Source organism: Dama dama, chromosome 1 (genome assembly GCF_033118175.1).
Source record: "Dama dama isolate Ldn47 chromosome 1, ASM3311817v1, whole genome shotgun sequence".
NCBI lineage: Eukaryota > Metazoa > Chordata > Mammalia > Artiodactyla > Cervidae > Dama > Dama dama.
In genome coordinates this window covers 5552298-5671031 of record NC_083681.1, presented here as the reverse complement: position 1 = coordinate 5671031, position 118734 = coordinate 5552298, and the positions used below count along the sequence as shown (strand labels likewise).

The 118734-nt window shown below is 37.0% G+C and overlaps 1 protein-coding gene across 1 annotated transcript; it reads left to right on the top strand.

Annotated features, from left to right (window-relative positions):
* Positions 1–5727: 5727 nt before the first annotated feature.
* Positions 5728–90132, top strand: LOC133064615 (inactive caspase-12-like). The gene is given in 8 exon segments (XM_061154951.1): positions 5728–5817; positions 25648–25654; positions 81277–81382; positions 82301–82438; positions 82723–82827; positions 83482–83645; positions 89530–89654; positions 90034–90132. Coding segments are annotated over 8 exon segments (834 nt in total).
* Positions 90133–118734: the final 28602 nt, after the last annotated feature.

The window sequence follows — 118734 nt, the reverse complement described above, 5'->3', positions numbered from 1 at the left end:
TTGGATGGTCGACAGAGGTTGTTGCTGGGTGATTTTTAAGGAGGTAGGCCCTGTGAGAGAGACCTGATAGGGGTCAGTTAAGGAGGGCAGTGCAGGATCAGAGGTGAGGTGAGAAAGGTATACCCAGGAGGTGACTCCAGTGGGTAATGGGATAGAAACTTTTTTTTTTTTTTTTTTTTTTTGGCTTGAAGTTATATTACACTGTCTAAGGCTGACATCTCAGGCAAAGTGGGTTGTCTATTTCAATAACGTGACAAGAGTTAACTACAGGCTTTTGCCTAGGCATGTTTTTATTATATCACGGTTGGAACTGTTGGGTCAGGAACAGCTGTAAGTTGGAGTGTCCAGGTCATGCAGTGTCTTCTTGGATGGTCGGCAGAGGTTGTCGCTGGGTGATTTTTTAAGGAGGTAGGCCTTGTGAGAGAGACCTGATAAGTTAAGGAGGGCAGTGCAGGATCAGAAGTGACCCGTTTTAGGCGAGAGAGGTGTACCCAGGAGGTGACCTTCTCGAGTTTAGCTACAGTTGGGGTAAGCAGGATGATTTTGAATGGTCCCTGCCACTTTGAGTTTAGGTCACCCTGGGGATTATCTGATGGATAGACCATATCCCCAATTTGTAAAGGGGGCAAGGGGGCTTGGGGGTCAGGGGCAGGCAGGTTGTGGTTGGCGAAATTTCCAGAAGGCATTGCGTTCTGCCAGCAGAGGGGAGTGTAAGGAGCTTGGTATGGGAGGAGGTTCAGGGGGAGTCCAGGAGGGAGCATGGGCCTTCAGTACATCACATCAAAGGGGCTCAGCTTCAGGGGCTTTCTGGGCAAAGCCCGCACTTTGAGGAGAACAATTGGCAAAAGTTTAGTCCAATTCCGATGTATCTCGAGAGTTAATTTGGTAAGAGTTTCTTTGATTATTCTATTCATCTTTTCTACCTTTCCTGAGGACTGGGGATGATATGGAATGTGAAATTTCCAGGATATCTCTAAGGATTGGACAAGTTGTTGGGTGACCTTGGATGTAAATTCCAGGCCCTTATCAGACTGTAGTGATGAAGGCAGGCCAAACCTGGGGATGATTTCTGTGAGGAGGATTTGGGCCACACTGTGGGCTCTTTTGTTCATAGTGGGAAATGCTTCTACCCATCCTGAAAAAATGTCCACGAGGACCAGGAGATATCTGAATCTCCAAACCGGGGGCATATGAGTAAAGTCTATCTGCCAATCCTGTGCTGGGAGGCTGCCTCGCATTTGATGGGATGGAAAGTGGGTAGGTTTAAGGTTGGAATTGGGATGAATACATTGACATGTTTGACAGGAGCGGGTAAGGTTATCTAAATATTGTTGGTCAGCAGTAGATATGGGGAAGTGGTTACGGAGGAATTGTTGGAGTGTCTTGGACGAGAGTTGAAAGAGTTGGTGTAGATAAGAGAGGCTTTTTCTGGTGGTGGGAGCGTCAGATGGAGTCAGAGCTAAGATGACAGGGGACTGGAGGGAGGGATGGGACAGGGCTATCTCTTTTGCCTTCTGGTCTGCAGCATTGTTGTAGGCTGATATGAGACCTCTTTTGATGTCCTCTACAGTGGAGGATGGTGGCTTTGTTTTGTAAGAGTGCTGCTTCTAAGTTTGTGGATCAGACCTGAATTAATAATGGGGGATCCCTTTTGGGTTAGGAAACCTCTCTCTCTCTCCATATTAGGATGTTTGAGTGAAGTATGTTATAGGCATATTTGGAGTCTGTGTGGATGTTAACCCTTAGATTTTTAGCCAGAGTCAAAGCTCTGGTGAGAGCTATCAGTTCTGCCTGTTGGGAGGTGGTGTGAGGTGGCAGAGGTGAAGCTTCAACTGTCTGGGTCACGTAATTATGGCAAAGGTCCCCATGGATGATGGCATATCCTGCTGCAAAGGGTGGGGATTTTTGAGAGCTGCCATCAACGAACCAGTGTGGAGTGTCTGGGTCTCGGATGGACTGATCTGTTAAATGTTGAAAAGGGTTTTGTGTAAGATCTACTGTTAGGTTGCAGCTATGTAGGAGAGGGTCTGTTTGTAGAGGATATGGGTAATAAGCTGGTGGGGTTAAGGGGAGAGCAGGAGGAGAATGAGAGCTGAGGGTTGAGGAGAAAGGCATGAAGGACTTGCACCCTGAAAGGGGGAAGGGAGAGGAAAGCCCGATGTGATAGTAAGTCTTAGAAGGTGTGTGGAGAACAGACTGCTGAAGGGGCATGTCTAGAGAGTTTATTTGCTTCAGATACGAATGCTGCGATAGCAGCCATGGCCTGTATGCAGGGAGGCTACCCCTTGGTCACCATGTCAAGCTGTTTTGACAGATAGGTTATGGGAGCCCAGGTGTCTCCGGCCTGCTTACACAGAAGTCCCAGAGCCTGTCCTTGGTTGGAATGGGCAAAGACAAAGAATGGTCTGGTGTGATCTGGCAGGTGGAGAGTTGGCATTCAGAGGAAGCTCTGGGTGAGCTGGTGAATAGGATTGGCCAGAGAGGAAGGGTTAAAGAGGGCTCATTTAGACATCCTTTAGTAGCCTCATAGAGTGGCTTTGCAATGAGGGAGAAGTTAGGGATCCAGATAGAGAAAAAGCTTAGGAGGCCGAGAATAGACAGGTGTTCTCTTTTTGTTTTTGGAAGTAGACAGTTAATTAAGGCCTGGATTCTATCTGGGGAAATAGTTTTTTGTTGGTGGGATATGGAAAGCCCCAAGTAGGTGACGTTTGTCTGTACTTCTTGGGCCCTGGATCGGAACATCCGGAAACCCCAGTATCCCAGGGCCCCAAGGAGTTTGGCAGTATGTTGGAGACAGAGTTTTTGGGTTGGGCTACAAAGGAGGAGGTCATATACATATTGAAAGAGATGACTTGGGGTTAGGTCAAGTGTCTGTAGGTCCTTTTGTAAAGCCTGTCCAAAAAAGTGGGGGCTGTCTCTGAACCCCTGGGGGAGAACTGTCCTTGTTAGTTATTGGGAAATGTGTGTCTTGGGGCCTTGCCGGGTTAAGGCGAAAAGGGGTTGGGGGGGAGGGGGATGGTGAAAAAGGTATCTTTGAGATCTAATACTGTGAAGTGGGTTGCAGTTGGGGGTATGGCAGACAGAAGGGTGTAAGGATCAGGGACTACTGGGAATGTTGGCATAATAGCCTCACTGATTTTTCTCAGGTCCTGGACCAGTCTCCAAGAGTTTGAACACTTTCTTACTGCCACAATAGAGGTGTTATGTGGTGAATGGGTAGGAATTAAGATGGAGGCTTGAAGAAGGCAATCTATAATAGGCTTAAGTTCCTTGTGGGCCTTTGGGGAGAGGGAGTACTGTTGTTGTGTGACTATAGTTGAGGGGTCTTTTAAGGTAATGTGGACTGGGGGATGATGTTTGGCTATGGATGGGTGATCAGTGTCCCAGATTTGGGGGTCTAAGGCAGGTAGATCCAAGGGAAGGTCAAGGGTGAGGGATAGGGATGGTCCAGGTACCATCTGCATGCAGAAAATAGAGACTATATCGAGGGGGGGGGGGTATGGTAATAAAGACTCCTAGTTTGGATAATAGATATCTCCCTAGGAGTGCCATTAGGCACTTAGGCATTATGAGGAATGAGTGTATGAGGGTTGATTTTCCAAATTGACAGAGTAATGGACGGCTGATTTTTGGCCTTAAGGGAACTCCAGAGACCTCCTTTATTGTGAGTTCTGAGTCTTGAGTTAGGCCAGAGTAGGAAGTTAAGAGAGAGAAAGTGGCTCCAGTGTCCACTATGAAGGAGGTCTTTTTTCCGGCCACTACCCCGTCTACCCTAAGTTCCAAGCTTGTGTCCGTGTCCGGTACATGGGCTGAGGGACTGGAACCTGGGCCCCATCATTGGAACAACTCTTGTAGTGTTGGGCTGGGGTTTTGGGGAGAAGTGGGGATCTCCCCAGGGGCGCCAGGGTGTCTCTGTGGACATTCCATTCTCCACTTCTGGGAGGTGGCAACCTCTCCAGGGGTGTCAGAGCGTCCCTGGGGACAGTCCATCTTCTAGTGTGTCCATTGGCCACAGGTTGGGCATGCTTTTGTGGGGAGCTGCGGGTTTGGGCATGCCTTTGCCCAGTGTCCTGACTGGTTTCATCGGAAGCAGGGTCCAGGGGGGTGGGGTGAGGCAGGAGGGAGTGCATCTTAAGTCCCTGTCTGGGATGACTTGGGCCGGGCTGATCTCTTCCCTTAATTGCTGCCACCAAAAGGGCATATTTCGCTTTTCCCTCATGGTCTTTTTTTCTTTTAGCTTCCTCCTCTCTCTGTTATTGAACACCTTGAAGGCTACTTCTAGAAGTTCCCTTTGGGGGGTCTCAGGGCCCTTCTCTAGTTGTCAAAACTTGCATCTAATATCAGAGGCGGACTGGCTGAACATGAAGGTATAGTAACCCAGCAGGGGTGGTGATATCTAGGTTGGTATACTTTTGGACTGCCTCTATGAGGCGTGCCAAGAATAAGATTGGATTTTCATCTGCCCCTTGGGTGATTTCTCTGACTTTATTATAATTGACATGGATATGAGTATTTTTCTGCATTCTTTCTAGAAGGCAAGTAATCATATGATTGAGTCCCTTGATACCTGGGTCATTGAGCTGGTAAGTCCAGTGGGGATGTAATTGAGGCACTGCCTCATCAGCAACTGGCCTATCCCAGTCTTGGTTATGTAAGTGATCAGCATAGGCTTTTGCTGTTTGTCTTTTTCATCTGGAGTGAGAGTGGCATTTAAGATATAATATATGTCACTCCATGTGAGGTTATAGGCCTGGGAGAGTCTCAGGAATTCTTTTCTGTATCTGGTAGGATTTTCAGAAAATGATCCTAACTTTTCTTCTATCTGGCTCATATCTGACAATGAAAATGGCACGTAGACTCAGGTGGGGCTTTCTGGCCCTGCCACCTCTCTCAGGGGAAACATATGTTGGGTATGTGACCGTGTGGCAAGAGGGGAGGGAAGGGGGGAGGGGGGTCAGGGAGATGGGGTAGCGGGGTTGAGGGGGAGTCAGCAGAGGTTTTGGGGTCAGTAGGTGAATTGGATGAGGGGGAAGGAGAGGGTTGGCAGGGTGGCAGGTAGGGAGAGGGCTCATCCGCTGGGTCAAACTCTGGGGGTACAGAAGATTGTGACCGGCGGTTAGTTGAAGAAGAAGAGCCCTTTTGCTTGGGAGGCAAGGTGCGTGGAAGGACCTCGTGGGTGGAGCAGTTCTTGCATAGGGAGGGCCTGCTCTGAAGAGCCGAGAAGTCTTGTGCATGTGGGACCTCCAACCCTTTGCCATTCTGTTTGAGGAAGTTAGTGAGATCTGATTAAATATTTAAATTGAAAGTCCCAAACTCAGGCCAGCGGTTTTGGTTGTCTAATTGGTATTGAGGCCAGATCTGTATACAGAGTTGTTTTAAGTGGTTAGCTTTGAGTTCAGTGAGAGAGAGTGGCTAGAGATTTTTGAGAACACAGGCCAGAGGGGAATCCTTTGGGACAGATTGGCCAGATCCCATAATTGAAAGGCAAGCAGAGGCTCCTACTGGGAGCTCGAGTCGTCACCCGTAGTCGCAATAGGAGTTATGAGAAGAGAGCTCTGTGGCGAGGTGGAGCGTCCCCCACCATCGCCTACAGAGTGGCCCTAGGCCGGGGTTCCCCAGGACCTGGAGAGGACTAAGTTTTAGGGCGCCTCTAGAAAGCCATTTGGATTGGATCTTACCTTAATTTAGGGGCCGGCTTGAATGGAGTGTTGCATGTAAAGCGGTCGAATGGCAAAAGGCCTCTGTCCTGGAGTTGGTCGGTCTCGTGAAAAAAAGAGTGTAGAGAAAACAGGAAGAGAGAGGCCAATATTCCTCAGGGTACGTGGAGAAAATAAAGCCATTACACCGAACGTGTACTGCTCATGAAAGCACAGGGCATCCTCTCGAGGAGGTCTTGAAAGCCCGGGCAGGAAAGTGAGCTCGTCAGGCTTCCATGTTCTGAAGAGCTGGCCATGGAAAAGGAGAAGGAACCTCAACCTCCTGGGTTTCGGCACCAAAAATGTAAGGTACAGAGTTTGAGTAGGCAAGGTTCAGAAAAAGAACGAGACTGGCACTCTACAGGAATAGATCACCTTTAATGAGGCAAGAAGGGGCAGCAGTCAGATTAGCGAGCTGCTGCACTTTTGTAAGTATATAAAAGCATGTATGTAGAAAGATACTGTCTTAAGGGGGCCTGTTCTCCAAGGTTGCTGGGAGTAGTTATCTCTTAAATGGCTGGGGCAGGGAGTTCTGGAGATTGGCCAGAGGCTGGCAGGCATGCAGATGGGCGTAGTCAACCTAATGTCTATTTTTTCTTCGGGTGAGAGAGTTCTTTGTTTTGCCTAGAAGGGTGGGGAGGACCTGGAGGGGAGTTTTAACTCCAGGCTGGCTACCTTGAGCCATGCAACTTTCTTCAATATGTTAAATATACTTTTATTTAAGCTGAACATTTATCATTTTCTCATAAACCTCTCTTACTAATAAACTGCACATACACTCTGCCTAGTGGATATTCCAGCAACTATTATAGTAAAAGTATCACCATTGCCCAGCAGACACTCTCACATTTCTTTTTTTATCAACATAATGCAAACTCTCCTACACAAAGCATATACTCCTTATAATTTTACTCAACTGTCTTCTAAGGATAGCAATACTTTCTCATAACATTCAAATATTTGTTTCATAGAATTATAAATTGCTATTGGTGAATCATAATATCTAAAGGAGAGAATGACATAGGAGTTTTATTTGCTCTCTCCTGGTCCTCGCTAGCAATATCCATTCAACCTTGTGCAGTGTTGTTCTGAGTCTTCCTGAATTCTCACATATGGTGAGCCCATTGAAGTTATGTGATCATGTTCCAAAACCATAAGTCAGGACTGACTAAATAATGAGCTGAGAGTTGTGTAAAAAAAAAAAAAAAAAAAACTATTTATATTAATAGTGCTCTAGCAAACTCAACAACCTAATCTCTTTTGTGTGTATCCTCTCTAACTCACTTTACTTTTCTGTATTAACCACACACTCATGTTGAAAATGATAGCACATACTTTTCTATAGAGTTGCACCATTTTAAATTCCCCTCAACAGTGTTCCAATTTCTCCACATTCTCACTACACTAATTGACTTTTGTTTATTTATTGTTTTATAATAACCATTCATGACAGGTATGAGGTGACATCTCATTATGGTTTTGATTTGTATTTCCCTGATGATTAGTGATGTTGAGCATTTTCTTCACATAGAGTATTAAAGTTCATAAAAAAATTTAAAGTTGAACTTCCATATGAGATAGCAATCCCTTTTATGGGTATTTATCCAAAAGAATTGAAATCATAATCGTAGAGATGTCTGTACTCCCATGTTTATCACAGAACTATTCACAATACCCAAGATGTGGAAACAATCTGTGTTCACTGACAATGAATGAAGAAAATATGTATATAAGAATGTATATATACATACAGCATAATACTATTTCTTCTTAAAAGAGAAAATTTTGCAATATGTAATAACATATATGTAATGAGAACATTATGCTAAGTGAAATAAGGTAATCAGAGAAAGACACTCCAGTATTCTTGCCTGGATAACCCCATGGACAGAGGAACCTGGAGGACTACAGCCCATAGGGTCACGAAGAGTCAGACACTGAAGTCACTGAGAATGCACATAAGCAAAATGAATATCCTATAAAGATCTGCTATACAACATCATACCTGTAGTCAGCAATAATATATTGCACACGTAAGTTTGTTAAGAGGGTAAATGTCATGCTAAGTGTTATTACCATATTAAAATAAAATAAATGATAACACATAAAGAAAGGGGACATTATGGCAACCCATAGTTTCTTTCTTTCAATCCTGTTCTGCTTCTCAGTAAACCGAATAAAGAGTGTTTAGAACGTGTGTTTCAGAAATTCAATAAAAACAATCTTGTGCAGTGTTTCCTCTTGTAAGGTAGAATTAAATTAAATCATGTTCAAACTAAAAAAAAAAAAAAAAAAAAAAAAAAAAACGATGATTCTTCATGCAGGTAAAATGGGTTTATAATTGTATAAAACTGGAATTTTATAATATGATGATAAACACTAAAATACATGATAATAATTTAAAATTTTAACTTTCCTTACTTGTAATATAATTGCAATTAAATTTTTCATTTTGCAAGATTTTAATTCACAAGCATTTGTAAGAAATAAAGCATTCTCACATTCCCTTTATTTGGTTTCCCACAGGATAATATTTTGCAAAATCATAGTGCAATATCATAAGATGGATATTGATATTTGTACCATCAAGATACTGAACATTTCTGAGCTCAGTTCAGTCGCTCAGTCATGTCTGACTCTTTGCGACCACATGGAATTCAGCATGCCAGGCCTCCCTGTCCATCACCAACTCCCAGAGTCTACTCAAATTTCTGTCCATTGAGTTAGCGATGTCATCGAACCATCTCATCCTCTGTCATCCCCTTCTCCTCCTGCCTTCAATCTTTCCTAACATGGGGGTCTTTTCAAATTTCTAGGGATTCTTCTTTTTTTTTTTTTTTTTCATTTCTTTTTCTAGGGATTCTTAAATTATGAATTCATTTTTTCACAGTTATAAGACATTCTAATACTTAACTTTGTATTAAGCAAGTTTTGATAGTTTTGTGTTTTTCAGGAAAGTAGTCCAGTGTAAGCTGTCAAATATATATGTATAAATTTTTTGCAGTATTCACTTACTACACTTTTGACTTCTGGAGGGTCTGTAATTGTGTCTTGTTTCATTTCTAATATTGAGAATTAGCATTATGTTATGATACTCTGATTCTACTTAATCGTTCTGTTTTATCTGGCCTCTGGGGTCTGTTGGAGAAGGAAATGGCAACCCACTCCAGTATTCTTGCCTGGAAAATCCCATGGATGGAAGAGCCTGGTAGACTACAGTTCATGGGGTCTCAAAGAGTCGGACACGACTGAGTGACTTCACTTCACTTTCACTTCTGGCGTCTGTTGACATCTGAGTGTGAGGGATTATTTCTCATTACCATTGAGCAGGGTTGGGGGTTCTGATTTCCCATAAATATCTCCATTAACATCATGGGAGCTGTTACTTATAAACTGAAAGTGTTGAAATTCCAGCTCCCCACTTGACTTTCTCTAACGTCACCTTGTTGGGGGCTGGAGGGGTACCTTTTTTTCTCCCTGTGAGTGTAGAGATCCAGGTTACCCAGTGGATTTTCACTGGAATGGGTGAGATTGAGGCCAGTTATTTCTATGCCTTTGGCTGATGCTGAGAAGTTATTGTCTAAAAAAATTTGTCTTACTAGGTTGCCTTTTTTCTTATCCTCCTGTGAGCAGAGACAAGAGTTTTGTTTGCTTGTTTGTTTGTTTTTGTTTTTAACCTGAGACCATTGGGATACCTGAGTGGCTGGTTCCTTCAGATCAAGTCTTAGGCATATGAGAACAAAAGAAAACCTAGATAATCAGCACAATGTCTTTCCCAGGTCTCTAAGTATCTAGCCAGTCTGTCTTCTCTCTACATTTCATAATGTGTTTGTGTTTGTTTTATATAGTAATGTTCAGGGTTTTCAGTTGTGCTTAGCAAGCATAGTGAAATGTATATCTACTCCATCTTTCTGGGAGCAGAATTTTATTATATTTTTTAATGTTTTTTTTATGGAAAAAAATATATGATGCCTTTAACAGAACTTTATTCTTTTTGAAATAGGGTCTGCATTTTAATTTTATATCAATACCTACAAACTATGTAGCTGGCTCTGCCTGGGTGTTTGACATGAAAGGAGGGGATTTCAGTGAGTGTTCAATATGTCGTTTTGAATTTGAAGTCCTGCAGTATTAAAAAAAAAAAAAATTGATTACATCATTCTCTCTTTTTAAGTTTATCCAGTATTTTTGATCACTCTAAAGACAATACTAAATTCTTTAAGGTCTATAAGGTTTTACATGATCAGGAGTCTGACCCCCTCTAGCTTCATTTAGCATCTTTTGCTCATTACTCTTTCCTCTCCAATCATCACTCTCTATCTACCAGGTTAAGTTTATTCCTAGATAGAGCACAATTGGGGAAAACTGACTGGTCAGGGAATTAGGAGAGAAAATAGCCAGAGCAAACAGCAAACTCAAAAGTTCTGGTTTTATTTTGCTGTTAATATGATTTTTTTTTTTTTTTTTTTTAATCTAAGAACATAGATAATGGTATTATTAACATTCTGGGAAAGACAGGTTGATCAGGTTGCTTTGGAGGGACTTGGAGAAAGGAAAAGACTGAAAAATTAGGAAAGAAAATATTTTTTTTTTAATACTTCTTCTCTACAAGAAGAGAGATGAAGTAGCAAATGTTACATATGAGAGAGGATCTTTGTTTTTATAAAGTTTATATATTCTCGTGGTTCTTTTGAGGGATCAAAGATACTGAGCATAATGTCTGATAATTTGTCTTCAGTATTACAGTGATCTGCAGAGCCAAAAAAAATCTCCATTTCCAGCAGTTGACGAGAAATAGTACTGAGGGAAGATAGTTCTTCAAACAACTAATGATTTCTTGGTTTTCCTTTTACATGGAAAAAGAACTTTTGACCATTGAAAATATTAGAGTATCTGTGACATAAATTCTATTTATTATAACTTTCAAAGAAGTCTATAACCTAAATGAAAGTGCACGTTTTCCTAAGAAATCTTATTAATGGACAAATTACATATATAAAGTATATGTTGTATGTCTCCCAGACACTTAACCATTACTGAGGTTTATTTTGCACATTTATTGTTTAAAATTTTTAATATGTATTGCACGTACTTTACTGAATTAAAGAGTATGTGTCACCATCAGATAAATATGAACACATTTAACTTTTCCATACTTTTTCCGTAGTGCACAAAATTTAACTGAAAAGTTTGCCATTTTCACTAAAGACATTTTGAACCAATTCAGAAAAAGAGACCAAATGATACAAAAAATATATTTCCCTTCTTGACTCATATTAATTTTGCATTATTTTCTCCTTAATTACAGACAGTATTCATAAAATATTTTTGTGGATATTAGTCTTAACATAAAGCTTAATAATTATGTCATGTCCCACATTTCCCTTAGGTTCTTATTCTTCGCAAGAGGTATATGGACTTAAAGTACAAAAATACAAATATGTTTAGGGTACATGATATTCACAAGAAGTCAAATTACATGCGAGGCTATTCAGAACATTTCACAGAAAAAAAATAGTGTCATGTCTTAGACTGCAGAACCACCAGCTGTTCAGCCTTCTTTAGTGTCAAAGGAAAACTCATTGTGCTTTACTAGTGGCCCTTAAACACTTCATCACTCAGTTTAGTGAGATTCTTCTACAGACTAAGAAATCTCAGAAATTATATTAGGTAGTTATTGCAGTAATAATGCCATGCAACAAGTGATCTCAAAATCTCAGTGGTAAATTTTATTGCTTACTTTTTACCCATGGGTATTCAGGATAGCTGGGGAGGCCCCTACTTCCTATTGTAGGACAGCTCAATATGTCTTTTCCATGTTTCTCATCCTTCCCCAGAACAGGTGGGCTTTTGTCATGATCATGGCAAAATTCAAAAAGACAAGTATAATCACTTAAGCGCATTTCAAGACCCTGCTTGCAACAATCCTTTGATTATATCAAACACACAAAGAAGTTTCTGTGAAAGCTTGGCATTTTCCCCAAGACACATTTCTTATCCTCTACTTCTTGAAAATTTCTCTGATGTATCCAACCCAGAGATTCTCCTCTATTGGTCTCCTGTATCACTTATTTTTTAAGTCACTTAACAAAAATATTTCATAACATTTCCTTTAAGGTAAATTATTTTCAATGAATAATTATTTTTTATATTTGATAAAACTTCAGAATTGTATCCCAGTGACTGTTTCTCAATTTTTATCACATGTTTACAGCACAAATAATTAATAAAATAAATTATTATTGACAGAAACTATGAGAAAGATCTTTAGATTAGACAGTTTTGGTTTAAGTTCTGTTTGTCAATAGTGTATACATCAAGATAACTACAAAATATACATCATGTGTGTACTTTTAAAAAATAAAAATTATTATTGGGTCCATGTCCAACACAGTCAACAGGATCTCTAGCCATTGTGGTTATTCAGGTGCCTGGAATGATGAAAGTGCCACTTTGCCACATGATTTTACCAAGGCAAATGAAAGGAGCATAGCAAATGATGCACCATCTCCTAATTTATTCACTCAAATGTAATCTCAGGTATATTACTTCTACTTATATTTCATTAGTGAAAGCAAGTTATATTAGTGAATATGAGTTCAAGCTTTAACTAAATAGAAAAGACAAAAATAAAAAAAATTATACCTTATCACTATTGACAAACTATGAGTAACTTTTATTAGTTATATGGAAGAAAATAAAACCTAAGGATGTAGAATAACTTCTGAAGTCACGTAACTAGGAAGTAGAAAATTATTCAAGTGAACAATACTTGAAACTATAGTGTTCAGTTCAGTTCAGTTCAGTCACTCAGTCATGTCCGACTTTTTGTGACCTCGTGAACCGCAGCACACCAGGCCTCCCTGTCCATCACCAACTCCCAGGGTCCACCCAAACCCATGTCCATTGAGTCAGTGATGCCATCCAACGATTTCATCCTCTGTCGTCCCCTTCTCCCCCTGCCATCAATCTTTGCCAGCATCAAGGTCTTTTCAAATGAGTCAGCTCTTCACATCAGGTGGCCAAAGTATTGGAGTTTCAGCTTCAGCATCAGTCTTTCAGTGAACACCCAGGACTGATCTCCTTTAGGATGGACTGGTTGGGTCTCCTTGCAGTCCAAGGGACTCTCAAGAGTCTTCTCCAACACCACAGTTCAAAAGCATCAATTCTTTGGTGCTCAGCTTTCTTTATAGTTCAAGTCTCACATCCATACATGACTACTGGAAAAACCATAACCTTGACTAGACAAAATTTTGTTAGCAAACTAATGTCTCTGCTTTTTAATATACTGTCTAGATTGATCATAACTTTCCTGCCAAGGAGTAAGCGTCTTTTAATTTCATGGCTGCAATCACCATCTGCAGTGATTTTGGAGCCAGAAAAACAAAGTCAGCCACAGTTTCCACTGTTTCCCCATCTACTTGCCATGAAGTGATGGGACCAGATGCCATGATCTTAGTTTTCTGGATGTTGAGCTTTAAGCCAGCTTTTTCACTCTCATCTTTCACTTTCATCAAGAGACTCTTTAGTTCTTCTTCACTTTCTGCCCTAAGTGTGGCATATCTGCATATCTGATGTTATTGTTATTTCTCCCAGCAATCTTGATTCCAGCTTGTGCTTCATCCAGCCCAGCATTTCTCATGATGTACTCTGCATGTAAGTTAAATAAGTAGGGTGACTATATATAGCCTTGATATACTCCTTTTCCTATTTTGAACCAGTCTGTTGTTCCATGTCCAGTTCTAACTGTTGCTTTCTGACCTGCATATGGATTTCTCAAGAGGCAGGTCATGTGGTCTGGTATTCCCATCTCTTTCAGAATTTTCCACAGTTTATTGCAATCCACACAGTCGAAGGCTTTGACCTGGTCAATAACGCAGAAATAGATGTTTTTCTGGAACTCTCTTGTGTTTTTGATGATCCAGTGGATGTTGGCAATTGGATCTCTGGTTCCTCTGCCTTTTCTAAAACCAGCTTGAACATGTGGAAGTTCTCGGTTCACATATTGCTGAAGCCTGGCTTGGAGAATTTTGAGCATTACTTTACTAGTGTGTGAGATGAGTGCAATTGTTTGATCATTCTTTCAGATTGCTTTTCTTTGGGATTGGAGTGAAAACTGAGCTTTTCCAGCCCTCTGGCCACTGCTTAGTTTTCCAAATTTGCTGACATATTGACTGCAGCACTATCACAGCATCATCTTTCAGGATTTGAAATAGCTCAACTGGAATTCCATCACATCAACTAGCTTTGTTCTTAGTGATGCTTTCTAAGGCCCACTTGACTTCACATTCCAGGATGTCTGACTCTAGGTGAGTGATCACACCATCGTGATTATGTGGGTGGTGAAGGTATTTTATGTATAGTTCTTCTGTGTATTCTTGCCACCTCTTCTTAATATCTTCTGCTTCTGTTAGGTCCTTACCATTTCTGTTCTTTATTGAGCCCATCTTTGCATACAATATTCCTTTGGTATTCCTAATTTTCTTGAAGAAATCCCTAGTCTTTCCCATTCTATTGTTTTCCTCTATTTCTTGGCACTAATCACTGAGGAAGGCTTTCTTATCTCTCCTTGCTATTCTTTGGAACTCTGCGTTCAAATAGGTATACCTTTCCGTTAGACCCCAAATAATCATCTGACCATATTTTTTTCCTTATTGCAATAAAGCCTAGAATTTCTGTAATAAGATGGGACAATCCTAGAGTTCACCAAGTTTGTTTCCCATCTCTCAGGGACAGTTTCCCTTCATTGTCTGGTAAGAACTATCATGAAAATCATAGTTTTGTATTTTTCCGTAGTTTTTATTTGTTTTGAGCAGAAGGGTGAATCCAGTTAATGTTACTTCATATTGGTCATAAGTGACTGATATTAATATAATTTTTATAACATGCTGAAAGTCTCTTTCTATACCATGTGAATAGAATTTATTTTATAATGAATCAAGAGCCAATCAAAAACCTTTTAAGATATATTTAAATGGAACATTTTAAGAAATATAAGTCATTTTGCAGGCTTTAATTTGAATTTGGAAAAGAGAGATGCCAATTGTGTGTAAAATTAGGAATCAATTTATCATAAATTCACAATTTAGATAACTATATAATATTATAAATTTCAATTTTATATATATTGGGTCAATTCAATCAAACAAATGGAAATGATTAAACTTGAAGCATTTGTTAAAATTGTCCAAATTTCCCTGGCATGGTAACTCTCTCAATATGTTTTTCTGAATAGACAATTAAAGACTTTTGTGGAAAAATTTTTTTTGGAATTTGATTTATTCATCTCTTTACCCTTTTTTTGTTTGTTTGTTTGTTTGTTTTTTCAGTCACCAAGTCATGTCTGACTCTTTGAGATCCCATGGGTTGCAGCATGCCAGTCTTCCCTGTCCTTCACTGTCTCCTGGAGTTTGCTCAAATTCATGTTCATTGAGTTGGTGATATCATTCAACCATCTTATTCTCTGACACCCCCTTCTCCTCTTTCCCTCAATCATTCCCAGCATCAGGGTCTTCCAAAGATTTGGCTCTTTGCATCAGGTGGCCAAAGTATTGGAGCTTCAGCTTCAGAATCATTCCTTCCAGTGAATATTCAGGGTTGTTTTCCTTTAGGATTGACTGGGAGGTTTGATCACCTTGCTGTCCAAGGAACCCTCAAGGCATGTAGCAGGGCTCTCAGATGTGGTGCTCTGGGACAGGCAACCCAGAAGGAATGGGGAAGGGGGGCAGTGGGAAGAGTGTTCAGGATGGGGGAGCACATGCACGCCTGTGGCTGATCTGTGCCAATGTGTGTCAGGGGCCACCATAGTGTTGTGAAGTGATTGTCTTCCAATTAAAATAAATAGAAAAAAACTAAAGTCTTCTACAGCAGAACAATTTGAAAGCATCAGTTCTTCAATGTGCTCTTTATGGCCTAACACTTACATCTGTATACAACTATTGAAAAAAACATAGCTTTGATTTTATGGACGTTTTGTAAAAGTGGTGTCTGTTTTTTTAATACACTGTCTAGATTTGTCATAGTTTTTCTTCCAAGGGGCAACCGTCTTTTAATTTCATGGCTGTAATCACTGTCGACAGTGATTTCAGAGTAAAAAAATAAAATAAAATGTGTCACTGTTTCAATTTTTTCCCATTATTTGCCATGAAGTGATGAAACCAGATGCCATACTCTTAGTTTTGTAAGCGTTGAGTTTTAAACAATGTTTTTCAGCCTCCTATTTCACCTTCATCAATAGGCTCTAGATGACCATTATATCTACTACTGTGGGCAGGAATCCCTTAGAAGAAACGAAGTAGCCATCATGATCAAGAAAAGAGTCCAAGATGCAATACTTGGATGCAATCTCAAAAACGACAGAATGACCTCAGTTCATTTCCAAGGCAAGCCATTCAATATCACAGTAACCCAAGCCTATGCCCCAACCAGTAGTGCTGAAGAAGCTGAAGCTGAATGGTTCTATGAAGACCTGCAAGACCTTTTAGAACTAACACTTTAAAAAGATGTCCTTTTCATTATAGGGGACTGGAATGCAAAAGTAGGAAGACAAGAAACACCTGGAGTAACAGGCAAATTTGACCTTGGGGTACGGAATGATGCAGGGCAAAGGCTAATAGAGTTTTGCCAAGAGAACACACTGGTCATAGCAAATACCCTCTTCCAAGAACACAAGAGAAGACTCTACCCATGGACATCACCAGATGGTCAACACCGAAATCAGATTGATTATATTCTTTGCAGCCAAAGATGGAGAAGCTCTATACAGTCAGCAAAAATAAGACTGGGAGCTTACTATGGCTCAGATCATGAATTCCTTTTTGCCAAATTCAGACTTAAACTGAACAAAGTAGGGAAAACCACTAGACAACTCAGGCATGACCTAAATCAAATCCCTTATGATTATACAGTGGAAGTGAGAAATAGATTTAAGGGACTAGATATGATAGACAGAGAGCCTGATGAACTATGGACGGAGGTTCGAGACACTATACAGGAGACAGGGATCAAGACCATCCCCATGGAAAAGAAATTAAAAAAAGGCAAAATGGTTGACTGAGGAGGCCTTACAAATAGCTGTGAAAAGAAGAGAAGCGAAAAGCAAAAGAGAAAAGGAAAGATATTCCCATTTGAATGCAGAGTTTCAAAGAATAGCCAGGAGAGATAAGACAGCCTTCCTCAGCAATCAATGCAAAGAAATAGAGGAAAACAACAGAATGGGAAAGACTAGAGATCTCTTCAAGAAAATTAGAGATACCAAGGGAACATTTAATGCAAAAATGGGCTCAATAAAGGACAAAAATGGTATGGACCTAACAGAAGCAGAAGATATTAAGAAGAGGTGGCAAGAATACACAGAAGAACTGTACAAAAAAGATCTTCACGACCCAGATAATCACAGTGGTGTGATCACTCACCTGGAGCCAGACATCCTGGAATGTGAAGTCAAGTGGGCCTTAGAAAACATCTCTATGAACAAAGCTAGTGGAAGTGATGGAATTCCAGTTGAGCTATTTCAAATCCTGAAAGATGATGCTGTGAAAGTGCTGAACTCAATATGCCAGCAAATTTGGAAAACAAAGCAGTGGCCAAAGGGCTGGAAAATGTCAGTTTTCATTCCCAATCCCAAAGAAAAGCAATTCCAAAGAATGATCAAACTACTGCACAATTGCACTCATCTCACACACTAGTAAAGTAATGCTCAAAATTCTCCAAGCCAGGCTTCAGCAATATGTGAACCATTAACTTCCAGATGTTCAAGCTGGTTTTAGAAAAGGCAGAGGAACCAGAGATCCAATTGCCAACATCCACTGGATCATCGAAAAAGCAAGAGAGTTCCAGAAAAAAACATATATTTCGGCTTTATTGACTACGCCAAAGCCTTCGACTGTGTGGATTGCAATAAACTGTGGAAAATTCTGAAAGAGATGGGAATACCAGACCACATGACCTGCCTCTTGAGAAACCTGTATGCAGGTCAGGAAGCAACAGTTAGAACTGGACATGGAACTACAGACTGGTTCAAAATAGGAAAAGGAGTTTGTCAAGGCTGTATATTGTCACCCTGCTTATTTAACTTACATGCAGAGTACATCATGAGAAATGCTGGGCTGGAAGAAGCACAAGCTGGAATCAAGATTGCCGGAAGAAATATCAATAACCTCAGATATGCAGATGACACTACCCTTATGGCAGAAAGTGAAGAGGAACTAAAAATCTCTTTTAGAGGAACTAAAGCTTTCTTGATGAAAGTGAAAGAGGAGAGTGAAAAAGTTGGCTTAACGCTTAACATTCAGAAAACTAAGATCATGGCATCTGGTCCCTTCACCTCATGGGAGATAGATGGGGAGACAGTGGAAACAGTGTCAGACTTTATTTTTCTGGGCTCCAAAATCACTGCAGGTGGTGACTGCAGCCACACAATTAAAAGACGCTTACTCCTTGGAAGGAAATTTATGATCAACCTGGATAGCATATTAAAAAGCAGAGACATTACTTTGCCAACAAAGGTCCGTCTGGCCCGGGCTATGGTTTTTCCAGTGGTCATGAATGGATGTGAGAGTTGGACTGTGAAGAAAGCTGAACGCCGAAAAATTGATGCTTTTGAACTGTGGTGTTGGAGAAGACTCTTGAGAGTCCCTTGGACTGCAAGGAGACCCAACCAGTCCATCCTAAAGGAGATCAGTCCTGGGTGTTAATTGGAAGGACTGATGCTGAAGCTTAAACTCCAGTGTTTTGGCCACCTCATACGAAGAGTTGATTCATTGGAAACGACCCTGATGCTGGGAGGGATTGGGGCAGGAGGAGAACTGGACATCAGAGGATGAAATGGCTGGATGGCATCACCAACTCCAAGTGCATGAGTTTGAGTGAACTCCTGCAGCTGGTGATGGACCGGGAGGCCTGGCATGCTGCAATTCATGGGGTCGCAATCAGTAGCACATGACTGAGCGATTGAACTGAACTGAACTGTTCCTTTTGTAATTAGGGTAGTATCCTCTTGAATTCCCCCCTCCCACCCCCCACCCCCTGGAATTCCCTTGCTTTTTCTATGATTTGGTTAATGTTGGTAATTTGATCCATAGTTCCTCTGCCTTTTCTAAATCCAGTTTGTACTTCTGAAATTTCTTGGTTCATGTAATGTTGAAATTTAGCTTGAAGGATTTTGAGCATTACCTTGCTAGCATGTGAAATGAACAGAGTTGAATGGTAGTTTGAACTTTCTTTGGCATTGCCCTTCTTTGGAATTTTAATGAAAACTGATATTTTCCAGTCCAGTGAGATTGCTGAGTTTTCCAAATTTCCTGACATATTGATTGCAGCATTGTCACAGCATCATGTTTTAGTATTTTAAATAGTTCAAGAGGAATTCCATCACATCCATAGTTCTTCAGGCACTCTGATCTAATCCCTTGAATATATTTGTCACTTCCAACCTATAATAATAACGGATTTGATTTAGGTCATATCTGAATCAGAGAATGCAATGGCACCCCACTCCAGTACTCTTGCCTGGAGAATCCTATGGACAGAGGAGCCTGGTGGGCTGCAGTTCATGGGGTCGCAAAGAGTCAGACAGACTGAGCGACTTCACTTTCACTTTTCACTTTCATACATTGGAGAAGGAAATGGCAACCCACTCCGTGTTCTTGCTTGGAGAATCCCGGAGACAGGGGAGCCTGGTGAGCTGCCATCTATGGGGTCGCACAGAATCGGATACGACTGAAGTGACTTAGCTGCAGCAGCAGCATATCTGAATTACCTAGTTGGTTTTCCCTACTTTCTTCAATTTAATTATGAATTTTGCAATAAGGAGCTCTGGTATGAGCCACAGCTCCAGGTCTTGTCTCTGTTGACTCAAGAGGTTCTCATCTTTGACTTCAATGAATATAATCAGTCCGATTTTGGTATTGATCATGTGGTTGTGTTCATGTGTAGAATTGTCTCTTGTGTTGTTGGAAGAGGGTGTTTGCTATGACCAGAGTGTTCTCTTGGCAAAACTGTTAAACTTTATCCCGTCTCATTTTGTACTCCAAGGCCAAACTTGGCTATTACTCCAGGTATCTCTTGACTTCCTTCTTTTTCATTTCAATCCCCTCTGATGAAGAGGACTTCTTTTGGGGTGTTAGTTCTAGAAGGTCTTTTAGCTCTTCATAGACATGTTCAACTTCAGTTTCTTCTGACATAGTGGTTGGGGCATAGACTTGGATTACTGTGATGTTGAATAGTTTGCCTTGGAAATGACCTGCGATCATTTTATTATTTTTGTGGTTGAACCCAAGTACTGCATTTCTAACTCTTTTCTTGACTATGAAGGCTAGTCCATGTCTACTAAGGGATTCTTGCCCAAAGTGGTTGATGTAATGGTCAATTTAATTAAATTTTCTCATTCCCTTACTTATTATATTTTTCAACAGTTGCCTTAATCCTCTCCTTATTTTGAAATGCAAAACATCTTACAAGTCCTAGAAGAGTCTTCTAGCATGCATATTTGAGTCTTCCGTTCAAAGTTAGTGGCTACCCTGGTGGTTCAGTTGGTGAAGAGTCTGCCTGCAGTGCGGGAGACCTGGGTTCGATCCATGGGTTGGGAAGATTCCCCTGGAGAAGGAAATGGCAACCCACTTCAATATTCTTGCCTGGAGACTTCCATGGACAGAGGATTCTTGTGGGCTACCATCCATGGGGTCACAGTGTTCAAAGTTAAATTTGTCTTGCAGTCTAACATAGGTGATGTTGATCCACTATTTGTAGATGTTATCTGTCACCTTAACATGAGGATCTGCTTTAAATGAAGTATATGAAAGTGTTTCTTCTAAATTTTTTTTTAAGAGTCAGAATTGTAAGAGGCCAGAAGCATAAAATTTGAAGTCGCTCTGCTAAATTCAAATCTAAGCTCTTTCATACTAGCTATGTGCATTCAGAGCAGCTATTTATCCCCTGTGTAGTTAACTTTCTTACCTATAAACTGGAGATAACATACTGCCCTCTCTCTTGGATTTGGTGTAAAGATTAAATGATTCAGTACAGGTAAAGCACTTAGAAAAGTACTTACATAATAAGCATACAAAAATATCTGGCTATAAGTATTTTGTTAGCTGCAAAGCAGTTTTTTCCAGGCAATTCTGCGAGTGCTTTAATGCTAACAGTGATTATTTCAACTGTCTAACTATTTAATTACCTTACATTTATATAGAGAAAAGTTCTTATATTATTAACCATTCAGCAGTAATCCCAATAAAACTTTGTAATTAATAGAGATGGAGCTAAGTCTTTCCAGTAATATACACTCTTATCACCATATGCAGGAAATATCTATGGAATAATAGTCACATAAAGTGTCACCTAATAATTATAAAATCACTTTATTAGGGGCATTATAAAAGAAGTTGCTGTATTTTCTTCTTAAATTTTTGCTGTATATGTATCAAAAATAAGAAGAAAAAGATTACTTTTGAGTCCTCCTGCTTAGGTCTATATGAAAAATGTTTTCTACGTGATGTTTCAAGGCTAAACTAAAAGACAACTATTTGAAGGTCTAGATAGTGACTAGACACTGTGACTCAGAAGTGATGAAGATCAACAATCCAGTAATCTCTTGAGGCCTGTTAGAGTATTTTCTGAAATGTCTCTCTATAGTGGTTGACTCTATTATCAGTAACTTGAAAGAAGTGTATTTTCATATGTCCAGTACACACGAAGTTTAAAAATTTTAAATGTACCATATATATATTTTTATTCTAGAACTTCTGTTTGTTAAAGTAAAATTTAATCAAAAAGAAAGAAATCACAAATTAACTCTTTTGAATACATGCTCTTAAAGAAAGGAACTATCAGACTAACCTATAAGACATCCATTCAAAGTTTTATGAGTCATTTTATTACTATAGAACTTATTTTTAAATTCTAGAGATTAAAGGCAATCACATCATTTTGGGTAGTTAGTCTTTCAGTCTTGTCTGACTCTGCAACCCCATGGATTGTAGCCCATCAGGCTCCTCTGTCCATGGGCAGTCTCCAAGGCAAAAATACTGCAGTGGATTGCCATACCCTCTTCCAGGGGATCTTCCCAAGCCAGGGATTGAACCCAGGTCTCCCACCTTGCAGGTGGATTCTTTATCATCTGAGCCACCAGAGAAAATCAGACTAATACAGAAATATGAAATTTACGTATAGCTTTTTTTTAATGTGAACTTTTTTTTAATATTTATAAATTTTGCATTGTATCCTTTGACCTTTTGCTTAATCTCTATGGGGCTTTTATATTCCAATGTTCTTGAACTTTTTCATTCAGTAGGTATTTGTGTCTATTTTGATTAATGCTTTTATCATTTTCATGTACAACTGTATTATATAATTGAATATGTTTGGGGACTTCTTTTAGAAATTCTGATAAATATGTAGATTCTAAACCTGTACATCTTGCTGGATCCTAGATTTCTTAGCACATAAAAATATTTAATCAGGTGTCTTGGGTTGATATTGTAATAGAGCAGGACCCCATGGAGCTTTCTTGGGACAAATCCTCCACCATGTCCCCTGTCTGCCTCTTATCTGAAGAAATGCTTGGTTCCACAGGCCTCCTCTGAATCACAAAAGCCTCCTAAAGAGTTAATTATTGAAAGAATGTGAACATGGAATAAGAAAAAAAAATAACAGTTGGGCCAGGAGAACAGATAACAATTCAAATAGGAAGTCAGTCTTATATAGTCACAGAATCTTTAGTTATTCCCTGAAGGACACAGGTAACAATGTCGGATGAACATCCTTGAGTTATTTTATGGATACTAAAATCCCCACCAGCTGAGGGAAACTAACTATGTGATGAGGATTAGCACATAGTCCCCAAACCAGCCAGAGCCTGAGGAATGATGTTGTTAACCCCTGTGATATCACTCTGTTACAATCAACAATCAGATAATTGTGCATGAGTTGATCAGGGACCCAGTGACACTGTCCCTCATGTTGCCTCTAAAACTCCTTCCCTGAAACCCATCAGAGAGTTGGAGCTTTTGAGCATATTTCTTATTTGGCATGTGCAATAAATGATGCACTTTCCTTCACCATAACCTGGTATCTGTAGATTGGCTTTACGGCACACAGGTAAGAGAACCCAAATTTAGTTTGGTAACAATGTAAATAGCTGTTACTCATGTGGCAAAAATCTTTTCAAGTGTATAGCAAAGGAATAATCAGTTTTAGAAATTCATTTTGTTAAACAAAATCAGAAAACTTTGAATTTCAGAAATTATCATGTCATATTAAAAGAATAAAGACAAATGGGAATAAGATGGTTGTACCAGATGTGATGTTGAAAAGGTTTAATACATCACAAAAGTGGGAAAAAAAATCAGTAACAAGAGACTTCTCATTTTTAAAATGTCTTATAGATTAGGTATAGTGAAAAGGATTTCTGGTATCTGTATATTAACTTAGTTTTTAAGCTTTATTAAAAAAAAATGCACTTTTTGACTCAGGTCATGAAATTGCATTTACTGTGTGTGTATGTGTGTGTGTATTTTATAGATTTTTATATTTTGCATTTAACAGATTTTAAAGAGATTTATAGATAGCAATAAGTACACTGTTTTTCAGGCAACAGCATCCTTCAATAAAGGGCTGAAACAGTAGATCCAAAATAAATAAATAAATAAAATGTCTTAAAATTAGACATGAAATTTGTAAATAAATAAATCTTCAATAAACATAAACTGAAATTCAAATCAATTTTCGAGTAACAGTGACATCAAAGTAAGTTCTATCATTTTTAAGTACTTAATATATGCCAGCTAATACAGTAAGTTATACCATTACATATCATAGCAGAAACAGGAGGCAAGTATTATTGCAAAGTTTGCTTTGAGAACAATTAAATTTCCCAAAGTGATTGAGTGGTAGAGCTTGGTCACCAATCTAGGTCTGACTGATTCCAAAACACAATATTCTAAACCATTCAGCTAGAGAAATATAATTTAGCAAAATAATGACATGCCTTTAAATATTTTGAATCAAGTAAATTAAGAAAGAATAGAGATGTGAGAGTCTTCAAAGTTGGCAAATGTATGTAGAAATATACCTGCAGGTAAAACTATAAAGTTGTGAAAACTTTCTGGATTTCAATCAAAATAAAATATAACAGAAGTTTTAAAGGGTGATTTTATTGATCAAATAAGAGTATCATTCTTACAGATTGTCAAAGATTAAGCAAGACTTGTATCTATTATAGCATTATTAAGTAAACAACTTTAAAAAACTACATAAATATAATTCTAAAGAATTCACTAAGTGTAATATTATAAGATATTCACAGAATTAATACAGTTAATATATAAACTGAGGTTTTAGAAATATATTTAATATCAGAGAAAGCACCAATGTTTTTAAGGGAAAAGTAAATACAAAATTGTAAACCTAACTATATGCTCATATACACACAAACCATATATGATTAAAAAAAAAAAAGGAAGACCATCTTAAGAGTTAATTGTGGTTATCCATGAATGATGCTATTATGAATAAATTTTCACTTTTTCTCTGTCCTCTGTATCTGCAAAGTTTTCAAACATGATTTTAAAGATGCTATTTTTCAAATGTATCAAGTAAGATTTTAAATAGTTATACTCTCAGGTCAGTTTATTTCTCTTCCTCAGTTCTTGTCTCATTGCAATAAATATTAGATATGATGAACTAAAGGGTTTAAAACAACAGACAAGTTACAGTTTAGTTACAGCTCAAGCAGACAGAAGTTTATTAAACAGACCCTCCCAAGACATGGGAGTAGGCCAACCCCAAAGGAACTGTAATGATCTCTCTTGGCTTCCCCCTTTTTATACTTCTCTTTTGATTTTGCCCTGTGCAAAATAGTGTTTCACCTAACATAAATCAGGACAGGGGATGCAAATGGGCATACACTCAAGGCCAATTAGTAGTTACAGGTTATATAAAAACAGGCTCTACTGTCCATCTCTTCCGATAATTCAGTCTGTTATAATCAGATGTATATATGTTTAGAATATTTATGAACTCTTAATGGACTCTTAGCTGCCTAAGTTTACTTGAGGAAGCCCCTGTGGTTAATTTGCATCCACTGTGTGCCTAAGCTTAGTCACTTGGTTGAGTCCGACTCTGTGACCCCATGAACTATAGCCCACCAGTCTCCTCTTGTCCATGGAATTCTCCAGGCAAGAATACTGGAGCAGGTTGCCATTTCCTTTTCCATGTGCCTAGGGCACATGTGCAAAAGTTGAAAAAGTCTCCGAGGTTATTTTGTAGTGTATCTGTGAGCTTTCCTGGGTGTGTGTGGAATGGGATGTAGATATTGGCTTGCATCGTTTCTGGCTAGGCCACCCCTCAGTCCTCATGCCTAACTTCTTCACAATGCTATTATAGAAATTAAAAGTTTACATATACTTGTATCAATCTTTTTTTTTTTAAATACAGTACTATAAATTTATAATATAATATATATTGCTACATGGAAAATCTATTACAACATACAAATAAAATAAAGTAACAGGCCATACACCTTAAACTTACCTGGTATTACAAGTCAAATTTATTTAAGGGGGAAAAAAAAGAGAGAGAGAGAGAGAGAAGAATGGAAATTGAATTTCACCAATATCCTCATTCAAATTATTTGCTTTTTAATTTCTGTGTTGAAGAATGTTCACTCTGTGCCTGTATTCCAGATAACTTTTATTATAAACAGATGTTGAATTTTGTCTAAAGTTCCTCCTGCCTCTATTGAGATAATCATTTGCTTTTATTTTTCAATTTGTTGATATCACATGGTTTGATTTGAGGATTTTGAAGAATCCTTGCATCCCTAGGATAAATCTCAGTGTGTGATCCTTTTAATGTATTGTTGGATTTGGGTTGCTGGTATATTTGCATCTATATTCATGAATGATATTGGGCTATAATTTTCTTGTTTTATGGTTTCTTTTTCTGGTTTCAGTATCGAGGTGAGGGTAGCCTCATAGAATAAGATGAGTGTGTCTTCCTCTGCAACATTTTTGAAACCAGTTCAGAAGGATAGGTGTCAACTCTTTTCTAAATGTTTGATAGAATTTGCCTGTGAAACCATCTGGTCCTGGACTTTTGTTTTTTGGGAGTTTCTACATCACAGATTCAATTTCACTGTTTGTGGTTATTCTGTTCATATTTTTGGTTTTTTTCCTAGTGTAGTCTTTGGAGGCTGCACATAATAATTAGTCCTTTACTTTTAGGTTGTCCATTATATTGGCATATATTTGCTTATAATAATCTATTACAGTCTTTCTGTGAAGTCTGATGTAACTTCCCTTTTATTTCTAATTTTATCGATTTGAGCCATATTCCTTTTTTTCTTGATGAGTCGGGCCAAATATTTAAGCAGCTTTTCATTTGATTGATATTTGATATCATGATCTTTGTTTCTATTTGTTTCTGCTCTCTGACCTGTATGGTTTCTTTCATTCTACTAACTCTGGGTTTTATTTGTTCTTCTTTTTCTAATTGCTTCAGGTACAAATTTAGGTTATTTGTGAATCTTCTTATTTTCTGAAGTAAGATTGTAATGTTATAGACTGCTCTCTTAGATTTTCTTTTTTCTTTTTCTTTTTTATTTATTTATTTATTTTTTGCTGTGTTCAACTCATTTCCTAATGGCATGCTGTCATTTTTCTCTAGGTATTTTTTGATTTTCTGTTTGATTCTTCAGTGATCCATTGGTTGTTTAGTAACCTATTGTTTAGCTTCCTTGTTTTTCATTCTTTTTTTTTTTTTTAAGACTTTTTTTCTCTTATAGTTGACTTTTAATCTCAAAGTGTTATAGTTGGAAAAGATGCTTGATATGCTTTTAGTTTTCTTAAATTTACTGAGGCTTATTTTGTGGTACAGTATGTGATCAATCCTGGAGAATATTTCTTGTGCATTTGAGAAGAGTGCGTAGTCTGCTGCCTTTGGATGAAATTATCTTAAGTAAATATAAATTATATCCATCTATTTTTTGTATCACAGACCTTCATTACTTTTACTTAAATACAGTGATTTTTGAGAGAGCAAACAAACAAAAAAAACTTTACAGCAGGTATTGTACATAAACATAAACATGCATGTCTATTTGATAATTAAGCAAAATAAACTTTCAGGCACAAGATTTTAATAAACATTGAAGAATGAGACTGTGAACCTGAGACAGAAGTACTAGGAGCAACAAAAATACACTTCATAATGCTTCAAGTGGTCCTGTCATACAATCTGCAGGTTAAGGCCTGAGTTTCATGAATCCTACCTTTGTCAGCAAATGAAAACATTCAATTTGCCTGTATCTAGTGAATATCTACATAGATGTGACATAGACAATTACTTTTTCAAAATGATGTTATAAATACATCGCATGCACACAACCACACACACACCCTACTCATTCAGTCTCTCAAATAGGTAAGTAAAAAGGATTTTGGAATTTTCAACTTTTTCCGCCACTGAAGTACATGCGTATTAACACCACACATAGAGACAAATGATTCTGCTACAAAAATAAAATAGTTAATTAGTGCCATCATGACAAATGTCTAGTGTTAATTTCCCCCAAATCAGTCTTTACTGTGGCTCACTTGCCATGGCTCCTCAGATTCTTCAGACTTGTTTTCACACCTCACCAAACAATCCACAGTGTGGCAGCTATTATACAGGACAAAGAATATGCAATTGTAACAATTCAGCTGAGACTTCAAAGCCATGATAATCAGCATGAATAGTTTCCAACTGTCTCCAAATGCCTGGAATATTTCCTCTATATCTGCTCTGTTCTCCACCAGCTGGTTATTTCTGTTCCCTTCCCCCTAGGCTGTGAGTGATAGTTTATGGAAAATTATGTCAGATTTCTGATCTCCGAAGAAGAAGATTTAGCTTGGGGACCAGGGACCAGGCTTGATCACTCAAGAGCTTTTGTGTAGCAGAGTTTTATTAAAGTAAGAAAAGGGGCAAAGAAAGCTTCTGATATAGACATCAGAAGGGGGACAGAGAATGACCCCCTCACTAGTCTTAGCAAGGGAGTTATATACTTTAATGTTATTACAAGAAATCAAAAGAATGTCTCAAGGTTGTAAAGATCTTACTAGACCCACTACCATAATTTGCGTTTTAAGATAACAGGATTAGCCAGCAGGTTTTCAGGAAGGTTTTCAAAGTTAGTGGAGGTGATGGAATTCTAGTTGAGCTATTTCAAATCCTAAAAGATGATGCAGTGATGATGCTGCACTCAGTATGCCAGCAAATTTGGGAAACTCACCAGTGGCCACAGGACTGGAAAAGATCAGTTTTCATTCCAATCCCTAAGAAAGGCAATGCCGAAGAATGCTTAAACTACCACACAATTGCACTCATCTCACACACTAGTAAAGTAATGCTCAAAATTCTCCAAGCCAGGCTTCAACAGACAGGAACCGTGAATTTGCAGATGTTCAAGCTAGATTTAGAAATGGACCAGAGATCAAATTGCCAACATCTTTTTTGGATCATCAATAAAGCAAGAGAATACCACAGAAACATCTATTTCTGCTTTATTGATTATGCCAAAGCCTTAGATTGTGTAGATCACAACAAACTGTGGAAAATTCTTTCATAGACGGGAATACCAGACCACCTGGCCTGCCTCCTGAGAAATTTGTATGCAGGTCAAGAAACAACAATTAGAACCAGACACAGAACAAAGACCAGTGCCAAATCGGGAAAGGCATATGTCAATGCTGTATACTGTCACCCTGCTTATTTAACTTATATGCAGAGTACATCATGTGAAATGCCAGGCTGGATGAAACACAAACTGGAATCAAGATTTCCAGGAGAAATATCAATAACCTCAGATATGCAGATGACACCACCCTTATGGCAGAAAGTGAAGAAGAACTAAAGAGCCTCATGAGGAAACTGAAAGAGGAGAGTAGAAAAGCTGGCTTAAAGCTCAACATTCAAAAAACAAAGATCATGGCATCCCTTCCCTCATTTCATGGCAAAGAGATGGAAAGAAAATGGAAATAGTGGCAGACTTTATTTTGGGCGGTCCAAAATCACTGCAGATGGTGCCTGCAGCCATGAAACTAAAAAAAAAAAAAAAAAGATGCTTACTCCTTGGAAGAAAAGTTTGACCAACTTAGACAGCATATTAAAAAACAGAGACATTACTTTGCCAACAAAGGTCCATCTGGTCAAGGCTATGGTTTTTCCAGTGGTCATGTATGGATGTGAGAGTTGGGCTGTGAAGAAAGCTGAGAGCTGAAAAATTGATGCTTTTGTACTGTGGTGTTGGACAAGACTCCTGAGAGTCCCTTGAACTGCAAGGAGATCCAACCAGTCCATCCTAGAGGAGATCAGTCCTGAATGTTGATTGGAAGAATTGATGCTGAAGCTGAAACTCCATTACTTTGGCCACTTGAAGTGAAGAGCTGACTCTATTGAAAAGACCCTGATGATAGGAAAGATTGAAGGTGGAAGGAGAAGGAGACAACAGAGAATGAGATGGTTGGATGCCATCACCAACTCAATGGACATAAGTTTGAATAAACTCTGGGAGTTGGTGATAGACAGGGAGGCCTGGCCTGCTGCAGTCCATGGGGTCACAGGGTCGGACACAACTGAGCAACTGAACTGAACTGAACTTTCGGGAAGCAGAAAATGTCCTCAAGCAGGAAACATTGTTGTTATATAATCCTTAGTACAGAGTTTAAACTGAGTTGTTTGTTGTGTAATCATCAGTTCTGGACTTAAAGAAAAAAAAAAAAAAAAGTTTTTTTGTGACTAAGACTAAGAAATGTAGGGGGAAAAAAAAAAGTTTATCCTTTTCTCCTCCTTGAGAATCCCATACCCCTATCTCCACTTCAAGAGCCCCAGACCCCTTTCTCCTCCCCAGGGACCCTGGACTTCTAATCAACCTGCCTAGGAATCGACTCTCTCATGAGCATCTCCAGGTCCTTTCTTGCGGATATGCCAGGGAATAAAGATAGCAATGATGGTTCCTGCTTTGAAGTTCTCACAAATCAGAAATCAAGCAAGAGGAAGGTCCATGTGTGTGCACAGCACTGCAGTTGGTGAAACCAACAGAGGAGGTATCCATGAAAGTGGCACCAATGGGTTCCACCAGGGTGCAGGCTGGGGAAGGGAGACTGAAAAGGAACAGGGTCAGGAGGAACAATTCCAACTTGGCTGGCAGGAGGGCACTCATGACAGGTAGTTTATGAGGCCAGACTCTTCATTTCCAGAAAGAAAATATTCTTTAGTTCTGTGGGTAAATCTGGAGGGCTTGGGGAGGGAACCATTAAAGGCTTTGTGCAGAGAACAAAACTGGAGTTTTCCTAGCAGATGTTGCAATGCTGCAGAACCAAGCAAGATGGATAATGGGGGTGGGGGTGGGGTGTGAGCTCAGAGAATCTGACTCACCAAGTCCCCTGCCACCTGCAAGCACTTCCTTTTTGTCAGTATTTTCTCTTCTTTTTCTTTTCTGTTCTCTTCTCTTGTCATGATTAACTTGTGTTGCATTTATATTCCTGTTAATGGTGTATATATATATTGTAGATTTAAATTTTACAGTTACCATGAGATTTTGATATAGCAGTCAAATAAGACTGTTTTAGTGCTGTTCTTTTAGTTTCAAATGCATTTCCAATATCTTGCATTTGTATTCTCATCTTCTCACAACTGCTGGTTTTGATATCATATTTGTATGCACGTGATTTCCTAGATTTACTTTATGTTTGCCTTTACTAATGAGCTTTTCCATTTGCAATTTTCTTGTTTCTAGTGGTGGCCTAGTCAAAAACTTCCTGAACATGGGAAAGGAAATAGTCAAACAAGTCCAGGAAGCACAGAGAGTCTCAGGCAGGAGAAACCCAAGGAGGAATACACTAGAGACATAGTAATCACACTGACAACAATTAAAGACAGAGGTAAAATATTTAAAGCAACAAGGGAAAAATGACAAATAACATACAAGGAAACTCCCGTCAGGTATCAGCTGGTTTCTCAACAGAAACTCTGTGGACCAGAAGGTAATAGTATGATACCTTTAAAGTGAAGAAAGAGAAGAGCTTACAATCAAGAATACTCTGCGCAGCAAGATGCTCCTTCAATTTAATGGGGAAACCAAAAGCTTTCCGGACAAGCAAAAGGTAAGAGAATGCAGCACCACTGAATAACGTTAGCAGCAAATGCTGAAGAAACATCTCTAGGCAGGAAATACAAAAGAAGGGAATGACCTACAGGAAATAAACCCCAAAGAATTAAGAAAAATGGTGATAGGATCATACATATTGATAATTGCCTTAAATGTAAATGGATATGGATTAAATGTACCAACCAAAAAACATAGACTGGCCTGGGGGGTGGGGGGGGGGTATGAAAACATGTGCAAGAATGCAATTCCACTTGCCTCATCACTCTGTTAGACCCTCCAAATTGTATGTAATTATTTTATATTGTTAGGTTAATCATGTTCCCATTATGGCTTACAATTGTAATGATCTTTTACTTTTGTCTGGTTGTTGATTGTGAAATACTCTTTTTTGTGTGTGTGAAAACTAATAAACATCCTTTACTATTGTGATTATGTAGCTATTACTTAATAACATCGTGTCATGACTGGTCAACAGAAAAACAATAGAACTCTCTATCATGAAAACAATCATTTAATAGAAAAGCCTGTAATTACTTTTTAAAATCCAGATGCATATCAGAATTGTCTTGACATTTTTTGAAAAATAAAAATGCCAGATATTGTTTTTTTTTCCCTCTGGAGTTCCAGATATGTTTCTAATGAGCAGCCATGTTTCAAAAACATCTGGACTATATTATCTTTTACTTCCATCTAGTCTGTTTCACTTTTCCTGTTTCATATTCAATGCTCCCATTTCACTTAGTTTATGTTTTCCAGTTTCTTCCTCTCTTCTTTTTTTATCTTCTTTCTCAAAGCATTATCAAGCATAGTAGAAAAGTTTTTGCATGCATATATAAATAATATGTATAATACATATATTTTAGAAAACTTATGTTATTTTTGCCTAACTAAAAATCTTATGACATTTTTATTCCACTTGTTTGAATTAGCATGAATAGAATGCTAGATTTCTAATAAAAGAGAGAATGCTAGATTTCTAATAAAAAAGAGATAGGCAACAAGCAACAAAAGTTTACTGCACAGCATAGGGAACTATAGCTAACATCTCGTAATAACCTATAATGGAAAATAATTTCAAAAATAATACATGTGTATATGTATAACTAAGTCATAAGTCACCTTGTTGTGCTTCTGAAACATTGTAAATCAGCTATACATCATATATATATATATATATATATATATATATATATATATAAACTTTGCTTCAAAGCCAGATACTATGAGGGTTCCCCCTCCATTGCCAGACCACTAGACTGGGAATCCTAACGGAGGGCTCTGAACTTCTATTCCTGTGGAAGAACATCTGTGGTATAAATATTTTCCAGTTTGTGGATCACTCACCTGGTGGGTATGAAATTAGACTTTATCACAATTTTGCCCATCCTGCTATCTCATTGTGGCTTCTCTTTTTCTTTGGATGTAAGATACCTTTTTTGATAGGTTCCAGCACTTTTTTTTCTTATTTTTGAAGCGGGGGTGGTCAATGGTTGTTCAGCAGTTGGTTGTGATTTTTTTTTTTTTTTAAGAAGTGGACTCATATCTTTCTACTCCGACATCTTGCTGGCCAATTTCTCTATCAATTGTTTTATTATGTGGGATAAATAAACAAGCATATTACTCTTCTTCACAATTTAATGCTGCTGCCGCTGCTGCTGCTAAGTCACTTCAGTCGTGTCTGACTGTTTGCAACCTTATGGATTGTAGCCCACCAGGCTCCTCTGTCCAAGGGGTTCTCCAGGCAAGAATATTGGAATGGGTTGCCATGCCCTCCTCCTGGGGATCTTCCCCACTTAGGGATCAAGCCCACATTCCTTATATCTCCTGCATTGTCAAGCTGGTTCTTTACCACTAGCGTCACCTGAAAAACCCAACTTAGTTAATACTTCTATTAAATATCAACTTTCTCAAAATATTGCAAAGTTATAATGACATCAGTATTAATGAATCATGCTTTAAAGATATAATATAGGATAGGTCACTCAAAGTGAAATCTCCTTATGCATGTGTGTTGGTCTTCCACTTAGTACATGGGAGTAAATTCCCAGATGATGAAGACATAAACATTTCTAAGTTTTGTTTGCCACATTATCAGCAAATGAGAATCATTTGCGTTCAGTAAGTCAATGTTCTTAAACTCCAGATCTTGTTTGATCCTTACCCCCAGATCTTCATGAATTCACTCTTTCCTTGAAGTATTCCTGGAGTGTATACAATGATTCATAAAAACAAGTTATCAAGTTATTTTAAATAATACAATGATTTTTTAAAAAACATAATTTGCTTTGAGGACTTCTAGTAAATATTTTAAACCATATGGGTATGTCTGAATGTATTAGTAAGTTTGAAAATACTTGAAAATGCTTGAAAACAACACCTTTTGAGTTATTACCATAATACTGATGAAGAGATAGTGTCAATGGGGAAAATTCAATTATTGAATCATGTATTCTGTTTTTCTTAACTTTAGCTTAAATTTCAGTGAGTCAGGGAAGCAATCTAGTAATACTATGTGCAAAGAATGAATACTTTTATGGCTCCAAAGTAATTACAGATTTGGTGCTAGTTCCTTAAGTTAGTTGAATTAGAATGGAAAAAAAATGTTATGGTTATGGTTATTTCTATAGTTCATAATATTGTGAAGTTTTTTCATAGATATTTTGTGTATTTGAACCTATATTTTGAAATTGGTTTTGTTTAGCTCTGTTTCATCCTCAGAAACATATTCTCTGTATATATTCTCTTTGATTTACTCCTGGGAGTTTTATATGAGATGCTGTATTTTCTGTGTTTGCAAAGGTTTTAAATTTATTAGTCTTGGATAAAGCATGGAAAAAGCATTATTTACTATGATAATACATTTGCATAACACTACTCAATGCATTTCCACATTTGTTAAATAATTCTAACAATAATGTGAAATAAATAATGTAGTGTTTGTTCAGTTAAAGAAAGTTTTTAAAAATCTATGAGAACTGATATAGTTGGACATAGTACACAGTAAAAAGTTTCTTCTGTGTGTGTCAGATAGATAGCTGTTTGGTGGTGTTATTTGAACAGATTTATCTTGAAAGTTTGCACCAAGATTGTTCGTCCACCAAAATGGTTTTCCAACATTCTTTATAAAATTTTGTTGTACACTTTTTTATATATGTAAATTATATTTCAATAAAGCTATTAACAAACACTAGTCATTATGTCTTTTGTGTATTTTTTTTAATTAAATATGTGTTTTGGAAGGAGTAGAACATTTATTTAGAGGACATAAATTGACAACTCACTTGTTTCAAGTTCTGATGCATAAAAGGAAGAGAAATGCTTATGGGTAGATATGTGTTACAAATCTATTTGTGTTGCTTCCCACTTTTTACCAGGGGCGAATCTTTCTCTGCAAAGACTTACTGCCTTCCAGAGTAAATTAGGTTCTCACAGAGCTACTGAGAGGGAAAACTCTTGATTTATACCGATTTTGAGCAGCTGTGACAGCTATTTTATTCAATATAAAACCCCACAGTCAATCATATATAATAAAAGTGAAGCCTACATAACTCATTGAGATACAGTGAGAGCCAATTCCTTGTAAGCTAACAGAGCTTACAAACAACTAAATGGCTGTCATTTTTGAATAACCCTATATCATGCAATTTATATTTTACTTTACTACAAAGGCAACTCAGGTATTCTGCAATTTTGCAAAATTATAAGAATGGAGAGTGAACATTTTAAGTATCCAATGTAAAGGTGGAAGCATACAAATTTTATGAAACAAAAGAACATTCAATAAAATGTTGGCATGGTTTCTATATTAGAAGAAGAAAAAAGAAGAGTAGGAGAATGGATGGCCAATTAAATTGAAATCTTTCTAATTTTGATAGCTAGAGCCTATGTTTTTTTGTTAAGTTTTTGTCAACATTGTATAAAAGCATCAAAAGGACTTTATGCAAATTATAAATAAACTATAGCCTGTTACAAACTCTATTAACTAATCTTTTTGGAGTTCTTATTCTAAATCTATATTAAATACTATGGTAAATGATATAAAATATCAGAAATTAATTTAGGTCCCTGAAATTTTGTTAAATTTTGGTTATAATACAAGGCTTATAAAATGTTTAAGGCTACAAGCCCCAAAGGGATATAGGATTCAGGATAGATAAATCACCACAGGTTGGAACAGTCTTCCCAAATGTGGACTTTCACCTAGTTCTTAAAATGTGATGTGTTTTAGGGGACAACAGGAACTGGAAAGATTGATTAGCTAGAAAATTAATGCGAGAAAGCTCAAGTTATGATTGAAGCACTGTAACCATTCATTTAAATTTTGCTTAGAATCTTATTTCATGTAGTATATGTTGACATTTTTAATTTGCTTTTTAAATACATAGCATCACAGGTAGGTTGTTTTTTTTTTTTTTGGTAATCATTAATAAAAGTATCTCAATAAAAGGATACCTTTACTATTGAATGATGGAATACAAAATTAAAATTAAATAATAACAAAGTTCATTATCTTAGTATATGATACTTGTCCATCTATCTATTTACCTATCTTCTGACCTTTTTGATTTTCCTTTAACTGTGACAGAATCCACTCCTGCTAGGTTTCCCTTTCACATTCACCTTAAGAGATAAATTATGCATTGTGTGTTTTAACAAAGTAGTTTGAAGAAAGGCAACTAAAGATGTTTATTGTTAAAAAGGAAAATATATTTTTCTTTGTGGTAACTTGCTTCAGTCATGTCCAACTCTTTGCGAGCCTATGAATTGTAACTCACCATGCTCTTCCATCCATGGGATTCTCCAGGCAAGCATACTGGAGTGGGTTTCCATGCCCTCCTCTAAGGGATCTCCTTGACCTAAGGATTGACCCCATATTTTTTACATCTCCTACACTGACTGGCAGGTTTTTACCACTAGCCTCACCTGGGAATCCTGTCCTTTGCTTTAGCTTAAGCCAGTATGTATAATTGGTATATTAAAATAGAGAATATATATTCATATTAACTTATGCTGTTTCCTTGTAGATTTCCTTCCTAGTATTTTTTTAGGATATATATATGTGTGTATATATATATATATATATATATATATATATATATATATATTTTTTTTTTTTTTTTCTGAATCTTGGAAGGAAACTTTAGTTGAGAAATCAGGAAAGCGTTTATTTTGTAAGAATAGAAGGTTAAAGGTTAACATAGAGGTATTATTGATTTGAAAGAAGAAAAGCTAATTTGTAGAGTCCAAGATTAGCATTACCATTTCACAAGAAGGAGAGGGTCAGTCATGACCTCAGCACTAAGCCTTATCTTCACCTGTGGCCATAGACACGGAACCACAGACTGGTTAGAAATTGGGAAAGGAGTATGTCAAAGCTGTGTATTGTCACCCTGCTTATTTAACTCATATGCAGAGTACATCATGAGAAACGCTGGGCTGGAGGAAGCACAAGATGGAATCAAGATTACTGAGAGAAATATCAAAGACCTCAGATATACATATGCTATCACCCTAATGCTAGAAAGTGAAGAGAAACTAAAGAGCCTCTTGATGAAGGTGAAAGATGAGAGTGAAAAAGCTGGCTTGAAACTCAACATTCAAAAAATTAAGATCATGGCATATGATCCTATCACATTGTGGCAAATAGATGGGGGAAAAAAAAGGAAACTGACAAATTTAATTTTCTTAGGATTTAAAATCACTATGGATGGTGACTATAGTCTAGAAATTAAAAGACAATTGCTCCTTGGAAGGAATCTATGACAAATATAGACAACATATTAAAAAGAAGAGACATCACTTTGCTCACAAAGGTCTGTATAGTCAAAGATGTGGTTTTCCCAATAGTCATATACAGATGTGAAAGTTGGACCATAAAGTAGACTGAGTGCCAAATAATTGATTTTCAAACTGTGGTGCTGGAGAAGACTCTTGAGAGTCCCTTGGACTTCAAGGAGATCAAACCAGTCAATCCTAAAGGAAATCAACCCTGAATATTCATTGGAAGGATTGTTGCTGAAGCGCTGATACTTTGGCCACATGATGCAAAGAGCTGACTCATTAGAAAAGACCCTGATGCTGGGAAAGACTGAGGGCAAGAAAAGTGGATGACAGGATGAGATCGTTGGATGGCATCACCGACTCAATGGACATGAGTTTGAGCAAACTCCGGAAGACAGTGAAGGACAGGCAAGCCTGCCATGATGTGGTCCATGGGATCAAAAAGAGTCAAACACAATTTAGGACTGAACAACAACAAAATAGTCTTATCTTTGGCTAATGGTGAGTTATTCTTGTAAATCGAGTGTTCAAAAAACACCAATTTTAGAAAACAAAATCCTGAAAATGTCAACTTCAGCATGTGATTCCCTGTAGTACTGTCAACCTTGCTACTGATCCTTATGTTGTTATTCAAATACAATCCAGTAAGGATTTTCCTAGTAATTTCCAAAATTTGATTATTCACTGCAAACTATAGTTGCTCCTAAAGAAAATTAACCATAAAATTTCATTTTTATCAAACAATTATTTTAGATCTATTTGTTGTTCAGTCTCTAAGTTGTGTCGCAATGTTTGTGATCCAATGAACTGCAGCACCCCAGCCTTCTCTGTCCTCCACTATCTCCACAGTTTGCCCAAGTTATTGACTGAATGATACTTGCTGGGCCTGCCGGCTAGATGAACAGGTCGAGGACGCAATCACCAGAGCACCTGAGAAATAAAAGACTAGGAAAGATGGAGTTGAGAGGGACGGAGTCAGCTTGTGACTGATTCCGACGACTTTATTGAGGGGTAACATACATATATATACTAACAGGATTCACCAAATTTTAGATCAAAGACTTGCATACGTGCAGAACTGCAGACACTAGTTTTAGCTCAGGAGTTTTATCTTAACTCCAGCAGAGCATGGCACCAGCGTCTTACAATCAGGTAAAGACTACCTAGACATAAGCCATTCACAGGAGCCCGATAATCTTATCAGAGTCAGGAAAATGGGCAAATGGTGGCTGCAGCGATTTCCTTGAGGGAGGTGAGAAAGGCCAACTTGCACTTTAACAAATCAGGGGTGGCGGGACAGAGAGGGACCTCTTGATCTCTCTCAGGGCCGAGAAGGGGCCTGAGCAGTCAGGCCGGCTCCCCGCAGATACTCTAACCATTTTATCCTCTGTTTCCCTCTTCTCCTTTTGCACTCAATCTTTCCCACATCAGTGTCTTTTCCAATGAGTCAGCTCCTTGCATTAGGTGGCCAAAGTACTGGCGCTTTAGCTTCAGCATCATTCCTTCCAAGGAATATTCAGGGTTGATTTGTTTTAGGGTTGACTGGTTTGAGCTATCTATAATAATTGGTAAAGGACATGAGGACTGTTAGAATTATTTTGAGTAATATTATTTCAGAAATTTCAAAAAAATCCTAAGATTTTTATTTCTTTCTCCCAAATTCTGAAGATTGCTATCTGAAGGGAAGGTTGTAAGATTTACAAACACTATCACTTTGAATCTGAGTTCACAGGAACCACTATAAATAAGAAAACTTAAAAACTATTCTTTACAGAATTTCTAAAGGTATTTTTCTGTACATCATGGTATCATTATTAGATGATATTTGTTTTTGACTCAATTTGAGTTAATACCTGTGATTTGGTGAAATAAAGTGTATTTGTACAAACATTCAAATATGGATTGGGTTGATTGTTTTATCTCACTGCTTTTTGTGTATTGTTCCATTGGCTGAGTATCAACATACTCAAATTATATGCCATCTTCATTTAATTAAAATAATTTGAAGATGTAAGGAATAGCTTAATTTAGCATGGGATACAAATATCTTAAAGTTTATTTCAAATGTAAGTTTCTCAGTTGTCTCTCTTGAACTTTCAATATTCTCATTAATATCCTATAAAAAATAGGTTTAAGAAATGGCTGTATGGCAAAAACCACTATAATATTGTAAAGTAATTAGCTTCCAATTAAAATAAATAGATTAAGAAAGATAATGCAGTAGTTTATGCTAAAAGAAAAAATTCTAAGAATTATAATAAGCAAAATACATTTTCATGATAGTAGGAAAATGATTTATCACTCAAATAAAGCTACATTTAATATTTTTGCTTGTCTTATGGAAACTGACACATGATTTTTTCTTTCACATTTTTGTTTTCCATTTTGGTTTGCTTCCCCTGAAGCAATCTGCTTTCAGAAGGAGGTCAGGAAGGAAAAATTCTGTCTGCAGCATCATTCTGATTTCAAATCTAAAATTACATCTGCCCTGGATTCTAGAAAACACTTTTAACTAATGAAATGCTTCCTCTATTAAATTTGCTCTGATTCTATGGTTGCATTTCCATAGAAATTTGAGAAATGGAGTCACAGATGACACTAAATGATAGTTAAGTTTGTTTTTTTTTTTTTTTTAACTACTTATTAGATTTCAGGTTTTTAACAGTCTTGCAGTTAAAGAATAGGAACCATTTTACAAAAAGTCAATAAAATATCCTGAAATATGATTCAGTAAGTCAACATGGCTGTTTGACTTGCTATTAAATCAAATGACTATTTTCATATGATTGACATGTTACTTTCTTAATTTCATCTACTCAAAACTAATTACTTGCTTGAAGAGTGAAGAAACAATCATTTACATGTATGTTGTACAAAAAAAGAGCTCATGAAGCTTCAGTAAATTGAAGCTTTATTGTTCTGTAGAGAATCACAGAGCAAGGAACAGTCTACAGTGCCATTTATCTCAAATATGTAAAAACACCATTTCCCTGTATAAAAAAATTAACATATCCAAAATAAAAGTACTGCTTAGAAGCACTGATTTTTTTTTTTTTTTTTAAGATATTTGTAGTGTATAAGAACAGATGGGTCACACAATTATGTACACAACCATCAAAACTACCCAGATGGGTAGTCATGAAGAAAGCAAGGTCAGAGGAAAATGGGAAGTCAAAAAGTGGATATCATAGGGCAGTTTACTAAAAAAAGTAATTTATTTTACTTCCTAAAGTTGAAAAGTAATGCCAAGAAGTCTTTTCATGCAAAATAGTCATGGCATAAGGTATCAAAAGCAAGCTAATTTTTTCTTACTGTTGTTCAGTCCCTAAATCATATCCAACTCTTTGTGACTCCATGGACTACAGCACGCCAGGCCTCCCTGTCCTTCATCATCTCTCAGAGTTTGCCGAAGTCCATTCAATCAGTGATACCATCCAACCATTCCATCCTCTGCCACTCTCTTCTCTGTCTGCCTTCAAGCTTTCCCAGCATCAGAGTCTTTTCCAATGAGTCAGCTGTTCTCATCAGGTGGCCAAGGTATTGAAGTTTCAGCTTCAGCTTTAGTCCTTTAAATGAGTATTTAGAGTTGATTTGCTTTAGGATTGACTGGTTTGATCTTACTCTCCATGGGACTCTCAAGAGTCTTCTCCAGAACCACAGTTTGAAAGCCTCAGTTCTTCAGCACTCTGCCTTTACAGTCCAACTCTCATATCAGTACCTGACTACTAGATTGACCATAGTCTAGACTATACAGACTTTTGCTGGCAAAGTGATGGTTTTGCTTTTGATATGCTATCTAGTTTTTTCAGAGCTTTCCTTCCAAGAAGCAATTGTCTTCTAATTCCATGGCTGCAGTCACCATTCACAGTTACTCTAAAGCTCAAGAGGAAATCTGTCACTACTTTCACCTTTCCCCCTTCTATTTGCCATGAAGTGACAAGACTGGATATCACAGTCTTAGATTTGTTGTTGTTGTTGTTTTAGTTTTAAGCTGACTTTTTAACTATTCTTTTCCAACTTCATCGAGAGGCTCTTTAGTTCCTCTTCACTTTCTGCCATTCAAGTGGTATCATCTGCATTACTAAGGTTTTTGATCATTCTCCTGGCAATCTTGATTCCAGTTTGTAACTCATCAGGTCAGGCATTTTGCATGATGTGTTCTGCATGAGTTAAATAAGCAGGGTGACAATATACAGCCTTGTCATACTCCATTCTCAATTCTGAACCAGTCAGGTTCTAACTTTTGCTTTTTGACCTGCATACGGGTTTCTCAGGAGACAAGATGGTCTGATATTCCCATCTCTTTAAGAGGTTTTCACAGTTTCGTTATTATCCACAAAGTCAAAGACTTTAGTTTAATCAAGGAAACAGAAGTACATGCTTTTCTGGAATTATCTTGCTTTCTCTATGATCCATCAAACATTAGCAATTTGATCTCTGATTCCTCTGCCTTTTCTAAACCCAGTTATACATTTTGAAGTTCTCAATTCAGGTACTACTACTAAAGGCTAGCTTGAAGGATTTTGAGCATAACCTTACTAGCATGAGAAGTGAGCAGAACTGCTTGATACTTTGATCATTCTTTAGTACTGCTTTACTTGGAAATTGGGATGAAAATTGACATTTTCCTGTCCTGTGACCACTGCTAATTTTCCAAATTTGCTGACATGTTTAGTGAAGTATTTTAATAACATCATCTTTTAGGATGTTAAATGGCTCTGCTGGAATTTCACCACCTCCACTAGCTTTATTGACAGCAGCACTTCCTAAGGCCCACTTGACCTCATATTCCAGGATCTTCACCTCTAGGTGAATGACCACACTATCGTGGTTATCCAGGTCATTAAGATCTTCTTTTGTACAGTTTTTCTGTATATTCTTGCCATCTTTTCTTGATCTCTTCTGCTTCTTTTAGGTCTTTACCATTTCTGCCCTTTATTGTGACCATCTTTGCTTGAAATGTTTCTTTGATACCTCCAATTTTCTTGAAGAGATCTCTCATCTTTCCTCTTTTGCTGTTTTTCTCTATTTCATTGCATTGTTCATTGAGGAAGGTCTTCTTGTCTCTCCTCGCTATTCTTTCAAACTCTGATTTTAGTTGGGTGTACCTTTCCCTTTCTCCCTGGCTTTTCACCTCTCTTCTTTCCTCAGCTATTTGTAAAGCTTCCTCAGACAACCACTCTTCTTTATTGCATTTCTTTTTATTGGGGATGGTTTTGGTTAGTGTCACCTGTACAATATTGCAAACCTCTGTCCATAGTTCTTTATGCACTGTGTTTACCAGATCTAATCCCTTGAATCTATTTGTCACCTCCACTGTATAATCATAGGTGATTTGATTTAGCTTGTACCTGATTAGCCTAGTGGAGTCCCTGGTTTCTTTAGCTTAAGTCTAAATTTTGCTATAAGGAGCTGATGATCTGAGCCACAGCCACAGTCAGTTCCAGGTCTTGATTTTGCTGACTATATACAGCTTCTCCATCTTCAGATGCAAATAATGAGATCAATCTGACTTCAGTATTGGTCATCTGGTGATATCCATTTGTAAATTTATCTCTTGTGTTATTGGAAAAATATGTTTTCCATGACCAGTGTGTTTTCTTGGCAAAATTCTGTTAGTCTCTGCCCTGCTTCATTTTGTACACCAAGGCCAAACTTGCCTGTTATTTCAGGTATCTCTTGGCTACCTACTTTTGTATTCCTATTCCCTATGATGATTAGGATATCTTTTTTTTTTTTTTTTGTGGTGTTAGTTCTAGGAGGATTTGTAGGTCTTAATAGAAGTGATCAGCCTCAGCTTCTTTGGCACTGGTGGTTGGGGCATAGACTTAGATTACTGTGATGTTGAATGGTTTGCCTTGGAAATGAACTGAGATAATTTTACTGTTTTTGAGGTTGTACCTAAGTACTGCATTTCAGACTCTTTTGTTGATTATGAGGGCTATTCCATTTCTTTTATGGGACTCTTGCCCACAGCAGTAGATATAATAATCATCTGAATTGAATTTGCGCATTGCACCCATTTTAGTTCACTGATTTCTAAGATGTTGATATTTACTCTAGCTATCTCCTGCCTGACTCCATCCAATTTACCTTGATTCACAGAACTAACATTCGAAGTTCCTATGCAATACTGCTCCTTATAGCACTGGATTTACTTTCATCACCAGACATATCCACAACTGAGCTTTGACCCAGCTGCTTCATTCTTTCTGGGGTATTAGAAATTGTCCTTTGCTCTTCCCAGTAGCATACTGGACACCTTCCAACCTGGGGAACTCATGTTTTTGCATCATATCTTTTTGCCTTTTTATACAGTTCATGGGATTCTCATGGGAAAAATATTGGGGTGGTTTGCCATTTCCTCCTTCCTTGGGTCATTTTGTCAGAACTCTCCATTATGACCTGTCAACCTTGGGTGGCCCTGCACAGCATGGCTAATAGCATCATTGAATTACACAAATCCCTTCACCATGACAAGGCTTTGGTCCATGAAGGGGAACATTTTAGGTGTATGCAAGAAAAAAAAAAAAAAAATCCCTGTTAGTTGCCCATAAGATACCTCACATTGTTAGGAAAATATATAAGGATGTTCTTTGCCCTTGTTTTTGCAGACCACTTTTCAATGTTCTCTGGAGTGTATTCCTGTCATGATTCTCAAGGCTCAAGAAATCCTTTACTTAGCTAATAAAACATAGCTATGCTGTATCTTTATCTCTACACACCAGTCCCTTGTAATTGCTAGAGTAAGAATTAGCTTATTTAAGAACTTAATTTTGGCTACTAAGCGATTATAAGGTTAAAGAAAGCTCCCCCCCTCACATGTACTTGTCATTGTTTTCCTTAGTGACTAGAAGCTTGGACTGGGTAATCTTAGCCAAATTATCCAATCTTCGTCATTCCAAGTTTCTTCATTTATAAAATAAGTGCAATACAATTTCTTTATGAGACCATTATGAAGATTCAGTAAGATAAACTTTACAAAATGTTTATAATAACATCTAGTCTATAGTAAACACTCAGTGAATATTTAAGAGTTACTGTTGTGTTGTTCAAATTGCTGTTGTTATTGTCCCCAATGAGCTCATGTTAACAGTGGAGGACTGAAGATAAAATCCTGCATCATAAATTTGCTTGTATTTAGTTATTCATTTATGTATCCCTAGTATATGGATGGTGTTTCACACATTCAGTGAATTCTCAGTAAGTATTCTTTCAGAACTTTACTGCTGAAGCTAAAATATATTGCAGATTGTAGATATTTTAAATCAGTTAGGAAGAGAAGAAGAATGATTGTTTCAAGACTGGAACAAATGAATCTGTCCCCAAGATGTGTGTCTGGGAGTGAGCTAACAGTTATGGCTCTCTGGGAAGTCGATGGGAAGTCCAGGGTCTGCTATTTCATCTGTGTTGATTTTTTTTTTTTTTTTTTCTCTTGGAGTATAGGCAGTTGAGCTCCCATGGAGGGTGAGGTAAGTAAAATTGGAAGGGTGAAGACAACAAACCTACAGAGTTCTAAACTAAAGGCAATAAAATATCCTTTACTGAAGATGTTCAATGCTATTTTATCTCATCTTTGGCAAAGGATAAAATGCACATTTTCTCATCTCAATGACCATGAGTAAAAAAGTGTCTATTCTTTGTGAATGGAAAATTATTACTGTTTCTATGAGGAAGTATCTAGGCAAGTTTGTCTTCTGCTTAATGCTACAGACAATAACTAGTGAATGCTACATTCACTGAAATGACCTACACTTTCCACCAGATGCTGAGCCATAGAAAGGGCATCAGATTATCTGTCAAAAGCTAGCAATGAATAGTTAATACCCAAGCAGTGAAACTATAAGTAATAACTGACTCCCCCACTTCTACCTGTGTATCTTAGGAAAGTTTTCTTTGAGGGGAAAAGTTTTCTCATATGTAAAATGGAAAAAATAAAATATATATCTCACTAGAATTTTTGAAGATGAGTTAATCCTTGTAGAACCTTTAGAACAGTGACAAGGTCTGTGTTAGCACCCAAGTAATAGCAAAGAACAAGTTTTTACTCTCCCAAGGAAAAAACACCTCATAGACATTGGTTATTAAATATCAACAAATCAGATAGTTAGTTTTGTCTCTTACTTATTCACACTTCAGAAATACTAGCTAACTGATGTTGCACTGAAGGTCTTATTTAGCTCCAATTAAAATCTGCTCTTGCATTTCAATTTGTAGGTTAAGTTTGAGAAACTATGCCTGGAGAGGGAGACTGATGAATTTTCAGTTTCTTCCACATCTACATGGTCTAAAACAATGCCTTCATGCAACTCACCCAGCCCTGTTGAAGAGGAGGATTTAGTTTTGCAGATGGAAACTATAAGCATAATAATAGATTAATTTTAAGTTACCACAGTTTACTTTTAATAATCCTTGAAAGTGGAAGTGAAAGTCGCTCAGTCATGTCCAACTCTTTGCAACCGCAGAATTCTCCAGGCCAGAATACTGGAGTGGGTAGCCTTTCCTTTTTCCAGGGGATCTTCCCAACCCACGGATTGAACCCAGGTCTCCTGCATTGCAGGCAGATGCTTTACCAACTGAGCCACAAGGGAAGCCCTAATAATCCTTGAGACAAGCATAAAAACACAGACTCACAAAGGTGAACAGGACTTTATTGTCATTGAGTTCAAAATTCACATTTAACACTTGGAAGAAATGTGTCTTCCTCTGATTTCCTTAAATAAAACCTTCCTTACCATTTTGAAAGCCTGGAATGGGAATCTTGGTCCTCAGACTCAGCTCTCTGCTACAAAGGCTCCTGTTAACTTGTTCTGAGCAGGAGATGACTGAAGGCAATTCAGGACAATGTCATGATGTCCAATCCTTTGCGAATATGTAGTGCTTCATCCAACTCACTCCAGCAATAGGTAGAATTTAATCAACACAGATGTGAAGCTTCTTGGGTTCTAAAGAACAATACAATTAATGTAATGCAGATGTAAATCTCTTACTGACTTTTAATTCTCTTGAATTTATTAATTTGTGACCTGAAATTAAAGTTTCTTCAACTTTAAAGTATCCATGTCAATATCTTTATCTACTTGCAGTGAGTTCTGAATAATTGTACATCACACATGACAATGCTGAGGTTTTGCAGTTCAGATTTAGAATGACATGATGACAAATATAAAAGTAACTGGACATAATGCATTTAATTTGCTAATAGATGACAAAAATCAAATTTAGACTGCACATACCATCATTCACAGAAGCCCCTAGTACACATAAGGCAGACAACTAGCCAGGGGGGATGCAGTGGCCCAGATAGTGCAAATGGCAATTATGACCTGAGGTAAACAGGCAGCACACTGTCACATTTTAGATGACAGAACAAGAGGCTATCTAGGGCTCTGGAGAATTTAAATTTTTCTAAACTATTCTCATGAATTTTTAGGCTTCCACGACTACTCAGAAGGAAGATATTGCCATCTGACTTCACCATCTTAAAAAAGAGAGAGAGAGATTGTCTAATTACATAATAGAAAATGGAAAAGGGGAATGTTATTATTGTTTTAAATATTAGTGTATTTGTACATTGATTAAAAACAACAAAATATGCATGTATATGTGCATAAAAGATACATATTGTAAGTCAAGTGTACTTTAATTATAAATAAATAAATACCAACTGAAAGAAAAAAAAGAATAAGCTATAGTCTTTGCAAATAATAAAAAAAGTCACATTTTCCCCTTATATATTTAGTATTTTGTTTTTACTTTTTAATTTCCATGAAGTTGAGTTTACAATGCATAGATGTTTTCTTTAGAGATGAACTAAAGAATTCTAAAAAAAATAAAGATTGTTAGTGTTTTTTTTTTTAATGATATAGATTATTTTATATTCTCAGTGAAGCCTTGAGCCTTAAGTGACATTATAAAAAAAAAAAATCCTTAAGATAATGAAATTCTAATCTTCAACAAAAGACTATCAATGTATTGTACCATCTATATGATAATTCATATATAATATTGTCAATTAACTAGGACACAGTCTAGTATATCTAGCTTAGACAGAAATCCTGAAATAATTTCTATGGTACTTGGAAAGAATTATCTTCATATTATTTTTTGAGAGTGGAAAAAGAAAACAAACAAACAAAAACCTCTTTTACCTAAGTAGGGCAGTGGGATTTATTTGAAATCAGTTCAAAATTTAATTCTAAAGTAGGGTACTTGTTATTCTCAGTTCAAAGCAGACCCTTCTACTTCTCTGGAGTTCTCTTCCATGTCCATGACGTTCATAAGAGAAGTCCTTCTATGTTTTGCATGGTTTGGTTACCTGCCTTTGACTATGCACTTTCTGAGCAGAGACAGCTGACTTCAGTACTCTTCTTATATATTAATTTTTCCAATCTTTGAGCCAGATCAGGTATTGAGGTATCCTGCTTTCTCTACCATTTTTAGGATACACCTGAAATTGTTTGAACGTACTGAATATTTCAGCTCCAAAGATTTTTTTTTCTTTAACAATAGCCATTTTTTTTTTTTTATGGATAAGGACAGAAAACATGAATCATTGAAATTGGAACATGACGTGCATACTCTAATAGTATTTTGGTAAGAATCTCTTAACTCATCTTCACTGTGTCTATGTGACATACTTACTTTGAAAAGAAGTTCACAGACACATACTTTGATTTTGCTCAGTTTATTCACTAAAATTCAGTTAAGACATGGAATCAATTTTATTTTTTCTTTATGTACATACTCATATTTCAAGAAGAGCTTCCTAACAAAGGTGTTACTCCATTTCTCAAAGCAGAACTCCATTGAACTCAGTTGTCCTTTTTGTTGCTCCAGCTCATGAGACACTTCTGTATTGTGATCTGCACCCCAAATTCTATCATCAAACAAGAGGTGACTATTATATCCTACTTTTTTTAGACCTTTCCTACAGCATTTCTCAGAAAGAGAGTTTTCTTTCTAGTTATTTATGCACATTTCTCACTAAACATTTCCTACTCATTTTTACATTCATGGTCTTTGCCATATTGTTGCTGAATGAATTACTTTAATAACACATTTATTAGTATATGCAAATATAAAATTTGCCACTTAGTTTTGTGACTTGTGTATGCATTTAATCACATTAAACCTCAGTTTTCTTATTATACCTAAAGACAATAATGCCTTCTCAGTTTATCTGAAAGAAATTTGAGGTTTAAGTAATTTAAATATGCCAAGACCATTTTAAAATTGAATAAGATATAGATATGAATGACATAAGAATTAAATAATCATTCATATAGACTTGACTTCTCTCTTGCATTTAATGTTTCCTTTGTCAGAATAACTTTTTTTTTTCCCCTTTTTTTCCAAGTAAGGCATTGAAGTTCACGTTTCATGTATTGTTAAAACTTGGCTTGGAGAATTTTGAGCATTATTTTACTAGCGTATGAGATAAGTGTTTTGGCATTGCCTTTCATTAAGACTGGAATGAAAACTGATCTTTTCTAGTCCTGTGGCCACTGACGAGTTTTCCAAGTTTGTTGGCATATTGAGTGCAGCACTTTCACAGCATCATCTTTTAGGATTTGAAGCAGGTCAACTGGAATTCCATCACCACCACTAGCTTTGTTCATAGTGATGCTTCCTAAGGCCCACTTGACTTCACATTCCAGGATGTCTGGCTCTAGGTGTGTGACCACACCATTGTGATTATGTGGGTCATGAAGATATTTTCTGTACAGTTCTTCTGTGTATTCTTGCCACCTCTTCTTAATATCTTCTTCTTCTCTTAGGTCCATACCATTTTTGTCATTTATTTTGACCGTGAGCCCATGTTTGTGTGAAATGTTCCTGTGGTATCTCTAATTTTCATGAAGAGACCTCTAGTCTTTCCCATTCTGTTGTTTTCCTCTATTTCTTTGTACTGATCATTGAAGAAGGCTTTCTTATCTCTACTTGCTATTCTTTGGAACTCTGCATTCAGATGGGTATACCTTTCCTTTTCTCCTTTGCTTTTAGCTCCTATTCTTTTCACAGCTCTTTGTAAGGCCTCCCCAGACAGCCATTTTGCTTTTATGCATTTCTTTTTCTTGGGGATGATCTTGATCCCTGTCTCCTGTATGATGTCATGAACCTCCGTCCATAGTTCATTAGGCACTCTGTCTATTAGATCTAGTCCCTTGAATCTATTTCTCACTTCCACTGTATAATCATTAGGGATTTGATTTAGGTTATACCTGAATGGTCTCCTGGTTTTCCGTACTTTCTTCAATTCAAGTCTGAATTTGGCTAAGGAGTTCATGATCTGAGCCACAGTCAGCTCCCGGTCTTGTTTTTGCTGACTGTATAGAGCTTCTCCATCTTTGGCTGCAAAGAATATAATCAATCTGATTTCGGTGTTGACCGTCTGGTGATGTCCATGTGTAGAATCTTCTCTTGTGTTGTTGGAAGAGGGTGTTTGCTATGACAAGTGTGTTCTTTTGGTAAAACTCTATTAGCCATTTCCCTGCTTTATTCCATACTCCAAGGCCAAATTTGCCTGTTACTCCAAGTGTTTCTTGACTTCCTACTTTTGCATTCCAGTCCCCTATAATGAAAAGGACATCTTTTTTTGGTGTTAATTCTAGAAGGTATTGTAGGTCTTCATAGAACCATTCAAATTCAGCTTCTTCAGTATTAGATGTTCAAGCTGGTATTAGAAAAAGCAGAGAATGGGAGATCAAAATGCCAACATTTGCTGGATCATCAAAAAAGCAAGAGAGTTAAAATAAAAAAAAAAAAAGAAGAAGAAGAAAAAACATCTATTTCTGCTTTATTGACTATACCAAAGGCTTTGATTGTGTGGACCACTATAAACTGTGGAAAATTCTGAAAGAGATGGGAATGCCAGACCACCTGACCTGCCTCTTGAGAAACCTGTATGCAGGTCAGGAAGCAACAGTTAGAACTGGACATGGAACAACAGACTGGTTCCAAACAGGAAAAGGAGTGTGTCAAGGCTGTATATTGTCCCCCTTCTTCTTTAACTTATATGCAGAGTACATCATTAGAAACGCTAGGCTGGATGAAGCACAAGCTGGAATCAAGATTGCCAGGAGAAGTAACAATAATCTCAGATATGCAGCTGACACCACCCTTATGGAAGAAAGTGAAGAAGAACTAAAGATCCTCTTGACAAAAGTAAAAGAGGAGAGTAAAAAGGTGGTTTAAAGCTCAATATTCAGAAAACTAAGATCATGGCATCTGGTCCAATCTCTTCATGGCAAATAGATGGAGAAACTGTGGAAACAGTGGTAGACTTCATTTTGGGGGGCTCCAAAATCACTGCAGATGGTGATAGCAGCCATGAAATTAAAAGACTCTTACTCCTTGGAAGGAAAGTTCTGATCAACCTAAACAGCATACTAAAAAGCAGAGACATTACTTTGCCAACAAAGGTCCATCTAGTCAAAGCTATGCTTTTTCAAGTAGTCATGTATGGATGTGAGAGTTGGAGTATAAAGAAACCTGAACACTGAAAAATTGGTGCTTTTGAACTGTGGTGTTGGAGAAGACTCTTGAGAGTCCCTTGGACTGCAGGGAGATCCGACTAGTCCATCCTGAAGGAGATCAGTTTTGAGTGTTCATTGGAAAGACTGATGTTGAAGCTTAAACTCCAAAACTTTGGCCACCTTATACGAAGAGCTGACTCATTTGAAAGGGGCCTGCTGCTGGGAAAGATTGAAGGCGGAAGGAGAAGGGCACAACAGAGGATGAGATGGTTGGATGGCATCACCGACTCAATGGACATGAGTTTGAGTAAACTCTGGTTGTTGGTGATGGTCAGGGAGGCTGGTGTGCTGCAGTTCATGGTGTCACAGAGAGTCAGACACAACTGAGTGACTGAACTGAACTGAAGCTATTGAAATTAAAAATAAAGCTTTGAGAAGATCTACTAAAATATGATTTTGAAAATAAGTTAGAGACTTAAAAACATGTGGCATATTATGATTCTATTTAAACTGTGAACATATGAAGGCTTCCCAGGTGACGCTAGTGTTAAAGAACATGCCTGCCAATGCAGGAAACCTAGGAGACACAGATTCAATCCTTCGGTTGGGAAGATCCTCTAGAGAAAGGCACAGAACCCACTCCAATATCCTTGCCTGGAGTATCCCATGAATGGAGGAGTCTGGTGGGCTATGGTCCATAGGGTTTCAAAGAGTCAAATACAACTGAAACAATTTAGTATGCACAGAGAAATATATGGAAATATGCTCAAAAATTGTCTATGATTTCAAGCGGCGTTCACATTAATTTTAGAAAGCTTCTGTTATTTATATTCTGACAGAGAATTTATCATTTTTAAAGCTACAGAAGAATAAAATTAACACACACACACACACACACACATATGTAGAACAAAGTCTTTTGCTTTACTGTTTTCCTTTCTCACATGTAATTCACTCTTCAAAATTCTACATTGTGCTTGATAACCCCACCAGTCTGTGAAAACATTCTTGCAGAAATATCAGTGGTTTCTTGGTCACCAAGTGTAATAGACTTTGAAACTCTTAATTTATAAGACATACCTAAGCTATATGACTCCCTCTTTCTCCTGAAACTTTTCCTCATTTGTTTTGAACAACATATATTATACCTTGTGTCCTTTTGCTTCTCTGAACAATCATTCAGTGCACTCTTTTAGCTGTTTTTCTTCTTTGGTTTTTTTAAATGATAACTTTCAGTAAAGGATAAAATAATGACTCTCATACAGATATAAAAATGAATATACAGGAAAGATCTACATATTTATGATGGAACTAGACATATGTTATAACTGGTTCAAAAGAGAATTTAAAAACAAACACCAAAATAAAAACTAAAACTAAAAACAGACACAAAAATAGACCAAAAATGTGGAAATGAACCTGTAAACGGTGACAAGATTGTTTTTTTCACAAGGTAGAAAGAGAGATATTGGAATCTCCACCAGAAAAGACAGCATTTGTATGTCTATCAGTGATGTACAATTTACAAACTGTTGCAAAATATCTCAAAGTCAAAGAAAGTTTAGAATTAAGTGGTTCCTGGAAGATTGTGCTATATGTGGAGAATGCATAGTTTGTTTTTGAAATTTACTTTTCCCCCCTACAGTCTCCTATTAATATTGTTTATCTATATTCTGGTGTTTTCTCGTTTTACACAATATCAGTTCCATGTGTTTGTGTGCTTAGTCGCTCAGTCATGTCCGACTCTTGTGACCCTATGAACTGTAGCCTGCCAGGCTCCTCTGTCCGTGGGATTCTCCAGGCAAGAGTACCGGAGTGGGGTGCCATTTCCTTCTCCATCAATTCCATACTGAATTTATATACAAACGGTCTTATTTGTTTTTTAGAACCATTCAAAGATTGATTTGGTTATCCTTCCACTTCTTATATTAATTTTAATTACAATAAATTGCTCTCGATCACTGTGTATAATCCTTTAAATGTATTATTGTGTTTGATTTGCTAATACTTTGTTAAAGATGTTTGCATCGATGTCCACCAGGGATATTGGTCTGCAGTTTTCTCTTCATGTAGTGTTCTTGCTTGGCTTTGGTATTAGGGTGATGTGGTCTGCATAAAATTATTTCAAAAGCGTTCTCTCCTCTGTTCTTTGTTAGAATTTAAGAAGGGTTGATATTATTTAAATGTTTGGCAGAAAGCATCAGTGAAGTTATCTCTTAATTAATTTTTCTTTATTAGGATACTTTTAATTACTAACTCAATCCCCTTACTAGTAACTGATCTGTTCAGCTTTTTTATTTCTGATTCATTCTTATTAGGTTGTATGTCTTTAAGAGTTTATTCATTTCTTCTAGATAGTTTAATATGTTGCTGTAAAGTTGTGCATAAGTAGCCTCTTATGATTCTTTGCATTTTTGTGGTGAAGTTGCTCAGTCATGTCTGACTCTTTGCAATCCCATGGACTGTAGCCTACCAGGCTCCTCCATCCATGGAATCTTCCAGGAAAGAGTACTGGAGTGGGTTGCCATTTCTTTCTCCAGGGGATCTTCCCAACCCAGGGATCGAACCCGGGTCTGTTGCATTGCAGTCAGACACTTTGCCATCTGAGCCACCAAGGTATCAGTTATAAAAATCTCCTCTTTCATATATAACTTTATATATTGGAGACATTTCTGTCTTTTTCTTGATGAATCTAGCTGAAGATTTGTCTATTTTGTTTAACTTTTTCAAAACCTGTTTTATTACATTGATAATTTATATTGTCTTTTAACTATTTCATTTATTTTCATTCAGATAGTTGATGCTTCTTTTCCTTCTACTAACTTTAGCTTAGTTTTTCTTCTCTGTGTAATTCCTTGCAGTGTAAAGTTAGATTGTTTATTTGAGATCTTTCTTGTTTCTTAATGTGGATGTTTATGACTATGAAATTACCTAGGGCTGCTTTTGCATTCTATAAATTTCACTATATTGCATTTCCATTTTCATCTGTATCAAATTTTTTATAGATCTTTTTATTTGTTCTTTGACCACTGGCAGCACGTTATTTAATATCTATGCTTGTGAATAACATTCTTAATAATAATAATTGATAATATAGTAGTTTATTTTATTTCTAGTTTACACCACAGGGGTCGGGGGAAAAAAAAACCTTGATATGATTTTAATGTTCTTATTTATTAAGACACATTGTATGGCCTAACAAATGATCTATCTTGGAGAATGTTCAGTGTGCACTTAAGAAGACTTTATATCCCTTTGCTGTTGATTAGAATACTCTGTATATATTTGTTAGGTCCTTTAGGCCTAATGCAGTGTTTAAGTCCATTGTTTATTGATTTTTCTGTCTGGATAATCTACCCATTGTTGAAAGTCCCTACTATTGAATTCCCTACTATTATTGTATTGCTATTTTTCCTTTTATATGAAGTATGATTTATTTATGTATTTAAGTGCTTCTATGTTGAGAGCATAAATATTTACAGATGTTATATTTTCTTCATTCAAGAGTATATGCCCTTTTTGTTGCTGTTCAGTCACCAAATCATGTCTGACTCTTAGTAACCCCATGAACTGCAGCATGTCAGGCTTCTCTGTCCCTCACTATCTCCGGAAATTTGCCCAAGTTCATGTCCATTGATTTGGTGATGCCATCCAACCATCTCAACCTCTTTCACTCTTTTCTCCTTCTACCCTTACCATTACAAAAAAAAAAAAAAAAAAAAACCCACTATTTTGCATTTTCAACATAGCAATGTGATTCAGTTTTACTTGTTCTTTTAAGAGATGTATGTCTGCTTCTCTGTATTCTACAAGGGAGTGAAAAAGTATGGACATATCAAAATGATACAGCTTAATTCTTTTGGATTATCTGCATCCTTAGTGAATGTTACTCAGTCATGTCTGACTCTTTGTCACCCCATAGACTACACAGTTCATAGATTTCTCCAGGCCAGAATACTGAATGAGCAACCTTTCCCTTCTCCAGGGGATCTTCCCAATCCAGGGATTGAACCTCAGTTTCCCACAGTGCAGGCTGATTCTTTACCAGCTAAACCACCAGGGAAGCCCAAGAATACTGGAGTGGGTAGTAGTCTATCCCTTCTCCAGTGGATCTTCCCTACCCAGGAATTGAACCAGAGTTTCCTGCACTGCAGGTGGATTCTTTACAACCAGGGAAGTCCCTTATTTCCCAACCCAGGGACTGAACTCAGGCCTCCTGCATTGCAGACAGATGTTTTACCTTCTGAGCCACCAGGGAAATAACTTCTGCTAATATTGTTGTGTAGATATGGCAGGCATTAGCCCTTACAAAATTGAATTATAGAAGCATCATTTATTTATTTTATTAAAGTGTAGTTAATTTGCTGTATTATAATAGTTTCAGGAGTATAGCATAGTGATTTATTTTTTTTGCAGATTATACTCATTTAAAATTATATAAGACAAAAGCTGTAATTCCCTGTGCTATACACTATGTCCTTGTTGCTTATCCATTTTACACATCTAATGGCAGTTTGTATCACTTAATACCATATCTCTATCTTGCTTCTTCATTTTCACTCATCCCTGTGATATCCACTGGTTTGTTTTCTATATCTATGAGTCAGTTTCTCTTTTGTAATACACAATTAAACATTTTATTCTTTACATAGTTATTTCCTTCAGATAAATACCCAGAAGTGGAACTGCTGTTTCACATGGTAGTTCAATTTTTGATTTTTTGAGTAATTTCCATACTGTTTACATAGTGGCTGCACCCGTTTACATTAGCACCAACCATACACACTGGTTGAACAGCCTTTTTGGTGTGAAGACCAATTCAAAAAAATTAAAAGCACACATATATACAATAAGACTTTCAACGTTTTCATATATATATAATTTTTTTCTCTGTTGAAATTATGCTTTTTAAACCCAGATAATAAAACACTATCTGTAATTGCAAATAAACATTGTCTTTTTTTTTTTTTTTTTAACTGAAGAATTTCCCTTTTTGATGAAAATTTAGAAACTATGTGTTTGACGTGAATTGTAAAATACCTGTAGTGGTTTATCTTTTAACAGATTTTAAGTGAAATGGAACTTTATGGCTTTGGGATGTGGTTTGAACAGAGTGAAGAAAGTAAATTGGCCTCATAATTCAGTTCAGAATTTAAAGGTTCTGAGGAGACAGGAGATGCCATTGGGAATGGAAAGCAAGGTTGAATAGGAATGGCTCACAGATAATGTGGTTCATCGTGTTTCAGGGTGGCTCAGATGGTAAAGAATCTGCTTGCAATGAGGGAGACCCAGGTTTGATCCCAAGGTCAGGAAGATTCCCTGGAGAAGGAAATGACAACCCACTCCAGTATTCTTGCCTGGAAAATTCCATGGATGGAGGAGCCTGGTGGGCTACTGTCCATAGGGTTGCAAAGAGTTGGACACGACTGAGAGACTTCACTCACACACTTAATATAAGTTATAATGTGCAGAATTCATCTTTCTCTGGCTGACAGGTTTCACTAAGCAAAATACTCTCTAGGTTAATCCACATTTTTGCAACTGGCAAAATTTAATTTTTTAATAATGAGTAATATTCCATTATATATGTAGATAGAGGTATGGATATAGATATATGGATATTGCAATCCTTATCCACTCATCCACATCACCTGGATATTAAAATAACGCTGCTATGAATGGTGGGGTGCATGCATCTTTTTGAATTAATGTTTCTTTTTTTTTTTTCCAGATATACACCGAGGAATGAAATTTCTGAGCCATAACCTTGTTCTATATTTAGTTTTTTGAGGATCCTCAGTACTATTTTCCATAGTGGCTGCACCACTTAACATTCCAATCAATAGTACACAGGGGTCTCTTTTCTCTATATCCTTATCAACATTTGTTATTTGTAGACCTTTTGATAATAGCCATTCAGGCAAGGGTGAGGCAAGATCACATGGTGATTTTGATTTGAATTTCTCCAGTAATTAGCAATATTTAGTATAGTTTCATGTGCCTGATAGCCATCTATATATCTTTTTTAGAGAAATGTCTATTCAGGACTTTTGCCCATTTTTAAGAAGTTTTTTTTTTTGTTTGTTTTTGTTTTATATTGAATTGTAGGAGCTATTTATATGCTTTGAATATTAATCCCTTATTTGACATCTCATTTGCATTTTCTTTTTTTTGCTATTTCATAAGTTGTATTTTTATTTTCTCAATGGTATATTTGGTTGTACAAATGCTTTTAAGTTTAGTTAGGTTTCATTTGTTTATTTTTGCTTTAATTTCTTACACTGATCAAAAAAGAAAACAACAATAACAAAAAATACTCTTGCTACTACTTATGTCAAAGAGTATTCTGCCTGTTTTATTTTAGGAGTTTCCTGGCGTCTGCTCTTACACTTATTAGGCCTTTAATGCATTCATTCTTCTCATAATTTAAGCAGAAACTCACAGTTGTATTGTTAATTCAAGATCATGAATGACAGTTTCATTCAGGAAAATAATAGAATAGAGAGAGTAAGAGAATAGTAAGAGAATAGATTTCATGAATGTAGATTGGGTCTTCACAAATTATTAATATAGAGCTTAATTGAAGAAAATAATTGCTGTATAGACTACAAAAATGTGTCACAAAATACATTTGTAACTGATATAATTAGAGGAATGTCTTTCACTTTGAGAAGGATTTCTATTGTGTGGATCATTAAAATGCCATAAAATTTAGTTTGAAATATCAAACATGAAATTTATAAATGAGCAGTTTTTAATCTCTTTGAATTAGAAATGGAAATACATCAATAATTGTTCAGTTACTTTTTTGTACCTATTGAAAACAGATTTTTTTTTTTAAATCTAGAATGTCTCTAATTCTGCTGCTCACTCCTCTCCAGACCTATTCTTTTCTACCACTTTAGAGAATAATGTTTTGATGTTATAAATCCCTTTCTCTTCCTATATTTTCTCCAACTTTTGGAAATAAAAGCACCCCCCCCCCAAAAAAAAAAAAAAGTCACAAACTTCTTAAAGGTGCATAAGACAAGATGTCTGCCAGAATGGTGGAATGGGAGAAAAAAGTGAGAAAAAAATTAGCTCAAAATTTATCTTACCATGCTCTCAAAGAAGAATTTTATTTTGGGACTATTTCACATCCACAAAGTTACTAATTTTAATTAATCTGCATTAGAAATCACCTCCCCCACCTCACCACACACACAAAATCAGGTTAGTCAACTCATTTGATTTTTTCAGACCTGAAAGTAGTTCAGCCAGACAAAGTTAAAATGGATGTAAATATGGACTTTTTATTACAGTAGGTTAAGATTTTGTAGTTCAGTAGCTCAGCAGTGTCCAACTCTTTGTGACCCCATGGACTGCAGCACGCCAGACTTCCCCATCCTTCACCATCTCCTGGAGTTTACTCAAACTCATGTCCATCAAGTCAGTGATGCCATCTAACCATCTCATCCTCTGTCATCCCCTTCTCCTCCTGCCTTTAATCTTTCCCAGCACCAAGGCCTTTTCTAATGAGGCAACTCTTCACATCAGGTGGCCAAAGTATCGGAGCTTCAACTTCAGCATCAGTCCTTCTAATGAATATTCAGTGTTGATTTCCTTTAGGATTGACTGATTTGATCTCCTTACTGTCCAAGGGATTCTCTCAAGAGTCTTCTCCAACACCACACTTCAAAAGCATCCGTCCTTTAATTTCATGGATGCAGTCACCATCTGCAGTGATTTTGGAGCCCAAGAAAATACAATCTGTCACATTTTCTATTGTTTCCCCGTCTATTTGCCATGAAGTGATGGGACAGGAAGCCATGATCATAGTGTTTTGAATGTTGAGTTTTAAGCCAGCTTTTCACTCCCTTCTTACACTTTCAGCAAGAGGTTCTTTAGTTCCTCTTCATTTTCTGCAATAAGGGTGGTATAATCTGCATACCAGTGGTTATTTATATTTCTACCTGCAATCTTGATTCCAGTTTGAGCTTCATCCAGTCTGACATTTCACATGATGTACTCTGCATATAAGTTAAATAAGCAGGGTGACTATATGCAACCTTGGCCTACTCCTTTCCCAATTTTGAATCAGCTCTTTGTTCTATGTCTGGTTCTAACTGTTGTTTCTTGACTTGCATACAGATTTGTCAGAAGACAGATAAGGTCTGGTATTCCCATCTCTTTACCACTAGGAAGAGTACTACCTTTCTCTTTACTACCTGGGGAGCCCAATATATTCTTTAAATATTCATTCAATGTACAATATTTCACTGTACAACATCTGCCCATCCATTCTTCATTGTTAACATTCTTCACTGTTAAGCATTTAGGTTACCTCTAAGTCCTGGCAACAGTATATAGTGTTGCAGTGTACATTGGAGTACAAGTATCTTTTCTTTTTTTTTTTCACTTAATGTGATTATTTTTTTTTCTTTTTTTTTTTAATTTTTTTTTTTATTTTTATTAGTTGGAGGCTAATTACTTCACAACATTTCAGTGGGTTTTGTCATACATTGATATGAATCAGCCATAGAGTTACACGTATTCCCCATCCTGATATCTTTTCAAATAAGGATTTTCTCCAGGTATACGCTTAGGAGTGGTATTGTTTTCCCATATGGTATCCCTGTGTGTGCATGTTAAGTCACCTAGGTTTGGTCCAACTCTTTGTGACCCCATGGGCCTCCCAGGATACTCTGCCCATGGGATTCTCCAGGAAAGAATACTGGAGTGAGTTTTAATTGCCATGGCCTCCTTCAAGGCATCTTCCTAACCCAGGGATTTAACCCATGTCCCTTACATTTCCTGCTTTAGCAGGCATGTCTTTACCACTAGAGTCCCCTGAGAAACCTATGGCAGTTCTATTTCTAGCTTTTTAAGGTATTTCCACACTGTTCTCCATAGTGGCTGTACCAATTCGCATTCTTTTTAACAGTGTAGAAGAGTCCCTTTTCTTCACACCCTCTCCAGCATATATTCTTTGGTTTTTTGATGATGGCCAATCTCACCATTATGAGGTGATACTTTTTAGTTTTGATTTGGATTTCTCCCATAAGTAATGATGTTAAACAACTTTTCTCATGCTTCTCATGCTTCTTGGCCTTCTGCATGTCTTCATTGGAGAAATATTACTTAGATCTTCCGTCTATTGTTGTATGGGTTGCTTGATTTTTTGATACTGAACTGCATGAGCTGTTTGTACATTTCAGAGATTAATCCCTTGTTGTTCACTTCATTTGCAGATATTTTCTCCCATTATGTAGGTTGTCTTTTTGTTTTGTTTATGTGCAAAAGCTTTTAAGTTTAATTGCATCCCATTTGCTTATTTTTATTTTCATTACTCTAGGAGGTGGAACAAAAAAGATCTTTCAGAGTTATGACAGAGATCATGCTGACTATATTTTCCTCTAAGAGTTTTATAGTATCCACTCTTACATTCACATCTTTAATTAATTTTCAGTGAATTTTTGTGTAAGGTGTTAAAGAGTGTTCTAATTTAATTATTTTACATTTAGCTGTCCAGTTTTCCCAGTACCATTTATTGAAGATACTGTCTTTTCTCCATTGTGTATTCTTGTATTCTTTATCATAAATTAGGTGACCCTAGGTGCATAAGTTTATCTCTGGACTTTCTATCTAGCTCCATTGATCTATATTTCTGCATTTATGCCAGAACCATACGGTTTTGATGACTGTGTAGCTTTTTAGTGTAGTCTGAAGTCGGGAAGACTGCTTCCTCCAGGTTCCTTTTTCTTTCTCAAGATTACTTTGGCTATTCAGTGTCTTTAGTGTCTTTCTATAAATTTTAAGACATTTTTGTTCTAGTTCTGGAAGAATGGCATTGAGTTTGATAGGGATTGCACTGAATCCATAGATTATTTTGAGAAATATAGTCGCTTTGACAATACTTATCCTCCCAACCCAAGAAGAATATCATCTGTTTGTATTATCTTTGATTCATTCTCCTTTCATCAGTATTTTACAGTTTTCTGTGTACAGATCTTTTGCCTCCTAAGGTAATTTTATTCCTATTCTGTTCTTTTAGATCCAGTGGTAAATGGAGTTGTTTCCTTAATGGAGTTGTTTCTGGTCTAACATTATTGGTGTATAGGAATGCAATAAAGTATGTGAATTAATTTTGTATCCTGTACCATTACCAAAATCATTGATGAACTGTATTATTTTTCTGGTATCATCTTTAGGATTTTCTATGTATAGCATCATTGCATCTGCAAAGAGTGACAGTTCTTTTCCAATTTAGATTTTTATCATTTTTTTTTTTCCTTATTGCTATGGTAGGAACTCTTAAACTACATTGAATAAGATTAGTAAGGGTGGACATCATTGTGTAGTTCCTGATCTTAGAGGAAACACTTTCAGTTTTGTTTTGTTTTGTTTTTTCCTTTACTGTTGAGAATAAGGAAGTAATTCTTAACAAGCTATTTTCTAATGGTTTAACATAGAGAAAGCTGACAGAAATCTCTCAGTTTTCTCTGAAAGAGGCCTCTCTGCATACTTTAAAAACTGCTGACTGAGCGTCAAGCTTTTAATTAAGCAAGCATCACCAACAAAGGTCCATATAATCAAAGCTATTGTTTTCCCAGTAGTCATGTATGGACGTGAGAGTTGGACCATAAAGAAGGCTGCACGCTGAAGAATTGCTGCTTTTGAACTGTGGTGTTGGAGAGTCCCTTGGGCTGGAAGGAGATCAAACCTGTCAATCCTAAAGGAAATCAATCCTTAATATTCATTGGAACAACTGATGCTGAAACTGAAGCTCCAATACTTTGGCCACCTGATGTGAAGAGCCAACTTATTAGAAAAGGCCCTGATGCTGGGAAAGACTGAAGACAGGAGAAAGGGATGACAGAGGACTAAATGGTTGGATGGCATCACCAACTCAATGAACAAGAGTTTGAGCAAGCTCTGGGAGATGGTGAAGGACAGGATAGCTGGGAGTTCTACAGTCCATGGGATCACAGTCAGACATGACTGAGTGACTAAACAAGATAATCTAGAATACGACTGTAATCATCTCCTGAGACCAGGAGGCCCATGGGTATAGTCTTGTGTTCTTCCTCTTACCCACTCCAGGTACCTAGATTCTCCCTAGAAGGAGTTTTTGCACAACCTGGCTCTTGAGCTTATACACTAGCCACCCAGAGGATGTACTCTTTGATTAACTGGTTCAAGTAGCCCAAGGAACTTCCACTCCCTGGCTCTGAAGACCTGTAGCAAAGAAAGAAATAGCTCTTAACCAGTTACCCTCCAGGGCTTAGTGTAGATAGTCTTTCCCTGAAATAATTATATTTGCATATTTTAAAATCACTTCCTGCTCAGGAGGTGTCTTCCAAACTAGGTGCTGACTTCCTGTCTTCCTGTCTTCCAATCTTGGTGCTGACTGAGATAATCTCATTTGGTATACTGACTTGACTCGGCACAACTTCAACTACTGAGAGCTATTAAACAAAGATGGTAACTTGGACTATCACAAAAGATTGAGAAAGAATCAAGAGCTTGGGCTGGGCTGAAAAATAGTATTCATCTTCTATCTGAAACCATTCTTTCAAGACTGAAAGAAGTGGTCTTATATCTAATGTGTAGAAACAAACATAGAATCAAGGAAAATGAAGAAACAGAAATATGTTTCAAACAAAAGAACATGATACAACTCTAGAAATAGATCTCAAAGAAATGGCCATAAATGATTTACCTGATAAAGAATACAAAAAATAAAATATTAAGAATAGTTGTAACTATAATAATTTGTTAATCAACCCAGAAGGTAAAAATATAAAACATCAAAAACATAAAATGGGAGGGGAAGTAAAATGCAGACCTTTAGTATTTATTCCTAGTTAAGTTTATACCAACCTAAAATAGAGAGGTATAAACACAAGGTTTTATGGAAGTCTTATGTTACCCACAATGCAAAAATCTACAGTAGATACACAATCAGAAAGAGAAAAGAATGCAAGCATACTACTACAGGAAATTGTCAAATATTAAAAGAAAACAGCATGTGAAGGAGAAAAGAACACTGAAGTTACAAAACAGCTGGTAAACAATTTAAGACATAACAATAGTAAGGTTATATCTATCAATAGTTACTTTAAATGCAAATGGATTAAATTTTTCAATCAAAAGATCAAATGGTTGAATGGATAAAAAAAGAACTTCCTACAATAAACTTACTTCATGTTAAGGAGATACACAGATTAAAATGAAGCATTGTAAAAAGATAATTCCATGTGAATGAAAACCAAAAGAAAGCAGGGAGAGCTATACTTAAAAACAAATGAAAAAGAATTTAAGCAAGGCTATAATGAGAATCAAAGAAGGTCAGTCATTATATAATGATAAAAGGGTCAATCTAACAATAGGCTACATTTGTAAAGATGCATGTACCCAACATAGGAGAACCTAAATATATAAAACAAATCTTAACAGAACTGAATGGAGAGATAGATGCAATACAATAATAGTAGGGGACTTAATTAATATCACTTCCAACAATGGATAGATCATGCAAACAGAAAATCAATAAGCAAATATTAAATTTAAACTATACTTTAGATCAAATAAGTTTATAGACTTTGATAGAATATTTCATCCAACAGCAGCAAAATACACATTTTTCAACTTTGTTTTGAAAGGTTGTTGCTGAACGATAAGACGCCAGAATTCTTGGCCTCCGGAGGAAACAAATTCAATCTGGGGCCAGAGACAAGGCTGGATTGCTCAGAGGTTTTGTGTAATAAAGTTTTATTAAAGTATAAAGGAGATAGAGAAAGCTTCTGACATAGGCATCAGAAGGGGGCAGAAAGAGTAGCCCCATGCTCGTCTTCAGCTGGATGTTATGTAGTCACTAGCAGTCTGTTAATGAAAAGAAAGGAATGTCTTAAAACTCAGAATGGCACCAGGCCCCTCATCCATAAGATGCATTTTGGGATAATCTTGGCACCGGATGATTCATCCCGGGCCATAAAATGATTGACTTGAATCTTATAGAAGGGCAGATTACCATACAAATAGTTTTGTTTACATAGATTAGGGGAACAATATCTGAGTATAACATACTGGTTTGTCAAGTAGATTTTGAGCCATTAGGTGGAACCCGACTTAAAGACAGAGTCTGAGGTAAATGTATAGCATATTAACATAACTTAAGACAAACATTTCCATAAGAAAAATGCATTGGTTAACACAAGGTTTGAGAATAGTTAGCTTCAGGTGAAACCAGATGTCATTATGGCAACACAGTATTTTAAGAGAAACCTCCTTTTAAATTTGTATAGAGAAGAAAAAAAAAATATATATATCTCTAGTGTTTCCTCCTGCCGCTTAAGAGAAGTAAAAATGTCTGACACTTGCAGTCTATTTCCTCCGTTTGGAGACCCTTGGCCTTCCTGCCTGTTACCTTTTCAGTTCTTTCTCAAGATTTCTTTGACTTTTCAAGATTCTTTGTAGCTCCATGTAAATTGAAGGGATTAAATCCAAAATACAAAGTAAGTCATTCAATTATATAGCAAAAGGGAAAAAAAAAATGATTAAAAATGAACAGATAAATTTAATAGATGTTTTTCTGGAAAAAAATCTAAATGGCCAACAGGTATATGAAAAGGTGCTCAATATCACTAAACAACAGGGAGATACAAATCATAAGCACAAACCTCACATCTGTTTGAATGGCTGTTAACAAATGACAAGAGATAACAAGTGTTGGTAAGGGTGTGGAGAAAAAGGAATTATTGTGACTTGTCTGTCAAAATGCAAACTGACAATGGAAGAGAGTATGGAGTTTCCTCAAACAATTAAAAATGGAATTAAGCGTACTTATATCAAATTATCATGATTTTGTATTTTATACATCTTGTAATTTTATGTTAATTATACCTCAACAAATCTGAAATTTTAAAATATCATAAATATTAATAATATGACAAAAACAAAATCCTGTCTCATATTGCTGATGTAGAGCTCTTTAATTCATTTTGTATTAAAATTAATGTAGTTTCATATATACTTTCTGTACAGATAAATTCCATTAAATTCCAACTTAAGGGTGTGGAGAAAAAAGAATTATTGTATGGTGCTGGTGAGTATGAAAATTACTACAGCCATTATGGAACATAGTGTAGAGTTTCCTCAAAAAATTAAATAGAACTGTTATGTGATGTAGCATTTTCTCTTCTGGGTACATACATAATGGAAATGAAATCAGATGTTGGTCAGAGTAGGTGCTTCGTGCTTAGCTGTTCAATTGTGTCTGACTCTTTGTGGCCCATTGGACTGTGGCCTGACAGGGTCCTTAGTCCAAAGGATTTTTTAAGCAAGAATACTGGAGTGGGTTGACCTTTCCTTCTTCAGGGAATCTTCCTGACTCATGGATCAGGTCCACATCTCCTGCGTCTCCTGCACTGTAGGTGGATTCTTAACCCACCGAGCCACCACAGAATACAAAATTGCAATCATATGGGAGTCTAGAGATCGAATGTACAGCATGATGACTGTTAGCAACATTAAACTGCATATAGAAAATTGCAAAGCATAGATTTCAAGTGCTCTCACCACACATTCAAGAAAATGTAAATATATGACAAGATAAATATGTTGATTAGCTTGAATGCAGTAATTATTTCATTAACTATATGTATATTAAAATAGGTTTCATACTTAAATACATACAACTTGTATTAAAAAATAAACAATGCATTGTGATTTTGTTTTCAAATATATGCTATAAGTTCATACTTAAAATGGAAAATATTTTAAACTGTTTTAATAATGTTAAATCCAGTACCATGAATAACCTTTACATGATTCTGACTAACTGGCATAAAGGAGTCATTCATCTGCTAAGTCTATACTTGTACAATATTTTCTCTCTATGTAGTAGCTCCCTTATAGTAGTATGTTTTTGAAAATGTAATTTTAGTTTAGTATATTTTTGTTGTACAATTTGAAGTACAAAGGAAAAAGGAATAAAAACAAAATAATGAGGCTCTAAATACAGCAATCAAGTTGGAAATTCACCAACTAAAAATTATTTCAGAATCAGCACTTACTATACACTTTAAATAAAAATCTCTTTAAAGAAATTACAGTCTAGATATTTCACATAAAAATATAGACAACAGCACTGTTTCATTAGAAAACAAAGAAAAACCATACTGCTTGGCAAGTGAAGTAATTATTGTGTTCAAGTCATCTTCCCCATTTTTACATTATAAAAACATATGACCTAATTTCTTATTTTCATCTCCAGAGATGCTGTATATACATATCAGCATTTTAGATTGATGTCATGCTTACCTACTTTCACAAGAGCAATATATATTTCATATCTCAAATTGAGAAAGAGTAGAATAAACCCACATTAATTTAACAGTAGCTAGTAACAATGTATTAGTATTTGTGCTACCACATTCTCTACCAATATTTTTATGGAAAAAAAAAATTATAGTTTAAAATTTTGTCTGTAGTAGTGATGCAAAAATAAATACATTTTAACTAATATTTATTTCTCAACTGTTAATATTTTATTTCTTATAATACTTGTCTCATTCAATAATTAATCAAATATATATGAAAAATATAGCTTTTTTATTTATTTATCTTATATTTTTAAATAATCATAGATTCATAGAAAGTAATAAAAATATGAACAAAATGTAGATATCAGTGAAAAATGGCATTGTAGGGAACTCCAAATTTCTGTCTCACCAATAAAAATAACAGATATTATCCAACTGGAAAAAACTGTTATATCGAAATTTTTTGAAATTTTGTATATTCCTCAAAAGGTTACAGTAAATTGAGGAAAGGTTAATAAAGAAGAACTGAATCTCCAGAGAGTTTGGTAACATTTTATCTTACTTAGATCCCGTCCTCTGCTTCCCAACTTGGAAGTGGTTTTGAAGATTCTGGTCTGCATTCCCAGTGTAAATGTCTAATAATAGAGGGAGTAGACTGAAACTTACTCACCAAGAATTGTACTTCCTCATTCTGACATGTCTGATGACTCCCTGAGGGCATAGCCCAAATGGCCTATCTCTATTTTGCCTAGCTCACAACTCTTCTAAGGCTGAGAAAGCTACCCAATAACGTTTACCAAAAGTATTTAAGAGCAAATGTAATAACTGTTGCTGCAAATATTATAAGCAAGGGTTAACCATTGGAAAAGGTAATTGTTTCATAAAAAGTTGCACATAGAATTACCTAGCATGTCCACTGCTAAGTATTTCCGAAATATTTGAAAATATGTGTTAAATGAAACAAACACTTGTAAATGAATATTTGTAGCAGCATTATCAGTAATAACCAAAAAGTGGCAACAAACCATCAGTCATGTGATCAATAGATTTTAAAAAGTCATAAATCTGTACAATGCAATACTATTTGGTCATTAAAAAAAAAAAGAATAATACATGCCGTAGCATGGATGAACCTTGAAAAACTTATAGTGATGAAAGAATCCGGACACAAGAGTCCACATATGGTTCAGTTCAGTTCAGTTGCTCAGTCCTGTCTGACTCTGTGACCCCATGAACTGCAGCACACCAGTCTTCCCTGTCCATCAGCAATTCCTGGAGCTTTCTCAGACTCATGTCCATTGAGTCGGTGATGCCACCCAACTATCTCATTCTCTCTCATCCCCTTCTTCTGCTTCAATGTTTTCCAGCATCAGGGTATTTTCCAATGAGTCAGTTCTTTGCATCATGTGACCAAAGTATTGGAGCTTCAGCTTCAGCATCAGTCCTTCCAATGAATATTCAGGACTGATTTCCTTTAGGATGGACTAGTTTGATTTCTATGCAGCCCAAGTGACTCTCAACAGTCCTCTCCAACACCACAGTTCAAAAACATCAATTCTTGGGTGCTCAGCTTTCTTTATACTCCTACTCTCAGATCTGTACATGACTACTGGAAAAACCATAGCTTTGACTAGATGGACCTTTGTCAGTAAAGTAATGTCTCTGCTTTTTAACCCGCTGTCTAGGTTTGTCATTGCTTTCATTTCAAGGAACAAGCATCTTTTAATTGCATGACTGCAGTCATCATCTGTAGAGATTTTGAAGCCCAAGAAAATAAAGTCTGTCACTTTTTCCACTATTTCTCCATCTATTTGCCATGAAGGGATGGGACTGGATGCCATGATTTTTGTTTTTTGAATGTTGAGCTTTAAACCAGCCTCTTCACTCTCCTCTTTCAATTTATAAAGAGGTTTTTTAGTTCCTCTTCACTTTCTGCCATAAGGGTGGTGTCATCTGCATATCTGAGGTTATTGATATTTCTCACATATGGTATGATTCCACTTATAGGAAAAATGTAGTATTGGCAGCTCTTTAGAGACAGAAAGTTTAGTTGCCACAGGCTGAGGAAAGGGGAAATGAGGAGTTTAATAGGCAAGGAATTTCCTTTTAAGATGACAAAAATATTTTGAACTTAGGTAAGGGTGATGGTTATCCAATTCTCTGAACATATTAAAAGCTACTGAATATACTAAAACTCAACATTAAAAAACTAAGATCATGGTATCTGGTCCCATTACTTCATGGCAAATAGTTGGGGAAAAAGTGAAAACAGTGGCAGATTTTATTTTTGTGGGCTCCAAAATCACTGCAGATGGTGATTACAGTCATGAAATTAAAAGACAGCGGCTCCTTGGCAGAAAAGCTATGACAACCTTAGAAAGCATATTAAAAAGCAGAGACTTCACTTTGCTGACAAAGTTTCATATTGTCAAAGCTGTGATTTTTCCAATAGTATGTGATTTTTCATGTACAGATTTTGGACCATAAAGAAGGCTGAACACCAACAAATTAATGTTTTCAAACTGTGGTGCTGGAGGAGACTCTTGAAAGTCCCTTGAACAGCAAGGAGATCAAACCAGTCAATCCTAAAGAAAATCAGTCCTGAATATTCATTGGAAGGACTGATGCTGAAGTTGAAGCTCCAGTACTTTGATCACCTGATGTGAAGAGCCAACTCATTGGAAAATACCTGATGCTAGAAAAGATTGAAGGTAGGAGGACAAGGGGGTAACAGAGGATGAGATGATTTGATGGCATTATTGACGCAATGGAAATGAATATGAGCAAACTCTGGGAGATAGTGAAGGACAGGAAAGTCTGGTGTGCTGCAGTCCATAGGATCTTAAATAGTTGGACATGACTTACCTACTGAACAACAGCACTGAGTTTTAATATTTAAAATGGTTAAAAGAGTGGATTTAGTTTTGTGAATTTTATCACATATGCATGTTCACACATACACACAAAAGTTTTTCTGGGCCATCGGTGAAAGTATAGGTTGTTCAGGTGTGACTTCTGTGCTGTATTTCAGGGCACTAGGGACACTCAGATACCATAGATCTTCCCTTAATTCTGTGCCAATATGCAAAGCCCCTTCCCCATAACCTGTCCTTTTTGTTTCTATTACAGTGTGCAGTACATCATTTATTTATGTGGTTATTTCATTTCTGTCTTTATCCACCATACACAGTCTCATCCAAGCTATTTAACACTGAGTTCTCATATTAAAATGTCAACAAGTACTCACTGAATAGAGGAATATAAAACAGGAGGGGGAAAAATGCACCAAGAGATCCTGTGTAACATTTATACTTTTTTTTTTTTTTTTGCCAGTGGTAACATTTTGTGTAACTGTAGTACAATATTAAAATGAGAAAATTGACATTGACAGAATGCATAGGTCTTACTCTGGTTCATTAATCTTACACGCAGTCATTGTGCGTGTATGGCTCTACACAATTTCAGTATATGTGATTTCAGTAACCACCATCACTGTTATGTTAATGAATTGGTGTACTCTTGTAAAGCTACATCCAACTCCCATTTCCTCAACTCTGTTAGCAAACACCCTCTTCCAACAACACAAGAGAAGACGCGACACATGGACATCATCAGATGGCCAACACCAAAATCAGATTGATTATATTCTTTGCAGCCAAAGATAGAGAAGCTCTATACAGTCAGTAAAAAAAGACCAGGAGCTGACTGTGGCTCAGATCAAGAACTCCTTATTGCCAAATTCAGACTTAAACTGAAGAAAGTAGGGAAAACCAGTAGACCATTCAGGTATGACCTAAATCAAATCCCTTATGATTATACAGTGGAAGTGAGAAATAGATTTAAGGGACTAGATATGATAGACAGAGCCTGATGAACTATGGACGGAGGTTCATGACATTGTACAGGAGACAGGGATCAAGACCATCCACAAGGAAAAGAAATGCAAAAAGGCAAAATGGTTGTCTGAGGAGGCCTTACTAATAGCTGTGAAAAGAGAAGTGAAAAGCAAAGGAGAAAAGGAAAGATATTCCCATTTGAATGCAGAGTTCCAAAGAATAGCCAGGAGAGATAAGAAAGCCTTCCTCAGCGATCAATGCAAAGAAATAGAGGAAAACAACAGAATGGGAAAGACTAGAGATCTCTTCAAGAAAATTAGACATACCAAGGGAACATTTCATGCAAAGATGGGTTCGATAAAGGACGGAAATGGTATGGACCTAACAGAAGCAGAAGATATTAAGAAGAGGTGGCAAGAATACACAGAAGCACTGTACAAAAAAGACCTTCACGACCCAGATAATCACAGTGGTGTGATCACTCACCTAGAGCCAGACATCCTGGAATGTGCAGTCAAGTGGACCTTAGAAAACATCACTATGAACAAAGCTAGTGGATGTGATGGAATTCCAGATAAGCTATTTCAAATCCTGAAAGATGATGCTGTGAAAGTGCTGCAGTCAATATGCCAGCAAATTTGGAAAACTCAGCAGTGGCCACAGGACTGGAAAAGGTCCGTTTTCATTCTAATCCCTAAGAAAGGTAATCCCAAAGAATGCTCAAACTACCGCACAATTACACTCATCTCACATGCTAGTAAAGTAATGCTCAAAATTCTCCAAGCCAGACTTCAGCAATAAGCGAACAGAGAACTTCCAGATGTTCAAGCTGGTTTTAGAAAAGGCAGAGGAACCAGAGATCAAATTGCCAATATCTGCTGGATCATCAGAAAAGCAAGAGAGTTCCAGAAAAAACATCTATTTCTGCTTTATGGACTACGCGAAAACCTTCAACTGTGTGGATCACAATAAACTGTGGAAAATTCTGAAAGAGGTGGGACTGCCAGACCACCTGACCTGCCTCTTGAGAAACCTGTATGCAGGTCAGGAAGCAACAGTTAGAACTGGACATGGGACAACAGACTGGTTCCAAATAGAAAAAGGAGTAGTTCAAGGCTGTATATTGTCACCCTGCTTATTTAACTTATATGCAGAGTACATCATGAGTAACGTTGGGCTGGAAGAAGCACAAGCTGGAATCAAGATTGCCGGAAGAAATATCAATAACCTCAGATATGCAGATGACATCACCATTATGGAAGAGAGTGAAGAGGAACTAAAAAGCCTCTTGATGAAACTGAAAGAGGAGAGTGAAAAAGTTGGCTGAAAGCTCAACATTCAGAAAACTAAGATCACAGCATCTGGTCCCATCGCTTCATGGGAAATAGATGGGGAGACAGTGGAAATAGTATCAGACTTCATTTTTTTGGGCTCCAGAATCACTGCAGATGGTGACTGCAGCCATGAAAAAAAAAAAAAAAAATGCTTACTCCTTGGAAGGAAAGTTATGACCAAATTAGATAGCATATTAAAAAGCAGAGACATTACTTTGCCAACAAAGGTCTGTCTGGTCAAGACTATGTCTTTTCCAGTGGTCATGTATGGATGTGAGAGTTGGACTGTGAAGAAAGCTGAGCACCAAAAAATTGATGCTTTTGAACTGTGGTGTTGGAGAAGACTCTTGAGAGTCCCTTGGACTGCAAGGAGATTGACCAGTCCATCCTAAAGGAGATCAGTCCTGGGTGTTCATTGGAAGGACTGATGCTGAAGCTGAAACTCCAGTACTTTGGCCACCTCCCGCAAAGATTTGACTCATTGGAAAAGACCCTGATGCTGGGAGGGATTGGGGGCAGGAGGAGAATGGTGCGACAGAGGATGAGATGGCTGGATGGCATCACTGACTCGATGGACATGAGTTTGAGTAAACTCCGGGAGTTGGTGATGGACAGGGAGGCCTGGCGTGCTGCGATTCATGGGGTCCCAAAGAGTCGGACACGACTGAGCGACTGAACTGAACTGTTCTCTGACAAAACTGGTCTTCTCTTCATCTCTGTATTTTGTTCTTATTCCAAGGGTATTATAAACATGGAATCAAATAATATGTAATCTTTGAGACTGACTTTTTTACTCAGCATATGTGTCTTGCTATCCACCAAAGTTGCTCTATTAATGGTCCATTCTTTTATATCACTGCATAGTATTGCGTGGTGTAGATGTGCTGTTTTTATTTACTCATTTGCAGATCAAAGAATAATTTAATTACTTCCAGCTTGCTGTTGTGATGAATAAGCTGGGTTTTTTTGGAACATAAACTTCATTTGTTTGGAAAAAATGTCCAAGAAGGTCCAGCTTTTGATAGTATTATACCACGAATTTGAAAACAAATAGAATACTAAAGAAAAAGACCAGCTGAATGAAAAAAAATAAAAAGTATTTTAGTAGTATTAAAAACATTTTTAGAAGGAAGACAGGCAATAAACAAGCAGATAATGTTAAAAGGTAATTGCAGGTCACATTACATTCTGTGAAAGAAATCATCTGGGATGCAATGGAGAGAGACCGGGTAGGATTCTAGATAGAGCAGTCAAAGGGTAATCTAAGGGGATACTAACAACTACTGGAACATATAAACATATCTTTTGATTAGAAGAAACTCTTTAAATGTTTCTTTAGTTAGATAATGCTGTAACTTCAAAGACTTTCATGATACAGAAAGTATATTATCAATAAACTGCCATCCATAGGAGCTATTAGCAAGGTTCTTATTTGAGATAAGTTGTACTTCAAAGCCTAAAGTCTACCTAAGTGAAAATGTTAGTTCCTCAGTTGTTCTGACTCTTTGTGACTCCATGAACAGTAACCTGCCAGGCTCCTCTCTCTACAGGATTGTCTAAGCAAGAATCCTGGAGTGGATTGTCATTTCCTTCTCCAGGGTATCTTCCTGACCCAGGGATAGAACCTGGGTCTCCCTCATTGGAAGCAGATTCTTTACCATCTGAGCCACCAGGGAAGTCCAATCTACACAGATCATACATAAAGTAGGAACACATTGGGAAAAAAATACAAAAACAAAAATGAGTTGGGGAAGATGGCAACTTTTAGAAGAGCCTGTTTACTCTCCTGTATAAGTGTAATCATGATATAAAAAGATGGAATTGTATCAGTAAACCTGTTTGAAGACAGATTGTATGCTGAGACTTTAAGATTCAAGTCATTCATTAGTCTATTGTGGAGATCTGTTTTAGAAACATGTTTTATTTTCCAAACTGTGGAGGCAGTCGTAAATATTATTCTCATCCTATGATTTTGAACTTTTGGATATAAAAAAGTCCTTAAAGAAATAGACTTATCGTGGGTTGGGGACTACACTTAATTAACTTTCTGACCAAGACAGCTGAACATTTTCCTTAGCATGACTAAACTTTAGACAGTTTTCATTTTTTTTTTCCTCACTATAGTACCATGACCTCCCTCTTCTTAGAGCATTTACTTTAGAAAATTTAAATTTTAGATTCTCATCTGTTCCTTGAGATGTAAATCTTTTTTTTTTTTTTTGTTTCCCCAGTCTCTAACCAGTTTTACTAACCAGCAATGTCTTTCTCAAAGACCTGGAAGTTATCTCTTTGAAGAAAGATAGTGTCCTGGGCCTCCCTGGGGGCTCAGTGGTAAAGAGTCCACCTGCCAATGTAGGAGACATGGGTTCTATCCCTGGTCTGGAATGATCCTACATGCTGCAGAGCAGCTAAGCTGTGTGTCACAACTATTGAGCCTGTGATCTAGAACCCCAGAGCTGCAACTACGGAGACCACATGCTGAAACTACTGAAGCCAGTGCTCCACAACAAGAGTAGCCACTGCAATGAGAAGCCCATGTTCTGTAGTGAAGAGTAGCCCCCTTTTCTCCACAACTAAAGACAAGCCTGTGCAGTAACAAAGACTCAGCACAGCCAAAAATAAGCAAATAAAATTAATTAAAAAAAGAAAGAGAGATAGTGCGCTATCTTATCTTGAGGAGAAGGCAGGAGCTGAAATTTCATGAGCACCAATCAGCAAACACAGATAACCTAATACATTCACCCATCTCTCCACTAACATCTCTTAGCACTTTTTCACTAGCTCACTCCAGTGCTTAAAAATTCTCCCTCAATTTGTATCAGTGGAGTTGATTTCAATATTTCTCCCCTATTGCAATGAATTAGTTTTTGCCTATTTTACTGGTCTGGTGAATTTTTTTCTTTCACAGTTGCTCAAGCAATATTCTGAATATAGGACACATTTAGGTTACAATCTATTGTTTCCTAAAGTTGCTTAATACTTCCATGCTTAGTCACATAGATTATTGACTATGTGAACAGTTAAATGTTGAGTGAAGGCAGAGTCTGGACTGGAAGACTGGCATGCAAACCGGTTGGAGTTTAAGTTCATGGAGATTAATAAAGGTAGAATTGTCAGATAGAAATAATATGACAACTCAGGAGGGGACTTGGGTACCCTGAGACTAGGTAAAGCAAGATGGAGGAAGAGTGGGCACTGTGCTGCAGAAAAGAAAGCAACAGAGTGAGGAATTTTAGCAGCACAAACACCAAACAATAGATTGAGAGTGGGTATGGGGGTGGAAGAGGTAGGCAAAGAGAAAGAGGTCCAAGCATATGCTTTAAATAAAGAGCAAAACTTAGCTAGAGTCTGTATATGTCATAGGACTCTAGCCATAAAAACTATCCCTCCTTCCCAGAGAAGTTACTGAGTCACTCCCAGGCAACCAGAGATTATTACAGCTTGCATTTTAAGAACGAGTACCTCAAAAGAGATATAATCCCATTAGTGAAACCTATTACCCTTCATTTATGCTTGTACTTATGTTGAGATTTTTTTGTTTGAAATTATCTTCTCTGCCCTTTCTAACCTGTCTTTTACCCATTGTTTAAGATTCAAATCATACACCCTTTCTTTATAGTGTATCTCTGAGTTATTTGTTCCTACTCTCTGTGCTTTGTGCAACTGTTTGTTCCATATGCTTACCTTAAATATTAAAGAGTTGCTGGTGAGAAGCCTCCTCTACCAGACTGTCTCTACCTTAAGGTCAAGGACCATAGTTTTATCTTCCTTTGTATCTGAAACTGCTGCACAGTTCTTGACACCTAGTTTCTGCTGATAAATGTTAAACCAAGCATGGCAAAATGGACAAGAACTAGGAAAAAAAAAAAAAACTTCAGCTTAATTTTAATATTATATCTTTATCAACAAGTGAGAATGATTTCTACCCCCCCATTTGGTTGTATTAGAATAGTTTTGACTAATGAAGGACAATCAATTGACTCTTTTTGGGAAAGGAGTGGAAAATCACCACCTTCAGAAGCTGAGCAGCTTGGTTTCATGTGCCCTCTAGATCCTGGCCTCTCTCTTACTTCCACCCTCTTTCTCACCCAACATGTGGCTATGTAAGCTTTTGCCATAACTATATACCTGAATCGTTTAGTCTTAAATTTAATTTGTTAAACAATCAATGGATTTTTCTTTGTTTTAATTTTTATTTTATATTGGCGCTTAGTTGATCACTGACTCCATGGACATGAATTTGAGCAAACTCCAGGAGTTTGTGAAGAACTGAGAACTCTGGCTTTCTGCAGTCTATGGCATCACAAAGAGTCGGACACAACTTAGCGACTGAACAAAAACAAATATTTGATGAACAATATTGTGTTAGTGGTAATAGGCAGGAAGGGTAGGTAATAGTAATAGGTAAAAGTAGGTAATAATAGGTAATAGTGAGAGGGTAATAGGCAGGAAGTCCAGAGGTCCCCAAGTGGCAGGAAGAAATAAACTGCAAGTGGCAGACATTAATTTTCCTTCTCTACACAAAATTAAAAGAGGCTTCTTTTAATTCTGCCCTGATGACACCTGGCTCTGCTCAAGCTAACCAATGTGTTTTTCTTATGGAAATGTTTTTCTTAACCTATGTTAATAAAACCATGTATTTGCTTTGGAATTTGCCTTTCTTCAAAATGTTTCCACCTAAGACTAAGACTTTTTTCTTTTCTCAAACCTTGGGCTGATAATGACTCAACAAACCAGTATTCCTGTCAATTGTTTTATGGCCAGGGTGGAGGGAAAAGGGGGATGGATGGCACACCTCATGCCATTCTATCTCAAAAATGCATATTGTGGGAGAGGGGCCTGGTGAAACTCCCTCAGCCTTGAGGTGTATCTTTTATCTGATTAATAGCTTTCTAACAGACATAAAATGCCTTGCTAAAAACTAGCAAGTGGGCACTCTTTCTGTCCCCTTCTGAAGTATATGTCAGATACTTTACCTATCTCTAGTATTCCTTAATAAAACTTTGCTACACAAAAAGCCCCACGTAGTCAAATCTCATCTCTGACCCTGGATCAAAATCCTCTCCTCCAGAGGTCATGAATCCCAGAGTAACACATGACTCACAGCAGCAGCGTTTCATTCATTGTAGGTATACAGCAAAGTGGGCTTCTCCAATGGTTCAAACAGGGTAAAGAATTCACCTACAATGCAGGAGATACAGGAAACTCCAGTGTGATCCCTGGGTTAGGAAGATCCCCTAGAGGAGGAAATGGCAGTCCACTCCAGTATTCTTGTCTGGGAAATCTCATGGACAGAGGAGCCTGGGAATCTACAGTCTGTAAGATCACAAAGAATAAGACACGACTGAACACTAATGGATGGATGGATGTAGCAAAGTAATTCACACTTATATACATGTATCTATTCTTTTTCAATTTTTTCCCCATTTAGTTTATTACAGAATGTTAGGCAGAGTTCCTTGTGCTATGAGGTAGGTCCTTATTGGTTATCTATTTTAAATGCACAGTGTATACTTGTCAACTGAAACTCCCAACCTATCCCTTCTCCCAACCTTTTCCTTCCTGGTAACCATAAGCTAATTCTCTAAGTCTGTGAGTCTGTTTCTGTTTGTAAATAAGTTCATGCTCATTGCAGCACTGTTTATAATCAAGGCATGAAAGCAATCTGAATATATCCATGAACAAATGAATGGATAAAGATGTGTTACATATATTGGAGAAAGAAATGGCAACCCACTCTAGTTCTTGTCTGGGAAGCATACAGTTGAATATTCCTCAGCAAACATAGAGAATAAAATAATGCCATTTTCAGCAGCCAGGATGGACCCAGAGATTAAAATACTAAGTGAAGTCAGATAGAGAGAGACAAGAATCATATAGTATCACTTACATATGGAATCACATTTTTCTGTTTTTCATGATAGCTTGATCCTTCAACTAAATACCTATCTGCCTAAAATGAAAATGCAGGTACAAGTACAAAGAAAAACGTTTGTCAGTGGTCCAGGCTCAAAGACAATTATGTTATTTTTTAATTTAATTTTTATTGTAGTATGGTTGTTTTACAATGTTGTTTTATTTATTTATTTTACAAATGTTGTTTTAGTTTCTACTGTAGAGCAAAAAGAATCAGCAATGCATATACATATACCCCATCCCTTCTGGACTTCTTTCCCATTCAGTTCTCCACAGTGCTTTAGTAGAGTTCTTGTGCTATACATGATCTTCTCATTATTTATCTAAATATAGTGGCAGACTGGTTCCAAATTGGGAAAGGAGTATGTCAAGTCTGTATATGATCACCCTGCTTATTTAGCCTGTATGCAGAGTACATCACATGAAATGCCAGGCTGGATGAAGCACAAACTGGAATTAAGAATCCCTGGAGAAATGTCAATAACCTCAGAAATGAAGATGACCCCACCCTTATGGCAGAAAGTGAAGAACTAACGAACCTCTTGATAAAAGTGAAAGAAGAGAGTGAAAAAGTTGGCTTGAAACTCAACATTCAGACAACTAAGATCATGGCATCTGGTCCTATCACTTCATGGCAAATAGATGGGGAAACATTGCAAACGGCGAGAGACTTTATTTTGGGGGGCTCCAAAATGACTGCAGATGGTGACTTCAGCCATGAAATTAAAAGACGCTTACCCCTTGGAAGGAAAACTATGGTACCTAGACAGCACATTAAAAAAAAAAAAAAAAAAAAAAAAAAAAGAGGCATTACTTGGCCAAAAAAAGTCCTTCTAGTCAAAACTTTGATTTTTTCCAGAAGTCATGCATGAATGGGAGAGTTGGACTACAAAGATAGCTGAGGGCCAAATAAATATTGCTTTTGAACTATGGTGTTGGAGAATACTCTCGAGAGTCCCTTAGAGTGCAAGAAGATGAAACCAGTCAATTCTAAAGGAAATCAGTCTTGAATATTCATTTGAAGGACTGATGCTGAAGCTGAAACTCTGATACTTTGGCCATATGATGTGAAGAAATGACTCATTGGAAAAGACCCTGACACTGGGAAAGTTTGAAGGCAGGAGGAGAAGGGAATGACAGAAGATGAGATGGCTGGATGGCATCACTGACTCGATGGACATGAGGTTGAACAAGCCCTGGGCATTGGTGATGGACAGGGAAGCCTGGCGTGCTGCAGTCCATGTGGTCACAAAGAATCAGACATGACTGATTGACTAAAGTGACCTATGTCCCTAATGTGGAAACTATATACAAATGCTTGGAAAATTCACAGTTTATGATACTCAGAACTTTCAACAATTCGAATGTTTTAAGTTCCTTGTTAGTGGAGATATTTATATTTTAAGTGGAGTTCTTATATCTGAATAATGACTTTATTGGACTAGATGAAAATTAGGTTTCCTTCCCAGTGTTTACATGAGACTATTTTGTTGGGTCTGAGAAATAAATCAATGTTGTTACCACTAATAAAAATGGAATTTTATGGTGGTGTCAGTAAAAAGCAGCAACTAAAAGAAAGAGTACTCAATTTCTTTTAGTCATTTTAAAATGAAATGATTTTCTTACTGTATTAAGCTTTGTGGTGGTTAGCAGTAAGAATTTCTGAGGAATGAATGCCCATGCAACCAAAAGATCTTCATGCTAATGAATGTTACTGTTTAATGAATTATTTTTTCTTTTAGCACCACAAAAAAAGCAAGCTTCTCAGTCTTGGAAATGAAAAGTTTGTCCTCATGTTCACTTACATAAACTGAAGACAGCAAAGGCAAATGTGGTGATATGTTTTGAAAGACTTTCCACTCCAATGAGATACTGGGGACTCACTCAATTTAAGTTCTTGTTGCAAATGCCCTAAGATCAGAACAAAGGCATAAAATGTCACTTAGTCATATTATCTACCTAAGTGGTGCTTATATTCCATTTCCCCTCTGTTCCATCACATTCTGAACTCCTATTCACCAACCAACCGAAGCCCAGATTCTAGAGTGTATACTCAGACCTAGTACATGTTTTCAGTCTCATGTATTAGCTTTTTCCTCCATAGGACACATTTCCATGTCCATGTTCAAGCTAGCAGCCACCCACTGTATAATTTTAAAGGCCTGTTTTGTATGGACTGTGGAAGCAAAATTAAGATGCCTGAGATAACTCATTTTTTATATATATTATATATGTTATTAATGTATTAGTTCATCTATTTTGCAGACATATTCAGTAATGGAGAAGAAGGGTCAGGCACTCCTCACACTTATCTACAACAAAGAATTTGTTTAGATGAGATCAAGTGCCTTCAGAGTGGTACGGCCATAGATATGATAAAAGCTCTCAGAAAGCAGGAATAGAAGGAACATACCTCAACATAATAAAATCTATATATGACAAACCCACAACAAACATTATCCTCAATGGTGAAAAATTGAAAGCATTTCCCCTAAAATCAGGAACAAGACAAGAGTGCCCACTCTCACCACTACTATTCAACATAGTTTTGGAAGTGTTGGCCACAGCAATCAGAGCAGAAAAAGGAATAAACGGGGTCTAGATAGGAAAAGAAGAAGTGAAACTCTCACTGTTTGCAGATGACATGATCTTCTACATATAAAACCATAAAGACACTACCAGAAAATTACTAGAGCTAATCAATGAATATAGTAAAGTTTCAGGATGTAAAATTAACACACAGAAATCCCTTGCATTCCTATACAGTAACAAAGAGAAAACAGAAAGAGAAATTAAGGAAACAATACCATTCACCATTGCAACAAAAAGGATAAAATACTTAGGAGTATATCTACCTAAAGAAACAAAAGCAGACGAATGAGTAAGAAAGCGGTGGTACATATACACAATGGAATATTACTCAGCCATTACAAATAATACATTTGAATCAGTTCTAATGAGATGGATGAAACTGGAGCCCATTATACAGAGTGAAGTAAGCCAGAAAGATAAACACCAATACAGTATACTAACGCATATATATGGAATTTAGAAAGATGGTAACGATAACCCTATATGCAAGACAGAAAAAGAGACACAGACTCTTGGACTCTGTGGGAGAAGGCAAGGGTGGGATGATCTGAGAGAACAGCATCGAAATATGTATATTATCAAGTGTGAAACAGATCACCAGTCCAGGTTGGATACATGAGACTAGTGCTCGGGGCTGGTGCACTGGGATGATCCAGAGGAATGGGATGGACAGGGAGGTGGGAGGGGGGTTCGGGATGGGGAATACATGTAAATTCATGACTGATTCATGTCAATGTATGACAAAAACCACTGCAATATTGTAAAGTAATTAGTCTCCAACTAATAAAAATAAATGGAAAATAATAAGTACATAAATAAATAAATAATAAATAAGTAAACTCCACAGTGGCCGCCTGAAGCTCTCTCACTGACCCTGTGCCTTCAAGTCAGTCCTCTAAGAGCCAAAGTGCTAGGCAGAAGCATCAGATTGGCTACTTTTAGGTCAGATGTCCATGCTCTGACTGCCAGAGGAATAGAGAGAAATATCTGCACCCCCATCCGTTTTTATGAAAAATAAATCAGGCCGTGTCCCACCTGCCTTTGGATTCCTTCCAAATAAGAATGTTAGGAAGATGGTCAGCGAAACAACAAATACCCACTACAGAAGCTGTGGATGGGTGCTTACAGAGGAGCAGGGTCAATTCACTCAGTTATACAGGATATTGGGATGAGAGAGTGAAGAAGCAGTGATCCAGTGTCGGTGGGAGAAATCTTACTCTGAGAGACACTCACCAATAGAAAAAATTAAGTATGAAATTAGAATGGAAATTTTCAGACATGCAAGATCTCAAAATATCTCATGTTTTACATCCTTTTAAGAAGCTTCTTAGACATATACTATACAAAACAAGGAAATAAACCAAGAAAGATAAAGGAATAGGAACCAGGAAGCAATGTATCCAAGGTAAAAGAGCTGTGTGAAGAATTCTTAGGATGAAGGTGAAGGAAGACCCCACATCACAGCTGAGCAACAGACCCAGATAACCACCAGCTCCTAGTGGAGCAGGAGGACAGAGGACTCTGGGGAGTGGGACATGTATAGGAATGTGGATATGTGCATGGAGATATTTAGGGATACATTAGCGATAGATGCATAAAAAAACAAAGTAAATGAAAAATAAGTTAATTACTAACTCCAAATAAGATATAAAATTCTACAAGGAATGTAATATAATGTCTACTATAATTCAATTGTAAATATTACAATTATAATAATGCAAACACTGAATTTTGATCTAATAAGAAATTGTGATAAAATCAGATTCTGGGATTTTCTTCAAAATAGTGTGAGATGACGGGGAGAGTATGTGGAGTATGGATAGGGCATGACCAGTTATAGTTTAATGGTTGTTGAGGTTGGGTAACGGATATATGAGGGTTCATTATACAATATCCCTTCTGTGGGTAGTTGAAAATTCTGTGTAATAAAATGCTTTGAAAAAAATAAAAGGATTTGTTTATCTTTCTAAATGATATGGGGCTTCCCCAGTGGCTCAGTGGGTAAACAATCCACTTGCAATGCAGGAGACATAAAAGACATGGGTTTGATCCCTGGGTAGAGAAGATCCCCTGGAGGAGGGCATGGCAACCCACTCCAGTATTTTTGCCTGGAGAATCCCATGGACAGAGGAGCCTGGCAAGCTACAGTTCACAAGGTTGCAAACAGTCAGACAAGACTGAAGTGACTTAGCATGCACACATGCTAATCAATATGGTTCTGAAGTTGACCTTTTGGGAATGCAAGATTTACTTAAAAACCTTCGGTACTCTGTGGTTGTTAAAGAGAATCTCACAGCTCTAGAAATGGACCAGGAGAATGGAACAAGCTTCCTTCCCTCCTAAGCAGTTTTGAACATCTTCCTTAACAGGTGTAAGTACAAAATACATGTAATATAATTAATATTTGCTTCAGAATTGATCCCCTGAATTTTAGCCTCCTTCTGTGCAGACTCAGAGGAAATACTTAGAGCTACACTACATAGTATTTCACTAAATATGTTGGATCTTCTAAAGCTCTCAGTCTGCAAGTCATCTATTACTTGGTGCTCTGGGCCCTGAAATTTATTGATATCTACAGAACGAGTTTTTGAGACTTTCATACTTTCAATACCTTGTGTATAAAAGTAAAATCAAGTGTGCAGAGCAACAAGAACAATGAAAACCTGCACACACACACATATAGACATAAAGAAAAAATTGTGATTCTCGTCCTCCCAAAAGTATCCCAGATGGCTTTAGACAAACCTTTTTAAAGCTAACATTCTCCTGTTATATGATGAAGGAATTTGTTGTATTTCTAATTTTTTGTCAAAATTCTCTTTCTCTGCCTCTGTCTCCTTTTTCTTGCTCTCTTTTCTATTTTTTTTTTTTTTCTTTTTTAATGTAAACGTACAGGAACTCCAATTTGTAAAACAGATGAAAGCAAAGTTCTATTTGAGACACATCATCTCCCTTGCCCCTCATTTACTCCATCTCCCAACATCTTCCTAACTGTAAAGTTCTATTGAAAACCATTGAGCTAGATACTATGTAAAATCTCTACTAACTTTAGTATTTTACACATTTTCTATTTGTCAGAATATAATTTCACTTACAATTCAATTCAGTCTACATCACGTTATTCTTTAGTGCCTGTTCCTTTTTATGAACATCATCTAGTATTTTAGTGTAAACTATAAAAGAAGAGTTCCTCAATAGTAATTCTGGAGTCTATTTCAGGAAACAGATACAGCACTAAGGGAATTTGCTGCTCAGCAAGAACACCAATCCTCAGATAGCATTTTCCTGGTATTTATGTCACATGGAGTCCTGAATGAAATTTGTGGGACAAAGCACACGGAAAAAGAGCCAGATATTCTTCATGATTGGAAAAGGAAATGGCAACCCTCTCCAGTACTCTTGCCTGGAAAATCCCATGGACGGAGGAGCCTGTTAGTCTGCAGTCCATGGGGTCGCTGAGAGTTGGACACGACTGACGACTTCCCTTTCAATTTTCACTTTTGTGCATTGAAGAAGGAAATGGCAACTCACTCTAGTGTTCTTGCCTGGAGAATCCCAGGGACAGGGGAGCCTGGTGGGCTGCCGTCTATGGGGTCGCACAGAGTCAGACACAACTGAAGCGACTTGGCAGCAGAAGCATTCTTCATGATAATACCATCTTCCAAATTTTCAAGAGCAATCACTACCAGAGTCTAAAAGACAAACCCAAGGTCCTCATCATGCAGGTCTGCCGAGGCAATGAGTCTGAGTTCAGGAAACTTGGGGAGTGGTTGTGTAGGTTTTTCTATTAGTCTGGTGTCTAGCCTTCATTTCTCCAAGGATGGGAAGAGAAAAACATTTCAGTACAACTCTTGGGTCCAGTCCAGGAAGAAACTATTAAGCCCGTACCATTTTTTCTTCTTTCTTTCTTTCTTTCTTTTTTTAAAGAAGTGATAAGTAACCTAGAATAATGAGGAATATTCCAATCATTTCAGACTTGGTTATCAACATGGTCAATCTAAACTTAAGTGACCTATGTATTGTTCCCAGTTAGTGAGGCAGATTTTCCATTCTCCAGTGGCTCAGTGGTAAAGAATCCACCTACCAATACAGGAGACACAGGAGACAGTGGGTTTGGGAAGATCCCTCGGTTGGGAAGATCACCTAGAGGAGGAATGGAGGATATAACAACCCACTCCAGTATTCTTGCCTGGAGAATCCCGTGACAGAGAAGCCTGTCGGTCTACAGTCCATGAAGGTGCAAAGAGTTGGACACGGCTGAGCAACTAAATAACAACAACAAGATATTTGCATTTTTAGTAAATGCCATGTTAAAATATATTTTAGCAAAAGTATAACCACAAAGGCAATTTTGTGTGTTTGTGTATGTTAATATTAATATGACATCTTTTATAAGATATGGATGTCTTTTTCAGAAGGTGCTGGGTGTTTGGGTGACTGACACAGGAAAAGACTCTGCATATAAGTATGACCAGTTCTTGCAATATTCCATCTGGGATGCTGCTATTAAAAAAAGCTATGTGTCAAAGGACTTCAGTGGTTTCAAATCTTTGCCTCCATGTAAAATATATAGGCAACCTATTAGTTTCTGGATCTTGGGCTTGGTTATGATAATATCTTATCACTTAGAACATTTATTTCCTAATTAATGAGTTACTTAGGTGGAGAAGATTTTTAAATATTGAGATTTTCATAATAAGAAACCTGTAAATATTGATACTGGGGGAAGTTTAGAAAATATACAGGACTAGGGTGAGGATGCAGATTTAAAATAGTCTCAAACAGACTGTGTGAAAAATAAGAGGTTATTTTTAGATATAGCAATGACACAGAATTGTATCATCTCAGATTTGGTCCACCTGATTATCTATTAACAACTAAATAAGCCAACCAGTAAAACTGCAGGGCTTACTCAACACACGCTAATAACCTTTTGGTCTGTTATTTGAATTTAGTGTTAGGTTAATATTTAAGTGCCTGACTTCATGAGCATGTAACCAGGGACTGAAAACCCTTCTTTGGCAGGAAAGTCATTAAAAAGCTAATTTATACAAGTTCTAAATGCTAAAGTATAGTAATTTCAAACTTTAATGTGCATGGAAATAATTGAAAATCTCATTAAAATATAGATTCCTGATTTGGTATGTCTGGATCAGAGTCTGAGGTGTTTTATTTATTTATTTTAAGCTTCATGGTGATGCCAGAGCTGTTGGTTCATGGTGATATGTGAACAGGAAGGAATTAGAGGAACTTCTGAGTCTACTTAGGGAAATAGGAAGAAGGCTATGCAGGAAACATCCACTCCACCACTGGATTAGTTCTACTTCTTTTTGTTTTACATATTTGAATTTTAATAATATTTTAGATGAAAGAAGACCTCTGTGCTTTTAGCTAAAAAGCAAGTTTAAAAAGTATATACAGTCTGATACATACTCTGAGAGTGTTTAATTGAAGAAATAAGGTGTGATATATGAAGAAATAAAGAGTAATATGTGAAATGTATGCATCAACATGTTTTATATGTAACTATGTCCTGATACTGTATTAGGTGCAGACATGGTTACTGAACATTATAGAGTATATGGTTAGGCCAGAAAGACAGATTTAATTGACGGAAAATATCCATTATATTTAACAGAAATAAATAATATTTGTCAACTGAGATGAGTACTTTAAAGGAGAACATTGTGCTCACATTTGGAAGTCGAAGGAGTGAACAATGATAAGAGCATGAAAAACAAAATCGAATGGATTCACTTATGTCATAGGATTTTAAAATGGAGGGGAGAGACTGTTAAGAATGTAAACCTTATACTCATCCTCACCAGTTGAAACATGAACTTTTGAGCTGGACCAAACTGCAAATATTCCAAATATTTGAGGAACTCTATAAGAATAACTGCTATTGCTCCAGCAAAGGACATTTGCAAACAATCATGTTCAGCCAAAACTAGCTTTCTGGCTGCAACACCAATCAAAATTATTTGTAAGCAAATTATGTAGACACTCCCTTTTTTGTCTTTAAAAACTTCTGATTTTTGATCCTTAGTTGGAAACTATTTGATTGTTGTTCAATTGCCAAGTCATGTCTGATTCTGTGACCCCCTCGAAACATACCAGGCTTCCTTGTCATTCACTTCCTCCCAGAGCTTGTTCAAATTCATGTCCATTGAGGCAGTGATGCCGTCCAACCACCTCATCCTCTGTCATCCCTTTCTGCTCCTGCCCTCAATCTTTCCCAGCATTGGGATCTTTTCCAATTAGTTGGTTCTTCACATCACGTGGCCAAAGTATTGAAGTTTCAGCTTCAGTATAATTCCTTCCAATGAATATTCAGGGTTGATTTGCTTTATTCATCTAGATTCATCCTGGATTCATTCCTGAATTCATCTCCTTGTAGTCCAAAGGATTCTCAAGAGTCTTTCAGCACCACAATTTGAAAGTATCAATTCTTTGGCACTCAGTCTTCTTTATGGTCCAACTCTCACATCCATACTTGATTACTGGGGGGAAAAAAAAAATGTAGCTTTGACTATATGGATCTTTGCAGTTTCTACTTTTTTTTTTAAAATCATGATTATACAGTGGAGGTGACAAATAGATTCAAGGGATTAGATCTGGTAAGCAGGGTGCCTGAAGAACTAACTACAGAGACAGAGGTTTGTAACATTGTACAGGAATACCAAACCATCCCAAAGGCCCCGGAGTGGGGCGGGGGTGGGGGAGGATGCAAAAAGGCAAAGTCTGAGGAGGCTTTACAAATAGCTGAAGAAAGAAGAGAAGTGAAAAGCAAGGGGCAAAGGGAAAGAAGCAACCAACTGAAAGTAGAGTTCCAGAGAACAGCAAGGACAGATAAGAAACCCTTCTTTAATGAGCAACGCAAAGAAGTAGATCGAAAAAATAGAATGTGAAAGACTAGAGATCTCCTCAAGAAAATTGAAGATGTCACCGGAACATTTCATTCAAGGATGAGCATGATAAAGGACAGAAACCATAAAGACCTAACAGAAACAGAAGAGATTAAGAAGATGTGGCAAGAATACGCTAAAGAACTATACCAAATAATAATAATAATAACAGTAATAGTGATAAGTCTTAATGACTGGGATAACCATTATGATTTGGACACTTACCTAGAGCCAGACATCCTGGAGTATGAAGTCACTTGGGCCTTAAGAAGCATTATTGCAAAGAAAGCTAGGTAGATGATATAATCCCAATTAAAATCCTAAAAGATGCTGCTGCTGAAATGCTGCACTCAATATGTCAGCAAATATGGAAAATTCAGCAGTGGCCACAGGTATAGAAAATGTCAGTTTTCATTCCAATCTCAAAGAAGGGCAATGCCAAAGAATGGTCAAACTAACATACAATTGTGCATATTTCACATGCTGGTAAGGATATGCTCAAAATTCTTCTAGCTAGGCTTCAGCAGTATGTGAACCAAGAACTTCCAGAGCTACAAGCTGAGTTTAGAAAGGGCAGAGGGACAGTATTTGGATTTCTACCCAAATCTTTGTACCCTGAATAGCACAACTTTGATCCCAAATAAATGCTTCTGCTTTATTTTTCCTCTTAACATTTTTAGATTGCCAAGGGTAAGAGAGGAATATTCCAGACAGGGGAAAAACAAACAAACAAACAAAAAAACACCATTGTACAAGAAGGACTTGAGAAAGAAATGAGGTTAAAAAGGAGAACAAGCAAGGTTAAAGCACAGAACCAGGTGCTAGCAATCAGAGGGAATTTGAAGAAGAACAAAAAAGTCACAAAATTTGAGGCCTTTTATGTTAGTGAAGAATTTGGTCTTTTATACTAATCTATTTTATTACTAATTTTCCTTTATATTTCTAGTAATTTTACTTTATATTATTTCATTGCTTGTGTTGAGTCATGTCTGATTCTTTGCAGTCCCATGGACTATAACCCCCCAAGATATTCTGTTCATGGAATTTTCCAGGCAAGAATACTGGAGTGGGTGGCCACTTTCTACTCCAGATGATTTTCTTGACCCAGGGATCAAACCGGAATCTTTTGTGTCTCCTGCATTGGCAGGCTGAATCTTTACCACTAGTGACACCTGTGAAGTCCAGGAAGGATTTTATCTTTTATACTAACATATTTTATTACTAATTTTACTTTATACTATTACTAATTTCACTTTATACTGTTTCATTACTTAAGTGAACTTAAAGCAATGAAATGATAAGATTTTCTTGCCTTTTTTTTTTCTTTTTAAAAGTTTTGCTAAAATATAGTTGCTTTACAATGTTATGTTAGTTTCAACTGAAGAGCAAAGTGATTCTTTCTTTATATTTTGTTTCATTGTAGGTTATTTCAAGAATTTGGTCATAGTTTCCTCTGCTATATAGCAGATCCTTGTTGGTTATCTGCTCATATATAGTAGTATATATTTTAATCCCAAAGTTTAAGGTATTCCTTCTCCTTCCCCATTTAACCATAGGTTTGTTTTCTATGTCTATAAGTCTATTTCTATTTTGTAAATAAGTTCACTTATATTCCTTTTTTAGGGTCCACATATCAAAATCATGATATTTGTCTTTGACTTACTTCACTTAGTATGATTATCTCTAGGTCCATTTATGTTGCTCCAAATGGTATTATCTCATTGTTTTTAATGGCTGAATAGTATTTCATTCTGTACACATACACACAGTAGATGTTCTTTATCCATTTATCTGTCAGTGTATACTTACATAGCTTCCATGCCTTGGCTATTGTAAATAGTTCTGCTATGAACATTGGGGCAGATGTATCTTGTTGGATTATGTTTTCTTTGATCTACGCCTAGAAGCGATATTGCAGGATCATATGGAAACTCTGTTTTTAGATTTTAAAGGACTTCCATACTGTTTTTCATGGTGACTAAACCAGTTTATATCCCCACCAATAGTGTAGGAGAGTTGTCATTTCTTCCACACCATCTCCAGCATTTATTATTTGTAGACTTGATACTGACCATTCTGACTGGTTGAGGTGTTATCTAATTACAGTTTTGATTTGTATTTCTGTAATAATTAGCTATGCTGAGCATCTTCTCATGTGCCTTCTGGGCATCTGTATATCTCTTTTAAAATGATCATTCTGAGAATTTTGTGAAGAATGAATTACAGTACAATAAGTGTATATGTAAGGAGATAATTAAAATACTATTGCAGTACTACAGGCCATAGTTGATAAACATAGTCTTGGGATGAGGTAAATGGTTGGATCCAGGAAATAATTAGCATATAAAATTAATATGGCCTATTAGTTTAGTATGTCTGCTGCAAATGAAGTGATGATTGAAGTGACTCAAGTTTGCAAGTGGACAATTCTGATATATTCATTAAAGTGAGAATCCTGAAAGAAATTTTGAGATGTCTTTGGCATATTTCAAGATGAAATGAAGAGTGGAGAGTTACACAACTATATATTTCAGAGGAGAGAACTATGCTAGAATTTTGGGAAATGCTAGCCTAAATATGATACTTAATATTCTAAAAAATGGACAAGCTTATCTAGTAACAGAGAATAAAATGAGAATAAATCCTAAAGCTAAAGTTTGGAAAAAAAAAAAAAAAAACCAAACACCTCTAGAGTTCAATATCTGAGACAGAAATATTAGCCAGCAAATCACAATTCAGAAAGTATGGTCAGGGAATAAGAAAACTAGGAGCATATGTTGTCAGAGTTACAAAGAAATAATTTGTTGAAGTTATCAATATTTTCTGATGTAAATGGGAGACCATGTAAAAGGTGAGGCCTGATAAATGGCCATTAGACTTCATTAACTGGAGGTCATGGATAACCTTAGGGAAAGTCATTTGGTAAAATTGGTGTGGGAAAGAGAAAGCAGATAGGAGTGAGCAGACTAGGAGGAAATAATGTTAACTAGAGATAAATTGGAGAAATTTAACTACAAAAAAAGAAGGAGAAATAGGAAAGTAGTTGTAGATATAGTGATAATAAAGACAATATTAGCTTTTTTATGATAGAAAATTAACCACATTGCAATCATAAAGAAAGGTAGCAATTCAAAATAATTCACTCAGTAAAACAGTAAGTGCAAAAACTTATAGTGTAAAAATAGTATGGATGAAGAGGAGGCTCAGAATCAAGGACTATCAAGATCTGTTGTTTTTTTTTTTTTTCTATTATACAATAAGTGCTTAAATGGTTTATGTTCTTTTCTACTACCTGCAATCCTAGAGCCCATAATATTGATCCTGCCTAGTAAGAAAGTTAAGGGAAATTATAATTGAGGATCAATGATGATTTCTCTGGGCCTGTTATTGAAACATCTCAACACTATCCAGATTTGACCTCCCTCCTTTCTGTAAAGCACCAAAATCAAACTTTGTTCAAAAGCTATGACTCTTAAGAGTCTTGTGCATTTATATGGTAGCTGAATCACCCATTATTTTAAAACCTTTGTTTTCAGATAATGTTTCTTGGAGATGTGACACAAATGTTCCTCTCTTTATTTGCCAACCTATCTATTACTTCAAAGAATATTCTTGGTGTCATCATCTGAAAGAGATTTTTTTGAAAGGTAGGGATCTTCTTGTCTTTTTTCAATTTTATGCTTTATAAAACTTTGTAGAACTGTTTGCAAACCTTTTTCTCTGAACCCTGAAACTCTTAAGTCATCTTAGTGCTCCTTCCTATACTCCAAGTTTATTTAAGAGAAAGTTTTTGAAGCACACTACATTGAACAAGAGTGAGCTTCTCTGATTCTAATAACCTTGTTTATTCAAGGAATGTTTCTGAAAGTATAATTTTATTTGTGTCTGTACTATCTCCAAAAAAAGCTAAAAATTTCTTCAATTTATACTATCTGACCACAGCCTTAATAAGAACTATATACTGTATGCTCACTCACTCCTGAAAAGAAGTCTGGATTTTCCTTTTAGAAATTTTCCAAAAGATTTCTTTACTATTTTAGGTTCAACATTCATTTGATACTCCAAATGTACCGACCCAGATGCCTGTGATTGGAAAAGGATCCATGACATGATATTTCTACCTCTTCTCTGGGAGTTAAAATCATGCAAAGTGTCTCAGGTAAATGTATCCAAGAAGTGGATTTGTGTGCACCCTGATCAGAGTCTATACAAAAAGTCTGGATAGAATGGAGAACAATGACAGAGTGGTGCGGCCCAGTAGTCACTGAGACTCACCTTATCTGCCTTTTCTTACTGGCCTCTGGTTGTGAAACTGTGGTTTTATGCTACTTTGGCCACAGTATAATGACTGCACATGAAATGAAAAGTCCAATGGTAGCCCACTAGAAAACATTTCAGTCCTCATTTCTCTCAAGGATGTACTCAGTGAGAATAAAATACATAGTTCTGATCCAGGCACCTAACCAAATAATTGGACCTGCTGTATAGAGCAGGTGTTTGGCTTTCTCAGTAAGAAGTCAGTTTTGCTGAGTCACGTCCCTTTTCTTTTTGTGATGAGGGTGGCCTGGATCATGGTATCAAATGTTACTGCTGTTCTATGCTGAGGCAAAGAGACCCTAGTGTAGGTCTTCCTGGTTGGGAATGGCAGCTCCATAGCCCTTTTGTGAAGATACACCTCACAGTAGAGATAAGTTCTACTTATGTCTTATCTCCAAGAGCCCAATTACTCATGTTTTCTCTGTTTTTTTTTTTTTTTTTTCCGGAAAAACAGAGGTATTATAGTTTCTATGAATTTATTATTTAAAAAGGTCAACTTTTGATCAAGAATATTTTTGAATAAACTTCCCAAATGCCCACTCTCCAAGAACACCAGGGCAAAATCACTCCTGCATATTGTTGCTGATTTAATGCTTCATAAATTCTTAAATAATGTTTGTTTTTTCATTTTATCATAAAGATAAGGCATGCTCATTACAAAACAAATTTGAAGTATAGGAAAACAGAAATTTTAATAAACAGATAATACTTGTTAACCATTTTAGTATTTCTAGTTGCAAGTCTAAACACTTTTGCAGTTTTTTATTATTAAAGTCTATTACATGCATACATGAAACAATACTGATAATGACTGACAGAGGAATGAAGATAAATGTTCATTTTGATATTGCCACCAATTTAATAGATAAAGGTAGTCAATTTCTTTGGCACATTTTTGTTATAATTTTAACACCTTAATTAGTTCAGTCTTTATGTGAATTATTAATTCATATTATTTTTCAATTTTGTTTCAAATTTTGTGTTTTTTTTTTTTTTTCCTTATCAACTTGTGTAAATCATTCCTGTATAATAACGTATTAGATCATGGTCCTATGTGAGAAGATATTTCTTAGTTGTTTGGTATCATATTTTGTGTATGATATTATGTGACATTGGAATTTTCAGTAATTAAATCCATTTATATGTTTTCTATGTTTGCTTCTATTTTTAAATTAAATGTTGTACTGCTTCATTAATAATGTTTAGAATTGCTTTAAGATTTTTTTCTTTCATTAAATTATATGTTATTTGCTATAAATTGTTACATACTATAGCTAGGGATTGGAGAGGGCAATGGCACCCCATTCCAGTACTCTTGCCTGGAAAATCCCACGGATGGAGGAGCCTGGTAGGCTGCAGCCCATGGGGTCGCTAAGAGTCAGAGACGACTGAGAGACTTCACTTTCACTTTTCACCTTCATGCACTGGAGAAGGAAATGACAACCCACTCCAGTGTTATTGCCTGGAGAATCCCAGGGACGGGGGAGCCTGGTGGGCTGCCGTCTATAGGGTTGCACAGAGTTGGAAACGACTAAAGTGACTCAGCAGCAGCAGCATAGCTAAGGATATTATTGATACTTTTCAATGAATTACAAATTGCAAGGGAAATTCTAGCTGATTCATCCTTCCTTTTCTTACTAATTAATATAAATTAGAAGGTGCTCTGAGCTATTCATTTTTGGAGACTATATAATAAAGATATTAGATTTTGATATTTAGATTAGGGAATCTTTGACTAAAAGGGATTGGAATCCACTCAAATTAGCTTAAAAAAAAAGTAGTCTTTTAAGTTTAAATAGGCCCCACTTGTTTATTTTTGTTTTTATTTCCATTATTCTGGATGTGGATCACAGAGGATCTTGCTATGATTTAGGTTATACAGTGTTCTGCATATGTTTTCTGCTAATAGTTTTATAAGTTTCTGGTCTTACATTTAGGTCTTTAACCCATTTTGAGTTTATCTTTGTGTATGGTGTTAGGAAGTGCTCTAAATTTCATTCTTTTACTTGTAATTGTGCAGTTCTCCCAGCGCCACTTGTTGAAGAGACTATCTTTCCCCCATTGTATATTCTTGCCTCCTCCCATTGTAAAAGTGCAAGGCTTAATCTCTGGGCTTTCTATCTTGTTCCATTGGTCTATATTTCTGTTTTTGTGCCAGTATTAATTAAACTTAAAGCTTTAAAAGATAACCCTCAGAATGGGAGAAAACAATAGCAAATTAAACAACTGACAAAGGATTAATTTCCAAAATGTACAGGCAGCTCACACAACTCGATACCATAAAATCAAACAACCCAATCAATAAGTGGGAAAAAGACCTAAACAAGCATTTCTCCAAATAAGACATACAGATGGTGAATAAACACATGAAAAGATGCTCAATATTGATCATTATTAGAGAAATGCACATCAAAACTACAATGAAATATCACCTCGCACTGGTCAGAATGGCCATCATCAAAAAATCCACAAACAAGTATTGGAGAAGGTATGAAGAAAAGTGAACCCTTTTGCACTGCTGGTAGGAATGTAAATTGATATAGCTGCTAAGGAAGACAGTAAGGCAATTCCTTAAAAAACAACAACAAAAAACTAACAATAAAACTACCATATGACCAAACAATACCACCACTTCTAGGCATATACCCTGAGGAACCAAAATTGAAAAAGACACACCTATACCCCAATATTCATTGCAGCACTATTTATAATAGGACATGGAAGCAATCTAGATTTCCATTGACAGATGAATGGATAAAGAAGCTGTGGTACATATATGCAATGGAATACTACTCAGCCACAGAAAGGAACACATTTTGAATCCGTTCTAGTGAGGTGGATGAACCTAGAGCCTATTATACCCAGTGAATCAGAAAGAGAAAAAAATGAATCTTGTGCATTAATGCATATATGTGGAATCTAGAAAGATGATACTGATGAATCTATTTGCAGGGCAGCAATGGAGATGCAGACATAGAGAAAAGACTTGTGGGCATTAGTCAGGGGTAGGAAGAACAGGGTGAGACAAATGGAGAGAGTAGTGTGGAAGCATATACACTACCATATGTAAAATAGGTAGTCAATGGAAATTTGCCATGTGACTCAGAGAACTCAAATCAGGGCTCTGTAACAGCTTAGGATGGTGGGAAAGGGTGACTGGTAGGAGGGAGGTTCAAGAAGGATGGGACATATCTACACCTATGTCTGATTCATGTTGATGTATGGCAGAAATCAAACCAATGTTGTAAAGCAATTATGCTTCAATTAAAAATAAATAAACACATAAATAACAGTCTTAATGTAAGCATCTAACAGGTATTCTGATATTCCTACACATGGGAAAGAAAAAAAAAGCTATGTCTCTGGAAATCTGGTCTAGAAAAATGAAAATCAGGAAATCACTCTCTCTGATTAGTCCCTCAGATGCAGAATGAGTCTTTCTTTTAAATCTTACATCTATAAAATTTAATTGTTAGCATTTTAAATAAATTAGTTCACTTCTCGGACTCAAGTTTCCAAGCATGAAGTGGATACACCAAAACTTGACCCATATAGAGCAGGTAAAATTTTACGCATATGAAGTGCCTCATTGTTACACCATCTGTCACAGAGGGCAGTTTTTGTAGCAGAAATCATCACTCTTACATGCACTGATTTATCTTTCAGGCTATGTCAAATCACATTCCTAATTACTGTTGTTTTATAATCTTTATTAGTTTTTCTCTATTCACAATCTTCTTATTCTTGTATTGTAATACTTCCAGATGAATTTTGGAGAGATATTATAAGTTTTCTGACAACTAAAAGGGGGGTTTAATAGGATTTAAATATGCACATTCCTAGGACCATGCTTTATATAATTATTAAGCTACATATGCTAATTTTATCTTTAAGCAAAAGTTTATATTTTCCTTTGTACAACCTGCTCAAATTTTTGGACAAAGTTCTTCCTGGACAAATTGCATTTTCTTACAGTTTTGAATGAAAATATTTTTTCTCCATAATTTTCAATTGATTATTTCTGTGACTGTTAAGAAAATGACAGGCACTATAGATTCTTAAAAATATATATATGCATATATATATATATATATATTTAACTCAGCAGCCATATTGAACATTCATTGGTGTAGAAAATCTGTTTTTCATTTCAAAATTTTACATATAAAATTTTATTACCTGCAAATCATAAATATGTCTTTTCCTTGTCAGTTAGTATTCACAGCTTTCATTTCAAATCCATAAACTTTTATGTTGATCATATACCTCTATGTAAAATAAACATTACAATAGTGGTAGTGGGCAATCTTAATTTTTTTAGTGGAAGCATCTCCAGCATTTTATCATTAAGTCTAGCTTTTTGTTGATTTAAGCAAGTTTTTTTATAATTGTATTTTTATACTGATATTTTAATATGATTTGTCTTCCCATAAGAGATGAATGTTATTTGGGCCCTTATGTCAACTAGAGGAAATAGACACAAAATATGACCTTTCTATTTGAACTACTGATACAATATATTAACAGGTGTTCCATTATCAAGCAATGATTATATCACTGAGATGAAATCTTCTTTGACATGGAAGAGGAAGAGATGAAAAAGTACATGTCCAATCCGTTTCAGAGAGGCTTTTCTTCTGGTAAGCCATTAATAACAATGTATTACAAAAGCAACTCAGCTCCAGTGGAAGCTGAGAAATTTAATATTTATTGCAGGTTGACATATGCCTAAGCAAAAACAAACAAACAAAAAAGGAGTTGCTACTAGAAAAGGAAAATGAAAACCTATCAGGTCTGAACAATATCTCTATCATACATTGTTTTCATATTTAATGGCTACCTAATATTCCATCTAATGGATATGTTTGAATGTATTTTACTAGTTTAGGTGATTTCCAAATTTAATATCTTCAGTAATTTAAAAATAAACATTTCCTTGTAAATATACATCTAATTTCTCTCTGATAATATTTTTGGCACATGTTCTCAGAACTAAATTGATAGAGTCAAAACATTAAAATTTAAATTTTCTATGTAAGGTATAATTTAAAAAATCATCCAAATATTCACTCCCCATGAGCCAAAGGAGTTCATGATCTGAGGCACAGTCATCTTCCAGTCTTGTTTTTGCTAACTGTGTAGAGCTTCTCCATCTTTGGCTGCAAAGAATATAATCAATCTGATTTTGGTATTGACCATCTGGTGATGTCCATGTGCAGAGTCTTCTCTTCTGTTGTTGGAAGAGGGTGTTGCTATGACCAGTGTGTTCTCTTAGAAAAACTCTATTAGCTTTTGCCTTGCTTCATTTTTCACGCCAAAGCCAAATTTGCCAGTCTCTGGCACAGAAAAGATATGCAATTTATGATTAGGTGAATGAATAAATCTATAAAATAATAGAAAGCTAGAGAGCTAGACTATGTAGTACATTTTGATAATAGCTTTACAATATCAACTTGTTTTCTCAATAAAAAACAGGTTTTACTTTAGTTGAGGATTTTTTGAAAATCATTTTATCAAACCTCTTCCAATTTTTATAGATTCCTCTTAAGAATATATACTAATGTCCTAGAAATTCATGCTTTTTTTTACAAACATTTTTCATTATATAAACATTGTTTTTGTGTTTGTTCCCTGCCTAATTCAATAGCGGCCATTGGGGATACAACAATGAAAAAGATAGATATGTTTGCTACATAAGAGTGAAAGTGAAAGTAGGTCAGCCCTGTATGACTCTTTGCGACCCCAGGGACTATGTCCATGAAATTGTCCAAGTCGGAATACTGGAGTGGATAGCCTTTCCTTTCTCCATGGGATCTTCTCAACCCCAGGATCGATCACAGGTCTTCCACACTGCGGGCGGATTATTTACCAGCTGAGCCACAAGAGAAACCCAAGAATATGGGACTGGGTAACCTATTACTTCTCCAGCAGATCTTCCCAATCTAGGAATCAAACCGGGGTCTCCAGCATTGCAGGCAGATTCTTTACCAACTAAGTTATGAAGGATACAATCTAAAACAAGACCAGGAGACAACTGTGGCTCATATCATGAACTACGTATTGCAAAATTCAGACTTAAATTGAAGACAATAGGGAAAACCATTAGATCATTAAGGTATGACCTAAATAAAACCTCTTGCAATTATACAGTGTAAGTAAAAAATAGATTCAAGGGATTAGATGTGATAGACAGAGTGCCTGAAGAACTATGGATGGAGGTCCCTAACGTTGTACAGGAGGCTCTGATCAAAACCATCCCCGAGAAAAAGAAATACAAAAAGGTAAAATGGTTGTCTGAGGAGCCGTTACAGATAGCTGAGAAAAGAAGAGAAGTGAAAGGTAAATGCTTATTTAGCATAAAGATCTAAAACACGTTGCTGTCAAATGAATGTATCCCCCCAAATTTCATATGTTGAAATCCTAATGCTCAATGTTATGGTATTAGAAATTGAGGCTTTAGGAGATTCTCAGGTTAATAGGGTGGCACTCTCATAAATGAGATTAGTGCCCTTATAAAAGTGATTTCAGAGAGACCCTTTCCCCATATAATGATATGAGGGGAAATCTGTCACCAGAGTAGGGATTACGCCTGACCCTGCTGTTACCCTGATCTCAGACTTGGAACCTCCAGAACTTATGCAGTTTAAGCTCATTTATTTGTAGGTCACCCAGGCTGTGGTATTCTGTTACAGCAGCCCGAATATTAAAATGCATATCATGTTCTAAACTGAACTATAAATCATTTCCATCACCACACTTCCCCTTGCCAGAATCCTAGCTTTGTAAGTTAGTTCCTTCTATTTCCCCTTTTGACATAAAATAAATCAACAAATCTGTCAAATTTACTGTGTAGTTTCCAAATTTGCTTTGTCTTCCTGTACTCACTCTCACTAGTTCATGTCAAACCCTTTTTATTTTTCACTTGAAATCCCACGTGGACTCATACTGGCCAACATAAATTCATATTTGTCTTTCTCTAATATAGTAGACTATCATTAGAGAGATTGCTCTAAAATAAATGTCATTCATCAATTCATCAGTTTCCTATTATTTTCAGAGCAAAATACAAACATTGTCATAACTTGAAAACTCTATTGTGTCCTTACCTTCAGCTTTCCTCTTCTGTTTTGAACCCCAGCTATATTGAAATATACTTGCAAGTCTCCATCCCATACTCTATGTGCCTCTGCATGCCTTTCTGGGGATTAATCTTGCTTCTCTGGAACAACTACATTCTCCAAACCTAGACCTTTATCTATTAATCTATGATCTTTTCTCATGATAGTATTTTCAGTAATAACAACAAAAGTAGCAACAAAAATAGCAGCAACATGAGTAAACATGAGAACATATTCATTTTAAATATTTTATTTATACTAGGAAACATTTTAAAAATATTTTCTTATTGAAGGTTCAGTTCCTCAGGGAAATTTTCTTTGTTATTTTCTACCAGCTCCTGGGTACTCTTCCAACATGTTTTCACATGTCATTCATCATTCATTAGTTCCCCACTCATTTCAAAGCAAAATACAAACATATTATCATAATTCACAAACTCTATTATGTCCTTACTTGTTTCAAGTTTTTCTCTTCTGTTTTGAATCATAGCTGTACTGAAATACTTGCAATTCAAAGGCTGTTAAATAGCTAACTGGTAGCTATAATTGTGTCAGGTACCCCTGGAGGAGGAAATGGCAACTCATTCCAGTATTCTTGACTGGGAAATCCCATGAACAGAGGAGTCTGATGGGCTACAGCCCATGAGGTCCCAAAGAGTCAGACATGACTGAGCATCTTAACACCATCATTGTGTCAAATACAGTTCCCCTGCAATTCTGAAAAAGCAGGCATGTGTCATTGGCTCTAGACATCTCCCTTTGTCACCCTTCCTTGATCTGACCTCAATTCTGATCTTCATCACCAAACCTTTGGCTTTAAAGGTTGATATAGCAAGAGAGAAGCTGGATTTATTAATATTATAGACAGCAAGACCCAGAATGGCTGGGTAAAAAAGAATGGCTCTTTACCATGCTTGCACCTGTTTAAGGTGTTAACTTACCTATTTCAATGTTCTTCCTTCTTGCTTAGTGTTTTATTTGACTTGATAAGCCATGCTTTCAGTTTTATTTAGTCTGAAAGTCCTTCCACTTCATCTTCTGGGATAGCATCTCAGTTAGTATATTGAAAACTATCACTTCATAAACATAATTTCCCAAATAATAATTCTCAGCTAATGGTGTGGCCTTTTGTCTCGAAAGCAGAAGAGAAGAAGAAAAATGATTCTGAGCAGAATAATGTCAAGGCTATTATTTTCAAGTCAGGTCAAAATCAAAGTAAATGGATGAATTCACATTCCTTAGTTAGTCTAACACATGTATTCTTTTTTTTCTCTTACTTTTAAGTTTATTTATTCTTAATTAGAGGACAATTGCTTTACAGTATTGTTTTGGTTTCTGCCATACATCAGCATAAACCAGTCATAGGTATACATACATCCCCTCTTGCTTGAACCTATCTTCCACATCCTAACCCATCCCTCTAGGCTGTCACATAGTACTGGTTTGAGCCCAGCTATCTATTTTGCAAATGGTAATATATAAATTTCCATGCTACTCTCTCAATTCATCCCACCCTTTCCTTCCCCTACTGTGTCCACATGTCTGTTGTCTATGTCTGCATCCCCATTGCTGTCTTGAAAATAAGTTCATTAGTAGCATCTTTCTAGATTCCATATATATGCATTAATATACAAAATTTGTTTTTTTCTCTTTCTGACTTACTTCACTCTGTAAAATAGGTTCTAGGTTCATCTACTTGTTTAGAACTGACTCAAATGTGTTTTTAAATGCAAGACCAGAAACTATAAAACATTCTTTAACAAAAATCACAGCAAGATCCTCTATGATCCATCTTCTAGAGTAATGGAAATAAAAACAAAAATAAACAAGTGGGACCTAATTATACTTAAAAGCTTTGGCACAACAAAGGAAATGATAAACAAGCTGAAAAGATAATCCTCAGAATAAGAGAAAATAATGAGAAATGAATAACTGACAAATGATTAATCTCCAAAATATACAAGCAGCTCATGTAGCTCAATACCAGAAAAACAAACAGCCCATATATTTTTTAGAGGAAATTTAATACACTTAAAACTCGTGTGTTTGCCCTTGATTAATCTGAGAAGAATTTATCTTCAAGTTTTACTGGTGGAGAGAATGAGAAAGGTTTCCTATTTGAAGTGAATGGAGCCCCTGGCTTTTATCAGAATAACCAAACTTAGGCTGAAGAAACCTCCATTAACAAATCAGTCTGAGGCACCAGAATTTGGAAGATCCAGAAAGGAAAAGGGAATCTGGGATCTTCTGAGAGTTTAAGGACGGCAAGTAGGAGCAATGTTCTTATTAAAGAAGATCTAAAGACCTTTTAAAGAAGCCCTTTAAAAAAATCCAAATTTTGAAGATAAAAAGAAATTATATGTGATACTTGCATAGAACACACGTAGTTTCCCTAAGCTAGTGTGCACGTATACACATACAGAGGAGGAACACCTCTCTCATCTCTCACTATGTCTTGTTTTGGTATGTTTCCATAGCCCTTTCCTGTCAGAAACATTCAATCTTCTATTGGATTTGAATGTATCTTTGGTCTGACACAACAAGTTTCAGGAAGAATCACTCTGATTTCTAAAAACTTTAGAACTGGAAAAGTAGAGTAACGACCTTCTTACCTATCTAAAAAAAAACTATAGAGAGAGATGGCCCCTGAGCATTAGAAACCAGGAGAACAATTTTCCTGATCTTTCTTCCATTAAGCAATATGTAATATCGTCATAAGATTAAAAATGATACAATTAAAATGTCGTGCTATACTAAGCTCATGTTAGATACCCTGTCTCTTTTTTGCATGCTCCTTACTGTCATCCTTCTTTCTAACTTTTCTTTATTCAAATAATAGCCTGAGTAATCTTAGTCTGAAATACAAAATCCTTAACAGAATTTTCTGACTTCTCTAATGAATACTGTTCATTTTACAATGATGTTTTTGTTTGTTTGTTTGTTTTAGATTCTTCTCCCACATAGCCCACTACAGAGTACTGAATAGAGTTCCCAATGCTATAGAGTAGACTTTTATTAATTATCTGTTTTATATACAGTTGGAGAAGGAAATGGCAACCCACTCCGGTACTCTTGCCTGGAAAATCTCAAGGACGGAGGAGCCTGGAAGGCTACAGTCCCGCGGGTCGCAGAGTTGGACATTACTGAGCGACTTCACTTCCCCTTTCACTTATATACAGTAGCGTGCGTGTGTTCGTCCCAGCCTCCCAGTTTACCCCTCCCCCATACTTATCTTCCAGTAACCATAAGTTTGTTTTCTGCATCCAGAATTCTCCTTCTGTTTTATAAATTAATTCATATGTGCCTGTTTTCAGATTTCACATCTAAGTGACATCATATGATAGTTGTCTTTCGTGTCTGAATGTCACTCAGTATGAAAATCTCTAAAGTCCATCCCTGCTGTGACATATGGTGTTATTTTGCTCTTTTTTGTGACTGAGTAATAGCCCATTGTATATATGCACCGCATATTCTTTCTCTGCTGATGAACATTTAGGTGGTTTCCATGTCCTGGCTATTTTAAGTAGTGCTGTAATGAACACTGGGGCACATGTATCTTTTTCAATTATGGTTTTCTCCAGGTATATGCCAGGAGAAGGATTGCTGTGCCAGAAGGTAGTTCTACTTTTAGTGTTTTTAAGGAACCTCCACACTGTTCTCCATAGTGGCTATACCAATTTACATTCTCACCAATAGTATAGGAGGGTTCCCTTTTCTCCACACCCCTTCCAGCATTTATTCTTTGGTGATTTTTTGATGATGGCCTTTCTGACTGATGGGAGGTGATACCTCATTTTGGTTTTGTTCTGCTTTTCTCTAATAATTAGTGATGCTAATTTTATATGCTTTTTATCCTGTATCTTTAATCCAATTTTCTGTTCATGCGCAAGGCTGTGATTCCTCCCTGTTTGACCTGGGGCCAAACTATGGTGCAGTTAATGAAGATAATGGTGACCTCCCTCAAAATGCCCCATGCATGCACTGCTGCACTCAGTGCCCCCAAACCTGCAGCAGGCCATCGCTGACCCACGCCTCTGCTGGAGACTCCTGGACACTCACGGGCAAGTCTGGGTTACTCTCTTTTGGGGGTCACTGTTCCTTTCTCTTTGGTCCTGGTGTACACAAGGTTTTATTTGTGCCCTCCAAGAGTCTGTTTCCCCAGTCCTGTGTTGGTGGCTCCATGGGGGTTGATGGTGACCTCCTCCAAGAGGGCTTATGCCATACCCAGGTCTACTGCACCCAGAGCCCTTGACCTGGCAGCAGCCCACTTCTGACCCATCCCTACACAGGAGACACTCAAACACAGTTCTTGCTCAGTCTCTGTGGGGTCCTTGGATCCTGGTGCACACAAGGTTTGTTTGAGCACTCCAAGCATCACTGGCATGTATGGGGTTTCATTCTAAATGCAATTCCACCACTCCTACCATCTTGCTGGGGCTTCTCCTTTGCCTTTGGACGTGGGGTATCTTTTTTTGGTGAGATCCAACATTCTCCTGTCGACAGTTGCTCAGCAGCGATTTGTAATTTTGGAGTTCTTGCTCAGTAGTATCCCATCTCTTTGTGGGCTCTTTGTAGCCCACCAGGCTCTTCTGTCCATGGATTCCTCCAGGCAAGAATACTGGAATGAGTTGCTGTTTCCTCCTCCAGGGAATCTTCCTGACCTAGGAATTGAGTTCACATTCTTGTGAATCTTCACTGCATGCAGATTCTTCAGCACTGAGCCACCAAGCTTCCCAGGTGGCTCAGTGATGAAGAATCTTTCTGCTCAAAAGCTTACCACATGGTGCAGAATCTTCCTGCCAATGAAGGAGACATAGAAGACATGGATTCGCTCCCTGGGTCAGGAAGATGCCCTGGAGGAGGAAATGACAATCCACCCCAATATTTTTACTGAGAAAATCCTATGGATAGAGGAGCCTGGTGGGCTACAGTCCAGTGGGTCACAAAGAGACAGGACACTACTGAGCACACACACACGCACATTGAATTATAACTAAGACAGGAAAATGTTTTTACTCTCTGTATTCCCAATATTTAGAGTGACATCTGGCACAGATTTAAAATACATAACTCCTCATTAATTAATATTTTCACATACTTGAAAATAGCTACCAACTATTTTCTGGTTTTACATTTTCCCTTAGGCAAGCAATCTTCTATTCTTCCTGATATTTTTTCAGAAGAATTTCATCACTGGAGGTCAAGACTGGTGGAAGAGTAGAAAGACATGGGCATGGAGCTCATTTCTGCCCACAAATACAACAAGGATATATCTACTAATCGAACAATTCTCACAGAAGACCAGCTGAACACTAGCAGAGGACCTTGGATACCTAAAATGAAAAAAAAAAAAAAAAAAAAAAATCCCAGTGTAACCAAGTAGGATGAAAGAAGGAAGAGGAGGAAAAAAAGAGGATCAAAATGGCACCCCTGCAGAGGGAGGGTAGCTGAAGGTGAGGAGAGCTTCCTGCATCAGAAGAAGCCCTTAACCCCTAACTGGATCAGTTGGGACAAAAGGGGAGTTTTGAGGGTTATCAGAAGAGAGTGCAACAACTTAGACTGGGAGGCAGGAGAGAGTTATACCTACACAGATGGTCTGCACTGCAGTCCTGCACACCCCAGCCTTTAAGATAGGTGTCTACCTGTGCACATAAGGACTGGGTGTTAGAATGTGTGGTTTAGAGATTAAACCCAGGAAGGGAATTGCTGTCGGCTGGAAGAATACAGTCTGAGGTGACAGAACTGAGGAAATCTACAACCAGGAATGCTCCTGGAGAAAATCCAGACAATCATAGATACAAAGTTCCATTATTGAGTGACACATAAGGAAGATAACTGTCATTGCAGCCTGTCTCTCCACACACTGGCCCGTGACTTCTCAGGCATTAAGAAGTGCCCACACCAGAGCTGACTCTTGCATGTCCGTGACCACTGGCTCCTCAGGTGTCCATCACCACCAGGGCTCTAAGACATGAGTTGTTATGCTGTTTCCAAGCACTATCCCAAACAAGGCAGACTCCTGTGTTGGCCTCAGGAGCAGAACTTTGTGAGTGGCCCATATGCAGAGGTGGGGCTAAAACCACAATGGTGTCCCAGGAGACATGCAACTAAGGGCAAACCATGAACTGACACCCCTATGGCCAACCTTGTAATCTCAGCAACTGTGGGATGTTTGAATATACAACAATAGCTTTCACAGCCTAGACAGGTTTAACTTTAACAGCTTTAGATTTTGTGGCACATATACGTGGGAGTTGGGCCAGGCTAAAATCAGAGCTGCCCCCATAGCACCCACAACAGGTCCATATATGTCACTTGCAATCCTGGGACTTGATTTCAGTGGACCTACTCTGGTGTCCTGGTGAAAAAGACATCCGAGAGATGTTGTTTAGTCACTCAGTCATGTCTGACTCTTTGGGACCCCATGGACTGCAGCACACCAGTCTTCCCTGCCTTTACTGTCTCCTGGAGTTTGTTCAGACTCATGGTCATTGAGTAAATGATGCTATCCATCTCGTCCTCTGTGGCCTGCTTCTCTTTCTGCCATCAATCTTTCCCAACATCAGGGGCTTTTTTAATGAGTCAGCTGCTCACATCAGGTAGCCAAATTATTGAAGTTTCAGCTTCAATGTCAGTCCTTCCAATGAATATTCAATCCTTTAGGATTGTCTGGTTTGATTTCCTTGCAGTCCAAGGGACTCTTAAGAGTCTTCTTCAGTATCACAATAGGAAAACATAAATTCTTCAGCACTCAGCCTTCTTTATGTCCCAACTCTCACACCCATACATGACTACTGGAAAAAAAACAAACAAACAAAAACGTAGCTTTGCCTATGTAGATCTTGTCAGCAAAGTGATGTCTCTGCTCTTTAATATACTGTTTAGGTTTGACATAGCTTTTCTTCTGAGGAGCAAGTGTGTTTTAATTTCATGGCTGCAATCACCATCCACAGTGATTTTGGAAAATAATCAAAGAAAATAAAGTCTTAAAGAAAATTAAAAAAAAAAAAAGTCTTAAAGAAAATAAAGTCTGTCACTGTTTTAATTTTTCCCCATCTATCTGATATGAAGTGATGGGATCTGAGAGATAACAGTGCCAACTGCTGGCATACTCCCAGTTAAGGTGAAGTTGAGAGCAGTGCCAACAACAGTATAATTTGTGAGCCCTTATAATGGGCTAAAGGTGACACAACAGAGCACACCCACAGGGGAACAACTCCAGAGAAGGAATACTCAGTGGCTTCCTTCTCAGTAACAATCCTCCAATCCCACCTAGCTTGGACCACAGAACAGAAACACAGTTTAAAAAAGATATGGGATCCTCTACTCCAACAACAAGGGAGCAGACCCCACTGCTGACAGGGCAGTGACAACCACAAAACAAAGAGGAGGCCCCATTCAATATCTAGGGCAGGCTCTGGACATCACAACATCAACCACACCTCCTAGAAAAGGAAACATGGCCAGCATACAATAAGGAAAGTGATGGCAGACATCTATACTAAAAAAAAACACTCACATTAAAAAATACTAAACTGACACAATCTACACAGGTACACACCCACATAAAATAGCCCGCCATCACAGTCTAAGGGTCTGGCCCTGAACAGAAGAAACCCCAGAGCATCTACTCTTAAAGGCTAGCAGGGAATCAGTGCAAGAGCTCCACAGGGCTGGGAAACAGAGACTCCACTCTTCAAGTGTGCACACATGGTTTCATGTGCACTGGGATACAACTCAAAGCAATATTTACATAGAAACCTGGGGCCACACCAACCTAGACTTTGCTGAGTGTCTTCTGGGGAGGCAGAGGTTGACTATCACTCACTGTGAGGGCAAGGGCACTGGTAATAGAAGCCCCAGGGAAGTTAGTAGAAAGGAAGACACCATAAGAATCAGAGCAGGTGTAAATGAAATAGAGATGAAGGAAGTAATAGCAAAGATCAATGAAACTAAAAGCAAGTTCATTGAGAAGATTAAAAAAAAAAAAAAAAAAAAGATATAACTTTAGCCCGACTCATCAAGAAAAATAAATGCTAATGACTCAAATCAATAAAATGAGAAATGACAGAAAGAGAAGTTACATCACCACAGAAATACAAAGGATCACAAGTGTCTACTATAAGCAAATATATGCTAATGGACAGCCTTGAAGAAATGGACAGATTCTTAGAAAGTTACAGTCTTTCAAGACAACAAAGAAGAAATAGAAAGTAGGATCAGACAAATCACAAGGACTGAAACTGTGATTAAAAACTTCCAATAAACTAACATCCAGGACCAGATAGCTTCATGGGTGAATTCTATCAAACATTTAGAGAAGAATTAATGTCTATCTTCTTCAAACTATTTCAAAAATTGCAGAAGAAAGAACACTCCCAAGCTTATTCAACAAGGCTACCATCCCTTGAACTCAAAACCAGAAAAAGATATCACATACACAGAAAAAAATTACAGGCCAATATCACTGATGAACATGGACCCAAAAAAATTCCAAAAAAATACTAGGAAACCAAATTCAGTAGCACATTAAAATGATCATACACTGGTTCCAATTCAGATGCATCCCTGGGATGCAATGATTTTTCAACATACATAAATCAATGAATGTGCAGCACTACATTAATAAGCTGAAGAATAAAAAGCAATCATCTGAATAGATGTAGGAAAATCTTTTGAGAAAATCCAAACCCACTAGGGATTAAAAACTCTCCAGAAAATGGACATAGAGGGAGCCTACCTCAACAAAATAAAATCCATATATGACAAACTCATGGACAATATCATTCTCAATTGTGAAAAACTGAAAGCATTTCCTTTAAGATCAGGAATAAGGCATGAATATCCACTGTCTCCACTTGTATTTAACATAGTTTTGGTGTTCCTAGCCATAGAAATCAGAAAATAAAAATAAATTTTAAAAATCCAAATTGGAAAAGAAGCAAAACTGTCATTGTTTGCAGATGACATGGTACTATATAGAGAAAATCCTAAACATGCTCCAAGAAAGGTACTAGATATCATCAATTAATTTGGTAAAGGTTCAGAGTACAAAATTTATACACAGAAACCCCTTGTATTTCTATACACTAACTACAAAAGATCAGAAAGATAAATTAAGAAAATGATCCCATTTATTGACAAATCAAGAAGAGTAAAATATCTAGGAATAAGCCTATCTAAGGAGGCAAAATACTTATACTCAGAAAAATATAGACACTAATGAAAGAAATCAAAGGCAACACAAACAGATGGAGAGACAGACCATGTTCTTGGATCGGAAGAATCAATATTGTCAAAATGATTCCACTACCCAAAGTAATCCATAGATTCAATATAATCCCTATCAAATTACCAACAGCATTTTTCACAGCATTAGAACAACAAAAATTGCAACTTATATGGAAACAAAAAAGATATGTTCAAGGCAATCTTGAGGAAAAACAAAAGCAAAAAAAGCAGAGCTGGACAAATAAAGTCCTTGACTTCAGACTATACTACAGATCTCTAATAATCAAAGTAGTATGGTACTGGCATAAAAATAGAAATATAGATCAACAGAATAGGATAGAAATTTCAGAAATAAACCCATGCACATATGTTCACCTAGTCTATGGCAAGGAGGCAAGAACATACAACAGGAAAATGACAGTCTCTTCAATAAATGGTGCTGAGAAAACTGGATAGTTACATGTAAAGGAATACAATTAGAATATTGTTCAACACCATTCACAAAAATACATTCAAAATGGATTAAAGACCTAAATGCAAGACCAGATACCACAAAACTCATACAGGAAAACATAGGCAGAACACTCTTGGACATGAATCATTTGATCTTTTTTGATTCCCTCTGAGACTGAAAATAACAAAAATAAATAAGTGAGATCCAATTAAACTCAGCTTTTGTACAGTAAACAAAACCATCAACAAAGGGAAAAAAATGAAAACCCAGAGATTATGAGAGAAAATATTTGAAAAGGAAGCAACTGAGCGATTAATCTGCAAATTATAAAAACAGCAGATGAAGCTCAATTAAAAAAAAAAAAAAAACAGAAAATGGGCAGAACACCTTAATGGACACTTCTGCAAAGAAGACATACAGATGGCCAAGAGACACATGAAAAGATGCTTAATATCACTAAGTATTAGAGAAAGGCAAATCAAAACTGCAATGAGATATCACCTTCAGTTCAGTTCAATTCAGTCGCTCAGTCGTGCTGACTCTTTGTGACTCCGTGAATCACAGCACGCCAGGCCTCCCTGTCCATCACCAATTCCGAGTTTACTCAAACTCATGCCCATCGAATCGGTGATGCCATCCAGCCAACTTTACACCAGTTGAAATGGCTATCATTAAAGAATCTACAAACAATAAATTTTGGAGAGGGAGTGGAGATAAGGGAACCCTCCCACACTGTTGGTGGGAATGTAAATTGGCAGAGCCACTATGGGGAACAATATTGTGATTTCTTCAAAAACTAAAAATAGAACTGTCATATGATCCAGTAATCCCAATTTTGAGGACATATTTAGAGAAAACAATAATTCAGAACTGTTCAGTGCAACACTATTTTCGATGGCCAGAACATGGAAGCAACCTAAATGTCTGTGGATAGAGTATGGATAAGGAAGATGTGATACATATATAGAATGGAATATTACTCAGCCATAAAAAAGAATGAATTCCATTTTGAATGACATGGATGGATCTAGAAACTGCCATATTGAATGAAGTAAGTCAGACAGAGATAGACACATATATGATATCACTTATATGTACAATCTAAAGACATGGTACAAATGAACCTATTTACAAAACAGTCATTGAATCACAGATGTATATAAAAAACTTGTGATTCCCAGAAGGGAAAGGTAGGGAGTGATAACTTGGGAGATTGGGATTGACATATATACTGTACTATGTATAGAAGAGATAACTAATACAATAACTATAATACTGCATATAGCACAGGGAACTCTACTCAATATTCTGTAATGACCTATATGGGAATAGAATCTAAAAAAGTGTGGATATATGTGTATGCATAACTGACTCACCTTGCTGTACAATGAAACTAACACAACACTGCAAATCAACTATACTCCACAAAGTTACAAATAAACAAGTAAATAAATAAACAAGTAAACATTAGAGAATGAACTTTGATTAATGGGAGTTGGGGGGAGGGTGGTGGAAGATTGTGACTGACATGCACACACTGGTACATTGTAAGTGGGTAACCAACAGGGAGAGGGTGCTTCGCTCAACATTGTGTAACAAAGAAAATGGGGGAAAAAATTGAATGAATAGATACATGTATATATAATCAATAAATAATATGATTACATCAAAAAAGAATGATTTCATTTTTTAATCAACAAGTTTATCAAGTTGTCTATGTCTCTACCCACCTACTTGTTTGTCCCCGCCTACTGAAAAGAAAGGTATATTCTTCCTCTGATCTGAGGATGATATCACTGCTTATGCTCTGAGTCCCGTTCCCTCTCACACACAGAAATTTTACTCAAGCATTTGTTCCACCATGCTTTCTACAGTGTCAATTTCTCCCTCATTCCCTTCTGTGTCATTCCCACTGATATATCAACATGCTTTACTGTTAATGCTATCCCTTAAAAACACGTTCCCTTGACTATGTTTTCCCTCCAGTTATTTCCCATTACTCTGCTCCACTTCTTAGCACAGTCCTTAAAGGCATTGTCCGTTGTCACTATTTTCATTTTCCCAACTCTGATTTTTTTTTTTTTATTTTATGCAAAAAAAAAAAAAAAAAAAGACCATTATCCTCACCAGTAAAATAAAAATACTTGCTACAAAGGTTACTACTGACTACTTTTTGCTTTCTTAGCATTTAATGTGGTGGGACACATCTTTCTAGAAAAATGCTCTCTAGACTTCTGTGATGCTGCATTTTCAAGCCATTCTTTCTAAATCTGTCTGTCTACATTGCTGGCTTTTCCTCTCCTGTCAGACATCTAAAAGTGAGATTACTTATATTAGAACCTCTGTTTTTCTTTATCAACACCTCTCCTTAGGTGGCCTCTTTTAGGTGGTAACATCATCTTAAATACTACCTACGTGCTGATGAATTCCAAGATTTATTCCCATCCCTGATTCCTCTGTGATTTAACTAGTTGTATACCATTTGATTATTCAACATTTTCTCTTTGGGTGTACCATTTTCTAAATTAAGGATACAAAGGATTTCTGATATGATCTCCTATAAATCTGTTTCTCCTGATATCATCTTCTATAAATCTGTTTCTCCTAAGGTTTCTCTCACCACAAGTTTTCTCTGCCTCAGTAATTGATACATTTCACCCAGTTGCTACGTCAAAAACCTAGAATTGTTCTTGATTCATTCATCTCTTCATTAGCCCACATCCAATCCATCTATAGTTTCTGTTGACTCTTCTCTCCAATATCGCTCCCAAACATAACTACTTGCTATCACCTTCATTACTACAACCCCAACCTAAAAGCTATTATCTCTTAACTGAAACATTTAAATAGCTTAGAAGTAGATTTTCTGATTCAATGCATAAATAATTTTATTTATTTAAATAAATAAATTTCTTTGCTTAAATAATTCTAATGGTTTTCTATTGCAAATAAAATCCAAATCCTTTCCCATTCTCTAAGAGGCCCCAAATAGTATGGTAGTCTTTCTCTGACTTTTTAACAGATCCTCCCCCCAGGTCCCCCTCATTTCCTACTCTCCAGAAAGACCAGCTTTTCTTACTACCCCTTTACATGACAAGACCATTGTTGACTCACAGTTTTTGTTCTTGATTTCTCTTTCCACGGAATGTTTTTACCTTAAAACGTGGCACGATTCCCTCTCTGTTGTTCAGGTGAAATATCACCCCAAAGAGTTCTCATAACTGTTCACTCTCGTGTGTACCCTTTCCCCCAACAACAGCATCTGTTTCTATGGTCTAATCCTCTTTCTTGTGTACATTCCCTAAAGTTATACTGTTTACTTTTGCATGTTTATTGTATATCTGCACCGACTACACTGTATGAAAGCAGAAAATTTATCTTGCTTACTGCTATAAATCTACTTTATAGGTTTTCATTTAGTATATGAATATACAATGTATCAGTTCAGTTCAGTTCAGTCACTCAGTCATGTCTGACTCTTTGTGACCAAATGGACTGCAGCACGCCAGGCCTGCCTGTCCATCACCAACTCCTGGGGATTGTTCAACCTCATGCCCATCGAGTCAGTGATGCGATCTTATCCTCTGTTGTCCCCTTCTACTCCCAACTTCAATCTTTCCCAGAAGCAGGGTCTTTTCAAATGAGTCAGTTCTTTCCATCAGGTGACCAAAGATTTGGAGTTTCAGCTTCAACATCAGTCCTTCCAATCAATATTCAGGACTGACTTCCTTTAGGATGGACTGGTTGGATTTCCTTGCAGTCCAAGGGCCTCTCAAAAGTCTTCTCCAACACCACAGTTCAAAAGCATCAATTCTTTGGCACTCAGCTTTCTTTATAGTCCAACTCTCATGTCCATACATGACTACTGGAAAAACCATAGCCTTAAATAGATGGACCTTTGTTGGCAAAGTAATGTCTCTGCTTTTTAATATGCTGTCTAGGTTGGTCATAACTTTTCTTCCAAGGAGCAAGAGTCTTTTAGTTTCATGGCTGCAGTCACCATCTGCAGTGATTTTGGAGCCGCCCCCCCCCCCCCAAAAAAAAAAAAAAAAATAGTCTGTCACTTTTTCCACTGTTTCTCCATCTATTTGCCATGAAATGATGGAACCGGATGCCATGATCTTAGTTTGTTGAATGTTGAGTTTTAAGCCAGCTTTTTCACTCTCCTCTTTCACTTTCATTAAGATGCTCTTCAGTTCCTCTTCACTTTCTGCCATAAGGGTGGTGTCATCTACATATCAGAGGTTATTTATATATATATATATCTGTCTGCAATCTTGATTCCAGTTTGTGCTTCATTCAGCCCAGAATTTCACATAATGTACTGTGCATATAAGTTAAATAAGCAGGGTGACAATATACAGCCTTGATGTACTCCTTTCCTGATTTGGAACCAGTCTGTTGTTTCATGTCCAATTTTAACTGTTGCTTTTTGACCGGCATACAGATTTCTCAGGAGGCAGGTAAGGGGGTCTGATATTCCCATCTCTCTTGAATAATTTTCCACAGTTTGTTGTGGTCCACACAGTCAAAGGCTTTGGATAAGTCAATAAAGCAGAAGTAGATAGTAGATGTTTTTCTGGAACTCTCTTGCTTTTCTGATGATCCAACAGATTTTGGCAATTTGATGTCTGGTTCCATTGCCTTTATTAAACTCAGCTTGAACATCTGGAAGTTCATGGTTCACATACTTTTTGAAATCTGGCTTGGAGAACTTTGAGCATTACTTTGTTAGCGTGTGAGATGAGTGCAATTGTGCTGTAGTTTGAGCATTTTTTGGCATTGTCTTTCTTTGGGATTGGAATGAAAACTGACCTTTGCCAGTTCTGTGGCCACTCTTGAGTTTTCCAAATTTGCTGGTGTATTGAGTACAGCACTTTCACAGTATCATTTTTTAGGATTTGAAATAGCTCAACTGGAATTCCTTTATGTCCGCTAGCTTTGTTTTTATTGATGCTTCCTAAGGCCAGCTTGACTTCGCATTCCAGGATGTCGGGCTCTAGGTGAGTGATGACACCATCGTGATTATCTGGGTCATGAAGATCTTTTTTTGTGTAGTTCTTCTGTGTATTCTTGCCACCTCTTCTTAATATCTTCTGCTTCTGTGTCACTATAAATCCAAAGAAAAATCTAAAATCACCAAGAAACTTAAGAACATATGTCCAGATTTTCTACTTATTCCCATTCTCCAAGAAGTTGTAATATATTATCTAAAGCATTTTGTTGCTGCTGCTGGCGCTAAGTCGCTTCACTCGTGTCTGACTCTCTGCGACCCCATAGACGGCATCCCACCAGGCTCCTCTGTCCCTGGGATTCTCCACACAAGAACACTGGAGTGGGTTGCCATTTCCTTCTCCAAAAACACTTTGTTGACATAGTCGTTACTGTGCTCCAAGCTGCCATCCTTTACGATCTGCGTAAATTAGTCGTGTCTGATGCGTGCTTCTTTCATGGCTCCTCCTCTCTGCTACACCTTCCTCCTGAGCTGTTACTCTCCCACAGCGCAGTCATAAACGACAGAAAACCTGGAACAACTCACCAGCCACTGCTGCTTCAATTTCCTGGGCAGTGAAAATGAAAGCAGTTTGCTTTCTTTAGTCTCAGTGGACTAGTATGCTGATATTAACTTAGCAGTAAACTTAACTGCTCGAATTCTCTTGCTCTTTGCTTGAAGAGAATACGATTTTTCCTCTGATATGTAGCGTCTCTCGTTTAGAAAACTGAAAGTGAATTTCTTTTTCTCCTTACTGTAACAAAGTTACCAGAATGAAATACATGCATGCATACTTACAAACAGGCATAAGCACACACACACACACGTGTAAACTTAAGTTTCTATGTTCTTGCTTCCAGTTTACTTTTAACACAATAAGTCAAAGCAACCCTTATTCGTCACTATGCCACCTCTTTGCCACTAAATGGCAGGGATGCCTCACTTAACTGATGCCTGCTCAATCCCAGAAGTGAAATGTGAACTTGGAAGACTTGGTGGCGGCAGGGGGGGCAAGAAACTGACTGAACTGCTAAACCGTTTTAAAAATTCAGATGAAGAATCTTTTTACTTCTCTCCTCATCTGCTATTCGTCAGTTCTGGTTATTGTTTATCTGTGAGATTCATGTGTATATTTTTATTTATTAAATACACAAAGGACTCTTTAAAATTTCTTAGAATAACTGATAAATGTTTGTATGAAAATTAATAGAAAATGTGAAATGCAGTAGATGTAACTTTCTCAATTTCATACTACAAATATATAATACTATAAATATACAGCACAATAATATGTTCAGTTTGCATCTTTGTGAATTTTTTCTGTAATTAAAAAAAAAAACATATAATACAATACTGATTTTATTGATAGCTGCAATTATTGGTTTCTTTGTATCCATGCCCTTGGCTCTGACTACAGACTGGCCTTGTAACCTGGTTTTGGACAGCACGATGTAGTAGAGGGACATGGTGCAATTCTGAGCCCAGGTCTTTGAAGCATTGTGTACTCCTCCATCTTGGATACCTAAACCTCCATTTGAATAAATATGGCCTAGATTGCTAGAGAATAAGAGACATGATGTGATGGAGAACTCTCTTGTCTCAGCCAAGTTCATGTTAGACCAACTTTAAACTTTCCAAAACCAGATGCTTTCCAAAAATATAAGCAGTGCCACCAGTGTCAGTAGACATGCTTGTCCTATGTGCAAATGATTTCAGACATGTGAATAATCCCAGAGACAGGAAATACCCAGTTAACTGGTCAATTTTTGAATGATAGTCAGTGTTTATTTTTTTAAGCCACTGAGTTTTGGGGTAGTTTCTTACTCAGCAATAGATAACTGACAAACATATATTTACCCATAACTTCTTTTCCATATTATTAATAATTGCTTTTTCAAAATTTGGCGATGTATGAAAAACCTTAAAAAAGTCAACTCATTAAGAACTATCTCATTTTTTATGGCTATACAGTATTTAAGTATGGATAAATTATCATTTTAAAATGTTTTATCAAATTAATGCATACCCAAGGCAACTATCCCAGTTGTATATGGTTTAATACAAACTATATTCTCCAGTGCATCTCTCCCCATCTTATATCTGCATCCTATATATCACTTTCTTAAAGAATGCATGTTAAAAAAAAAAGAAAAAAAAAAAAAGAAAAAAAAGAATGCATGTTGTTATTTCCTAGTGATAATCTTCAGAATTCTCAGTAACATGAGAATTTCTATTTATCTGTTTTATCATCTATTTTCTTATAAATCAAATATAGATTACCTCATGAAAACTGAGATGCAGTTCACTCACACTGCCTCATTTATTGCCTATTCTACTGAATATTTGATATCATAATTTCAAGTATTTTTAATTCATTTTTATATTAAATGATATATTTAACCCTCATTTCCTCTTCCATCTGTACTGCTTAGTTCTCTTCTATGTAAATTGAAGATAGTTGCCTTAAATACAATTTCCTACATCTTTTCTCACCTCCAGTCATACCAATATTTTTAACTCAAAGTTTTATTTAATATTATCAACTTCTTAATATTTTCATTTTCTTCAACATCCACAACCAAATCTTCTGAGCTTTTTCCATGTAATATTAATAACTTAATGTTAAAGAACCAATGAAAAACATTTGCATTATTTTTGGCTATATACATATTGCAATCTATCTGGAAAAGTGGTATGCTGGAACAACCTTTCCTTCTCTTTGGGCCCAATCTCCCAAATAATTTCATCCCAAAGAATATTGACTCAATATCTACTGACTTACAATTACCTAGTATTCTATACTTGGCCTTTACTCCTATAATTCTATCTACTGCCAAGCCATCATTTTTTTTTTTTTTTTCTTTCTATTTTCTCACTCTTACCTACTGAAGAACATTGTTTAACAATAGTGCCATTTCTCTCTTATATCATTGATTTCCCCCACTTAATCATATCATTACTTGTGTGTGCTGAATTTTTCAGTCATGTCTGACTCTTTGTGGCCCCATGGACTAAAGCCTGCCAGGCCCCTCTGGCTATGGAATTTTCCAGGCAAGAATAATGGAGTGGGGTTCCATACCGTCCTCCAGGGAATCTTCCTAACCCAAGGATTGAACCCTCTTGTCTTGCACTTCTGCCTTAGCAGGAAGATTCTTTATCATTAGCACTGCCTGGGAAGCCCAATCATCATTACTATAACTATAAAAATGCATTATAATATCCTATATTAAAAAGAATCCTCTCTTGATCCTAATTGTGTATAATTCCTCTAAAACCATTGCCTGTCCTTGAGATCTTCAAATGTACTTTATTCTATTTTGAACCAACTCCAGTCACCCTTTGTCTCTAGCTCCCTACCAAACAATTCCTGTTAATTTAACCAGTGACTTGTTAAATTAAATGTTTAATCCCCAGTAGCTTTTTTGACCTATTGAAGCATTTCAGAGTAACATTTGAAGCTCTTCTTGAAACTCTTTATTCATTTACCTTTCAAATAGCAACCCTACTTTGATTCTCCTGTTACTTCACAGGGTGGTTACTTTTCCTAGTAACCCTTGCCAAGTTAATTAATATCTTTAGTCTTTGCTCTGTTTTTCCTTACTTATTTAGCAGCCTCCTCTAGTGCCTTGGTTTTCATTACTGTTTTATATAAGAAAGCTCTAGAAATTTTAATGTTCAGCCTATGCTTGTTCCCTGAATATCATATTCACATAGCCAGTATCAACAGGTATCTATTTGAATGTCAGGTGAATATCTAAATCTTTTGTTTTTAAACTTTTTTATTTCATATTGAGATATAGGATTCCCTGGTGGCTCAGACAGTAAAGCATCTGCCCACAGTGCGGGAGACCCAGGTTCGATCCCTGGGTTGGGAAAATTCCCTGGAGAAGGAAATGGCAACCCACTCCAGTACTCTTGCCTAGAAAATTCCATGGATGGGAGAGTCTGGTGGGCTACAGTCCATGGGGTCACAAAGAGTCGGACATGACTAAGCAGCTTCACTCACTCACTCATAGCTAATTAACAACATTGCAATAGTTTCAGGTGGACAACAAAGGGCCTCCACCATACATATATATGTATCCATTCTCTCCCAAACTACCCTCCCAACCAGGCTACCAAATAACATTGAACAGAGTTCCTTGTGCTATTCAGTAGGATCCTGTTAATTATCTATTTTAAATATGGCAGTGTGTACTTGTTTATCCCAAATTCCCTAACTCTAATCACTTCTCCCCATTTTTCCCTCATGGCAACCATATTTTTTTTTTTTTTCCTCTGTGTCTGTGAGTCTGTTTGTTTTGCAAACAAATTCATTTGCATCACTATTTTTTAGATTCCACATGTAAGGGATGTCATAAGATATTTCTCCTTCTCTGTCTTACTTACTGCATTCAGGATGACAACCTCTGGGTCCATCCATGTAAATACAAATAGCATTATTTCATCCTTTTTAATGGCTGGGTAATATTCCATTGTATATGTGTACCACATCTTCTTTATCCATAACTGTGTTGAAGGATATTTAGGTTGCTTCTGTGTCTTGGCTATTATAAATAGTGCCGCAGTGAACATTGGGGTGCATGCATCCCTTTGGATCATGTTTTTCTCTGGGTATATGCCCAGCAGTGGGTGTTCAGGGTCATATGGTAGCTCTCAACAGAAAAGACCCTGATGCTCAGAAAGATTGAAGGCAGGAGAAGGGGACGACATTGGATAAAATGGAGAGATGGCATCACCAAGTCAATGGGTATGAATTTAAGCAAGTTCCAGGAGATGGTGGAGGACAGGGAAGCCTGGCGTGATGCAGTTCATGGGGTCACAAAGAGTCAGACACTACACTGCAACCAAACAATCACAACAACAATGGTAACTCCCTTTTTCAGTTTTTTCAGAAGTCTCCACACTGTTCTCCGTATTAGCTGTACCAATTTACATTCCCATCAACAGTGTAGGAGGGTAGATATCTCAATCTTGACATTTCAACCCTCACTCCCCACCTACCTCCTCTTAGAGTGTTTTCCATTTTACCCTTGCGGTTGTTCGGGCCAATTTCACTGCTCCAATTATTCGGAGTAGAACACTTAATTCTTTTGTTTTTCTTTCTTAAAATCCTCACCAATCCATTGGTTTTACCTTCAAACCACGAATTTTGTTCATGACCATCATTTCTATTCTTATCCTTACCTTCCAAATATACAGTGTAAACAATCTGTTGATTTCAAGAAAATACTGTGTTAGGATTTCTTTGGTATTCTGTTGAGTTTATAGATTAATTTGTATAGAAAATTAAAGTTTCTACACTTATTAGTCTTATCAGTGATAGTGATATATACTTCATTCTAGTTAAAACTTCTTTTATATTACTCAATATTTTTTAAAAAACGTTTTTTTTCACATACACTTTGCAACTATTTAAATTTTTCTTCAAGTATTTTATATTTGTTGCTTTTGCAAGGGGCGTCTTGCAAAAAACAAACAAAAAAACAAAAAATACTTCCTAGGGGGGCAGTCCCAAGATGGTGGAGGAATAGGACAAGGACAAAAAAAAAAAAAAAATCACCACAGAAATCAAGCCAAGTGGCAATTGTGAGAAACAGCTCACATGCTCATGCCACCCACAGCAAGTGGGGGTTGAATGTCCAGGTGCTGGCTGCATTGGTGGTCCTTATGGAGAGGAGTGGGTTAAATGCCATAAGGACACTCTGAGGGGACTAATATGACAGCACAGACAGAATGGGGGAAACCAAGCTATGGGAATGCTAGAGAAACAGAAACAAAGGACCTTTCCCCTGGGAAGGTTCTCACACAGCCTTCCAACCCCTGGCGCACTTATAGAACAAAGGGTGATGTCCTAGCAAATACCAAAGCAGAGTGAGTCAGCTGCCATTTATGGCCCTCCCTGGAGGTAGAGAGGCAGGCATGCAACAGCCAGAGGTGGAAGGCAAGGAGCTGCTGCAAACTCAGCCTTAGAGACTGCATGTCCGACCAAACTGTGAGCAGGCCGCCGGTTGCTAACCACGTCTTCTTGGGATTTTTGACAGTTCATATCTACTGGGAGTGTCACAGACTGAGACCAGCCCCCTTGAGGAGATGCACAGCCCACCTGGGACTGTGCCCTTTTAGCATACGCGGGAGCCTGAGGGGCTTGGACCCGGGAGGTGCATGCTGCCTTGTGCTATGGCCATCCATGTGTGGTCCATGCACTTCAAACACTCCCTACACATGCCAGTGGTGTTTGTTTGCAGTTTCTCTCCCGCTCCACAGCACAACTGAGCAAGTGAACCCAAATAAGTGATCATTTTCCTCCGTTGGTGTCAGGGCAGAGATCAGAAACTGGAGACGACTCAAGCAAAGAAAAAGAGGGGGAATGGCCCCAGAAGCTGCAGGTGCAACAGATTAAAATCCTGCAGTTAAGCTGAGACTGTGCATTTGAGGAGCACCTGTAGACACTGAGAGCAAGTACAAGCCAGAACAAGGACATATCTGACACTGAACTGACCCCGCACTGCCCACAACAGCTCCAAAGGTTTTCTGAGATATATATATTTCATTATCATTATTTTTTTTAATGTTATAGTTTTTAATTTCTTTAATTTTTATTCCATTCTTTCTCTTTGCTTTTTTC